At 41.9% G+C, this 144,179-nt stretch overlaps 3 protein-coding genes across 4 annotated transcripts; 1 reads left to right on the top strand and 2 right to left on the bottom strand.

Moving 5' to 3' along the window:
• Positions 1–7,902: 7,902 nt before the first annotated feature.
• LOC141139294 (adhesion G-protein coupled receptor F3-like) lies at positions 7,903–57,960 on the top strand. The gene is made up of 17 exons (XM_073625261.1): positions 7,903–7,973; positions 13,803–13,887; positions 16,250–16,292; positions 18,504–18,668; positions 20,546–20,731; positions 26,527–26,630; positions 33,602–33,660; positions 33,750–33,880; positions 36,210–36,437; positions 39,402–39,623; positions 40,912–41,043; positions 43,528–43,727; positions 45,069–45,251; positions 50,768–52,132; positions 55,539–55,577; positions 56,838–56,873; positions 57,755–57,960. Exons 2-17 carry the CDS (start codon positions 13,804–13,806, stop codon positions 57,818–57,820), a joined length of 3,243 nt encoding a protein of 1,080 aa, XP_073481362.1. The 5' UTR covers positions 7,903–7,973; position 13,803; the 3' UTR covers positions 57,821–57,960.
• Positions 57,961–62,016: 4,056 nt separating this feature from the next.
• Positions 62,017–102,378, bottom strand: MEP1A (meprin A subunit alpha). Its single transcript, XM_073628866.1, has 14 exons — positions 102,310–102,378; positions 99,979–100,000; positions 98,700–98,747; positions 97,529–97,563; positions 88,424–88,499; positions 82,554–82,671; positions 80,317–80,492; positions 78,825–79,046; positions 76,993–77,142; positions 72,648–72,863; positions 69,949–70,422; positions 66,045–66,215; positions 64,672–64,879; positions 62,017–62,428 (listed from the first exon to the last, which is right to left on the bottom strand). The coding sequence occupies exons 1-14, from the start codon at positions 102,376–102,378 to the stop codon at positions 62,281–62,283; spliced, it is 2,133 nt and encodes a 710-aa protein (XP_073484967.1). The 3' UTR covers positions 62,017–62,280.
• A 12,265-nt stretch (positions 102,379–114,643) lies between these two features.
• On the bottom strand, positions 114,644–143,876 carry ANKRD66 (ankyrin repeat domain 66). Of its 2 annotated transcripts, XM_073625260.1 has the most exons (5): positions 143,721–143,875; positions 123,423–123,511; positions 123,002–123,160; positions 122,138–122,366; positions 114,644–115,590 (listed from the first exon to the last, which is right to left on the bottom strand). In XM_073625260.1, exons 3-5 carry the CDS (start codon positions 123,147–123,149, stop codon positions 115,341–115,343), a joined length of 627 nt encoding a protein of 208 aa, XP_073481361.1. In that variant the 5' UTR covers positions 123,150–123,160; positions 123,423–123,511; positions 143,721–143,875; the 3' UTR covers positions 114,644–115,340. The 2 variants fall into 2 exon arrangements, with proteins under 2 accessions (XP_073481361.1, XP_073481360.1); XM_073625259.1 differs by lacking the exon at positions 123,423–123,511 and having other exon boundaries at positions 143,721–143,876.
• Between the last annotated feature and the right edge of the window lie 303 nt (positions 143,877–144,179).

The following is a 144,179-nucleotide window of genomic DNA, read 5'->3' as shown; positions in this document are numbered from 1 at the left end:
TAGAGTTGTTACTTGTTTAGATGTATTGGTCAGGGGCTCTGCCTGGCAACGTAGGCACCTCTATGTCCGCACTGACCCAGTGGATGCCCAGGGGGCGCTCCCCTTAGGCGAAGGTTAGTTGGAGGCCTATGGCCCCCCTTCCGGGGAATCCGCCCGGTGGGCATCCTAGGGCACTGAATAAAAAAGAGGCCCCTCCCTCCTGTACTAAAATGGAGGGCTGAGGGGGATAGGTCCGGCCAAGCTGATACGGCGGGGCCCCCTCTTAGGACTCAATATGACTGTTTAGCAGTGTAATAAAGTTCGGAGATGATTTAATCCCTCTCCCCCCTTTCCCCTCCCGCCCTTACCCCTACGTATTACAATTTGTTATACATCTTGTTTTTGTACCAACATATTGGTCTACACTGGAAAATGCAATGTTCTGTGGTAAGAATGACCATAGATTATATGTATGTATGTTCTTTTTCTTATTATATAAAATAAAAATAAAGATTACAAAAAAAAAAAAAAATCTGTGTTTTTTTTTTAAATCCCAAGATTATAGCTGCCCCGCCTCTCCAGTACCTTTTCAGTGTGTGTGTGTGTATTCTGTGTGTGTATACTGTGTGTGTGTATATTGTGTGTCTGTGTGTGTATACTGTATGTGTGTGTGTGTGTGTGTGTGTATACAGTGTGGCTCCATAATCTATTGCCTGGGGGCCCCATAATCTCCTATTGCCTGGGGGGCCCCATAATCTCCTATTGCCTGGGGGGCCCCATAATCTCCTATTGCCCGGGGGCCCCATAATCTCCTATTGCCCGGGGGCCCCATAATCTTCTCCTATTGCCCGGGGGCCCCATAATCTCCTATTGCCCGGGGCGCCCCATGAGTTGTCAGTCCGCCCCTGGCTGTACCTCTTCTCTTCTCCATTGTAATTTCATCAAGGTATATTAGTGTTTTTTTTTCCCCTTTTATTGGTTGAACTAGATGGACTTTTTTTCAACCTGACTAACTATAGTCAAGTTAAGTGATAAATCCATCAAAACTGATGATGATCTGAGAACCTGTTTCTTGGGCAAAAATAAATGAATTTCCAAGAATGCCCACTGTAGGCTTCTTGTCTCCCAATACAAAATCCATCTCACTGTCACCAATCAAATTCAAACTTACCTTTTGAAGTAGTAATGTAATTGGCGAGACAGAAAGTTGAAAGTCTACCATAGATCCGCCTGAAAAACGGACAGGTGAATCTGAGCAAGCTGATCATGTGAAAGGGGCATTATCCACTTAAGCCCCGGACCATTTGGCTGCCCAAAGACCACAGCACTTTTTCTGATTCGGCACTGTGTCGCTTTAACTGACAATTGCGCGGTCGTGCGACATGGCTCCCAAACAAAATTGACATCCTTTTTTCCCCACAAATAGAGCTTTTTTTTGGTGGTATTTGATCACCTCTGCGGTTTTTATTTTTTGCGCTATAAACAAAAAAATAGCGTCAATTTTGAAAAAAACGCATTATGTTTTACTTTTTGCTATAATAAATATCCTCAAAAAATATATAGAAAAAAACATTTTTTTTCCTCAGTTTAGGCCGATATGTATTGTTCTATATTCTTCATATTTTTGGTAAACAAAATCGCAATAAGCGTTTATTGATTGGTTTGCGCAAAAGTTATAGCGTCTATAAAATAGGGGATAATTTTATGGCATTTTTATTAATCATTTTTTTTTACTAGTAATGGCGGCGATCAGCGATTTTTATCATGACTGCGACATTTTGGCGGACAGATCGGACACTTTTGGCACGATTTTGGGACCATTCACATTTATACAGCGATCAGTGCAATTAAAAATGCATTGATTACTGTGTAAATGTGACTGGCAGTGAAGGGGTTAACCACTAGGTGGCGCTGTAGGGGTTAAGTGTGTCCTAGGGAGTGATTCTAACTGTGGGGGTCTTCTTAATGGGCAACGTACAGGTACGTTAATCTGCCTGTACATGCCCTTCTGCTGACGTATATCGGCGTGAGCCGGTCGGTAAGCGGTTATACTGTTCCTGTGTCCAGAGAATGGCCTTTGTTTAACCCCCTATGGTAAATGACCAAGGCAGAGCTAGTAAGCTTACACCCCTTTTCAGGACTGAACAATTTCCCACTTATATCTCCCACTTTATCTGTGCTTATTTCAGATTTTTATTGACCATCAAAACCTTATTTAACCACCTCAATACCAGCATGCAAAAAATTAGATGACCTTAGGATATCCACTTTCCAAAATGGGGTAATTTCGGGGTGATTGCACTGTCCTGTCATTTTTATTCGGTCTCTTTTCCCTTGTATAATAAAAAATTAAAAAATATAGTAGTGTAGCGCTCACCTGGAAAGGGCCTGCAGCGTGGTCCCAAGGCTCTTTCCCAAACTAGTGTATTCTCAGCCAGGCTCACAGTCTCAGTCATTCTTCTGGCTCAATGATTAGTCTAGGGGTATCCTTTTTATGATGCTTTATTAAACCTGAACTTGGAATGGTGCAGGGTAACTGTGGGATACTCCTGTAGGTCAAAGTAGTAACTTGAGGACACTTGTCTCCTTCTCACAGATTCCTAGCACAGTCCTTGCAGAAGCAAATAATAAGCTGAACTACACAGGGACATCGTAAGGAATGCCCACCTTTCATATTTGAATGCCTCCTTCCAATATTGGCCAGACCTGTCTCCTGTGGGCTCTTCAGACCAGATCCCCAGGTAAATCCCTCAGTCAGCTCCAGCCAAATTCAGTAAATTAGGTCCCCCAGCCCTGTAACAGCTCGGATCTCGATGAGCAAATGGAGAAGCACAGCTGGACTGCCCAGAAGGGTAGCAGCCCTTCGGGCTGGGAACTTTTCCTCCTCGACAAGAACCCCTCTGCTCTAGGCCTCAAACCATTTATGCACTCTCTCAGACACCTACTGGGCACCCTCTCGCAGGGATTGGCTGGGACCATATAAATATTCCAACTGTAGATTTGACTCTCCCAGCCTACTACTTTCCAGAACTCTCCAGAAAACAGGGTAGAGCAGGCAAACCTGTAACCAGTGTAACTTAGAGCAGACCAAAGCAATCACATGCTGCTCCACTGATTACAGAGGAGCTAAAGAACTAAGATTACCTAACCTAGCTAGCACCTAACTAGGAGGTTGCTACATCAGTTATTAATGAAAATATATATGGGTACACCATAGCATGAGCAATTGTCAATAAAGCTATCATAGCCCTGTAGCCCTGCCCCCGTAGGGTTCGCTGAATACTGTAGTTCACCTGTCACCCTGCCCAGCCCGGCATCCATCTCCCAGGCATTCAGAGACATAGAACAGTCCATAAGCTTTGTTTTTTTATTGAGGGGATTGAACTTGAATGGGAATGGGAAATTATGGGATGCCCACAAAGATTCAGTGTAACTTGTTTGGGACTACTATATACACTCCGGTATATACACTCCAGTCCTCTCTCTTGCTTAAGACCTCTTTCCTTACACTCCTCTAGCACTTCACTTGCTGCAGACCGTTACTCCTTCAGCAATTCACTTGCTTCAGATTCCCAGACAAGCTAGCACCACATCATAGCTTCCAACTATCCCTGATTTTGAGGGACTGTCCCTGATTTGGAACAAAGTCCCTCTGTCCCTCTTTAGTTCTCATTTGTCCCTCATTTCGGTCTGATCTATAAAGTTGTATATAAAATGCACTTTTTATCTTTCAAAAAGTGTTTCCCAGTGCTAAACCTTTCATCTAATTTCTAAATTGCTGGATTTGTACATTTCAAAAGCCAATATAAAGGAATAGTAGTGGTAAAAAAAAGCACTTGTGGGTTTAACTAATCATTTTTTTGTATAATTCTCCATTAAGGGGGTGTGTCGGGGGGGTGTCCTATGCCTACATACTTTTGCTAATAGGTGTCCCTCGTTCCCATCTCAAAAAGTTGGGAGGTATGCTACATGGTTAGGCCTGACAGTAACTCAGTCAGGCCTCAGTGAACTGCCTTTTGCAGGCAGAGGCATCCCACCCCCTATGGTGTAGAAATGGTTCCAGTGCTAACTGTCATCAACACGGCTACTGATCCCAGTAAACCCTCTTCAGGCCCTACCACTAAACTTTCCTACCACTAAACAATTATTCAATACACAATGAACCAGAGCATCTCCCCCTTAAGGGAAATCTTCTGTCTGCGGGATCCGTAGCTCCAGCCGGAGATAGATAGACAGCCACCCCATCCAAGGAAGTCCTGTGGAAACAACACAACAAGCATCCTATTCTACCAGCTACCTGTACACTTTACAAACTTTCTGTCAGAAGGGGGTTATAGCCTGCTGACAGAACATTAAATGGAAAAGACGCAGCATAAGGAAGCAACCATCCTCTTTGAGTTCCTGATGGGAGGGGCCCCTCCCCGAACAAACAGGCTCCTAAAAAAGTTGGTTTAGGAAACAGATCTAACCCTAGTTTCCTTGCAACAGGAAAGGGTCCATCCATTGGGCACAACAGGGCAGCAGGCCGGTCTGATCCTGCAAAGTCAGGAAAGGACACATTTTCACTGCAACTCCTCAGCAGTCCATGTGGGCACTTTTATGACGGCTGTACCTCCAACAGTCCTCCTCAAGCATAAAAGTGCGGGTCAGGCAACCTCTTCCTGCCACCCCCTTCCTACCTGATGGAGACAGAGTGACTCTTCGTAGGCCATCCCATCTTGCAACCATCACGGTTGTCCAAGGCTGCAGTGTACAAAGTCCTGAATCCAGGTCCACAGGGTAGTATTGTGGCTTCTGCTGGCTGGATGCAAGCTGGGTGAGCGGTTTGCCACAATGACCACATTGGATCCAGGAACTGACCACCGCAGTCGGTATCCGGGACTCTGGACACAGCAGGCCCAGCTGCTCCATCCCCTCAATCAACCCCAGGGCGAATCCCCCGCGATGCTCCAACCAGACACCAGTGTCAACCAGCATCCACTCTTGCATTTCAGGCAACCAAGTCAGTGCTGGTAGCATGCGACCACTCTCCGCCATCTTGCTCCTCTGCCTCGTGGTGTCTGCTGCAAGCAGGGAATGTTGGGTCTCCTCTAGAGCGTGGCACCACCCCCTCACTTCGACGTCTGTAAAACTGATTGGCAGGCCCCTCCCTGAGCACGATGTTGTAACCCCTTGTTGGATAAACTGAAGGTTGCCTAGGCATGTCGCTGGGAACAGACTGTGTCCAAGCAACCAGAAGCAGATGATCACTGACTTCCCCGATGGTTGCTGGTAGCAACAATAAAGTTTGTACCCTGTCATCAGACCATTAATTTCAACATTTTTTTTAAGATTATATGTGCATTTAATACATTTTATTAATGTTATTTATCTATATGGACATCCTTGTATGGACATCAAAAGTGCTGGGTGTCACCATCTAGGATGTGACGTCAGCAGTCAGACTCAGAAATGTCACTCAAGTAACACTCAGTAGTTTTCCCTGTCACTTCCTCCCAGCCTGCTACATAAACGTTTATATACAGCCGTGGCCAAATTTTTAGAGAAAAACACCAATATTAATTTTCAAAGTCTGCTGCTTCAGTGTTTTTAGATCTTTTTGTCTGATGTTACTATGGTATACTAAAGTATATTTACAAGCATTTCATAAGTGTCAAAGGCTTTTATTGACAATGACATTAAGTTTATGCAAAGAGTCAATATTTCCACTGCTGACCCTTCTTTTTCAAGACCTCTGTAATTCGCCCGGACATGCTGTCAATCAACTTCTGAGACACATCCTGACTGATGGAAGCCCATTCTCGCATAAACAATGCTTGGAGTTTGTGGGGGGTTTTTTTCACCCGCCTCTTGAGGATTGACCGCACGTTTTCAATGGAATTAGGGTCTGGGGAGTTTCCCGGCCATGGAGCCGAAATTTTGATGTTTTGTTGTCAAAGCCACTTGGTTATCACTTTTGCCTTAAGGGAAGGTGCTCCATCATGCTGGAAAAGGCAATGTTCCTCACCAAACTGTTCTTGGATGGTTGGGAGAAGTTGCTCTCGGAAGATGTTTTTGTACCATTCATTTTTCATGGCTGTGTTCTGAGACCAGATACTGTAAATGGTCTCAGGATGCTTTACTGTTTGCATGACACAGGACTGATGGTAGCACTCACCTTTTCTTCTCCGGACAAGGTTTTTTCCAGATGCCCCAAACAATCGGAAAGGGGATTCATCGGAGAAAATTACTTTGCCCCAGTCCTCAGCAGTCCAATCTCTGTACCTTTTGCAGAATATCAGTCTGTCCCTGATATTTTTCCTGGAGAGAAGTGACTAATTTTGCTGCCCTTCTTGACACCAGGCCATCTCACACCTGCACTCACACCTGCCTGCTGCCATCCCTGAATAAGTTCTGCATTAGTGGTGCCCTGATCACACAGCTGAATCAACTGTAGGAGACGGTCCTGGAGCTTGCTGGACTTGGGGGCCCTGAAACCTTCTTTACAACTGCAGTGGAAATGGTTTTTATGGGATTAAATTCATTTTCATGGTAAAGAGGGATTTTGCAAGTTCTTGCAGTTCATCTGATCACGCTTCATAGCATCCTGGAGTGTATGCAAATTGTCTTTAAAAAAAAACTGAGGCAGAAGACTTTGTGAAAATTAATATTTGTGGAATTCTCAAAACTTTTGGCCACAGTTGTAGAGAGCTAAGGGGAGGAATAATTAGACACTCTCAGGGGAGGAGAAGCTGTGATTGCAAGGAGGAAGTGTTATAGGGCGTACACACGGTCGGACTTTGTTCGGACATTCCGACAACAAAATCCTAGGATTTTTTCCGCCAGATGTTGGCTCAAACTTGTCTTGCATACACACGGTCACACAAAGTTGTCGGAAAATCTGATCGTTCTAAACGCGGTGACGTAAAACACGTACGTCGGGACTATAAACGGGGCAGTGGCCAATAGCTTTCATCTCTTTATTTATTCTGAGCATGCGTGGCACTTTGTCTGTCGGATTTGTGTACACACGATCGGAATTTCCGACAACGGATTTTGTTGTCGTAAAATTTTATCTCCTGCTCTCCAACTTTGTGTGTCGGAAAATCCGATGGAAAATGTCCGATGGAGCCCACACACGGTCGGAATTTCCGACAACACACTCCGATCGGACATTTTCCATCGGAAAATCCGACCGTGTGTACGGGGCATTAGGGTTTTGACACTTTCTGAATTGCTTGCAAATTTAAAGGCATATTGCAAGTCACTAAAAAAGCATTCATGGAATACAAAAATGCTGCAAGTAAGCATTTAAACTACTCGACTTTTTCTCTTTAAAGGGACCCTGTTGCTAAAATTAAATCACGAGAAAGCTTTTCTATGGAAAGAAGTAACACAATACTTACCTTTACTGCTGCTTGCATCATTGAACGCTGCTCTGATGCATAGATTCTTCCCCCGAGGTCTCTACAGTATCTGACACTTCTCAGAGTGTCAATCTTCTGTCTCTAATGCTGAGCACTGTGGTTTCTCCTGCTGACCCCTACGTCACTACTGTGTCTTGTAGTCTTCCTTTGATTTATTATTTTGGGACATTGTCACTTTAATCATCTAGGAACCATTAGTATAAAACAAATCCATAAATTTTGGTGAATAATCATGCTTCAAAGTAGACCACAGGGCGACCAATGAGAACTTTGACTCTCTTCCAGTGGAGATGGTTTTGACATTCAAATCCACATGGAAATGTTTGTATACAGTTGTATTTTAAGCCTAAATGTAAAGAAAGCAGGAATAAAGAAAGCACGATATAACCCATCGCCGGCACACTCAGAGCCTTACTGTGTTTGACATAGAATTAGCACTGATTTGCATCCAATAAATAATAAAATAAGTGTGGTGTCACTGTGATGCCTTCTGTACTCTCCACTCTGTAGAGATGTATTGAGATAATCGTGTCAATCCATACTAAGACATCCAAATCCTCATACATGGAACACGGACCTTACTAGAAGGTAAGAGCTAGAAAGGGGTCCCATCTTGGCTTTATCATGATGATGTAGATGCCTATAAGATATATACATATTTAAAAGAAACCTGTACTGAGAAAATAGGACATCATTGCTGAACTTTTCTTTAGAAAATACTAGATGCCTAAGTGATATTGGTGATCCAAAGGCTTTGAGTTTATCTAAACCCAAGAACAAAAAGGTAACATAATGCGTCCTAGATGTGATGGGGCAGCATTGTTAGTACTTATGCTTTGTAGCACTGGGCTCCTTAGTTTGAATGTCAGCTAGGATACTATCTGTGCTTGTACTGGTTTCCTCTCACACTCCAAAGACATACTGGTAGTTAAATTGCCCCTAACATATGTGTACAAATTGGCTATGCTTGTGTGTTATCACATTTTGCACACTAATCCCAAGCCTGTGCAAATGGGAAGGATTGATGAAAGACCTGCTGATTTGCAACTACTCACAGTAGTTCTTTCTGCATAACAACGTCAATACCACATATGATCTTGTGCTCTTTGGCTGGCCTGATTTGGATCCGCTGACCACATGACGGACAGCTTCATGTTAGTCTATTACTACTCTGGTTCTCCAGCTATCCTGGTTCCAGGATAAATCCTGGAAAAATCCTTGTCTTTCCCTGAAGGGGAAGCTGTTTGGTATTTCCTTCACATTTTCCCAGAAGGGGCTCTCCTTTCCCACTGAAGCGATAAAACTTCTCATCTTGGGGTGCTCCCTAGTTACCAACAAACTATCTAATGGGTTTAGCACATGTCTTCCATTCTTCATCTTCATTACATGGAAGGTATTAGTACATGGATTAGTAGTTTAACCACTTGCTTACTGGGCACTTTCAACCCCTTCCTGACCAGGTTAATTTTCAGTTTTCAGTGCTGTCGCACTTTTAATGACAATTGCGCGGTCATGCAGCACTGTACTCAAATTACATTTTTATATTTTTTTAAAGACATATAGATCTTTCTTTTGGTATTAAATCACCACTGGGTTGTTTATTGTTTTTTAAACAAACCCAAATTTTTAAAAAACAAAAAACCTTTTTATTCAATTTTGTTATAAAATTTTGCAAATAAGTAATTTTTCTTTTTCACTGATGGTAACTGATGAAGCAGCACTAATGGACACTGATAAGCTGCACTGATGGGCAATGATGAGGAGGCATTGATGGGCACTGATATGCTGTACTGATGGACACTAATAAGCTGCACTGATGGGCACTGATTGGGGAGCACTGATAATTAGGGCACTGATGATCAGTGCCTTGATTATCAGTGTAAATGTGTGCCATCACAGGATTGCCGGTTATCGGCTTTACTTTCCTCACTCAGTGACAGCGTTGAGGAAAGGAAATACTGATAACCAGCATTTGTTTACATGGGATCAGCTTTGGTTGGACACAGCTGATCACATGGTAAAGGGCAGCTGTGATTGGCCCTTTACCTCGATCTGTGATCAGCTGTTTTTGGATGACACAGCAATCACAATGCGTGGGGGGCAATAGATGCCCTCCCAGAACTGGGAGCGGTTAAAAAAAGTAAGGAAACATTACTTGTGACTTAAGTTTTGCTCACATGGAGCAACAAAGACACAGCATTTTTACAAGATCAACAGGTATTTTCTGTATTTGCTGAAAATGTTCTTAGCCTGAAAAAAGAAAACTCATGCAGCCACCACATGTAAGGACTGGTAAACTGCAGTATACAGATATACATTTGTGTTCTTGGGTTTGGATATACTTTAATATGACGCTTATTGCACTCAGGGTTTTACAAAGTTCTTATATGTGTATCTAGATTCGACTGCAACATCTTTTTTACATGATTCTTTGCTGAGAATCTGCTTTTCCTACCTTTGAAAGACCACTAAGATCCTATAAAAAGTGCAGTCAGAAGTATCCATTTCAAACATCTGCATTGCTCCAGCAGTTGGTATTCCCAAAACACTGAAAAAAGGTGACCTAACAGCTATTTTTCTTTATGTATGTCTGGTTCCAAATGATAGGATTACATCATAGACTCTTAGCCTCAGTGTGCTCTAATGCATCATCCTGGGTCACAGGTTTTGTAAGGGGGCTTGTGATTACCTGGTTATTGGCACTAGATTGTACAAATCCCGACCCCGCTTCTGTTTGGATGAACAACAACCCACCTGCTTGTAGATGAAAGCCTTCACTATATTGTGCCCAACTCCTGGCTAATGGTCCATTAATGACATTCCTCTCCTTAGGCCTTAATATTAAAGAATAAAGGAATGTCCACACAAGTAATGCATTTTCCACACTGTACTGGAACTTCTCAAAGATGACCGTGACATCTAACATCACATTGACATACTGATAGAACTCTTTGGTGTGGAATGCCATATACAGGAGCTTATGTCCTGTAGCACACATTTGGGTACCGAACACGAGCACAAATCTTATAAGAAATCTTCCTTTTCAATCTCTTCTCTCTTTGGGAGCACCATAGTGTTGGGACTAATCTGCCTGTATACTAAGTCCACAGCTTATGTCGCAGAGGTTCACAAGGTGCATTTTTTTTAGTATATTAGTTACTCTCTCTGTCCCATTCTATAGCTGTCCCCAGCCGGGTACACGCCCAGATGTTGCATGTGTTCCCAGGTGTACGAGTACTCACGTCAAAGGCTCTTTGCATCCCACTCACAATCCTCTTAAGATTGGGTGCCTAAAGCTGGTCCTTCTGGATGTTGAACTACCTGGCCCTGTTAAGGGCCTTTCGCAATAGCATTTGCATACTTGCCAACACAATGGCTATGGGGTGTTTGGCTCCCATGTCTCAACTCTCTAGGCCCCTCCCCTCCTGACATTTATATGCGATCTTACTCCACCCACTAGATCACTACAACCAGCCCTGTTGTACCAGGCCCGGTCAGCAGGGGGGCCCGAGCAGCTTTGTAGTTAATTTCTAGCTAAAAAAACTAACTAGCTAAATAACTTTATAAACCTGCACCCACTTGATTACCAAGGTATATAGTCATTTCCTGGGCCCCATCAGGTTAACAGAGGGGCTCAGAAGGTGAGAGCAGAAGAGAGACTTTTTAACTCCCCACAGTGTGCTCATGGTCATCATCATTATGATGAACACAGCACAGCAGGTGCTCTATGGCTCTGTCAGTGTAACATGGCTGTTGGTTGCCGACTTTCTTAATTAATGGCTGTAATGTGTGTTACAGACTATAACACAGCACAGCCATAACAAAGTCAGCACCCAACAGCCATGTTACACTGACAGAGCCACAGAGCACCTGCTGTGATCATAATAATGATGATGACCATGAGCACATAGTGAGATTCTACTTTGCATGTGTGATTGGGGGGGGGGGCAGTAAAAACACACAGCCAAGCTGCATTTTTAAACCCCCCCCCCCCCCCCGAAACCACTCCCCTTTGAGAACCTTTCACCCAAGCTTTGCAATTAGGTCTGCCTGTCAGTTTTTCATGCGGACCTGATTGAAAGCTCCATCAAGGTCTACAGGAGTCCAGATATGAATTGACTTGTGTGCATTTAGATCCGCCTACCTCCGTGCCCATTCAGGTTAAAAAAAAAAATGGAGAAGAACATCCTTTTCCATTTTTCCAGACCTAAATGTGACAGATCAGAGGTAACCTGATGTAAACAGACATGATTCCGTGGTGTATGTAGACACAAACTGAACAGGCACGGATGTAAAGCTTCCTGGTGGTATAGCTAAGGTGGGTTCAGACTACGATCCAAACACACCTGAGGTCATCCCTGCTTATTAGTTGTTGTCAAAAAAGTTCTAAAATAAGACATCTCTGCTGTTTTATAATAGTGTAAAAAGTTTAGAATAATAATGGTTATTAAATGTTCACCTTTTGGAACATGTTACATGTTCCAGCTCCTGCCACCAGTCCTCCAGATCCTCGTGACAGCGTGGGGTTAGGGGCAGAGCCAGGGGTGGGGTTGTAGGCAGGGTTGAGGGGGGCCTCATCAGGTAGGCTGTATGGGGCCCCATGATTTCTAACAGCAGCCCTGCCTATTGGGCATACCCAGGTTTATACCTAATACAATAGACAAACAATAACACTTGACTAAAACAACATTAAAAAAAAAGTACGCTTGGACCACGTGGACGTGCATCTCACAGGGATTATTTTACATCAGTCAGGGGCGGAGCCAGGGGTGGGGTTGTGGGCAGGGTCGAGGGGGGCCCCATCAGGTAGGCTCCATGATTTCTAACAGCTGCCCTGCCTATCAGTCATACCAAGGTTCATACCTAATACAATAGACAAACAAAGAAATTGTGGATCTGAGAGCAGTGCCAAAATATGTGGATGAAGTCAGCTGAGGGTGAAGAACACCTCCAGCAGGAGGATATATCTTGTGCAAAAGTTCTGGGGTGAAATAGACTCTGAAGAATTTTAAACTGAACCAGTCTATCGTTAGTGGAAGCCAGTTCCGAAAAAGAGCATTCCCATGTCTCCTTGCAATCCTTTTTATCTAGTCCAGGGAAGTCTTCCAATCACTTGGCCCTAAGGGATTCAAGCCCCATTTGCAGATTGGGTAGTAGACCTTTATAAATATTGGACAAAGGTTTGACCATAGATTCGTCTCTGAGCAGATGCTCAAGAGCTGACGTATAAAAAGCCACTTTTTGATGCTCAAATTGAGACTTGAAAGCATATCTAAGCTGTAAAAATCTAAACAGATACGAGTTAGGCAAACCATATTGCTGTTTTAACCCATCAAATTTTTCAACTGGCCCCCAGTACATATCTGATCCAGGTATTTAATACCCTTGGTTGCCCACACATTGGGATCGGGTATTAACATAAACCCCGACAGCTCAGGGTTAAACCACAGAGGAGTGTGTGGCGATATATGCCCAGGAGGGTTAGGGCGCACTAGACCATTTATATTATGTACATTTAGGAAAGAATCCAGGCCTTTTTTAAAGCAATCTACTGAGCTGGCCAGAACTTGCTCTTGAGGGAGTCAATTCCACATTTTCCCAGCTCTTACTGTGAAGAAACCTTTCCGTATTTGGAGATGAAACCTCTTTTCCTCCAGACCTAAAGAGTGCCCCCTTGTCTTCTGTGATAAGCTTAAAGTGAATAACTCAACACCAAGTTCACTATATGGACCCCTTATGTATTTGTACATGTTGATCCTATCCGCCCTTAATCTCCTCTTCTCAAGAGAGAATAAATTCAGTTCCTCTAATCTTTCCTCATAGCTGAGCTCTTCCATGCTCCTTATCAGTTTGATAGCCCTTCTCTGCACTTTCACCAGTTCCCCAATATCCTTTTTGTGAACTGGTGCCCAAAACTGAACTGCATATTACAGATGAGGTCCTACTAATGATTTGTACATTGCTTGGCAACATATCTCTCTCTCTGGAGTCCATACCTCTGGAATTTTGCTCGCTTTGGAAACCACAGCTTGGCATTGCATGCGATTATTAAGCTTATGATCTACCAGAACACCCAGATCCTTCTCCACCATTGATTCCCCAGTTGTACTTCCCCTAGTAGGTATGATGTATTCATAGTCTTAGCCCCCAAGTGCATCATTTTACATTTATCAACATTAAACCTCATTTGTCACACAGTTGCCCAATTAAACAGTGCATTGAGGTTGGTTTGTACGTTGGAGACATCCTGTAAAAATGTTATTCCACTGCATAGCTTTGTGTCATCTGCATAGACTGAAATGGTACTTTTAATCCCAGATCCTATATTGTTTATAAATATTTTATAAAGTAATTTTTACTTTTAATTGGTTGGTTAATTTGAGGTTTTTACAATTATAACTTTCACCTGTACTTTAGGATGGGAGCTAATGTTGATGTGATATTCCTGTATTTGGTGATGTCTTTATCCTGCTATCTGCATTCTTCTGTAACCAATGGCCAGGTAAGGGAGACATAGTAGACTTGATAAATATATTAAATACATACAGTACCACGATTAGGTCAAGTAGCTAGGGGTTAAGTGTTTGGGGAAGAGCTTTAGTATAGGGCAGTGATTCTCAACCACGAGGCCATAGCCCACTGCAGCCCCCTCCATACGCAACACCATCCAGAACCTTCCAGTATTTCATTACATATTTTGTATTCCATATTTTTATTGTGTGAGTATAATTTTTTTTTTTTTTCCACTGTTGGAAGATTTTGGAAGAACTTACTGGGCCTAGGTCTTAAAATGGTTGAGAGGTTGAGAACCACTATTATAGGGGATACCTTGTTATTGCTGTTACAGGAGCTGCAGGTTTTTTACTTGTTCTTTGTGCTGAAAGCCCTGCATTAAAAACAATGTGCTATATGTATTATGCACTATGTTTCACAAATGTGTCACTGAGATCCATTCACACAATACATGTCTGATTATTATTTTAAAGGACATGGAATATTCAGAAACTTAAAATTTTATGATGATTTCACCATCTTGCAATATTAGCATTATAAAGTGTTTGCATACTTACCAACCATATGGTCTCACATTGTTAACCCTGCCCACGGTCTGCATTTCGTCAACTCAGTTTTGCACAACCAAATAATGCCACTTTATGTGTGAGTCCCACCAGACCATGATTCTAAATATCCTTCCATCATGCCCACTTTGCAGCTGGTCCTGTCCAGGACCCTGTCTCTAAATAAGTGGAGACTGCCCAATCACAGCCCTGCTCTCCACAATTATCTTATTTGAGTTAGGGCTCGTTCACATATGTGGCAGTGCTTGCTACTTCTCTGAAAAGCAATCCTCAGTGGATTGCTTTTCAGACACATTTGTCAGGTAGTGAGGAAGTGATATGCTACCCCCTCACTGTCTGCTTAAAGTAGAAGCCCATGCTAGTACTAATTAACCCTAAAACAGCTTCCACCCACCTTCTAACTCCTATACTAACTACCCTGTAAAAGGAAGATGTATATACTTATCTATTCTCAGAGCTCTCCAGTCCGGTCATGTGATCTGGGAGTGGAGACAGTGCCCCACAACAGTTAGAATGCCTGGGTGGTGACCCCACCCATAAGCTTATTATGGACCACCCCTTGTCAGCTGTCCCTCCTGTCCCCTGAAGTTGGCCGCTGGGAGCTAATCATGTGACTGGACCAGAGTGCCCTGAGAATAGGTAAGTATAAGCATCTTCCTTCTACAGGGTTGTTAGTATATGTGTTAAAAAGGGGGGTAGGAGCAGATTCAATCTTAGTTTGTTATAGCCCAGACTTCATATTTAAGCCCTCAAAATGCCAACTCACTGCACACCAGGCAGTTTCAAAGAGGTCCCATTCACTTGAATGGGTTACATTAGGAGGTAGTACCAACTGCCAAATGCATCATGCTTTGTGGCTTGGGTACAACCCTGAATGCTTGTATTTCTGTGTTTTGGTGGCTGTTTGGGGGCCAGCAAAATTGTGGCTCGACCGCCTGCTTTTACTGCCTTGGCCGCCTGTGTGACCGAGCCCTTACTACCCATGTTGGCATGTATCTTGCTATCTAAGCAATGCAGCTTTGATACCAAGCCAGAAACACTGCAGGACCCCATTTTTGTTATAAGAAGAGCACTCGTATCCTCATACTGGGCACCTGCCATGGAGTAAACAGAAAAACCTACCCTCCCAGTTATGTGACACATCATATGATCACAGGACCATAACACATGACAAAGGGAGAGTTTTTCTGGCGGAAGTGCTTAGATAGCAAGCAGCCAACTTAAGGATGCTCTGGTGGGCCACTGAACTGGTGGACCCAAGAAAGCTGCCTCTTTTGCTTTTATTGCTAATGGGGCCCCCGGGGGCCCCAGAGATAGGCAGGTCATTAACAGCATCCATCATGATTTTTTTATAACACATATAATACATCTAGACAGGTTCTTTAGTTAGTGAGAATTTAGGTTGGGAACCATTCAAAAGAAATGGGCTGCGGTAATGCAGCATACCTCAACACACAACAAGGCATTTGTGTTTTTATTGCACAGCATAGTGTGCAAAGCAGTCACTTTTTAGGCCCATGTGAGTACTGAATTATGTTCACAACACTTTTTCTACCCTTGGAAGGGTCACTCATCAGTTAATCAAGTAAGGTGATCCATATCTGTATTGGGCCTAAGGGAAAGAATATTATAGTATATTTTATTATACTATTAACACATAATTTTAGTCATAAAACCATATAGAATATTTACTATCAATATGGATAAATTTACATTTTGCAGTACATCTGGAGCTAATGTAGTGAGTTTTAAATCTGTATTTTTATGCATTTCTTTTCATACCAGGAAAGTGAATTACATGATCCGAGAGTCAGAAGGCATCTACCAAGTAAGTATTTATGAGCTCAGCTATAACTAGTATGGGGTTGTAAACTTTAATGTGATTCTAAACCTTATTTTTTTTTTCAAATAATAAACATGTTATACTCACCTGCTGTATGCAATGGAGTTCCCCGCCGGCATTCCTGGCTCATCCTTTTTGACAAGTGCCCCCATTGAAAACCCCTTCTCAGGAGAATGTTCCTGCGGGCACAAACTCAAGCCGCTCTGTCCATAAACACAGGCAGTGGGGCTCAGCCCTGCCCCCTGCTCCCTCATCACAGGATTTGATTGACAGCAGCAGGAGCCAATGGTTGGAGGAGATCCTATGGCACGGAAGATTTTTTTACCTTAATGCAGAGAATGTATTTGGGTAAAAAAAAACCTTTACAACCACTAGTATTTTTACTCTGCACAGGCTCTTATCAAAGTAGATGGAAACTCAATCACATTGTATAACCTTCAACATGTAAAAATCATTATAACCTTTTTAAATCTGCAGCTTTCATTAAAATAACACTTGGTGATCATGCCTGATCATCCTTGTTGGGGCAATTCCTGTAATGAGATGTCTCCCAATAGTACTTTTGTGTTGTCACTCTGTTACATGTACCCCTCATGGAGACTACAAGCGACCAGGCCAACACATATTGCATAGGTATGGCCCATCACAAATCCTGGTGACTGTGCTTGGCATTCACAAATTTCACACACAATTCGGTCTCTACAAAGTAACAATACTACAGTTTAATCTCTGGTACTGTACAGAGGAGACTGAGGAAATGCTTCCTCATGCCTACAGCAGACTGATCATAATATCTCAGTCTAGGCAAAGTCACTTGACTGGACCGTCAGGACCGCTTTGTTCTACACCTTTTTTTCTTTTCAAACCACATTGTTAATACATTGTGTGAGAGCCGGGGCCAGATATTTATTCATGCAAATATAGCAAGGTCCCGGGGTCCAATAGGCCAAATAGGCACCAGTCACTTTTTGGATGCAAACAAGAGATTTATTGTCTCTTAACAAAACTGGGGGAGAGCAGGTTAGGGCCAGGACACCCTTGAGTAGATGCAATGATAATTGGCAGACTCCAAGACTTATATAGGTAAACAGATATACAGGTGAAGGCCTCCAGCCGGATAACACTTCTATATAGGTAGGACCACTGTCTCCTATGGCAACTAATCTTGTAACAGTCACTAACGGTAGTTGTACATAACTCTTGGTAACACAGAACAGTTCTTTTACTTATCTCACAGTATCCCACTGTAGATCTTCACTCACTGAGCTCCCAGGCTCCCACTAGACTTCCAGATCCCAGTCGTCACTGGATCCCCTGAGCTCTTCCACAGCCATCCCGCTGTATACTCCTCAAGCTTTACCCCTGCTATCCTGCTGGGTCCCTGGCTTGGCACTGGCTGATGCTTTCCCACTTCTTCACCGTGCCTGGCTGGCGAGAAGACTGCTCTGGTACTTGCTTCAGCTTACTCACAGTAGTCTCTGGTAACAAGGTGGTTGGTTCCTTAGTGGCGACTGCTTCCCCTCTACCTGTGACCACAACTGGTTCCCCATCCGGCTGAACCTTCTCCACTCGGTTGGACTCCAATCCTGCAGTCCCAACCCTACGCTGCTTCCCCTGCTCCTGGATAGGCCTCAGGCAGCCTAGCAGCCAGGTCTTCCCGGGATAGGCCTCAGGCTTCCGGCCTTGCAGCCCGGGGCGACATAACACACGTCCACCCAGACAGCCATCCAGGTGGCACAGAAAAACCCAGATCACCTGACTCCACCCACATAAATAGGCTCTCCCAGCAGGCCAAGGGTCTCAAAGAAACCCATGCCCATTGGCTGAGACACCCCATCCATTCATAATCTGTCTTAGCTGTGCCCTTGTCTATCTAATGTCACCAGCTACAATGCCACCTAGTGACAGAAGAGAAAAGTGCAGCAATTCCAGAATTAGGGGGAAATCAGTGCATCGCCTAACAATTAGCCAGGACAATTACTACCTGGCAAACTAAATTGGTTAGCAGCCCTGCCTAAACACCAGGGTGCTACACAAACATATAAAGTTAAAAGGTACTCCTTACCACTGTTTGTTTGATTTTGAAGATAATTTTATTGGTCGGGATCAATTTAATGTTAAAGGAAGTATGTCAAAGGAAAATACATGTGCAGGAATAACATTACTGAATAAAAATAAATAATTATTTCTTCACAGTTAGCTGGAGTGCGTTTCAGTACACGTACTACATGGACATCCTTATCGAAGGCTATGGAAGCAGTCTTACTGAGATATATTTAACAAACACATCATTATTACCATACACACTGCTCATGAACGCCTCAGCCTATGTCAGCGTGGTGCTGATAGAAATTACTACAGGTAAGACCCATGAGCAAGAGCTAGAAAAGGATGCTTTATACCCACCTGCATGTCCCCAACCTTCCTAACGCTTTCTTCTGACCGGTAGGGTCATACACAACCCAGTGTGGTTAAACTTTTCCTTTATTAATGGATTTATGATTTATAGGTTGTGCCAAGAATGGAAAATGCTTTGAGAATGGAAACACCACAATTACAAGCAAACATAATGCAAATGTTATGGAAACAGGCGAACATGAACAGAATCCTGTGGTTCAAATATATTACTTCTGTATATTTAAAGTGTATTTCTGGGAAATTAAAAATATATATTTTCAGTACGTTCATGCAATACATGTGTATTTTCCCAGGTTTTATTCCTTTAAATACATAGAAAAAAAATAGTGATCCTGCCAGAAATTCTGTGAACCGAGGGCTAGGACAAGGGGTGGGCAGGAGGGGAAGCTGCCCTGGGTGCAGTGGTAGGGAGGGCACCATCTCACAGCACACATGCTCCAGATCAGAGGCTGGCAACCAGTGGGCCGTGGTTTCGTGTTTGCTCTGACAGCTACTGCACTCACACTGTACTCCAACGTGCTCACTTTCAACCCCATTCACCCAAAAACATACCGTTCATGCCCAATTCCTTCTAGCGGCTAGAAAGCAAGCAAATGACCACACATGTGCAGTGAAAACTTAATTTAAACCAAAGGCAACTGGAGCAAGTGGGCAGAGAATGGGTGCAGGGTGGTGCACCCATTCCATGGTATGCATTAGCAGCAGGGGAGGGGGAGCAGCTCTGCATCAATGCTCCGGGCACTGGATAAACCTGTACCAGCACTGCGTGAGAGCCTATACTATTTCCCATTGGCCGACAATGCTGAACCTGCTGCAATGTAATACCAAGTAGCCTTACCAGCCCTGCTTGTGTTCTCCTATGAGACCACACAATACTACAGAACTCTGCTTATCTCTGTCCCTCTTTGTCCCCCTTTACATACATGCACTGAGTTCTTTCCCGGTATACAATTCTACTGCCTTAAACTCACCACGCAGGTTACAATCTGATTGCATAATCTGCTTTAGATTGAACAACAAGTTTGTAGTGCAAAGACCTGCTTTATTGGTTATAAATTAATTGTATAGTTTAGGTAAGTCTTTATATGACCTAGTTTTGGTAAATCTTTGGTAAATCTCAAGTGGATTCTGTAAAGATTGTATCGTCAGATTCTAACGTGTATGTTGAGCCTAATGGCACGTACACACGAGCGGAGTTTTCGACCGGACTGGTCCGACGGACCGAGTCCGACGGACAATTCGACCGTGTGTGGGCTTCATTGGACCTGCAGCTGACTTTTTCGGTCGAAAATCTGACGGACTTTAGATTTGGAACATGTTTCAGATCTTTTAGTTGGAACTCCGCTGGACCCAGTTCCTATTGAAAAGTCCGCTCGTCTGTATGCTAGTCCGACGGACGAAAACGGACGAAAACCGACGCTAGGGCAGCTATTGGCTACTGGCTATCAACTTCCTTATTTTAGTCCGGTTGTACATCATCACGTACGAATCCGTCGGACTTTGGTGTGATCGTGTGTAGCCAAGTCCGTTCGTTGGGAAAGTCCGTTGGAAGTCCACCGAAAGTTTGTTGGATAGTTCGTCGGAACCAGTCAGGTCGATGGAAGAGTGATAACAGAAAAAGGCCAAATGGCCCTTTGAGTGGAGGAGCCCGGCCACACACCATGTGTAGGGAATGGCTCTTGTGAGATGTAGTTCTGGAGGGGTGCTTACATTTATAACTGATCTCACAGAATCTTCCATATTTTGAAAAGCAGAGTGTGAAAGTGTGTGACTGATATAGACCACATTTAAAGCAGTATTTTAATTGTGTCCTGTTGTAGAATGTAACGTTACTGGGAATGGTACAGAGAAGATGTGTACTTGCAACCCCGGATACAGCTGGAACATCACTATGTGTTACACCTATCCTCCTTGTAGTAACTCCTCCAACTTCTGCTCCTGCCTGTTCATTCAAGATGATAATATTCCAGTTTGCGAGGCCCCAAAAAACATCTCAGACCAGAGGGGTAAGATTAAAAACTTCCATTTTACAAACTGCTTTATAAAGATACTGTATATATTTAGAATTGAGAGGGCTCTGCACCTGGCTTGGAACCTTTGCGACACTTCTTCCATATTACGGATCTTCCAGTTAGCCAATACAACCTGCACTTGCTCAATGCAGTGAAATGACTTGTTCCTATCTAGTAGATACTACAGACCATGGCAACTATTAAAAATTGTTTTTAAAAAATAGGTGATATCAGACTTGAAAAAAAAGGTGTTGCCAACACATATATTATTTAAAGCTTAAAGCGGGGGTCCACCTATCTATCGTTTTTATTTTTTTGAGGTCATTCACAAACTTTTCTTCTCAGCATTACATACTCACATATTGTGTGTAATATGTCCGCCTGTGTCAGATTTTGTCGGAAAGAATAACTTATATTATTCACTGCAGGCGGTTTCCATCTTCATTGTGGGCATTTGAAGCCCACAAGCATTTATTTCCTGGATGTGGTGAATGCTGTGCTCCCAGCATTCACCGCTCGTTCCCGCACATGCTCAGTGGCATCCTGGGAAGCCTGAGACTAGCTCCCAGGAGTCTGGGAGAGGCTAGAAACACGCCTACTCCCACGGGAGGAGAACCAGGAAGTGCAAAGAAGAATAGAAAAATAAAAGGTAATTACGGCGATTTAAATTTTTTTAAACGGCATGTCAGCATCTAGGCAAGGAAGAGAATACATACAGATATTGTTCAAAATTTGGGTGGAACCCCGCTTTAAATAAAGCTTATTTAAAACTTCACAATCTCAATCAACATTGACTATTATTAAGCCTTATGCTGCTAATAGTAGTAAACAGATAGGAAAGTATATTACATTCACTTGTTTTAAACTCTTTCTTTGTTTTTTTTTCACATTTCTTCAGTTACGTCCTGGTTTCCATGCCTAGGCAAATTATGTCATACATCCCAGGAGTCTTTAGGAGGGAAGGAGGGACTTTCCCAACTAAGCCCACCCTCCTGCCTCAGCTAAGGGCAGATTCATCTGCCCTTACTTAAGATGGCCGCGGCCAGAAGTGGGTGTTTTTTAATCACTTCAGCTCTGGAAGGTTTACCCCCCTTCATGACCAAGCCATTTTTTTTTTGCTATACGGCACTGCGTTATTTTAACTGACAATTGCACGGTTGTGCGACACTGTACACAAATAAGACATATGTCCTTTTTTCCCCACAAATAGAGCTTTCTTTTGGTTGTATTTGATCACCTCTGCAATTTTTATTTTTTGCGCTATAAATAAAAAAAAAAAAACAATTTTGAAAAAAAAAATTTGTTTTCAATTAATTTTTTTTACTTTCTGCTCTAACACATACCCAATAAAAAAAATTGAAAAAATCAAATGTCTTCATCAATTTAGGCCAAAATGTATTCTGCTGCACATTTTTGTTACAAAAAAATCCCAATAAGCATATATTGATACGTTTGCGCAAAAGTTATAGCGTCTATCAACTATGGGATATATTTTTGGAATTATTATTAATTTAATTCCTTTTTTTACTAGTGACTTATGACTTATAGAGGGACTGCGATATTGCAGCAGCCAAGTTAGACACCTAACTGACACTTTTGACACTTTTTGGGGACTAGTGACACTAATACAGTGATCAGTGCTAAAAAAATATGCACTGTCACTGTACTAATGGCACTGGCAAGGAAGGGGTTAACATCAGGGGCGATCAAAGAGTTAAATGTGATCCTAGGGAGTGCATGCTAACTGTGTGTGGAGGGAGCTTGTTTCCTGTGGGAAGGCAGAGATCTGTGCCAACCCGATCCATCCTGATTGGCCAGGAGGAGAAGCCGGAAGACGATAGCGAATATTAATTTACTATTGTCACAACTGAGAAGTGGGTGGGTTCGGGGTGCAATGCTATGCGCCCGAGCCCAACCTTTTTCAAGCCAATTAGAGCCTCAGGCTCTAATCATGTGGCTTGAAAAAAAAAAACTCATACAAATATATGAGTCCGGCGCCCTGCAGGGGAGTGGCGCCCCAGCATCCCTAATGGACCGGCTGCTCCTGGTAAGACCCCTTTCACATGGAGCGGACTCTGAAAAAGCAGATCCACCTAATCCACCTACTCAGCGGGTGATCTGTCTGCTGATCCCTGCTGAGCAGGCGGATGACAGGTCCATGTACGCTCCGCTGATGCAGAGCGGACACGGACACAGCTCGCTATTCTCTATGGGAAGGTTGGATGGAAACGGACCACCAATTTCAATCCGATGCCATCCAATCCTGCTAGATGGATAGGGAATGGAATCCCCATCCGTCTGTTTTTAGCGGACTGGATCAGATGCAGGCGGGTGTAAACGGACACATGTCCATTTACATCAATCTCTGCATAGAGAACAATAGGTGGTCTTATTGGGCCTGCCTAAAAAATGGACAGGCAGACCCGATCGGTGTGCTTGTGTGAAAGGGGCCTAAAGCCTTGTTCACTCAGGGCATACACATTGTACTTTTACAGGGATGCACAGGTGTTCCATGCATCTCTGTGCAGGCAGTCCCATTGATGTCATTTGGGATGTAGCAACTGGACAAACATAGCCATTGCTCCCAATTTTACATCCATGTAGGTCCGCATGTCCCTGAGCTCACACTGTCTGCGTTCAGGGTCATGTACCCACACGGATGTCAGATTGAGAACAGCAGCTATGCCTGTGCAGCCGTTGCATCCCAATTGACATAAATGGGACTGCCTGTACGGGGATGCATGGAACACCTGTGCATCCCTGTGCAGGTAAACATGGCCCTCCTGTGGGCATACACTTTAGTATGCCACATGTGATGCTTTAGTACTAATTTAGCAGGAATTTTGTAAGTCACATTGTGTTTATGTGCAATATTAACCACTTGCCGACCGCCGCATGACGATGTACGTCGGGACAATGGCAGCGGTGGGCAAATGGGCATACCTGTACGTCCCCTTTAGGAGCCGGGGCTAGCAGGTACGCGCGCCCTCCGCATACACTGTGACCGTGCCCGTGTGACCGGCGGACTCGATGTCCACTGGTCTCCCGGCGATTGTGTCACGGAGCTGCAGAACGGAGAAGTGCCTATGTAAACAAGGCATTTCCCCATTGTGCCTTGTGTCATGACAGAGATCACTGCTCTCTGTCATCGAGAGCAGTGATCGCTGTCATTTGAGTTGAAGCCCATCCCCCCTACAGTTAGATTCAATCCCTAGGACACACTTAACCCCTTCACCGCCCCTAGTGGTTAACCCCTTCACTGCCAGTGTCATTTACACAGTAATCAGTGCATTTTTATAGCACTGATCGCTGTATAAATGACAATGGTCCCAAAATAGTGTCAAAAGTGTCCGATGTGTCCGCCATAATGTTGCAGTTATGATAAAAATCGCAGATCGCCGTCATTACTAATAAAAAAAATGAATAATAAAAATGCCATAAAGCTATTCCCTATTTTGTAGATACTTTTGCGCAAACCAATCAATATACGCTTATTGCAATTTTTTTACCAAAAATATGTAGAAGAATACATATCGGCCTAAACTGAGGAAAAATTTTTTTGTTATAGATTTTTGGGAGATATTTATTATAGCAAAAAGTAAAAAATATTGGGTTTTTTTCAAAATTGTTGCTCTTTTTTTGTTTATAGCGAAAAAAAAACGCAGAGATGATCAAATACTACCAAAAGAAAACTCTATTTGTGGGAAAAAAAGGATGTCAATTTTGTTTGGGTGCAACGTCGCACAACCGCGCAATTGTCAGTTAAAGCGACGCAGTGCCGAATCGCAAAAAGTGCTCTGGTCAGGAAGGGGGTAAATTCTTCCGGGGCTGAAGCGGTTAATGATTTTAGTGTATTTTTAGTGAAAATAGCGATATGATGAATGCAATTATTGCGGGGCCCAAAAAATCAGTAGCACTTTTTTTTTTATTCTACTGACCATGTGCTTTTAGAAAATGTCTAGTTTGAGGGGTCTTTTCAAATTCTGAAAGCTGTAAGTGAAAAATGAAAACCTCCGAGCCCTCTTCCAGGCCCGGAAAATGATTCTGAGACACTGGAAATCCATGGAGCCCCCCAAGTTGCAGGAATGGATTACCCAAAGGGTGACACTATTCGACTAGAGAAGCTCATTTATCAACACAGGGGTAAAAGTGGCAAATTTGATAAATTGTGGGCCCCATGGTTGGATATTCCTGGCCTAGCTCCAGTAGATCTGGTGTATGACCTGGTGTTCTAGCGCTTGTTAACACTATCTGAGTATCTGGACGATTGATTGTACGGTTGTACTTTATGTTGATGGATAAGGTTTTATTTGATTGTATGAGAGGGTGGGTTGTCATTCTACAGAATGTTTTGTATAATGTACTAAATTTTTATATGTTGAAATCTAAAGATCTTGTGTACTTGTTTTGCTCTGGACCATGTATGTACAATTTCTTTCTATGCTCAATAAATACTTATTGTTTGAGAAAAAAAACTGAAAACCTCCAGATTTTTGGGGAACGTTCGATTTTCACCATCTTGCAAAAAGGCGCAATTTAAAATTTACAAATATTGTTATTTATTAACTCCATACAGGTTAAGCTTTTATATTTAGTAGGGATTTAGCAGGAATTTTTGTAAAATTAGCTGTGTTTTTATCTGCTAATAATGGTTTTAGTGTATTTTTTGCAAATATATTGGTTCAATAAACATTTGCGCAAATACTGCGGGGTCTAAAAAATCAGTAGCACCTTCTTTTTATTGTAGAGATCATATGCTTTCAGAAAATATATGGTTTTGGGGGTCTTTCACAAACTCTGAAAGCTGTAAGGGAGAAATGAAAACCTTCAGATTTTTAGAGAAATTTGGATATTTACATTTCTGCGTACATTCATTTTACACCATTATGCAAAAAGGAGCACTGTAAAAATTAAAACGTTTTGTTATTTATTAACTCCATACAGATTAAGCTTTTATATTTAGTAGGGATTTAGCAGGAATTTTGTAAAATTGGCTGTGTTTGTATCTGCTTATAATGGTTTTAGTGTATTTTTTGCCAATATATTGGTTCGATAAACATTTGCACAAATTCCGACAGGGTCTAAAAAATCAGTAGCACCTTCTTTTTATTCTAGAGTTCATATGCTTTCATAAAATATATGGTTTTGAGTTTCTTTCACAAATTCTGAAAGCTATAAAGAAAAAATGAAAACCTTCAGATTTTTTGAGAAATTTGGATATTTACACTTTTGTGTCTGTTCAGTTTTCACCATTTCGCAAAAAGGAGCAATTTAAAAGTTACAAATATTTGTTATTTATTCACTCAATACAGGTTGAGCTTTTATATTTAGTAGGGATTTTCTAAAATTTGCTGTTTTTATCTACTAATAATGGTTTTAGTGTATTTTTTGCAAATATATTGGTTTGATAAACATTTGTGCAAATACCAGAGTCTAAAAAATCAGTAGCACCTCCTTTTTTTTCTACTTATCATGTGCTTTCAGAAAATATGTGGTTTGGGGGGTCTTTTACAAATTCTGAAAGCTATAAGTGAAAAATAAAAAACAAAGGAAAAATTGCAAAAATGGTCTGGCCACCTGAGTGTGCAAAATGGAACAGCGAAAGGCTTCTCATTACATCTCTGCATGTTACACAAATTCTAATACAACCTACTTACAAAAGAGTGATGGGTTAACAATAGGCTGCAGGGTTTCTTCTGAATCAAAGGATGGGCTTAGGGTATGGGAGAAGATTTGTAATATTACTATTCTCATTTACATTAAAAAATATTTTTTCCCACTCTTTCCAGTTAGCCTTAAAGGATACCTTACCACAAATGAAACATTTACACCAGATCTTCTGGATCCAAGCTCAACAAACTACAAAGCCAAGGAGTCCAATTTAACACTGGCTGTAAGTATCAACCTACATTTTGAGGTGGTAGATGAGACAAACATTTTAATATAGCAAAAGAATATTGTACTGTAGACAAACAGCTAAATGCATTTGAAATACATATATAGGTGTAGTCTTCCTTGCCAGACTTCCATTTCTGTCCATCCAGTCCTTGAATTTACACAGTACTGGTGACCTGACTTTTGTCAGCTGTAGCTAAGCAAAACAGCTATTTCACCTCTACCCCCAGCTTGGACTGTGACGGAGCAGCAACTGATTGATGAGGTCATTGCTCACTCCTCCTGTCAGCATGTTCCTTGTAAACACATGTGCAGACGCTGCAGCCTTCAGGAGTATGTTCACAGCTGAAAAGCCGACTGCAGGCAAAAGCAATCCAGTTACTGTGCAGCCGTTGGATTGCTTCCACATATCCCTAGGGGAGGGAACTCAATGAACATCTGTTTGCGGTCCTCCCTTTCCTCTTACGTCACTTCCATGTCACATTAGCCAGCCAATATGGCTGAAGAAGAAGCTGATGGAACGTGATCTTTACTGCATCAGCTTCATTGGAGGACATGTGAGACATCAGACCTCTGTCTGGGGGAACTGTCCCCTATCTGGGGAACTGTCCCCTATGTGATAAAAAAAAAAAAAAAAAAAGTTTCACTCAAGCACTTACAATCACCCCCAAAAGCAAACTTGAGTTCCCACCCCTACATACATGCACATATGAATGTAAATGCACGCATCAGGGGTGCTTACTCACAAAAACATTGATTGTGCTACACATGTTACATATCGCTGTACACACCAGAGGGAGAGCAGTAATTCTAGGCCCAGTGACCACTAAACTGATAAGGGACTTTAAAACCATCGCCTATGGAAAATATAGGGTACTAAAGTTTCTCACAGTTTCATAGGCGTGCACAATTTTCGGGTTTGACATGTTGGATATCTGTTTGCTCAGTGCAACCTCATCTTTTATATTTTACTAAAAAAATTGGGTAACATAGTTTGTGTGCTATAAAATGAACAGGAGTGTATTTTTTATTATAATGTAATGTTTCCTAATGCGCTAATATCATTTGACATAAAAAATTGGAACTACTTTTATTTTCTAGAGTCTCTGCTTTCAGAAAATATATGTTTGGTGGTTTGATGTAATCTCCAGGCCTAACATGATTTTTCAAACATGTGTGCACAAAATGCAAAAACAGCTCTTGCAGTGAAAGAGTTAATGATGTTTTATATATTATATTAATTGGTGTTTTAAGTATCTTCCTGTAGTTTAGCTATAACCACATGCCTACCAGAGTAATTTTCAAAATTTTTACATACATGTTAAAAGCTACTGTCTTTGCTAGACAGTTACTTAGAACCCCCAAACATTATATGTTTTTCATTAGTAGTTTGGGTAATTGACATCATTTAATCAGCACCACATCCCCAATAACTGAAACTTTTTCACGAAAAATGGATATGGGATTTTTAAGGTGCTAATGAATAGACTTATGATTTCATATACTGTTAAAATGATTCAAAAAGTTTAAAATATTCCATAATAAGAAACAGCATTGTGTTAACATGGGGGGTTGTTTACGAAAGGCAAATCCACTTTGCACTACACGTGCACTGCAAGTGCACTTGAAAGTGCACTTGAAAATGCAGTCACTCTAAATCTAAGGGGTAGATCTGAAATGAGGGGAAGCTCTGCTGATTTTATCATCTAATCATGTGCAAGCTAAAATGCTGTTTTTTATTTTCCTTGCCTGCCCCCCTCGGCTTTACAGTGACTTTACTTTCAAGTGCACTTGCAGTGCACTTGTAGTGCAAAGTGGATTTGCCTTTCGTAAATAACCCCCATGGTCTTGTTGTCCTAATTTTATGGCAGCGGTACATAAGATAACAGTCCCAACATGTTTTGCCCAGAGGTGCTTCTTCAGGGGAAGACAACTGTTTGATACCTTAAGACCCAAAGTTTATCATGCATCTGTTAAAAAGGAAATTTACACCTCATTTTGGTGTCAAGCACAGAATTCCTTTGTGACCACAGGAGGTACAATAGGACCAGAAATTGTGTTATCAATAAAGACCACAAGATGATGCCCAGATGATAGAATAATTGATAACCAGCTTCTGGGACACCTGATGACTGGATACAACATCGAGCTGGGCTGTCCATCCACTTTTAGACCCCTGATATCTCCCCTGCCTTTTAAAGCATCTGATCAAACACAAACCAGTTTGAACAGATGTTTCCCTGGTTGTACCAGTAAGGGAAACACTGCTCTAAAACCAGAAGTGACAAAATCCTAGTGGCTCCATTAGTCACAGACAAATGTGGGGAACAGGTTTTCCTCTAGTTCCTCTGTCTGTGCATAGCAAAATCCACCACTTACAGCAGTCTCAGGCCCCCTGGTGGAATGGGGGGAGCCTGGGTGGCAGTGGGAGGGGAGGTGTGAAAGTGATTGGGTGGCTGTATACCCACTGTCTGACAAACACCAAAACTGCACCTTTCGTCACTGCGGTCCACAATGCCTCCAGCAGGTGATCTAGTTCCTAACAGTTTTTGCTGCTATTATTCCTAATAGAATTATTACTAAGGCTCTCATAGGACCTAAAGCCAGAATCATTTGAGGTGAGGTAAAAACTCCCAACAAAGGTTTAACAAACTCATAATCAGGAGGGTGGACGGGAACTTACTTGATGGTTGGCTCCAAGAGTTCAGTGATTCCACCCCTTGCACATTTTAAGCAACTCTTATCTTTTCCCACCCCTTTCTTGTATTGTCTAATAATTCACATTTTTTTTAGGGACCTGGGTAGTCCAGGGGAGGGAAAGGCATTTAAACAATGCCTGCCATGGACCATGTTTCCAACAGCCAGGGCTCCCTTTCCCAAAGGGCAATAAGCCTTCACTATCATCACCATAAAGTGTTGGGTTCTCAGTATAGATCATGCTAGAACATTATATTAGATACTGTCTTTATTCAGCTGACCCACATAGCAAGGGTAACTTGCCATAAATTTGTGACAGTGTTGAATTGTGAGTCTGCTAACTAGCTGTGCATTTTCACTGGCAAGTTGTACACTCGCAGAGCACAAGTTCTAGTTGATACTTTTCCAATTTGTAGTAAATTTGCGTGGCAAGACTCTAGTAAGAGCAAAGTTTCAGCGGTGAGTCTACAGCAAGAGCTCTGCAAGTCTACAGCATGAAAATTCAGCCACAGTGACCCCTGTGGTGGGATGACTATTGCAGAACATAAGTGAACCAGAACTTGCAGCAGACTTGCAGAATGTTTGCACAGAAAGTTGATTTGGAGTCATGTAACGTGGACTTGCTGCAATTGTGCAACAAACTTGTAAAGCCTGGCATGTCTAGCAATAGTTTAGCAGGTCATTTTCAAACTTGCAGCATAATTGCTTGCTATCTGGGGAAGGCTCTCCAACATGAGCATTACAACAAGGCAGAAAGATGATAAGAGAGTAGAAGACAGGAAATCATCAAGTGCAAGCTACTTTTAGTGGTACACAACAAATGTTAGCAGTGCATGAGAAACACTGGTGTGTTTAATGCATGGGGAACGTTCATTTCATGCAGGGATTGTGTGACCATTCATAGACCTAGAAAAACTGCACCGTCACTGCATAAAGGCGAGTTCACACTACCCGCAGAGAACAATCTTTAATTTTTCTCTGCGGGTAGTGATCGCAGTTGGAGAGTGGTCTTTGCATTTTTGAAGCAATGCACTGTTTCACCCGTTTTCTTTTTCCTAAACTTTAATGGAATGATACAAATATTCTATGGGTAATGTGAATCCATCCAAACGAAGGCAAAATGTCTGAACGGCCATTCCTGCCAGGAAGGAGGAGCAGTTTAACCAGAAGATTGATCATACATTACCTGTTTATACATAAAACTAGCATAAAGGGATAGGACTTTTCAACGAAAAATCCGAGCATGCTAACTAAGGTTTCTTTTTAAATTCTTAACTTTTCCTAAAAAAGAAACCTTACATACATTAAACTTAATTTTTGTGGCAATAATTAAAGGGGTTGTAAACCCTTGTTTTTTTTAATAACAAACACATCATACTTACCTCCGCTGTGCAGTTCGTTTTGCACAGAGTGGCCCCTATCCTTGTCTTCTGGGGTCCCTCAACGGCGCTCGCGGCTCCTCCCAGCATCAGTAAACCACCTAGGTGAAGCGTTCTCCCTGGGGGTTACCATGCAGGTGCACTTCCGAGTCCAGCATTTTCGTCCATAAACACAGAATGCCAGACTCGGCCCCGCCCTCCGGCGCCCACGTCATTGGGTTTGATTGGGGTTGGGGGGCTAGGAACTGGTCAGTGACAGAAGTTTATTCACCTTAATGCATAGGATGCATTAAGGTGAAAAAACACGAGGGTTTACAACCCCTTTCATAGCTAGCATAGCACTAAAAAAAATCAATTGTGGTTAGGACTTCGAGGGAAGAAGGGAAAAGCCCATTTAGGATACCCCAAAATTTCAGCAATTTTCATTTTAACCGTTGTCTCCAAAATAAAGCTCCTGCCCAATGTCTTAGCTCTAGATCAGGGTTTCTTAACCATGGTTCCATGGAACCCTAGGGTTTCTCCAGAGGTTGTTAGGGGTTCCTTGAGCAATTAGTAATTTTTTACAAATAAATGAAATGAAATATAATCCCAAGCTAAAACTAATATATGTCTAGTGTGTATACAAACAATCAGTTACCGTGTGATAGCCGCTGCAAGCGCCTAATAGTGTTCCCACAACTATATAACACAATCAATCATTCATAATTTCTGCCTCTCAGATAAGTTCCCATTGACATCACTGCTCCTTTTAGCTATCTGTAAGGGGGTATTTCTTTCCAATGACCACAAATGTCAGGAGCATTCTTCCCACTGACCATCACACTAATGTATTATGAGTTGTAGATATAGTAACTTTTAGTAGGGGTTTACTGAAACTGGAACATTATTTTAAGGGTTCCTTTGTGTTGAAAAGGTTGAGAAAGGCTGCTCTAGATGCAGTATCTTACAAAAGTGAGTACACCCCTCATGGTATTGTAAATATTTTATTATATCTTTTCATGTGACAACACTAAAAACATGACACCTTGCTACAATGTAAAGTAGTGGGTGTAAAGCTTGTATAACAGTGTAAATTTCCTGTCCCCTCAAAATAACTCAACACAGCCATTAATGTCTAAACCGCTGGCAACAAAAGTGAGTATACCCCTAAATGAAAATGTCCCAATTGGGCCCAATTAGCCATTTTCCCTCCCCGGTGTCATGTGACTCGTTAGTGTTACAAGGTCTCAGGTGTGAATTGGGAGCAGGTGTGTTAAATTTGGTGTTATCACTCTCACTCTCTCATACTGGTCACTGGAAGTTCAACATGGCACCTCATGGCAAAGAACTGTCTGAGGATCTGAAAAAAAGAATTGTTGCTCTACATAAAGATGGCCTAGGCTATAAGAAGATTGCCAAGACCCTGAAACTGAGCTACAGAACAGTGGCCAAGACCATACAGCGGTTTAACAGGACAGCTTCCATTCTGGACAGGCCTCACCATGGTCGACCAAAGAAGTTGAGTGCACGTGCTCAGCATCATATCCAGAGGTTGTCTTTGGGAAATAGATGTATGAGTGCTGCCAGCATTGCTGCAGAGGTTGAAGGGGTGGGGGGTCAGCCTGTTAGTGCTCAGACCATACGCTGTACACTTCATCAATTTGGTCTGCATGGCTGTCGTCCCAGAAGGAAGCCTCTTCTAAAGATAATACGCAAGAAAGCCCACAAACAGTTTGCTGAAGACAAGCAGACTAAGGACATGGATTACTGGAACCATGTCCTGTGGTCTCATGAGATCAAGATAAACTTATTTGGTTCAGATGGTGTCAAGTGTGTGTGGCAGCAATCAGGTGAGGAGTACAAAGACAAGTGTGTCTTGCCTACAATCAAGCATGGTGGTGGGAGTGTCATGGTCTAAGCCTGCATTAGTGCTGCCAGGACTGGGGAGCTACAGTTCATTGAGGGAACCATGAATGCCAACATGTACTGTGACATACTGAAGCAGAGCATGATCCGCTCTCCTCGGAGACTGGGCCACAGGGCAGTATTCCAACATAACGACCCCAAGCACACCTCCAAGACGACCACTGCCTTGCTAAAGAAGCTGAGGGTAAAGGTGATGGACTGTCCAAGCATGTCTTCAGACCTGAATCCTATTGAGCATCCGTGGGGCATCCTCAGAGGGAAGGTGGAGGAGCGCAAGGTCTCTAACATCCACCAGCTCCATGATGTCGTCATGGAGGAGTGGAGGAGGACTTCAGTGGCAACCTGTGAAGCTATGGTGAACTCCATGCCCAAGAGGGTTAAGGCAGTGCTGGAAAATAATGGTGGCCACACAAAATATTGACACTTTGGGCCCAATTTGGACATTTTCACTTAGGGGTGTACTCACTTTTATTGCCAGCGGTTTTGACAATAATGGCTGTGTGTTTAGTTACTTTGAGAGGACAGCAAATTTACATTGTCATATACAAGCTGTCTACTCACTACTTTACATTGTAGCAAAGTGTAATTTCTTCAGTGTTGTCACATGAAAAGCTAGAATAAAATATTTACAAAAATGTGAGGGGTGTACTCACTTTTGTAAGATACTGTATTTGCAACTCTTAAGAAAGAGCAGGGATCCCAGATTACTGCCATACATATGTATGTATATATGTAATTACATTGCTGCAACATTCCTGCTCCTAACATACCTGAGCCAACCATTAATCCCCTTCTAACAGCCCAACCAAGTCGCTTTCTCTTACTCGAGAGCATTGTAAAATTATTCTTTTTCAAAATAGTGGTCCATTATTAATAGAAGAAAATAAAACATGGGACAAAAAAATTGTCTGAAAAGGAAAACACAGCTAGGTTTTTGAAGGGAGTTGCCTTTATAAATATTAATTGTTACATGTGCTCTTTTTATCAGCTTCTAAATGCTTACACAAAGAATTGCAATCCATTGTCTGTGGCAGTTCTTGGATTCAGGTAACAAACCATGTATTAAAAACTATTCTAATGCAAAAAAATGAGTAAAAATACATCTGTATGCTAAAGACATCTGTGCTTATATCAAGTCCAGGAAGTGTGATAGCCAGTTACAGGATGCTTCTGGCGGGTCCAGTTTCCTCCACGCAACTTTCATCCAGCAATGCTCTGGTGTCTCAGTCTCTCTCCAGTGTCACATCCTCACAGCTATCAACATTAGGTAATCACTTCACACTGACTATTGTTTAAAGAATATATATATATATATATATATATATATATATATATATATATATAATATACTGTGTGTGTGTGTGTATATATATATATATATATATATATATATATATATATATATATGTATATACACATTTATTTATTAATTTATTTCATTTTTTCCATGTAAAGCTTTGCTTTTGCTCCTATTTTACTGTAATTGTTTGCAGTTTAATGCTTCCTAATAAAAATCTTGTTGGCTAGTCAGTTCAAACTGCTTTTGTCTATTAAATTATGTTTTTACTGTATTTTTGAGACCTTTAAAGCAAATGTTAACATGACAATATCAAGGTTTTTAAGGTAACAACAGTCTTAATTTCAGCTTGTTCAATTAAGCCGGGGTTGGCAACCCATTGATCACGATCTACTGGTCCACCGCAGGCAGCTGACAGATAGATCAGTCTTGTCCCTGTCTTGCCGACCCCAACTGGCAGAGCTGTGCAGTAAAGCAGAGATGTGCCATAGCTAATCCTAGCCAAAGGCATTTTCTGCCCTGCAACACACCCTTAGCTTACGTGTGGCTGTGGGACGGGGACTGTGTCTGCCGCTTATGACAGCTGCAGGTTAGTTTGGCGGGTTCAGGCTCTCGTGCGAGCGTGCCTGAGCTCCTTCCATGAGTGGCCTATGCTTATCCCAACTGGCCCTCCTCTTCAGTTCATCCAGACACTTGTGGGTGACATCATGTAGAATGGACAAGAGAGGAGGGTCGGTTGGGATCAGCACAGAACGGAGAACACAGAACAATACCGTGACCCCAGTGTTGTGCTTTTCTGCCCCTCCAGTGGTGTACCTTCCGGACCCCCTCCCAGTTGTGTACCCTCCTGACCACCCCAGTGGTGTGCCCTATTGAACCCCCTGTACCATGTCTCCCTGACCCCCTGTACCCTGCCCTTCTGACCCCCCCCTCAGTGGTGTTCCCACCTGCCCCCCTGTACCATGTCCCCCTGACTCCCCTGTACTGTGCCCTCCTGACACCCCATACCGTGCCGTGGTGTGCCTTCCAAATCCCCTGTACTGTGTCACCCTGACACTCCATACCGTGCCCTCCTGAGCCCCTAGTACCATGCCCTGCTAACCCCCATGTGCAGTGCCCTGCTGACCCCCTGTCCTGCTCACCCCTGTCCACTGCCCTACTTTTTCTTGTACAGTGCCCTGCCTACTACTGACCCCTGTACACTGGCGTACATTCTGCTGACCCCTGTACACTGGCATACATTTTGCTGACCTCTGTACACTGCCCTACATACTACTTACACCGTCCAGAACTCAGAGCAGCCAGCAAGGCCTATAACTATTCAGGCTTGTAGGGGTCGTTAAAGCTAACTTTTAAGGTAGGCTAAGTTTATAATTATACAGTGACATTAGTTTTATTATATTTTTCTAAGTTTTCTCTGTGCTTTCCTTATCCTTACTTTTTATTGGGGACTTGCTAGTTAACTCCTTTAAAAAAATGGCACCGCACCCTGGTGATCTTTGATCTCTCCCATGTGGTCCAGGTAGATCTCTATCTCTAAAAGGTTGCCTACCCCTGAATCAAGCTTTGACAATAAAACCTGAGTACTGCTTGGACCTTGAAGAAGGGGACATACCCTGAAAGCTTGTCCTGAAAAATTGTATGTTAGTGCAAATAAAAAAAGTATCACGGACAGTACTCAATTTTCTCTGTCACAATTGCACTAATACGGCTACAATCAAATCAAGTACAATAAAACCTGGAAACTGATTGGTTTCTATGCAGAGCTGCACCAGATTTTGCACTCTCCAGTTTTAGTAAATGAACCAAATTATGTTCCCTGCAAATACCCGTGTTAGTTTTTAAACTGATCCATCTGCTCACTCATCTTCTAGTATTTGACAGTTGAACAGCAAGGGCCAGAGTTTAGCATATAGTGAGGATGAGAGTAATCTGAATTTGGGCAGAAGTCAAGGCCACACCTACAGCCAAGTTATAGGACTCACTGGGTTGCATGGAGACACATGAATCAGTTTAAAGCCTAACATAGGTACTTGCAGGGAACACATGTACCTTGTGGTGTCTGCGCTTCAGAACTTTTTTTTTTAGCTTTAGAAATATTTAAGGCCAGGTCAGCTTCTCTTTAATCCCCATCCCTATTTAGGAGGCTACAGTCAAATAAAATATTACATCCTGATAACTGTATCTGATTAATAACTATATTAAAGCCCAACTCTGGGCTTTAATATAAAATCATAAAAACATAAACAGAAAACATAAAAATAAACCTAACACATTGGCGTGCTTTTACAATTTGCAGGAATGGTGACTATCGAGCCCGCGCAATTGGAAGTAAACTTCGGTGACCCCATCCAGCTGGTCTGCCAGATAAATGAAACGATGCCATCGGTGAACTGGACACTCACTGTTAATAATGTCACCAATACTTTGTTTCCTGGTGGAGAAAATGTGAATGTGTCAACTCAGCAAATGTCCAGTTCAACTATCTCTGTCCTTACAATTGCTCATGCCAGTCAGTACTGGGAAGGTCAGTGTTATCGAATCCTAAAGTTCAAGCACACAAAGGATCTAAGGCAGGGTTTTGGGACAAGAGGCTGTGGAGTGTACAGCCATATGTAAATAAAGGGTATCTTAACCTTAAAAACAAATATGGTAATACTGTATATTCTTACCAGTCCTTAGATGTAGTGGCTGCCTTAGCTTTTGTCCTTCAACCCTGCAATTTACACACTTGCTATATCATCATGTCTAGATTTTTTTTCTCCATTATATCTATGAAGAACCATGGTTGTCCAAAAAGTTGGACAAACATGTCTGCCTTTGTTCATATCCACAACATGGTGAATTGATGAGACTATTAGTTTACATATGATCGATGAAGATAAGGCTCTTTGTTGTTTCTTTTAAGATCCTAAGAAGTTACAAGGCCACTGCATGTTTGGCAAGATTAATTTGTATTCTCTGTACTTGCTGCTAAGGTTAATAGCCTGAAAAAAGTAAAACTGTGAAAAACTGTCAAACAAAATGTATCAGCTCATTTACCAGCTAGCCTGCAACAAAACCAAATTGATACTGTCTAACAGTTCACATGAAAAGCATGTGATTGTCAATTTGGTTTTGTTGAAGGCTGGCTTGTAAGTGATCTGGGAATTTTTGTTTGTTTTTGATGCGCGTTACCCTTCCATATGCTTCTTGTTGCAAAGGCTAGTTATAGGTTAGGGTGGATGCCAATTGTTTGTACAGTTGGTGAATTGGTGAGGGGATGTACTGGACACCTTCAGCTGCCAGTGTGCCCTTGCTGGGTGTCCCATGTGTCCCTTGTAATTTTAAGGAGGGTTGGGCTCCCTCAAGGCAAACCTTCCCTTAATCTATCCACTGCTATATATGTGCTCCAATTTGGGAGACTCTCAGAATTATAGAGTTAGGACCGCAGTATACTGGGGTGCCTTGACGTGGCCACTGCGGCTTACACATGTTTATAAAAATGTGTGCAAATAAACCCCTTGTTTTTAACATGAACTATTAGACAGGGTCAATGTGGATTTGTTGCAGGCTAGATGGTAAGTAGGCTGGGACTTTTTGTTTATTTTTGATGTGCACAGCCCATCATGCACCCAGATTCACAGCCCATACATGCTTCACATGTCATACTCCCCTTAGAGCTGTCATTAGTGGATCAAAAAGCTGTCTTACGTTAGACAACATGCATACAGTATCTGCAGTTCTGCCAGCAGCTTAAAATTTTTCTGGGCTTCTGACTACCTCCATAATTTCTCCCTCCTATTGCACTGTAATTGCCTTCATACTGCTAAATGTCTGCCTGGTGCATAAGCACAGGGTTTTCCAGTTCTAGTACAGTCTACCAGAATTACTGTGGGGGGAGGTGGTGTAGACCTCCAACCACATTGTGGCAGTACCATGTACCCCTGGACAATTGTCCGATTTTTTACCCCTTCATAGTGAAGTCTGGCTCTAAGGAGAAAGCTAAATTACAATATACAACTTTATTTACCACAAGAATATGTTATGTTTTTATTGTTTTGTTTTTTGAGCAGACCAAGAGTTGGGGGCTAGATGGAATGCTGATAGAAGATAGTAGTAGTTTATGCTGACCGCTTGATATAATATTGATAAACAGGCCTTGTCATTTAGTTTCATAATTTACAAAAACACTAAAGTAGCAGTCACTAGAAGCTATGCCTGACTTTGGTCTTATGAGGTATGTGTCTGTAAGTAAGTCACTGATTTTCCGCCAGCAACGGTTATGCTGGCCAAGGGCTCCTCCCACCATCCTCCTGCAACAGGATCGAGATAGGGCACCACACACCAGCAACATGGGAGAAGTCTGCAGTCTTGGTTTCTCACATTTACACTCCCCTTGCCCGAGGCCCACCTTCAGTAAAAAAGGAATGTCCACACGTTGAGCCTTTTTAACTTTTCACTGCAGCAGAAATGGAATGTACAATTCTTTGGTGAACCACAACTTTGCCTCTGCCTCTTTACCCCTAGCATCAGTAGTACTGTATAGTTCAAGCTTAGCTTCAACATAGGGTTGCTGACTAGCACTTCCAGTTCCTCACTGTAGGTCACCTTAGGTGGATACTCAAACAAAGTTTAAAGTGAGCCTACCCCAAAAGGTTCACTTTCTGAAGTAGTTTCTTCCCATCAACCTCTGCTACAAGCTCTTTGGCTCTAGAATATAAAGGATGAATCCAGCCCTGGCCACAGTATCCATCCAAGGGAGGAGTCCTAACCCCTGCTTACATGCCATTAAAGTGAAATGTTTGATAAATGTGTACCTGCTTTGTGAATTGACAGCAAATTAAATACTAGTCAGAATACACCAGATACATTATCCACTTTTAAAATTCAGAAACTCAAAAACATATTTACTCTCATTTTAACTTGATACCTTACAAAGGTATATTAACAGTACTTGCTAAGACTTACAAGTAATAGTCACTTCACCAGAATATCTCAAGGTGCCAGGATAAGGAATCTTGCAGTTTCAGAAAGTACTTGACATGTATTTAAATTTAGTCTTATATAGTATACAGACCTAATTTATAAAAGCTAGTTTTTGCTCACCTTCTCTGCTTAATATATTTACCACTGATTGAATATTATGGTTTCTGTAGTGCTGTAAATGTTGTGCATGCATGCTGCTACTTGCACATAGTAAACAACAGAACAGTGATACATTGGGTCTCCTCCAGCTGTATGTGTTGTGCAGGAACAGATAGATGTCAATGCACGCTCAGTTAGACAATAAATCATGTGGAAAATTCAGCTTTCATATTGGGTTACAAAACATAATCCTTTTAGGAAAAGCCTATTTCTCATGATAGTTTCATTTTCATCACAAGATATGAAACAAAAGTTCCACAACTTTTTTTATATATATATAAACACCAAGGTGCCAACTTAATTCTTCCTTTTAGATAATGAATGATAAGTCATCAGCAGAAGCTAATGGTTTTGTTTGTTCCAGGGAAATATTCCTGCCAAATCTCCATTGATGGCCTGGAACTCAAAGCAAAGGCAGTAGTCAACATCACCCTCCTCCCATTGGAGATCACCATCAACCCACTACAAAAGAGTCTAACCTCCAAGGACACCTCCCAGCTACAATTAGAGTGTTGTGTGCCCTATGATGAAGAGAATTATAATGTCACCTGGACGTATGACAACTTAATAGTGGCTGCACTACCTGGTTAGTGATCTATTTAATATTCACTTTCACCCAAAACTTCACCCCATATAGGAATGTGTGCAAAGACTCCCAGTGCATAGTGCACTATGGGTGGAGAATGACAACATCATCACTCTGCACCCATGATTAATCAGCTCTGTATCCATTTCTGGAAAGTACGCTCTAGCCTGAAGCCTAGAGGAAGTGAAATACCTGATTAAGATAGCCTACCTGACTTCTGTTTGGGTCAACAAATCTAGAGACACTTAAAAAGTCCAGGAGAATATAGCAATGTGCCAACATTGTATCTGATTGGCAATGACAGGTCATGAGCGGAAGCGATCAACTTTGATCAGTCACAATAAACACCAGGAGAAATACTATATTGACTAGAGACAGCAGGGATCTGATGTACATTAGTCTTTAATGAACAGTAATATTAAAGTCAAAGCAACAAGCTGTTCTGGTCATCCTATTTTACTGGTTGAGTAGTTCTTTATTTGATAAAGCTCATCTGCTGCCTTTTGGCCAGAAGGACCCTAAGTGAAAGAATTGAATCCCCCATCATTGCTGTATTGCTGATCCTTAGTTACTGATTCAGCTATGTGTAAATTTAGAGAAAAACCTTTCTATGCTTTCTAATGACTTCATTTTTTTAATTATTATTTTAATTATAATTTATTATAACTATTTTCTTTGTTTTTGAAGCTTGGAGGATTGCCCATAGGCAGGTTTGTCTTTAACCGGCCAATCTGGTTAAGTGTCTGTGCTAAGGAGGAGTGGTGGGCACATAAAGATCTCGATTTTATTTATGCCTTTACCGTGTAAGGAAGTATTCCTCAAACAGGAAGTATTGTGAGATGTGATTCCTCAGAATTTAAATGGGGTCACGTGATACAGTCATTTTAGGTGTAAGTGGCATTATTCTTTATGTGCACCCGAGGCCTTGTAATGCAGGTTGGTGTGAATTTTTTTCTAGTTAATGTGAGTCAAAAGAATGCCGTCAATTCCAAATTAATACACATTTATTGGTGTTATGATGGAGAAAAATTATTTTTAGTACAGGAAAATGTATTGAATGAATAATACAATAAACTACATGCTATACAGTTTGGTTCCCATATTGCTGAGATTTTGGGTCCTTTTGGAGTACAGAGAGGCTTGATAAATTTCCTATACGCAACTATTAGAAACATTGATTATTGCTTGATAATTGATTTGTTGAGCATATTGATTTCAAATATTCCAACCGTGATTTGACCTATTATACATTTTCTGAGGTCATTTGAAACTTTTTATGTTTTGACAGCTGGAAGGACAGACTTGAACTGTTACACATTGGTTCCTCCTCGTCCTACTAATGACACTAACTACACCTGTACATTCATGAACAAAGCTGGCCAGCAAAAATCAAATGTGATTCCTGTAACTGTGATACAAGGTATGTACACTAAATGTACATGGAGCAACACAATGCACCATATTGACAGATCAGTATAAAAAAAAAAAAAAAAGCCTGATCTGCCCAAATATTACCAAGACAGGGCAAGGGAGATCAAATAAATCCGGTATCGACAGGCAAATATACAAAATACAATTTTTTTTTTCTGTTTTAATGTTTTAATGGAGTTTTCAAAGTAAAAATAAAGCAGGCTATGTATCAGTAAAACGGGAAATCCAGATGCTGCATTGATGTCTACGGAAGAATGTTTTCTGGGTTATAATTGGGCTTCAGCTTGAGATGTTTATAAGTCCTTAACCACTTCAATATCGGGCACTTTCACCCCCTTCCTTCCTAGGTCAATTTTCAGCTTTTAGTGCTGTCGCACTTTGAATAACAATTGTGCAGTTATGCAATGCTGTTCCCATTATTACCATTTTTTTGAGACAGATAGAGCTTTCTTTTGGTGGTTTTTAATCAACACTGGGATTTTTTTTTTTTTTTTGTAATTCCTTTATTTTCCAAAGAAAGTTACATACAACAGCCAAAGAAAGCAAGGTTTACAATACCACAGTCAAATACAGATAGGGTCTCAAAAGCAGAGTTAGAGAACAACAGGCCCAGCGTTGCACAGTATAGGGGGTCATAAAAATGATTACGGTTGTGAAGATAGTGATCAGTGCATCACGCTGGGATGCCCAACAAGCAATTATATAAAAGACCAAGACATAGATACTTTAATGCATGAAACTGTAAAATAAACTATAATAAAGTGGAGTAACTTACATTAGAACTTTTTCTTTAACATAGCGGAAATAGTACTTCCCTATGGCCTGCCTAGCCCATAGATGTGATAGTATAAAAAGTGACCACTGTGTTTTTTATTTTTTGCTAAACAAATGAAAAAAGACTGAAAATTTTGAAAAAAAAAAGTTTTCCTTTGTTTCTGTTATAAAATTTTGTAAATACGTACGTTTTCTCCTTCACTGATGTGCACCGATGAGGCTGCACTGACAGGCACCGATGAGGTGGCACTGATAGGTGGTACTGATGGGCAGTGATAGGTGGCACTGATGGGCAATGATGGGCAGCACTGATGAGGAGGCACTGACAGGCATTACTGATGGGCACTGAAAGGCATTGCTGATGGGGCTGCACTGATAATCACTGCACTGATTATCAGTGCAGATCCCCCCTGCCAGGAGAGCCACTTATTGGGTCTCCTCTACTCATTCCCTGTCAGTGTGAATAGAGGAATACCAATAACTGGTACTTCCTAGTTATGCTGTGATCAACTGTGATTGGATATAGGCTCTTTACCATGATCGGAGATGCAGTGTGTCCGAGCGGCACACCGCACTACTGATCGCTGCGCGCCCTGGGGGGTGCGCATGAGCAGTTTGATCTGAGGGACGTCATATGACGTCCAGTCAGAATGGGAGAGCCACTGCCCGGCCGTTAATTTGCTATAGGCTGGGTGGGATGTGGTTAAGTTGTTGATATCTATAATTGGGTGAATATATTGTACCCAAGGTTTCCAAATATGAAAGTATTTAGAATAGCCCTCTTTCCAAATATTTGTCAGATTTTCATAGATAATGTATCTCCAAAGAGGACATTTTTGTTCTCTTTCTGTTCTGCAGCCCTTATAAAAAAATGAGAGGAAATCGGCCTAATGGGAACAAGGACAGGAATGCTTTACTGGCAGAGATTCAAAATCTTCCTCGCTGTTATTTACAATCTATTTTTTTTTGCTCCTTGTTTTCCCATTGGGTTTTTTTTTTTTACTTCCTGTTCTGATTGAAGCTTGTGAAATAGACAGGAAGTGGGGAGAGTTGCCATTAATTCCTGTTCAATCTGACATACATCAAATAGACGGGGAGTAAAAAGAAATCCTTTAAATGGACACAGTTAGAAATAAAGGGTTGACAAAGATTCTAACACTACCTATCCAAAATAAAAAAACAAAATGTACTTATTTTCTATACTCATGTATCATCAACACATTAGTCAGCACTTTACAGACTACATTGAACCACTCACAGGGGTCGATTTACTAAAACTGCAGAGTGCAAAATCTGGTTGCAGCTGTGCATGGTAGCCAATCAGCTTCTAACTTTAACATGTTCAATTAAGCTTTGACAAAGAAACCTGGAAGCTGATTGGTTCCTATACAGATCTGCACCTGATTTTGTACTCTTCAGCTTTAATAAATCAGCCCAACAGTCTCTGCCTCTAAGGTCTAATGTCAGTAGTGTCCCTGTTAAAGCACACAACAAATTCTATTTGGGTTTTGGGTGGAAACTCACTCAAATATAGGGAAAACAATTAACTGCATGCAGATATTCTACCTGGTGGGAACCACAACATAGGTGTAAAAAACACTTAGCCAACATGCTGATACATGATAATACAGAGTAACACTTTAATTGTATAGCAGTTAAGCAGTGATGCACTGATGCATATGTTTTTTTTCTACCCTAGCAACAGATATATATTGCAGTGTCAATGTAAGCAATGGTATTACTTGGAACGTGACAAAAGCAGGAATGTCCGCCTCTGCTCTCTGTCCTCTAGGAAAATCAGGATATATGACCAGAGACTGCTCGGCAGTTGGAGTGTGGCTCAGTGTGCAGGATAACTGTATTAGCCAACAACTACAGACTGCGCTAAGCAGTGTTCAGGTAACACGACCTAGCGGGCTGGCCTACAGCTCCGTACATGAAATGGGATTAAGAAATATATGACATACCCAGTAGGAATAAGCAGAAATATTTTGGCAAATTTGATTTGGTCATGGAAGCAGAAGCTCCTAATTTTGTTACTCTACTTTTTTATTTAAAGGGTGTGTCCATAGAATGGTATATTTTAAATACCTTTTATTTTAGTTTTTTTGTTTTTTGCTTTTGCTGTAATGAGAACTTTATTTGTGTACGGTCACGTTAATGGTTTTACTTAAAAAAATTTAAACTGTCTTTTTTTTCCCTTTCTGTTATGAAGAACATAAAATGAAGATAACAAGGGAATGTTTTTGGCACAAGAACAGGTCCAGAATAGTTGAAAGGAGCTTCTGTAACTATCAAGAGCCATTTAAAGCCAATTAAAAAAACAAAAAGTGTAAATCAGTATTAATATTTTTTTCAGAGCCCAAGACAAACAGTAGTAAATCTTACAATGGCAAATCACTGGTGGAATAATTAAAATAAAATACTGATCTTAACTGTGATTCAGAATACTGTACATTTAGCTTCATATTTTTCCAAATGTCTGAAAATAGCAAATTTCAGATTTATTATTTTTTATTTATTTATTTAATTCCTATGAAAAACTAAAAACATAAACACCACTTTTCCATAATCCCAAGCATAGTTAAAGAAATGAATAAATACTAAATGTTTATTTTAAAACCCAACTCCAGCTCCAATTATTTGCGAATAGTCTTGGGAAAGGTTAGGACCTGAAATCGAAATGCTTGCTTGTCTATGAACCGACTGGAGAGATCTCCTCACACTTCCTGTCCAGATGTCAGACAGAACAGGAAGTGAGGGGAAAGTCTTTAGCAGAGAGAAAGAACGGCATTTAAAGATTTAAAGAATTTTCCCTTCACCTGTCGTTTCAAAACGTAAAAAAAAAAAAAAAAAAAGTTTTGTCTGGATTTTGGCCTTCACTCTACTTCTATCCGCCCATGACTATTACTGGGCATTACTGGCATATAAACAAACTCATGGCCACAATAGCAGCTGAGGGTTTGTTTGCATTTTGTCAGCCGGCCTTGGCCTTTCACAAAGAAGTGATTTGGGTGGCTTTAATATGCCGGTAACAGATAAACAGTAGTGCAAATATGTAATGTACAAATAGTAACATAAAAATTGCAACTGGCATCATTTTATTCTACAGGGCTTCTGTTTTCAGAAAATATACAATGTTTTGGGGGTTTAAGTGTGTTTTAATGTAAAAAAAAAGCATATTTCAGTAAGAAAAAGCGGTAAACAGCATAAATAACTTTTTTTTCTTGCGCTTTACAGGCCCTGGAACAAGGTCTAGGAATTGCTCAGGTTAATGTTCCAGATATTATCCAGCAGATGTCCAATAGCAGTGGGACTATTGTTAACAATGTAGCAGAGGTGTCAACAGCAGTGAACATCTTGGGATCCATATCCAGTATGGCAGCTACCCAGAACTGCACGTTTGACCCAAGTGTTGTCACGGTAATTGGTCCATTTTACTATCATGCAATGTGTCACATTAGCAGACATGACTGCAGTAGGAGGAATCAGTGCGTTTTTCTTCCTTGATGGTCTTAATGCATTTTTTTAAGGATTATAAACTCAATGGGGTTGATTTACTAAACTGGAAAGTGCAAAATCTGGTGCAGCCGTGCATGGTAGCCAATCAGCTTCTAATGCCGCATGCACACGGCCGGACTTGCCAACGGGCTAAACTTCGTCAGCATTTCCGATTAAAAGATTTAGAACATGTTCTATATCTGAGTCCCTCGGAAATGCTGACAGAAAATAGCCGATGGGGCATACACACAGTCGGAATGTCCAACCGAAAGCTCCCATCTGACTTTTTCTGTCGGGAAGTCCGGCCGTGTGTACGCGGCATAACTTCAGGTTGTTCAATTAGCTTTGACAAAAAAAAAAACTGGAAGCATATTGGTTACTAGAGCTTCACCAGATTTTGTACTCTCCAGTTTTAGTAAATCCACCCCAATATAATACTGCTGTGCCTACCTTGCTATCAAATATTGCCTCCAAGCACAATGTATAGCACCAATATGTGGACCTAAACTATAATAATAGCAGAATATTTACTCCAGCTCAATAACGTGGACAATTCCCAGTTCACATACTTTTTGAGAGATTGCAGTGGATTGCATGGATTAGCATTTGGATATTCATGAAGGTTGGGAAATCCAATGCTCTTATATGGTGTAGAGTCTCCCAGTCTATTACAATGTGGCTAGTTTTTTAGCAATCCACAAATCAATTAGTTTGTCTCTGGCAGCCATTACCCTTATCAAGAGATTTCTAATATTTTTCACTAAACCCCTGGTGCTCAACCTGCAGCCCTTTGGTATATGATGTGTGGTTGTCGGACCTCAGCAGGCTGTAGTGGGACCATTGATTAGAATGATAGCATTAACCTCTACTAGTCTCATGCAACATGTTTCCAGTTTGGTATTGAGGAGGAAACACAAGCGCCAATCTAAATGTAGTATGTATGGTGATTCAGTGCAGGTAAGGATACTGGTACTCACAAGGATAAAAACATCAAAGGCATTGAGCACTGTAGTGCAATGGCATCAGTGGAGCTGAACATCAGGATGGCTTCTGTGTTATGGCACTCGGGAGGATGGCGATGGTGGGTTCCAACACTTCCTGGAGTCCTGGAATGCACAGGGAGCGACATCACTTCCAGGACGCGATGCAGAAGAAAAGGCGACACGTTTGCCTTGTAGGCCTGAAGAAGGAGTGCATGCGCCGCAAACGCACCATCCTTTCATCGCGTCCCGGAAGTGACGTCATCACCAGCTCCCAGTGCGTCCCAGGACTCCAGGAAGCATCGGAACTCACTGGCGCGGTCCTCCCAAGTGCCATACCGCAGAAGTCATCCTGATGTTCAGCTCCACTGATGCTATTATACTACAGTGCTCAATGCCTTTGATGTTTTTATCCTTGTGAGTACCAGTATTCTTACCTGTATTAAATCACCATACATACTACACTTAGATTGGCACTTGTGTTTCCATCTCAGTTGTTCCAGAGCTACTTCTTGCTTCCACTGAGCTGCCTTCCAAGGTTTATTTATGTATTGGACATTATTGACTACTTTAATGCAATTTCTATTACATCACATTGCTGACTTGAATATATTGTTTTCATTGGGTCCTGCTGTCTCACACCGGGCTCCGTGCATATGCGCCTATTCTTTATGTGTGTTGTTCCAGTTTGGTATTTTCTTCTGCAGCATATCCCCAGTCAAATATGTATTATGGCCACACTCTCTGACCCTCATTTCCTCTATTAGGTCTGCAGTTTCTGACAGTCCTCTCAAGCATTACATAAAATGAACATTATGTGCAACCCTTTGTTGATGTCGGGGGTCATATTTGAGGCCCCCTTTAGCTCATAAGTTGACAACCACTTTGCTAAAAATACATGTCTGAAATAATGTCCACACCATTTTGGAGGCACTTAAAGTGGAATTAAATTGTGGTGAGGACAAACATAATGTGCAAGTATGCACAACATATTTGTACATTATTACACATTTACCTCCTCTAGTGCTCTCCACCAGAGGCCCAAGCTACCTGCATCCACTTCCTCCCCACCATTGTCATGTCCTTCCCCTCTTCTTTCAGGTCTGCCATCTTCTTGCTTAGCCCATTGGGCAGTCATGCATGTGCGCCGACATCCTTCATCACAGTATGGGTTACTAGGCATGGTGGGTGTAGTGCAAGTTAGAAACATGGGCGCCAATCACTTTTTGGACACAAGAAAAAGAGATTTATAGTCTCTTAAACAGAACTGGTGTAGAGAGGGCCAGGATACCCTTGGGCAGATGCAATAGCAATTGGCAGATTCCGAGACAAAATAGGCAGACAGCTATACAGGTTGAGGACCTTTAAGCTGGTTGCAGCACTGTATTTGTAGAGCTGCTGTCTCCTATGGCAACTGAACTCTCCAACTTCAATATAGATCTGCACACTTAACTCACAGTGTCCCCGGTTGCAGATCTTCACTCACATTTCACAGACTATTACTGTAGAATTTCTCACTGAGCTCCCAGTCTTCTCGCCAGACCTTCAGACACCCGCTGGATCCCCTGAGCTCTTCCACAGCTAACCCACTGTACACTACAAGTGTCACCCACACTACCTGCTGGGTCCCTGGCTTGGCTCTCAGCTAACCCGCTGAATCCTCTTCAAGTGTCACCCACGCTCACCCGCAGTCCCTGACTTGAATGCTGCAGCTTTCCCAACTTGTTCCCAACTTGTTCACCATCCCCAGCTAGTGAAAAAGCCTGCTCTGGCACTTCTTCAGACTTCACAAACCTGGCCTTTGATAACAGGAGTAGTTGTCCCTTACTGGCGACTGAGTCCCCTTTATCTCTGACTTCTGGTTCTCACTTGCCTCTGGTATCAGGAGTGGTCTGGCAACGCTCGGTTTCACGTCCGGCTGAACCTCAGGCTCCCCTGGGAATGAGCCTCTACATACGTGGCTATGCCTCAGGCCTAACCTTCAGATGCTGCTTCACATACAGCCTCCAGGCCTCAGCCTGGGGCTAAAAGAACACTGATCACCTGACTTCTTCCCCTTAAATAGACTATCCCAGCATGAAAAGTAACTGCTCTGATTGGCTGAGTAATTATGTCTATTCATAACCTAAACTCACTGTGATCTTGTCATTCAAATGCCAAAGGGAGCAGTGCCACCTATTGACAGACGAGAGAGATGCACCAAATCCAGATTTAGGAAAAGGTCAGTGGATCTCCCTAACAATTAGCCAGGCTGGTTACCACCTAGCAAACTAAATTTGTCAGCAACCCTGCCTAAGACCAGGGTGCTACATCGGCAAGGCTTTACTTTCTTATATCTGAGGTTTTAGTAAGGAGACTAGTAAGCAACACAGTAGTGACATCACCAAATCTCACTCAAAATCTCAGTACCTTAGATCTCACACTGCCAATATACAGCTATGTGGCTGGAGGTACAGGGTGTGCCTAGGCACACTTACATACCAGGGAATGCACTGTTTTTCAAAAGAAGCTGAAGAAATTTTCAGTGCACCGCTTAGGCAAATTTAACATTTCTAAATGCCCCTTATAACATAGTAAAACTTTACTTTTTGTGTTCAGGTCCACTTTAAAGCTTAAAGCAGAACTTCACCCAAAAGCATCATTTTTTGGGGGGCATGTCATTTTTTTGGGGCAGAGTGGGTACCTAGTTCTGACAGATACCCGCTTCCACTTAAAAATGTTTACATATAAAAACACTATAACACATGAACACATTTATTTTTAAATAAACCGAGTATACTACACGATCCTTGTGAAGATCCTTATGTCTCCCTGGGAGGAAAGGATCCTTTGGTGAGGTGAAATAATCGGAGGTGTCCGGACTTATAACTTATGCTGGGAGTCTCTGGATCGCAGACACGGTCTGACGGAGGTGCAGAGGATCAATAAGGCTATCTAAGGAGAAAATCCATCTACAGCTACCCGCTCTATGCACATTACCCCTGTAGGGGTGACTACTTTTGGTGAGTGGGGACACATTGGGGGAGCACCTGAGTCACCAGATCTAATGTGCACAGATGTCACTGGATTTTTCTGCTGTGGAACACATCTGATCATAGAAGGTTTTTGGAAGTCCCGGTCTGGAATATGAAAATACACCCTATATGATCTAAACAACTTTATATACACGCACATTTTTTGCTTTAGATAAGCACTTTTTTTGCTTTAGATAAGCACTTTTTTACTATAAGCTTAGTTTGCCCGCTTAGGGATTTGGACTATTAAATTGAACACTCATACACTAATATTTCACTGTGGCTTTTGTACATATGGTCTGATAGCCACTGTTTATGTTTATATGGTTTAGATGTGATATTATTTACGTTGCATGGGAAAGCTCATATGCTTCAAATGTGAGGATATTTTCTTTACTTATTGTTTCATTATGGTAAGGCCAGTTTTTTGATATTTCAATTGGTTCACATGTTAATGGGAGTTCATGATTAGGGTGGATGCACCTTTCAGCTTCTGACAAAGCTTTATTGCACCCTTTGATATATTGTACATATCCACAAAATATCTCTCAACAGACCTGCACAATTTGTATAGACTTACACACACTTTTTAGGTATTAGCACACGGGGGTTTATATATTATTTTTTTATTTTACCCATCAAAGTGCCATACTAGTGTAGCGCCATTCCCCTTATTCTCTGTTTATATACCTATATAGTCTCCATTGGGGACTAATTAAGGGAGGCTGCAACCTCTATCCTCCTAAGCGCAGATCGCTAACATACTACTAACAAGAAACATGCTGCTAGAAGGGAAGAGAAAAGTGAAAGAGATCAGTTTATCATTGTTCTGCTTTGATTGTCCAGTCACAGGCTGGGGAGGGACAAGATCTGTAAAGCCCCATACACACAGGCAGAATATCGACTGGTTCAACTGAAACCAGCCGACATTTGGCTCATGTGTACGGCAGCCTGTCCATCAGAAACCGGCCAAACGTCTGGCTTCTGTCGAAAGGGGCATAACCGAAAAAAATCTGCCGATCGGCATCCAATCAGCGCTCTCAGCCAATGGCTTTGATCGCTGACCGATGTGTTCTGGTGGGGGGGAAGTCACCTGGTCAGAACACAATAGCTCTGTGGGGAGAGCACTGTGCTAACTTTGGATAGTTAGTACAGAGAGCTCCTCTGGTGCTCCTTAGTTTTTTTCCTTCAGACTCCTGGATTGAACGAAAAAAAAAAATGACAGTGCGTACCTATCTTAAGTGTTACTTGACTGCAGCAGAAAATATTAGGTCTTCTGCCCTGCCAGACAGGGCTGTGCTGTGTGGTAGGGTTGTTTAAATCTTTTGATGGGGAGAAATGTAACTCTTTTGACAGCTAAAACTGCTCCCTTATATAGTATATTTATCTGTGTATTTATCGGTTTGTCTGGAGTTCAGCTTTAAAATTGTGTGTTTCTTTGCAGAAATTCCTCACTCTTGCCAGCAACCTCATCGATCCTGACTTTTCCCCATTGTGGAGAAGCTCCACAAGTCCACCAGCTTCAAAAATGCTACAGTCTGTAGAATGCTTCTGCCAGCTCCTGCAGACAGGAAATCAAAGTTTTGAGATTGACCTTGAAAATATTCAAATAAAGGGCAACTCTTATGAGCAAGGAAGTGTGGGAGAAGATTATCAAAAGAACTTTGCCACAGTCAGCCTATCAATTGATAAGCAGACAATATCATCACTCCTTAAACAAAACAACCTCAAGATCACTAGCGTGGTGTTCAGCACCATAGGAAACCTCTTACCAAATACGTTTGAGAAAAGAAATGATTCACAGCTAAACAGCATTGTGCAGTCTACCTCCATAAAGCTGTCAGATTCAAGCTATGCTTCAACCAATATTGAAATGTCATTCGTGGTGAATACATCGAATAAAATGTATTCTCAGCACTGTGTGTTCTGGGACTTCTCTCTGCCAGGCTTTGGTGGGTCTTGGTCAGATGCTGGATGTACATCAATGTTGGGGACTAATACAACATTCTGCAGTTGTAGCCACTTAACCTCCTTTGCTGTACTTATGTCAATCAATGTAGGTTCTTTGGCACTAATTGAAGAAATTACTTATGCTGGTCTTGGGGTTTCCATATTGTCTCTTTGCATCTGTGTCTTCATAGAAGGCTTTGTGTGGAAGACAGTTACGAGGACCAATATCTCCTATTTCCGACACATCTCTCTGATCAACATTACAGTGTCCTTGCTATGTGCAGACGTGTTCTTCTTGTCATCTGCCTTTCCTTCAATAATAGCAAAGCAATTGATCTGCCTGTCAATAACCTTCCTAAACCACTTTTTCTACCTGGCCCTTTTTTTCTGGACCTTTGCTCAAAGTGTAATGCTCCTCCACCAACTCCTTTTTGTGTTCCACCATCTACGAAAAAGGATATTTGTCTCCCTTTCTTTTACTGCTGGATATTTTTTCCCAGCCATTATTGCTGCTGGCACTTTGTTGTATTATTACCCAAAAGGCAAATACCGCCATGAAAAAGTCTGTTGGTTGAACCCAGAAAGCGGAGCTATCTATGCGTTTGCAGTTCCAGCTGGATCCATTATTGTGTTTAACTTCCTTACCCTGCTGGTTGTGATAGCCAAGTTGTCCCGACCATCAGTTTCTGAAGCCAACCAAGCAGATAAGGAGACTGCTAAGAGCATCCTAAAGGCCGTTGTGGTTTTAACGCCTGTGTTTGGGTTAACTTGGTCTTTTGGCTTTGCCTTGTTAACGAATCTTGATGATCTAACAAGACAAGTCTTTACCTATGGATTTGCTGGGATGAATGCTTTTCAGGTAACACACAGCCTAAGAAAAATAGCTAATGGAATTATTGTTTATTGCATATTAGATCTTAAAGCAAATGTAAACCCTAACCGATTGACATTTGCTAAAACGCTGTTAAATTTAAAAAAAATTCAGAGACAAAATACCGTTTTTATCTTATCCTTTTCTGTATCTCAATGCTGCTGATTTTGCTCATCCTCTTTCAGCCACTTCCTGTTGTTTATACACTTGCTCTAGCATTAACTCTCTATCTTTGCTTTGGTCTTGCTCCCTGATAGTGACAACATTGGACCATGCCTACACAATGTGTCAGCATAGTCGCTTGTAGTTAGTACCAGGGTTGCATGTGACAAAGTGTGAACACAATACTGTGAATTTTAAAGCTGCAGATTTAAAAGTCACAGTAATATATTAAATCTTATTTGAGGTTTTAGTGACCGTGTTTAGTGTCATAATCATAAAACAAAAATGTTATGTTATGTAAAAGAGATATGAAAACCATTCACATAAAAGTTTTTGTTCCTGAAGATGGCATAGGTCAATGAACATGACTAAAAGTAGAGAACCTGTTCATAGCGACAGTCATGTTTCATCTTTCATTGCTGGGGACATTGAAAAGAGAATTGATTGGCCATTATGAACAAATTTTTATTCTTAAGTTTTTTTAATAGCTTTTATATTATATAAATCTGCGATAAAGCCTATTGTTCTATATTAACTACAATTACAGTCTGAAGATGCACTAAATTACCAAAGGTATTGGTACGCCTGCCTTTACATGCACATGAACTTTAATGGCATCCCAGTCTTAGTCCGTAGGGTTCAATATCGAGTTGGCCCACCCTTTGCAGCTATAACAGCTTCAACTCTTCTGGGAAGGCTGTCCCCAAGGTTTAGGAGTGTGTCTATGGAAATGCTTGACCATTCTTCTAGAAGCGCATTTGTGAGGTCAGGCACTGATGTTGGACAAGAAAGCCTGGCTCGCAGTCTCCGCTCTAACTCTCCCCAAAGGTGTTCTATCGGGTTGAGGTCAGGACTCTGTGCAGGCCAGTTCAAGTTCCTTTATACCAAACTTGCTCAAACATGTCTTTATGGACCTTGCTTTGTGCACTGGTGTACAGTCATGTGGGCACAGGAAGGTGCCATCCTCAAACTGATCCCACAAAGTTGGGAGCATGAAATTGTCCAAAATGTCTTGGTATGCTGACTCCTTAAGAGTTCCCTTCACTGGAACTAAGGGGCTGAGCCAACCCCTGAAAAACAACTCCACTCCATAATCCCCCCCCCCTCCACCAAATGATTTTTAGGGGTGGCCCAACACTTTTGGCAATATTGTGTGGATGAGTGAGTTTGGGGTCAAGTATTGCCATAGTCACACTCCTAAACCTTGTGGACAGCCTTCCCAGAAGAGTTGAAGCTGTTATAGCTGCAAAGGGTGGGCCAACTCAATACTGAACCCTACGGACTAAGACTGGGATGCCATTAAAGTTCATGTGTGTGTAAAGGTAGGCAGAAGTAACAGTACGTGGTATTCTTCTATGAGATAAATAATTAAGAAATCTGTTTGTAAATCAATACCACTCACGTCTAGATCATCTTTATTTTAAATATCTTACATTCCAATATAAAGCTATAACACTTGTCTCAGCAGATGTTATGAATTCTCTTCTACATAGACCTTTGTATATTGGATATTCACTGTTAATTTCTATACAGATTATTATGACACCACCATTGTAGTCCATGATGATATTAGAAGTTTGTTAGGAAACCCATAACTCTCTCAGAACAAGGGACACCAGAATGGCTCCTTTTTTACAGGCCACAAAGCTACAAGTGGGCATTTATAAGGCCAGATGTATGTTTCCTTTCCTTTATTCCCTTCCTTCCCCTCCTAGGCCAACTGTCATTTTCTGAATTCCTCCTATGCCAGTCAGTTTATATTGTCTATGCAGAAATCTGGTCTCTGTGTCTTTATAAACTGTTGTAGGTGGTGTATTGTTCTGCATAATCCATGGATTTTTTTTTTAAGCTGCATATTGACAGAGTGTAATGGACAGACACACCTGGATACATTCTTAGTTAAGATTAGGTTCTGCCTATGAGACAGCAAGCTACACCAATATTAAATGTTCCAGTTTCCCCAGTTCTTAGCAAATAAATGTCTGAAAGTAATTTTTTTTTTTATACAGTGTAAGCAAAGCTTGCTGATATGGTGGATGCTTAAATACAGTGGTTTGACTTTATAAACACCCCATTCTTAGATCATAGCATGTTATTTATAAATTATATTTTATATAATTTACCAAAGGCAATTCATGTGGGATATGAATTATTCGTATATTATCGGGAGGTGATAATATGTTGTTACCGACCATACTGAGTGAATTCGAACCATAAGGTAACGGAAATACATAGGTTGAGCCAAAACAGGAAAGGTTTGCAAATTCCCCCTCACTTCTGCCTGTGGGGTTGATTTAATGAAGGCAAATGAACTGTGCATTTTGCAAGAGCAGTTGATCCAGAGCTTAGTAAATGAGCAGAAGCCCTGCCGACTTCCATCATCCAATGATGTGAAAGCAAAAAAGCTGTTTTTTTAATTCTTTGACGCACCTGATTGGGTATTTATTTCAAAGTGAAGCTTCCCTCACTTACTAAGTCCTTGAGCAACTGCACTTGCAGAGTGCAACTGCACTTTACAAAGTGCACAGTCTATTTGCCTTTAGTAAATCAACCCCTTTGTGTCAAGTGATCAGCAGCACAGAATGTAAGGGTAAGACTTTTCAGTGGGGAGATCAGGGAATGATTAAAACCTTCTTTAGGTTTAGTTGGCCTTTCTGTTTCCAAAAAATGGTCAGGTGGTCAAGAAGTAAGATGAAATTTCCCTTATAAGCTCAGATGTGCCAGCATGTACAGATAAGGAAAAATAAAGGAAATACCATTTCTACCCCGAAAAAGTTTACTAAAGTCCATTTATTTTCTGAAGGGTCAGTCCACCTTAAGATTTTATGTAATTATAGGAGTCTGCCGGGATGAGTCAGTCCCTGGCTCCTTATCTGCTGTCATAAGCCAAAAGTGAGATCACCTTGCCATAATTCCCGATTATGTCCCTGTCCTCTGGGAGTTTTGGCCGTTCCCATCGATCTTGGTGTACAAGCTCTTCCTGTTACATTCATCATAATATAAACTACATTTAACACCCAACAGGGAGATTGAAAGCTTCTTATACTGTGCACAGTCCTGGCAAGCTAGAGCAGAGATCGTAACAACAGAGTTTTGCTAAGATAATTTAGTAACTCTCAGATGTTTTAATTCTCCATTCTCTAGCAAAACTTGAATTATCTGTTTTGAGTACACTAACCTTTTAATTCACTAACATTTTGTTGATGCTTTTTTCATTTAAACCTTTTCACAGGGCTTCTTCATTTTGCTGACTTGCATCACAGAAAAAAAGGTAAGCTTCACCTATACACTGGTTACAAAACTAACGATATTTATGTGTACATATATCCAGATTTTTGGAAATGCTGATTTTCCATTTTACTGTTGTCCCACTGTAACTTTCCCCATGAATCAGGTGAATTACTGTGTATCTATATCTATATATATATAGATATATATCTATCTAGATATATATCTATATATCTAGATAGATATATATATAATAGGTCCCTTTTATCTGGGTAAAGTGGAATAATGTTTGGAGAACTCTATCAAAAAAAAAAAAGTAATCTCACTTACAAAATGAAAGTAGTAAATATGAGTTTGGGGTAGGGTTGTTTGTACAGAATTTGAAGGTTAGGTTGAAGATACAACAGGTTGAAAAACAATTTGTTTATAGGATTGCAGGTTGGGGATGTGAGTCTACAGAAACAGGCTAACGCCGTGTACACACGGGCGGACTTTTTGGCATCAAAGGTCCGACGGTCTTTCCGACGGACTTTCGACGGACTTTTGACGGACTTCCGATGGATTTTCGAACGAACGGTCTTGGCTACACACGATCACACCAAAGTCGGATTCGTACGTGATGAAGTACGACCGGACTAAAATAAGGAAGTTGATAGCCAGTAGCCAATAGCTGCCCTAGAGTCGGTTTTCATCCGTCGGACTAGCATACAGACGAGCTGATTTTTCGACCGGACTCTAATCCGTCGGAAAGATTTAAAACATGTTTCAAATCTAAAGTCCGTCTGATTTTCGACCGAAAAGGTCCGTCAGAAGTCCGATGAAGCCCACACACGGTCGGATTGTCCGACAGATTAGTTCTGTCGGACCAGTCTGGTCGAAAAGTCTGACCGCGTGTACACGGCATAACTCAGATCTCTGATGTTGGTACTATTCGAATGAAGGACTAGAGGGTACACAATGCATATCTGACTACAGAAACTCATAATTTAAAGCTTTCCAAGGTCAGAGGTGCATCTCACCTAAAATCCAATCAGCATCTATTCCTTTGGCTGTCTTCTCTAAAACACCCCTGAAATGACTAAACAGGTTTAAGGGACTCAACCTGATAGAAAAGTGTAAATTCTTTAATTCTCTTGTGGTTAATTTTAAAACAATAATTGAACAAAATCCTGCAATGTTCTTTTGTCCATATCTTGTTTGCTTTGCATGCTTTGGCATATTGGTTGTCTTCTTCTCATTAAACATCAGTGAGTCACAGTTAGTATTATTACTGCAATGTAACTGTTGTTCTATCTACATTTAGGTGCGGGAAGCGCTCTTCAACAAGGGGTCCCCGGCTGTAAGTTTAATTTGTGAAGTTTAATTAGAGAATATTCGATTTGGGGTAATTTAATGTATTGGCTAACTAAAGAGAAAGTAGTGAAAGCTTTCAAGGCATGCTGGAATCTTCTTCAGGTCAGAAGAAGCCTGAAGAATGGGCCACTGCGCCTTAAAGACTTGTACTGCAATCTGTTTTGTTAGCCAATATATAATTACTCTAAATCAAAGCTATTGTTGATGGCTAACACCGTACAACATTCTGCTGCTAAAGTTCTACATGGAATAAGAATATGTTTTTCGAAAGTAGTGTTGCAGCACTGATGATGGGGGCTAACACATTGAAGGTTCAAAGACTAGACACCGGTGCTTAGATTGTCTTTGCACTCTTACGCCATCATATTCCCCTGGGGTTTCCAGGAGTACTTTCTCTGAGTACTGATCTGATTGCCATAACAGAGCTGCCCATAGCATCTCACTGCTCTGAGTGAAAAACTGCTGGAATTCAGAAAGGTGAACAGCAGAACCAAATAAGTGTCACCTCTTAATTCCATGCTATTTTTGCAGTGTGGTGACTGTTCCTACTTGGAGGAATGTGAAATACATGGCACACTCAGGCACTGAATGGTCACTATAATAGTATATAATATAATAGCTGAATACAACAGCTGGCAGAGGGGATTCTTCCATCAATGCTTTATGAGGAGTCTGTTAGATTTCTCTTCTTCACCCTGTGGCCAACATATCACTCACCACTTCCTCCTGACCCAGAATATATCAGATATAACAAAATACATATGATAAATGTCAATGATACATAAAACTAATATCTGGTTGATACTTATATCATGCTAATATAAAACAGTAGAATAACTAATAGAAAGCATTTTTTTTATTTCCCAGAAAACCTCCACAGCCACAACAATGTCCACTTCTGAGGCTTCCAGTGACCACATAAAGAAGAAGTGAGGGCCCAGAGTACTATGATCTCATTTAATGTATTTTGCTACATTCACCAAGACTAAAGTGAAGTTTATGCATCGCCTGTACAAGTTGATTAGGTTATCTTTACCCTGTATGTTAAAAAAATTAAATATCTGGTGTATATATGTTTGTGTGATCATATACAGTATGTACTTGTAAACTTAAAGGGAATTAAATGTCTTTTGATTCATAATGTATATGCAAAATTGATCAGCTTGATGGAATTAATTTGATCAATGTGTGTTAATGTCTAAAAAAACAAAACAAATTCCTATATTTAACGTGTATATCTGGATGTACTTGGCAGCAAGCATATTTGCTTAATAATAAATATTAGGTTTCCGAAATCAGGTAATATTACTTAAGCTCCCTTCCTTAAAGTGGTTGTAAAGGCTCAAAGTTTTTTGCCTTCATGCATAAAAGTGAAAAACCTTCTGTGTGCAGCTCCCTCTAATACTTACCTGAGCCCCACCGCGATCCAGTAATGTGCATGAAAGTGAAAAACCTTCTGTGTGCAGCTCCCTCTAATACTTACCTGAGCCCCACCGCGATCCAGTAATGTGCATGAAAGTGAAAAACCTTCTGTGTGCAACTCCCTCTAATACTTACCTGAGCCCCACCGCGATCCAGTAATGTGCATGAAAGTGAAAAACCTTCTGTGTGCAGCTCCCTCTAATACTTACCTGAGCCCCACCGCGATCCAGTAATGTGCATGAAAGTGAAAAACCTTCTGTGTGCAACTCCCTCTAATACTTACCTGAGCCCCACCGCGATCCAGTAATGTGCATGAAAGTGAAAAACCTTCTGTGTGCAGCTCCCTCTAATACTTACCTGAGCCCCACCGCGATCCAGTAATGTGCATGAAAGTGAAAAACCTTCTGTGTGCAGCTCCCTCTAATACTTACCTGAGCCCCACCGCGATCCAGTAATGTGCATTAAAAAGTGAAAAACCTTCTGTGTGCAGCTCCCTCTAATACCTACCTGAGCCCCATCGCGATCCAGTAATGTGCACGAGAGCCTCGGCACTCCGAGGACTCTCCCTCCTCATTGGCTGAGACATTGGCTCCCACTGCTGTCAATCACAGCCAGTGAGCCAACGAGGAGAGAGAAGGGGCAATGCCCTCTCTGTATGTGTGAATGGAAAAGCAGAGCAGTGGCTCTAGAGCGAGCCTGCTTGGGTGCAGGAGGGGGGGGGCAAGGAGCACTGGCGGGGGACCCAATAAGAGGAGGATCAGAGCTGCTCTGTGCAAAATCACTGCACAGAGCAGGTAAGTATAACATGATTAGAGAGAGTATCACCATTCCAGGTGGGTCAGATCAAGGTAAAAGGCATCTCCTTCAGTCTAGAAGTCCAGGTGCTGGCAATGCTATGGCAGTTAGACGTCAAAGAAATTCTAGACAGCTGCACTCCAAAAATATTTGCCTTTATTCAATAAGGTGTCATCCAAAACACAGGTCACAGCAAAGTGGAACAAAGATTACGCGTTTCGCACTACAAGGAGTGCTTAGTCATAGCTACTCCTTGTAGTGTGAAATGCGTAAGCTTTGTTCCACTTTGCTGTGACCTGTATTTTGGATGACACTTTATTGAATAAAGGCAAATATTTTTGGAGTGCGGCTGTCCAGAATTCCTTTGATGTCTAAGTATAACATGTTTGTTATTAAAAAAAAAAAAAAAAAAAACTTGCTTTTAATATCACTTTAGGCTGCTACACACCACCTATATATCTGCTGAGAAATAGTGTTACTAATTACACATAAATCTGGTGCAGCACTATATGAAAATGTGTACATTGTGACTCAAATCTCCAATAGTTTTTAACAATAAAGTGCTATAAACCACATAGTACATGTGCAGGTACAGTATAGGTAGTGCATCGTCACAGGCTTGTTGTTGTATGGAGGAGCAATAGAAATTAAACTGTTGTGTATCTCTGCAAAGCATGAACTGCATAAGTAATGAGCAAATATAGTACATTCAGTATGCTGTGCAAACAATATTACGCATATCAAAACCCAAATCCAATGAACCAAAATCAACAATAAAATGATAGTCCTTCCAATTCCAAATACACATAAATTGTCAGTGCTGTCTGCTGTAAGTGCAGATCTTGAATGCAAATATTTTAATTGGCAAAAGTCAAAAGATACTGGAAGGTAGTTGCTAATTTCACCATCAATTGGCTGGCACCTCTAAGAAGGAAGGAGATCATTTATCAGTTTATTATTATAATGAGGAACAATCCAATATGGTGCCAACTAGTTTAAAGAAGTTGTTTTGGTGATTACTTCTGTTTCATTGCAATAGCGTGGTCAGCACATGGTGTGAACCTTTTATTTTAGCATATTATATTCTAAATTGATTTCATTAAGAGGGGGGCCAAGTAAGAGGACCTTGTGAGGGGTGCATCAAATAGAAGAAGCTGGGATCTTGAAGTTGCATTCCCTAACAACATATGCTACTTGCTGCTCTCTCTAGAAAAAAAAACTGTGTACTTCACATCTTATTTCAATGCAGGATACATACTGTTTGTCTTCAGCTTGTGTAAATATACCTAATTTTATTCTAGCTGACTGTCATTCTGCCTTATATTAGTCTATGAAAAATGACATTCCATCCCAGGGAGCCCTGCAAACATTTATTTGATTCACTTTAAATATTTTTGCATACTGATAGGTGCCTGTCACGTAACACTTGGCCTTGTGCTGGTTTTCATTAGCAATGTTGTTCCACTAAAGCAAAACAAGGATCCCTAAAGTACACTATATTACCAAAAGTATTGGGACGCCTGCCTTTACACGCACATGAATTTTAATGGCATCTCAGTCTTAGTCCGTAGGGTTCAATATTGAGTTGGCCCACCCTTTGCAGATATAACAGCTTCAACTCTTCTGGGAAGGCTGTCCACAAGGTTTAGGAGTGTGTCTATGGGAATGTTTGACCATTCTTCCAGAAGTGCATTTGTGAGGTCAGGCACTGATGTTGGACGAGAAGGCCTGGCTTGCAGTCTCCGCTCTAAATTATCCCAAAGGTGTTCTATCGGGTTGAGGTCAGGACTCTGTGCAGGCCAGTCAAGTTCCTCCACCCCAAACTCATCCATGTCTTTCTAGACCTTGCTTTGTGCACTGGTCCAAATCATTTGGTGGAGGGGGGATTATGGTGTGGGGTTGTTTTTCAGGGGGTTGGGTTTGGCCCCTTAGTTCCAGTGAAGGGAACTCTTAAAGCGTCAGCATACCAAGACATTTTGGATAATTTCATGCTCCCAACTTTATGGGAACAGTTTGAAGATGGCCTCTTCCTGTTCCAACATGACTGCGCACCAGTGCACAAAGCAAGGTCCATAAAGACATGAATGAGCAAGTTTGGGGTGGAGTCCTGACCTCAACCCGATAGAACACGTATGGGATGAATTAGAGTGGAGAATGCGAGCCAGGCCTTCTCGTCCACATCAGTGCCTGACCCCACAAATGCACTTCTGGAAGAATGGTCAAACATTCCCATAGACACACTCCTAAACCTTGTGGACAGCCTTCCCAGAAGAGTTGAAGCTGTTATAGCTTCAAAGGGTGGGCCAACTTGATATTGAACCCTACATTTGCATGTGTCTTTCAACATGGAAAAGGACTAGCACTGGACCGCAAAGCAGATTGCCTGTTGGGGACAGCACTAAAGAGAAAGCGAGCATTGCACCAAAAGCAGTTTTTTTGTTGTTGTTATTTTAGCTAGTACTTGCCTACTTATTTTTTATTTTAAAGTTTAGTTGAAGACTTTGTATTTATTTCTGTATTGCAGTCAGGCTGCCTATACAATAATAAATGTGCTTTTTTCTGTGTTTTCTGACATACTGGGTGATGCAGCAAGGATTAAAATGTCTTGTGCTAACAGCATGCTGGAGAGCCAGACCACTGCTCTTACACACAGCAAAGTGGGCCGGGTCTCCAACGGTCCAATACTCCCCATGCATGGTTCTCCAATCAATAGTGTTTACATTCCCAGGGCAATACAGCACTGTGCACAGGAAGTGCTGGCGGACTGTCGGAGACCCAGACCATTACGTTAGGTGTGAGAGCAGCAGTCTGGCTCTCCAGCATGTTGACAGCATGTATTTTAACTCTTGCTGTAGCACATAGTATGAAAGAAAACACAAAATGATGAGAAGATGTATCACTGTATATGCAGTCTGACTGTGTTACAATATTAAATACAGAGGTTTCAATTAAGCTGGAGTGTATCATTATTGGAACAGTTTACCCCTTGAACACCTACATTGCTCTACTGGTCATGTCTGGGTTAATGTTTAGGTTTAGCATACACTGTACTGTATCTGTTTTAAACACCAGTGGAACATTAGACAACCATTTGTGTTATTCATATATTTTAATAATGTGAGTGATGTTTCTGTAGGCAGATAGTACAGATTTCCATGTGATTGTATACAGTGTATTTATTTTCTGCCCATCACAGAGAGAATGACAATAGTCATTGCAATGATTCCAGCCACTCCTCCAATCATCATTCCGAGGACATTCCCGTGAAGCTGCGCCGTCTCACAGAATTGACCTGTGTACATAAATGCCTGGCTTGATGCACATCTACAAAGATAGGTCAAAAAAAGTATATATTTGAACATCATGAAAGGGTTTCACATATATAACGACAGTTCCTGATAGAGGCCTACATGGATTTCATCAACAAAAATGATACCCAAACTAAGGGGTTAAATGGAAGACTGTATTTATCCATCGATGGTCTATACCAGTGGTCTCCAAACTATGGCCCTTTGCTTGCCTTTAGGGGCCTTGGGGCATTGTTCCTCTCACTGATACCAGTGATGGGGCAAACCTAAAAACTCAACTAGATAATCATAGCTCTTCTACCAAAAAAGCAAAGTCTACACAAATACGGGTTAATAAAGACAAACAAAATGTCAATATGCCACTTTTTCGATAAGTGATATATTAGATGTATGTAACGACCGTCTACATCTCTTGGGGATCCCAGTGAAACAGCATATCATAGTTCTTGTCTCACTTCCTAGACACGTTGCCAGCAGCAAAATAACCCAGGAGAGCCTTAAACTTACCTTTTGAATTGCTGCCTCACTAGCCTTGAATGTAGCTAATTATCCCTCACTAGCAAGGGAGAGGCTCCTTCAGGAACAGGTAAATGGTCTGTTTGCAATCCTGTTGCTGGCAAGTTGTCACCAGCGTCAGATCGCCCATGTGACATGGCTCAGTATTACTTCCCGATAACATTAAAAAGAAAAAGTAGGACCCTTGTGAAGGCTGGGGCATATATGCAGACCCTTAGCTTAGAGAGCTCTGCTGAAAAAAGATTTGCTTTTGGCACCAAAGATTTTAACCCACTGTATCAGTTTGAACAGCTTTGTTGGTTGCATGTGTTATGCCGCGTACACACGAGCGGACTTTACGGCAGACTTTGCCCGGCGGACGGGATTTGGTCGGACAATTCGATCGTGTGCGGGCTCCAGCGGACTTTGTTTTCTCAAAAGTTGGACGGACTTAGATTTGAAACATGTTTTAAATCAATCCGTCGAAATCGAGTCCGGTTGAAAAGTCCGCCGTCTGTATGCTAGTTTGACGGACAAAAAGCCACACTAGGGCAGCTATTGGCTCCTGGCTATGAACTTCCTTGTTTTAGTCCGGTCGTACGTCATCACGTACGAATTCAACGGACTATGGTGGATTGTGCGTAGGCAAGTCCATTCATTCGGAAAGTCCGTCATAAAGTCCGTCTGAAAGTCCGCCGAGCAAAGTCTGCCGTAAAGTCCGGTCGTGTGTGTGCGCGGCATAATTCACTGATTATACCCCAATGCTTCATTTGTTAATCCAAGTCCTTGCCTGACACTAGGTTAAAATATTTAGACAGTAAACACTACCAAACCATTAACCTCATCCCTAAGCCTAGGTTTTAGGCTAACTGTGCAAGTTACAATCTGACTGTACAATCGCTTTAAGATCTACCAACACTGAGTAGTGCCACTGCCTATATGATTTCATACAAATTGAATGATTGTTTTGACCAGAGGTCTCCAAACTGCAGCCTTTTGCTTGCCTTTATCAGGCTCTTGGGGCACTATCCCTCCCACTGATATGAGGCACTATTCCTCCCACTGAAACCAACAATACAGCAATAATTCCTGCACTGACATCAACAATGGGGCACTATTCTTCTCAATGATCCCAATGATGGGGCACCATTCCTCCCACTGACATCAATGATGGGGAACTATTCCTCCAACTGACACCAATGATGAGGCACGTTTCCTCCCACTGATACCAATGATGGGGCACTATTCCTTCCACTCACACCAATGATGGGGCACGTTTTGCCCCACTGATACCAATGATGGGGCACTATTCCTCCCACTTACAACTATGGGGGACTAATAATTTCTTTTCTTTTTTTAACAAGAAATGGGCACTAATAATTTCTAATACCAAAGATGCGGCATCGTTTACTTCCACTGATGCTGTGACATTTTCTACTCCCACTGGCCATAGTCCAGCCCCCCTAAAATCTTTGATTAGAAAGTTTGGAGACCCCTAGTTTAGGAAATCACACTATATAATTTTGACAAATCTAAAGTTAATTGCAATATTACAATGTAAACTATACGACCAACTTTAACCCGAGCATAGCCTCTAAAAACATAATCCTTTAAAATCATCTCCTCTTTTCCCCCACTACGTTCCTATACATAAGTATAGTCCCCCATAAATTAAACAAGTGTGAATTTCACCAGCATAGGTTGATCCCAAAGGTACCATGGCAAAACCTTCTTGGCTAACAACAAGATACACGTGTACTGTACCTGCAGCTTGCTCTGCCATTCTCATTCACGCACACTCCACCATTTAGGCAAGGGTTGTCATCACACATTGCCATTGGTTGGGCATTATAATCTATGGAATCTGCTGGGCTTTCCAGGGATCGCTTCTTCCTATCATGCACTTCCTCTTCTTCATATACCTGAACAGCTGGCTTAATGGGAACTTCAGTCTTTATTAGATGAGTCAAATCTAAAAAGCAGGAGGAATACAGTGAATAAGGCTGGCTTCATAATTAAGGTTTACTGTATCTTGAGGTTAATGGGGAGCTCCAGGAAATATAATTAGAAAGGCAAGCCGGCAGAGGCAGTGTGATGCTTTGGGTAATGTTCTGCTGGGAAACCTTGGATCCTGATATTCATTTGGAGGTTATTTGACATGTACCACATACATAAACACTGTTGCTGATCAAGTACATCCCTTCATGAGAACAGTATTCCCTGATGGCAGTGGCCTCTTGCAGCAGGATAATGTGCCCTGCCACACTGCAAACATGGTTCAAGAATGGTTTAAGGCAGCCCTTTTCAACCAGGGGTGCCCTATAAGTGTCTTCAGGGGTGCCTTGGCAAAATACCCAGAAATTGCCCAAAACCTGTATACAAATCAGCAAGTGGATCAAGCCTGCCTATTAGTTACACAAAGCCACAGGTTTTCATTGCGCACCATTACAGCCTTCCAGCTGCCAGCATCCTAATAATCAATGATGTCATTGGTTGATAAGGAGGACGTCTTTCACTTGTCCCTCTACTTCAGCACCAGGGTCATATTAGTTTAGTGAGGGAGAGAAATCAGGGGTAAAGAGAAACATTGGAATACTAATCAGTACCAGTGTGCAAAGGTGTATTTGCTTTGGAAGAAAAAATCACCGCTAATGTTGGGTTTCCTACGCATGTGGATGTTGCTACATTATGCAAAACTATTAGTTTAGTTTTTTAAATTTTAGAATAGGGTGTCTTGAGATTGTGTGGAATTTTAAAAGGTGCCTTGACTGAAAAAAGGTTGAGAAACACTGGTTTAAGGCATGTAACAATGAGTTTGAGGTGTTGACTTGGCCTCCATAGTCGCCGGATCTCAGTGCAATCAAGCATCTGTGGGATGTGCTGGAAAAACCAATGAGGTCCATGAAGCCCCCACCTTGCAACTTACAGGACTTAAAGGATCTGCTACTGATGGCTTGGGGCCAGATACCACAGCATACCTTCAGAGGTCTAGTGGAGTCCATGCCTTGATGGGCCAGGGCAGTTTTGGTAGCAAAAGGGGGGCCTACTCAGTATTAGGTAGGTGTTCATAAAGTTATGGCTGATCGGTGTATATCTTATAGCCATTAAACTATGAGACTTGAAAGCATCTAACTTACCTACAAAGTCCACAAACAGGATAAGATCATCATTTTTCAGGAAGCTCCTGCGCTGTAGATTGGAGTGAGTTATGAAGGTGTACCAGCCAAAATCAGTAGTCCGATAGCAGTTACAAGAGGAGTCGAAGGTACCAATCTTAGAGGGTCTTTCCCAGCGAGATATATTCTGAGCTGTTAAAATACAACACAAGTTATATAAATGTAGTTAGCCCTGCTGCATTCCTGCAATGGGATCCTGGGTTCAGCTTTCACTAGGGACATAATCTGTACAGAATTTGTGTGTTTTCCTTTGGGTACGAATGTGACAAACATCCACACAATCAGAACAAACATTTGTTGTATTTACTTTGAAAGGTGTAGTGCCTATATCATCAGTGTCATGTAGTGGCCATATTTCAGTTTTAACTCAGCCAGGAAATAGAAACGCATTATGATCACTAGCGGCACTGATGATATAGGAGCAATAGCTATTAGAGAATATACATCAAATTTTAATTCTGACTGTGAAGATACAGCAAATGTTTTATACAGTTCCTGTCTCTACCTATTAAGAGTTTGGGAAATAAGCATACCTAATCAGATCTGTTCCAAACGAAAACTAATAAATAGGACCTAGTCAGTGGCGGCTGGTGGAATTTTTTTGGGGGGAGGCGACAGCAATTTGATGCCTATTAGAGCCTCCGGCTCTAATCAGGTGCTTAAAAAAAAAACCCTGCCCACTGTAATTCATGTGCCGGGTGCCCTGAAAGGGGCCAGACGCATGAATAGGGGGTTACCGCTGCGGCCTTGGATAGATGCATGCTATGCATGAAGCCATATACATATATATATATACAGTGGGGACGGAAAGTATTCAGACCCCCTTACATTTTTCACTCTTTGTTATATTGCAGCCATTTGCTAAAATCATTTAAGTTCATTTTTTTTCCTCATTAATGTACACACAGCACCCCATATTGACAGAAAAACACAGAATTGTTGACATTTTTGCAGATTTATTATAAAAGAAAAACTGAAATATCACATGGTCCTAAGTATTCAGACCCTTTGCTCAGTATTTAGTAGAAGCCCCCTTTTGATCTAATACAGCCATGAGTCTTTTTGGGAAAGATGCAACAAGTTTTTCACACCTGGATTTGGGGATCCTCTGCCATTCCTCCTTGCAGATCCTCTCCAGTTCTGTCAGGTTGGATGGTAAACGTTGGTGGACAGCCATTTTTAGGTCTCTCCAGAGATGCCCAATTGGGTTTAAGTCAGGGCTCTGGCTGGGCCATTCAAGAACAGTCACGGAGTTGTTGTGAAGCCACTCCTTCGTTATTTTAGCTGTGTGCTTAGGGTCATTGTCTTGTTGGAAGGTGAACCTTCGGCCCAGTCTGAGGTCCTGAGCATTCTGGAGAAGGTTTTCGTCCAGGACATCCCTGTACTTGGCCACATTCATCTTTCTCTCCATTGCAACAAGTTGTCCTGTCCCTGCAGCTGAAAAGCATCCCCACAGCATGATGCTGCACCACCATGCTTCACTGTTGGAACTGTATTGGACAGGTGATGAGCAGTGCCTTGTTTTCTCCACACATACCGCTTAGAATTAAGGCCAAAAAGTTCTATCTTGGTCTCATCATCAGACCAGAGAATCTTATTTCTCACCATCTTGGAGTCCTTCAGGTGTTTTTTTAGCAAACTCCATGCGGGCTTTCATGTGTCTTGCACTGAGGAGAGGCTTCCATCGGGCCACTCTGCCATAAAGCCCCGACTGGTGGAGGGCTGCAGTAATGGTTGACTTTCTACAACTTTCTCCCATCTCCCGACTGCATCTCTGGAGCTCAGCCACAGTGATCTTTGGGTTCTCCTTTACCTCTCATCCCAAACATCTTCCATTTAAGGATTATGGAGGCCACTGTGCTCTTAGGAACCTTAAGTGCAGCAGAAATTTTTTTGTAACCCTGGCCAGATCTGTGCCTTGCCACAATTCTATCTCTGAGATCTTCAAGCAGTTCCTTTGACCTCATGATTCTCATTTGCTCTGACATGCACTGTGAGCTGTAAGGTCTTATATAGACAGGTGTGTGGCTTTCCTAATCAAGTCCAATCAGTATAATCAAACACAGCTGGACTCAAATGAAGGTGTAGAACCAGCTCAAAGATGATCAGAAGAAATGGACAGCACCTGAGTTAAATATATGAGTGTCACAGCAAAGGGTCTGAATACTTAGGACCATGTGATATTTCAGTTTTTTTCTTTTTAATACATCTGCAAAAATGTCAACAATTCTGTGTTTTTCTGTCAATATGGGGTGCTGTGTGTACATTAATGAGGACAAAAAATGAACTTAAATGATTTTAACAAATGGCTGCAGTATAACAAAGAGTGAAAAATGAAAGGGGGTCTGAATACTTTCCGTCCCCACTGTGTATATATATATATATATATATATATATATATATATATATATATATATATATATATATGGTGTAAACAAAGCACTAGGATAAACATAGGAGGGTTTTATATTTTTCCAGATTACTCTCATATGTGTGTTGAAACTCCAGAAAAAGGCAATTCAGCTGTGAAAAGGTGTTATTTGCACTATTGTATTTTCTGAAAAGTTGGTACAGCTATAGCTTTGCCTAATTATGCTGAATGCATGGTTATTCTTTATAGAGGAAGTGACTGCCTTTATAAGACTGTCGGTTTGTTTCTTGAGAGAAAAACAGGACATGCTTGCCTACAGAGAAATAATATGTGATACCACCCCTGAAAGGGCAAATCCATTGCTTTCTGGAGCTAGATACAAGGGGGAGATTTACTAAAACTGGAGCACACAGAGTGCACATGTGTGGACCAGTATTAGTAAATCTCCCCAATGGTTTCCCAGTTAGGAATGGGCTTGAACTGTGTAGTAAGTGCCAAAGTAGGTAGGGTTTTTTTATTTTTTTTATTTTTTTTTTTTTTTTTTTTTTTTTTTTTTATGCTGAAAATGCAACTGCACTGGTTGTGGACAATTTAAAAACCTAGGGCCCCTTTTCACACAAATGGAAGAATAAGGTCCGCCTGTCAGTTTTTCAGGCGGACCCAATCGGACCCTCCATTCTCCTCTATGGAGCTGAGGGTGTAAACAGTCATATGTCCATTTACACCCGCCGACATCCAATCTGATCCGCTAAAAACAAACAGCTGGGGATCCATTTCCCTTCAGTCTAGAGCAGGGATATGCAATTAGCGGACCTCCAGCTGTTGCAAAACTACAAGTCCCATCATGCCTCTGCCTCTGGGTGTCATGCTTGTGGCTGTCAGAGTCTTGCTATGCCTTATGGGACTTGTAGTTCTGCAACAGCTGGAGGTCCGCTAATTGCATATCCCTGGTCTAGAGGATCACATGACAGTCGGGTGTAAATGAACAGGCGGTCTGTTTACATCCGACCGCCCATAAAAGAGAGCAGGTTGTGTCTGCATAAGCAGAGCAGACATTGACCAGCCATCTGGTTGCTCATCGGGGATCAGAAAACAGATCCCCCGCTGAGCAAGTGGACCCATTGCAGAGCCCACCCCGTGTGGTAGGGGCCCAAATCAGAACTAAAGTTAGTATTTTTTTTATGCAAACACTTTGAAATAGCAAGTTAAAAATGATGCATGCATAGGGCATATTTAAAGTTGTAAAAATTACTTATAGGATTCTCTATGACTTTAGTTTCAGCTCTGCTGCCTGAAGAGCTCAAATGTCAAAGGCTTTCCACACCTCCCCCTTATTGTGTGATCATTCTCCTATATTTCCATAAGTCCTGTCCTGTTTTCTCCCTTCTCATTTGACTGACAGTATTTAAACTTTACAAGAGGACTCTCCTTTTAAATACAAATATCTGGAAAGTGCTATAGTTTAGCTGTGTTTGTGCCAGTTACAGTACTTACGTGCAATAATCTGATCAGTGGATGTGGTATAGCTTCTGCTAGAAGACATCCTTAGACGAATGTCCGGATCCTGGTCAAACACTGTTATAATAAACTGATGGTTCAATACAGGCCAGTCCAATACAGCATCATCCTCCCCACTGCACAGGTGGAAAGATATACCAGTGTAACCAGTGTAAGTGGATCCACTTTGCCCATGAGGGTATAAACCCACACCATAACCATAGCCTTCAGGGGAATAGAAACAAGGGCTGACAATACGTTCTCCTTTAACAGTACTAGCAAGGATCTGGCTAAAGTTGCGGATGGTCCAGACTCCATTGGGGCAGGGCAGTTCCGACAAAGTGATGTCATCAAGGACAATGCCACCGCTGTTTGTTGTGTTATCTCCCTGAATACCTTGGAAAACGTAACGGAACTTTCTATCAGCGTTCAGTGTCACATGGGTCAGTTTCCAGTTGTGGTCATTGTCAGCTGTGTAAAGTAATACAAAGAGGCTTTGGATTAGGTTAAAGAAAAAGAATAGTGTCTTTGTTTACATAATTTTTATTTTGTTAAAGGATAAGTTCTTTTTAATCAGGCTAATATAACATATTGCTTATGACTGGCTATACTATATAACAGTATCCAACTAGCAGATGGAGCAGAAGACCCTGCTGACTGCAAGTCTTTTGCAGTGCTTTACAACTTTGCTGTAAAAAGGGTGTAATGTGATCATCTGCTGATCAGGAGGACAGCATTGCACTCCATGTCTATATTTTATATGGCTACATGTGGAGTCTCAGAGAGAAAAAGCTATATGAGGTGGCTATACTGTATGTGGAGTCTCAGAGAGAAAAAGCTATATGAGGTGGCTATACTGTATGTGGAGTCTCAGAGAGAAAAAGCTATATGAGGTGGCTATACTGTATGTGGAGTCTCAGAGAGAATGCGAGAGCCTGCAAGACTTCTGCTCATTAGTACGGATAAATCGAGAGATTTCATTTCCCCAAAAATGTCAGTGAAAATGGAGATATTGTAGTGAAAATCATTATTTTGGCAAAATGCATTGGCCTAAATAGGAAATATGAAATGTAGGTGTTTTTTAAAGGATGCAAAGTGCTATGAAAGGCTCCTGAGCATTACATAAGTTCCTTCCAACTATCCAGGACCTGCAGTTGTACCAAAAAATGGCCCCTAATTAGCATTATTATTTTTATTTTTTTTTCCCTGAGAAAGTAAAATAAACACAGTGAAAAAAAAATGACAGTACACAAATATGAATGTGGCTAGGTTTCCACTATTGCGTCCCCAAAGTCGCGCGATTTTGCCGCGACTTGAAGAAATGCCTGTGTATTCTTCAGGTCTATAGACCTCAAATCGCATCAAAGTGGGACCAAAGTAGTGCAGGGACTACTTTAAAGTCACACAGATATGGACGGTACTCATTGGAAATCATGGGGTAGGACTTGTCATGCGACTTTTCAGTCCCAAATCGCATGAAAAGTCGCACTAGTGGAAACCTAGCCTTAAACAACAATCCCACAAAAAAGACAAAGAATACTCAATGAAATAAACTAAATGACTATATTAAATAAACAAAGCTACGCTCAAAAAGTCCACCCTCTAAATCTGTTGTCAGATAGTTCACAGTAGGAGGGGAGGGGGGCCTAGTAACTAGGGTAAGAAAGCACTTAACATCATGGGACAAAGTACTACATGTACCATGGGGACATAGCTGACAAAATTATAATATTAGATTTTATTTAAATAAAAAAAACAGATTTTATACTTTCCATAATCATAACTCTTCATTTTGTTGACCTTGGGGGTTGATTTTAAAAGAGCAAGGCCTATTAACTTAGTCTTAGAGCAACCCACCATAAGCATTTTACTGTTCACTGACATTTTAATATGAAAACTTGATTTGATTGTAGCCGTATTAGTGCAATTGTGACAGAGAAAATTGAGTACTGTCCGTGATACTTTTTTTATTTGCACTAACATACAATTTTTCAGGACAAGCTTTCGGGGTATGTCCCCTTCTTCAAGGTCCAAGCAGTACTGATCAGTACTGCTTGGACCTTGAAGAAGGGGACATACCCCGAAAGCTTGTCCTGAAAAATTGTATGTTAGTGCAAATAAAAAAAGTATCACGGACAGTACTCAATTTTCTCTAATATGAAAACTGAAATTCACTTGCAAACCATTATTGTTTTTGGCTAAACTGAACTAGCCTGATTGCAATGCCAACTTTAAAGTTAACATATTATTAACATTATTTTTTAAATAAATAAATACTTTCATCTTCCCATTAACCAAAAAAAAAAATATTTGTGCATCTGATCCTCGTCGCCTACCCAGGAAAGCTTCACATATGAACTGGCTATCAGGTGTTTCACATTATTAAACATTGTGGAACCTGAAAGTGATTCTAGTGTTTCTTAACTCTTCTTAAAATGTTTTTTACTGCTGTCTGTGTTCCAGGTAGGGATATTTCTTATTTTTCGTTGCTTAGACATAAGTTGCATGTAGAAAAAGGATGGTTTCTCCATCAGAATATGAAAGGGTTATTTATACCAAGAACTCTGGAATATCCTTATACATTAGGTAGTGATGGCCAAACCAATAACACCTCACCCTAAATGCGGCTTTGTGTACCCTTCCTAGATCCTCCTTTGCCCCTCTTGGCTGAAAATAACGCTAACTAAAATATATACCATTAATTGTGTTAATTTTCCTCATCCTTCTCACATTCCCAGTGCCATCATCAAGGCGAACCCAGATGGTGAGTTTGTCCTTCGGGCTGCCATCCATCTTGTAGAAGAACTGCAGACACTGCTCTGTCCTCTTAGGATAGAGGATCCTGGACTCCAGCACCGCAGTTTTTCCAACACTTCCTCCATGAGTGTCAAAGGACATGAAATAACCAGCCTCTGCAGGAAGAAGATTGTATGATTACCCATTATTGAGTACTCAAGTATAACAGCTGCTAATAGAAATTAGATTAAAATAAGAAAAACTTTTTTGTTCTAAAACAATATTCTAGTAGTGTTTGATTGTCATTCTAAAAACAGTTCTAAAAGACTTTTTAAATTAGGGGGTTAATAATCGACGGAGCGATCCCCCGCTGAGCAGAGCGGGCTCCATACATGGACACGTCCATGTGAAAGAACCCTTAGGCTAGGTTTCCACTAGTGCGTCCCCAAAGTCGCGCGATTTTGCCGCGATTTTTTACCGCGATTTTACCGCGACTTTTTACCGCGATTTGAAGCAATGCCTGTATCTATAGACCTCAAGTCGCATCAAAGTGGGACCAAAGTAGTGCAGGGACTACTTTGAAGTCGCTGCGACTTGAAGTCGCACAGATATGAACGGTACTCATTGGAAATCATGGGAAACAATTTGTCATGCGACTTTTCAGTCCCAAGTCGCATGAAAAGTCGCACTAGTGGAAACAGAGCCTTACTTATATTGCCTCTGGTCCACGCCCTGTGTGAATCTCTATATAGACTTTTTAGATCAATAGCCATTTAGATCTGATGAAGAAATGGCTGCTTTGAAATGTTATCTCCATGTTCTGATGTCACTTCCGATGTGACTCCGAGTGCCTTCCATGCTGGTTCCGAGAAGACGAGATGTGTGTCCGGCTGGTTGTTCCTCTTCTCTCATGTTAACATCTACATACCACCATACACCAGGGACCCGCTATGTGACCACGGTATTATACTGTTATATGCCTATTGATCTTTATAAAAGTATGAGTAGCCATTTGGCTGATTTTAATTAAATATACCATTCGTTGGATCCTCTGCTGCACTTAGTCTGTGGAGCACCTTGTTTTTCTCCGATTTGTTCTTCTAGAGCAGGGATATGCAATTAGCGGACCTCCAGCTGTTGCAGAACTACAAATCCCATTAGGCATTGCAAGACTCTGACAGCCACAAGTATGACACCCAGAGGCAGAGGCATGATGGGACTTGCAGTTTTGCAACAGCTGGAGGTCCACTAATTGCATATCCCTGTTCTAGAGACTGCTTCACTCTCAAGGGAGCTGCCACTAATGCTGCATACGTATACTTCCTGGACTTTGTAGACTTTTAGTTGTTTTAAGTGTGTTTCGGTACCCTCTCGTGCGCCATTCTGTTTTGTCTTAACATACCCTGCAGCCTATTTGCCTTTAATAAATCAAATTTAGTATATCTATTATAAATTTAGTATATAAATTTAGCATATCTGTTTACTGGTCCCTTTGTAAGCTCACGGCTGATTGGAGTCACACTAGGTAAGACTGAAGGGCAAAAGCAGGATTCTCAGTTTTTCCATTTATAACAAGGCGCTAATCCTCAACAAATTAATTTTCTATTGTTTATGATCCACTCTGACCTTCCCAGACAATGATATGCTTTTAGACTTTTAAAGATGAACTCCGGGCAAACAGCTTAATACCCTGAAAAAATACATATATAAAGGGTCTGTTTTACCTGCCAACGGATTAAAATTTCTGTCCATCCAATTGTGTTGCTATGGCTATTTTAGTGATTTTTATAGCATAAATATATAGAATAATACATTTTAGTTACCATGAAGCTGGGCTTCCTCCATTCATATGCTAACACGTTAAACTAGTTCATGGAAGAGAGTGGAACAGGAAGTGATCTTTATAGGAAGTAGAAGCAAGGAAAAAAAGGACTTTTTCATGAGCTCATGCCATACAAGGGCTGCAAGAAGCTGACACCAAGTCAAATTCAGGTACTTACACTGCTTGCTAATAAAAAACATATTTATATGTTTATCATGGCACACAGAAGACATTTAACATAATAATATAGCCACTGTGAGATAACACACACCTATAAGATAACAGCCATAGATTAGTTCTTCTATGTGTACAGGAAAAATTTGATTTTGAGTGCACTGAATATTATTCACCACTAGGGGTCGCTTGACATATATGGTATGTCTGCATACATATTAAAATAGCAGAAGAAACTTAATAGAAAATCGCCATCATTTAAATATAAGTATGTGGTTTTAAGAAACAGACGGTGCATATATAACATATGTCAGCATATGATATTTATTAAACAAATCGCCGCAACCCAATTGTGATTGCGTGCAACAAGAAAATGGCGGCGATCACCGCTATAAAAAGTATGGGAAAAATGTCAGCCTATCACAATTCCCAGTGGAAGTCATGAGATTGTGACAAAAGCGGTAGGAGGAGTTTGATCGGCTGACGAGAAAGTAGACAAGGAGTCTTTTGTACTACAGGCTTAGGATGGGGTGAATGCCTGGAACCGTGGTTGCAGATTCGGTCTCCAGGTGACACTATCACCCCCTTTTTGTCCATAAGCATATCAAGGCATGTTTTTCTTGCGTTAAATGTGAGTGTACATCTATGTGGGATTTTAAGTTGCAATAAACCTGTTTTAAACCGTTATCACACCGTTGCAAGCTTCTATTGTCTTTCACATGTGTTATATATGAGGAGATTGCTGATAGCCATTGAGGAAACAGTGGCTTGTGATAAGGAGGAAGGAGTGATCTTTGTATCAGCATTTAAGCCACAACTAGCCACCGCAGGAAAGAGGAACCATAGGAGGATCTTCCCAAGCTGATAATATTATTTATCACAGGCTTTTTTTAAAAATCCTTTAAGGTGAGTGTACACCTGGTGGGGGGGGGGTGTGCACATCACATAGAGATACCATCATCACGTTTTATGTTTGGACTTTTAAAATATTAAGGATTTTTGTGCAATACACGGAGCACGCACGCTTTTCTTATATATATTTTTGGACACTGCCTGAAGATATTACCATCACGTTCTATGTCTATGTTTTTATAATGGACTTTTTATATTATTGAGGATTTGTGTGCATCACACGGAGAAAGTGCACTTTATTTATATTTTATGTTTGACTTTATTACCTTTACATCATAGGATATACTGTATGCATTTAGTTATTAGTTTAATAGTTATCTAATTTTATATTTTATTTCATTTCATTTATTTTTAGCGCTGGACATTTGGTATATCAGTTTTGGGCACCAGTTCTCAAAAGGATAATAGGGAACTGGAGAAAGTGCAGAGAAGGGCATCCAAACTGATAAGAGGCATGGAGGAAAGATTAGAGGAACTGAATTTATTCTCTCATGAGAAGAGGAGATTAAGGGGGGGATATGATCAACATGTACAAATACATAAGGGGTTTATATAGTGAACTTGGTGGTGAGTTATTAATTTTAAGGTCATCGCAGAGGACAAGGGGGCACTCTTTATGTCTAGAGAAAAAGAGATTTCATCTCCAAATACCAAAAGGTTTCTTCACAGTAGGAGCTGTGAAAATGTGGAATAGACTCCCTCCAGAGGTGGTTCTGGCCAGCTCAGTAGATTGTTTTAAAAAGATCTGGATTCTTTCCGAAATGTACATAATATAACTGGATACTACCATTTATAGGTAAAGTTGATCCAGGGAAAATCCGATTGCCTCTTGGGGGATCAGGAAGGAATTTCTTTACCTGTTGTAGCAAATTGGATCATGCTTTCCTGGGGCTTTTTGCCTTCCTTTGGATCAACTGTGGGTATAGGTTTGTGTATATGTGATTGTATGATTTTTTTTTTTTTTTCATTTTATTGGTTATACTAGATGGACTTGTGTCTTTTTTTAACCTGTCTAACTATGTAACTATGTAACTATGTAATGACGTGTCAGTGAACAGAACTGCATTAATATGTCTATTCTATAGCTTGCTTGAGTTCATATTTCACCAAAGTACACTTAAACACTTATCTCCTTCTAGTCAATTATCTTGTGTTCAGTATTACAGGCAAGTTCATAGTTCACTTTCAAGTGACAGGAGTGTAAACAATCATAGTACATTCTTTCTCCTGATTATATAACCGGAATAAACAAGGTAATTGACCCTTGTCAACAGCAATCAATGCAGAATCTGTGTTTATGCCTGCTGTTAAATCATAACACGTGGCCTTTGCACAAGGACCATGCTGTTGTGGGGCACACAAGGTAGTGTCAGCAGTTTTCTACTGGAATTTATTACCTCTACAGCGTCCTGCCAAGGTATGATCCCCAGAAACCCCAGGAACACTGAGCTCATGGACCCAGTCTGCATCGTCCGTGGTACCCTGGACCATTCCACAGATGTTGATAAATTCAAAGGAGCACTGATCCAGGAGAATGAGTGGGGCAGCTGTAAGGGAACAATATACATTAATGGGAATTGATTCTGTGCTTGTTATACATTTTTCCAGGATCTTCAACAGTGTAATTATCAGTATCAGGATTCACCCACTAGGACGTAGAACTTATTTCATCTTTGCTGCTATTTTATAACATGATCATTTTCTGCTGAATATGGTCAGTTCACAAAAACAAATATCACTAATGTATGCAATAAATGTTTCCAATAAATAGCTTTATAACCGCAAAAATGTCTTGTCCCTAGTACATTTAGGCCTAGCCTTGCTATTTAAAATTGTCTTTCTACTGGCCAATTTTACACTGCTGTATCATTTGCTGTCTGATAATTCATTAAGTAAAAATCTGCCTGTACTCTTCTCTCCAATACGATGTACATTTTGGCTAAATTGCCTGCTATTGGACAATTTTACATTCCGGATGAAAAAGCACGTGTCACTGCTAAAGTTACCCGAATAAAAGATTTTCTTTTAAAACTGAAATAAAGCAGATTGAGGTGTTAATTGTAAGGGAAATCAATTCCACAGCCAAATATGTGCCGCCAGTGTAATACCACATACAACTTTAAGGCATACCCCAAGCTTGTTATTTGTTATGGTGGAGTTCCAGTCCCCCAATTCTTTTTTTTTTTTTTTAAATACTCCAACGCAATTGGGTCTATTTTAAATGCAACATTTCGATAATTATATTAATGCTGCCCTTGTAGTTAATGTTTAAATGGTTAAAAAATAACCTTATCTCGGAAGCAGGCAGGGTCCATATCTGCTGTGGGCATCTGAAGCCCTCTTGTATTCATTTCCCGGATTTGGTGCAGCTGGCTATCCAGCATGCACCTCCCGATCTGTCACCTGCGCAGTAATGCCGCTGCATGGCGTTCTTTTGTCCTGACACGTTGCCATAGCAATTGAGAGCCGTCAGTGGAAGTTCCCGCTTTGCTATAGCAACCTGTCAATTAAAGAAAATCCCGGTCTGGAATTCGTGTGAGATTTCATTATAAGATTCCCATGGACTTCTGGGATAGATGACGCAGATATCCCAGGAGTCCATGGGAATCGCCTAGTTACGCCATCGCCTAGGCAGACAGAGACGAAAGTGCTCATACTACAAGGAAAAAAAAGACAATTTTATATATATATATATATATATATATATATATATATATATATATATATATATATATATATATTTGCAATTTTAAATATAGAGGAGGATGGACATTGGATTGATCCCAAGTTAAAAAAAAAAACAAGTGGAACTCCACTTAAAGCCTGTATTTAGACATCTTGATGCTCAAGGACCACCTATTTGATGTACATGACTATTTTTGAAAAAGGTAAAGTGAGAAGGCATTACTGCATGTTCTTTGCTATATGTGAACAAGTATCATTTAGCCTCATAATCCATTTAAAAAAAAGTGGAGAATGAGAAGAGAATCTTTGACTCCTCTTAGCAGACACTTTCACCTACTGTTTTGTTTTTAATTAATACCTTCACAAATATCCAGATAAGGGAAAAATTAAGAAAAAGGTAACTGGCTAGTGGTAATTTAGCTTGATGTCAATCCCTTCCAACCCCTAGTCACAGGCCCCCAAGTTCTTCATGGTAATATGTCCCAGAACACAATCTGAAATAATATATTCATACAGATTTTTATTTTATATTATTGCTACGTACCGCAGTGGTACATGCGGTTGAGGCGTTCCAGGTCTATCAGTGAGAAGTCCAGGCGTTGTCCTATAATGTTATTGAAGGCTGGGATTTTGGCAGTAATGGTCGGAACACTGGCATTTTTGTTGAAAGAGAAGGGACCGTAGTGCATAACGGACTCATAGTCATATGGAGTGTTCAGATCAGTGATGTACGTGTCATCGTATGTGTTGAAGTTGTGTCCCATTCCTAAAAAAGCCAACATTGGAATTAACAGAAAAATTTATGAATGAAAGAAGAGACAACATTTTGCAAATGTTTATTGGTATGAGCCAATTAAATTGCACAAAGGGGATGAGCCAGAAGCATGGGTGGCGATATCAATCTAGAGAGTGATAGGTGTCCCAAGAGCCGTGCATAGAGGGGCTTCCTTCTTGGCCAACACTCACAGCAGCGGGCACAGGACTTAATTTTCATACAGTCTGAGTGGCTCTCACACAAATCTTAGTTCGTGGTGATATCAATCTACCCCGTCTGTTTTTTAGGTTGCCCCCCTGTCAGAACACAACAGCTCAACGGGGGAGATCGCATGGTTAGTACAGCTGCTCTGGCCGGAGGTGACAGTTTTTTTGCGTTCAACCCATGGGGTTGAACGCAAAAAAAATCAATAGTGTGTACCCGGCTTTACGCAAGTCAACTGCTTAACAACTTAAGATAGCAGCCACACAGGGAGAGCATTGTTTTATACAATAGACATTGTGAGAAGGAACAAACATTTTGCAGCATTGCAAAATAGGAAGCCATTATCCTCATTGGGGAGATTTCACTTGCTGTGCTGGTATCAACATGGTCTCTGTGGTAGGAAGTAAGAGAAAATATTGCAAATGGGGACACAGATAGCAACAGAAACCTAACAAAGGTTGTAACATTTTCCTACCCTACCAATAAAAAGGTGTCCATTTATGAAAGTATTTGCTGCGTGAATGCCTCAGCATTCACACAGCCTTTGTGAATAATCTCTGTAATGTGTCTAAAATGTGTATTTCCCATGATCTTCACCTTTATCTCGTGGCTATAATGTGGTATTTTCCTGAAATACCTCAACCAGAAAAATCCCACATCATGGCCACTAAATTGAGTTGATGATCTTAGGAAACACATATAACAGACACATTATGGTAATTATTTGCAACTGATCTGTGAATGCTGAAGCATTTTTTTTTTATAAATGGACCCCAAAGTGCATTACCATTGTTATCCTGTTGGGAGATTTGCCCCATATTTGCAATTCCTGTCTAACAGCAAAAAAAGCAAAAATCACAAAAGCAAAAAAGCTACCAGGGTTTCTAACTGTTCCCTAACCTACACAAAAAAAAGTTTAGGACTTGTGAGGGAGAAATGTAGTTGTATTATAAAGCCCTTTTCCACATATTCTACTTGATTTATTTTTTTTTTGTAGAGTTAGAGAGAAGGATAAAGTTTTCCTTTTTTGTTAATATCATAGTATATTTAAACTTACCCTCAGTGATTTCATCCCACCAGATCTCTACGTAATCATCTCGATCGGTTCTGGACTGCTCATGGTAGAATCCCAGTGCATGTAGGATCTCGTGTTCTATAATAGCCTTATGGTCACATCCACTTCCAATAGAAAGGTTCTGACCAACTCCGAAGTCACCGACGTAGGACCAGCATCTAGGGGGGAATATCATTTACATGCTTGCCATAGGTGTGTGCAGCCTATTGCATTAGGGTGTGCATCCCAAAGCTCAAACACATATGCGTGTGCACACACGCGTGTGTGTGTGTGTGTGTGTGTGTGTGTGTGTGTGTGTGTGTGTGTGTGTGTGTGTGTGTATGTATGTAAAGATATATCTATACATACACACAGGCACACACTTATCAATTAATGTAAGCAAACATTTTAAAATATATTTAAACATGGATGGTGTCAGTAGAGCAGTGGACGGTGTCAGTCAGTAGAGCAGTAGATGTGTCAGTAGGGCATAGGTTGGTATCAGTAGAGCAGTGGATGGTGTCAGTAGCGGGGGGGGGGGGGGGGATCTGTGTCGCACAGGGTGATTAGGGTGTGCCCAGGCACAGAAGTGGAAGGAAAATGATAAATGGTTTTCAAAATTTCTTACAAATAAATATGTGAAAAGTGTTGGGGTGCATTTGTATTCAGCCCCACTAGAGAGTGACATTTTTGCCCATTTTTCTTAGCAAAATAGCTCAAGCTCTGTCAGATTGGATGGAGAGCATCTGTGAACAGCAATTTCTTGCCACAGATTCTCAATTGGATTTAGGATTTATGGACTTTGATCGGGCCATTCTAACACATGAATATGCTTTGATCTAAACCATTCCATTGTAGCTCTGGCTGTATGTTTAGGGTCATTGTCCTGGTGGAAGGTGAACCTCCGCCCCAGTCTCAAGTCTTTTGCAGACTCTAACAGGTTTTCTTCTAAGATTGCCCTGTATTTGGCTCCACCCATCTTCCCATCAACTCTGACCAGCTTCCCTGCCCGTGCTGAAGAAAAGCATCCCCACAACATGATGCTGGTGGGGATGGTAGTGGGGATGCATGGTGGGGATGGTGTGTTCGTGGTGATCTGCAGTCTTAGTTTTCCACCACACATACCATTTTGCTTTTAGGCCAAAAAGTAACATTTTGGTCTCATCTGACCAAAGCACCTTCTTCCACATGTCTGCTGTGTTCCCCACATGGCTTCTCGCAAACTGCAAACTGAACTTCTTATGGCTTGCTTTCAACAATGGCTTTCTTCTTGCCACTCTTCCATAAAGGCCAGATTTGTGGAGTGCACAACTGATAGTTGTCCTGTGGACAGATTCTCCCACCTGAACTGTGGATCTCTGCAGCTCCTCCAGAGTTACCATGGGCCTATGGGCTGCTTCTATGATTAATGCTCTCCTTGCCTGGCCTGTCAGTTTAGGTGGACGGCCATGCCTTGGTAGGTTTGCAGTTGTGCCATACTCTTTCCATTTTCGAATCATTTTCAGTGGTCCGTAAGGTGTTCAAAGCTTGAGATATTTTTTTATAACCTAACCCTGCTTTAAACTTCTCCACAACTTTATCCCTGACCTGTCTGGTGTGTTTCTTGGCCTCCATGATGCTGTTTGTTCACTAAGGTTCTCTAACAAACCACTGGGGGCTTCACAGAACAGCTGTATTTATACTGAGAATAAATTACACACAGGTGGACTCTATTTACCAATTAGGTGACTTCTGAAGGCAATTGGTTCCACTAGATTTTAGTTAGGGGTATCAGAGTAAAGGGGGCTGAATACAAATGCACGCCACACTTTTCAGATATTTTTTTGTAAAACCATTTATCATTTTCCTTCTACTTCACAATCATGTGAAACTTTGTGTTGGCCCATCACATAAAATCCCTATAAGTACAATTATGTTTTTGGTTGTAAATGACAAAACGTGGAAAATTTGAAGGGGTATGAATACTTTTCAAGGCACTATGTGTATATATATACACACACACACACACACAGTATAATATACATTATATGTATATACACTGCCATACTCTTGTAAACCTGCACATGTCTGTTCAATTTATTTCCCGAACATTGAGACAGGCTGTCTTGGGGTATGCAGTAAATGACAAGAGCAAGAGATAAATAAGTTCAGCATTACTTAGGGATTTGTACAGTGAACGAGGAAGTTGGTATTAAAAATAAAAAAGAAAGTGAATTACAAAAGTATAATTGGAGACTTACCCTCCAAATTTCTGGAAATGAAGAAATGTGTGTTCTCCTTCATAGGGTTTAAAATCTACACAAGACTTCAGACGAAACATCTCAAAAGCCTTCAAAATAGCTCCCTTAGCATTTAGGTCTGAAATGAAAAATAAAGCATACATGAAATTCAGTTCATGAAAGAGAGTCTGAACTCTGAAAGCTGTGTTTAAAAAAAAGGTAGGCAGAGAGTGAAGGGAGTGAGGGGCTAGTCACCAGTGTGGCAGTAGTCTCAGATCCTGCCACTGCTACCAGATCTGAGAGATTTTCTAGGTCTTGCGAAAACAATCTAAGCTCCAGCAAACTGAGAGTGATGGTCACTGGGGGTGGGTAACCCCACAGTTAACTCTTGCACACCCACATAGTAACCACCACCATATGTTTTCACAGAAACATGCAACGATCATAGCATTTGCTGTAGCAGTTCTGACCTGTATGAAATATCTGTGACACTCACTGCCACACACAAACAGGAATGAAACAGAGGTTAAATATAGTAGCTTTCTTCAAAGAAGCAAGGGTTTCTTCATTTTTTATTTAGAGAGTTCAGAGATTCAGCTTAGCATTTCTTAAATACCCTTTAATGAAAAAAAAAGTGCAAGAAAAATATGTACGAAAAAGATATTACAAATCAGACAATAGCAACATTAAAATAAATAGGGTTTAAAATGAAAGGTAGTTAGCAAACTCTTCCTGGTCTTTGGTTCATGCGTCCAATTCACTTCAGAATCCAGTCTTAGCATGCAGACATTGTTATGGTGAAAAAGAGCTCCCAGCCAATGATAGCAGCTTTTCTGGCCCCTAGGGCCTTCACCGAAATGGCATAATAAATCAAAGGTTTTGAGGAGTGTACGGAGGGGTATTAAGTATTATTTTACTAAAAGAGTAGTTATTGCTTAGAATAGACTTCTAGCAGAGATATGAATCAGTGAACAGTAAGTGGATGCAAATATGCTTGGGACAAACGTAGATTTAAAATCAGACAAAAAGTAAGAGATAACCCACAAAAAAATATAACTGAAAAAAATCGGGGCAGAATCGACGGGCCACTTGATCTTTCTGTCATCACTCTTCCCTGTTTCCATGTTATATGATGCTCCAGCAGACACACCCTCAATCCCAATTTTCGAACTATATAAGTTTTTTCATTCTGACAACTAACATATTATTGTACAGAATAAAATCACAAATAGATAGACATCAAACATGATATGTATCTTAAAAATATTTTCCTTATGAGGTGTAATTTTCCCCATCCGCTCTCTACACATCTAATAACGTTTTATTAATGTGATTTTATTACAGCAGCAGAGGCAGCAGAACCTTAGATCTCAAACTGTACATAGACAGTTATGAGGCTGTAGAAAGCTCAGGTTTACCGCTACAATGAGTTTGAAGCGAATCCTGATGATTTGAGATTTGTGGTCCCGATGAATTTACTGATTTACGTTTAAAATATTTAGGAATTTTGAACTATGACAGGTAGACTTACAGGGGCAAATAGGGGGGGCTTTTGAATAAGTCAATCTCCTTATTATAAAAGGTGTGTGTGGGGTACAGAGCAGCTATACTGTCAGTGTACAAGAAGCTGCTGTAGGAAAAGGATAGGTAAAATGTGACAAACTGTATAGTGAGAGCTTATGGTCGGTGATGAAACTGTACTTTAATTCTAATAGCTAGCTCTTTGGAAAATCAACCCCTTTGGGAAAACCCTCTTTGCTGTGTTTTTTTTTTGTTCTTATTGATGTTCTTTATTTATTTATTTTTTTTGCCTATTTATGATTGTCAGTGGTTATTTATAACTGCTGTCCCATACATAGCAAACTGGAAAGAAAAAAAAAAACAAAGTGCAAGAACAGGGTGCACCAAAACTACCTCACATTTTATAAATCACATTCACTGAACCCCCTATCGGTTACCATAGAGCTGACCGTGGACCAAATGGTCCCCAGCCATCTCTATGACCCTCGGAGGCCGGAAGCGACGCCATGATGTCATAAACACTGCCGTTTTTTTTTTTTGCTGGGAAGATTGAGATTTTTTTAAATTATCTCAGTCTTTTCAGCCTAGAGGAGAGATGTGGGGACTTATAGACCCCAGATCTCTCTGTAAAGAGGACCTGTCATGCCCTATTCCTATTACAAGGGATGTTTACATTCCTTGTGATAGGAATAAAAGTGATAAAAAAAAGTAAAATAAACAATAAAAAAATAAAACATTTAAAGCTTCCTCATCTCCTCGTGCTTGCACACAGAAGCGAACACAAACGTAGGTCGCGCCCACATATGTAAACGCGTGTAAGGTATCGCCGCAAATGTTAAAATGAGAGCAATAATTCTCGCAGAAGACCTCCTCTGTAACTCTAAACTGGTAACCTGTAAAAATTTTTAAAGAGTAGCCTATGGAGATTTTTAGGTACGGTAGTTTGGCTCCATTCCACAATTCCTCCATTTTAAATTGTGATATGTTAGGTGTTTATTTACTCGGCATAACATAATCTTTCAAGTTATACAAAAAAATTGGGCTAACTATAGTGTTTTGTTTTTTTTTAATTCATGAAAATGTTTTTTTTTTTTTTTTAATCATGTTTGAAAAATTGCTGTGCAAATACCGTGTGACATAAAGAATTACAACTGCCATTTTATTCCCTAGTAATTTTCTAGCAAAAAAACACAGATTTTTACATATATGAGAGAAATGTCAGAATTGGCCCAGATGGCAAGTGATTAAAGTGGTTGTAAACCTCAAGCTTGTACTTGTACCTCTAGGTAAGCCTATAATAAGGCTTACCTATAGGTACTGTAAATATCTCCTAAACATGCACCGTTTAGGAGATATTTACTATATATGCAGCCAATGACGTCATCGGCGCATGCACTCTGAAAGAACAGCCACCCAGGCGTTCCTTCAGAATCCTGTGCCGTAAATGACGGCTCCCCCGCGCATGCACAGGAGTGATGTCACCGTGGCTCCAGCCAGTCACATAGCCATAGACTACAGGCCTGGAAGGAAGACGGGTGAAGATGGTAGTGGCCTCCAGTGATAAGATTACATCGTGGAATGCTTAATTTTCAGGTAAGTTTCACATAATGTGCTAGTATGCGATGCATACTAGCACATCATGCCTTTATCTTGCAGGTCTGAAAAAACTTACCAACTTCAGGACAGTTTTGCATCAGCAAGAACATGGACAAACTCCTTTCCCATTTCCATCTGCTGATCAAAACTGGCCTATTGGTGAAAAAACTGCTACTACTACCTGAAAAACTTTTTTTTGCAAACTGAAATGAATCAAATTGGAGTACTGCTGCTGTATCTAAATCAAGCTAATTGTAAAGAAAAAAAGTAATTCCATGGCCAAATATGTGCTTCCAGTGTACACTGTTGTTGAGACTGTACATGAAAATTGTGCTGTTCCATTAACATCACTAAAAATAATTTTTTAAAAAGCCCATTGGTACATGTTCCCCATGGCAATACCCAGCCTCTTGGGAATTTTTGTGACAGTAGTTAGCCTATCAACATTACAAATTGCCAGAATTTTCCCTTAAGACTTCAACGGAATTTGAGTTTGCAAAATTTCAAACACGACTTGCCGAACCCTTGACGAATCAACCCTGGGTAGATTTGCTCATTCCTTAGCAGATAATGCAATTTTTTTCTGGAGGAGTTCCAGACAAAAGGTATCATTTTTGGGGTGATATTAAAACAAATAATGGCGCCCTCTGAAAATTTTAAATCATTATATGTGCAATGAAAAATTGTGTAGCTTTGAAAAGGTGAATGATCCACCTTTAGCATATCTCCCAACTTTTGAACTTCAGAATGAGGGACACCCAGCGGAAGAAGAGACTTGTGCCACTGCAAAAAGTGGGTGTGGCCAAACTCTTAACAGTGGGAGGGGTTAAAGGAGTGTGGTTAAACAAAACCTGGGCATCCTTGTACCTATACAGGGGTCAGCAGGACAGGGCCTAGGGGTCAGTATGGCAGAGAAGAAGGGTCACAAGGGCGGAGGACAGTGATCAGCAGGATGGAGGATGGAGGACAGGGGGTCAGTAGGGAAGGGTACAGGAGTCAGCAGGACGGAGGACAGGAGTCAGTAATGAAAGGTACAGGGGTCAGCAGGACGTAGGTCAGGAGTCAGTAGGGAAGGGTACAGGAGGTCAATATCCCCCCCCACATTCTTCCTCTTAACCAGGGTGGGAGTTACTGGTGCCCACGCTAGTGTGTGCAGGCGGGCAAGCCACTGGAGCCAAGTGCTGGAATTCGTTCCAGCACTTGGCTTCACTCTGGCACAAAGCCTTGATTCGCCAGGACGCTGGGACGTAGATCAAATTGCAGGACAGTCCCAGCGAATCCGGCACAGTTGGGAGGTATGCCTTTAGTGATCATTTTTAGGGTACTGATTAAGTACAATTATTATTTTTAAAAATCCTTCACTTTTTGAGTTCAGGTCCACTTTAACATATAACGCATATGACTCATTTTTTCATATAGTTTGTATGACAGACCTAGCCGGGGGAGAGACTTTTGGAGGGGACTGAATGCTAGCCTCCTGCCGATCGATCGTGGGCCCTGGCATTTGGGGGAACGGTGCTCTTTGTGAGCTGTATGCCTGGGGACCCTTAAAGTGGTATTACTGTGGATTCGGGTCCTGGTCTCCCAGGACACACAGACTCTGGGGACCCTGGATTTGCCATATTAGAAATAGTGGCTGATTCATAACGCTGGGACAAATACTGTTAGGAGATGCTGATGTCAATTCCAGCTGCCTGTCTGTCTGTTGCCTGCTAGAATGTGTATTGTAAATAAGTCTCTAGTATGGGATCTAAGAGTCATAAGATCCCCATTGTTGTTTGTGTTAATTAACTCTGCTATTGTGATAATGTTGATTGGGTTTTCTGAGCTACAAGACGGCCAGTCTGGCCTAAAGGTCATGTCTGAGTCATCTAGGCTGTCTAAAGGGATTAGTTAATTAGCCCATGTTAATTAGGTTTCTGGTCACAGGTGTATGTTCAGAGTAATATGAGCCGGAGGTATGCACCTCCTCTTTTATTGTATAAAAGAGCCTGTATTTTTCAATAAAGAGAGATTCCTGGTTGAACTTACATACAGCCTGCTTGGTGTTTGTTCTGAGCTACACAACTGGATTAGAACGGCACATAGCTGTAGTTCTAGTCCCGGAGCATCGGATGACCGAACCATCAGATGTTGCGATCTGCAATCTGATTCTATAGCTGCAGAGGAGTGTCAGGAGAGTGGAACCGAGTGAGCAAGGGGCTCGTTACAGTTTGCTATTAGTTTATTTTCATTGCTGAAAATAAGGTTGCTGTGTTTATTAACAATTGTTATAGTTTAGCAATTCTGCCTTTGAGATCTAAATATTTCTTAAGAGAATAAATATAGAGATTGGAAAGGCAGATTCATTCTGCCATCATTCACACTGGCATTCCAAAATGTTCACTTGTGCAAGGGCTGTATTTGCCCAAAGGGGATGTAAGAGTGTTCTGTGCATCTGCGTGCAGGCAGCCCCATTCATGCCTTTTGGGACGCAGTAGCTACATGGACACAGCAGCTGCTCCTACTTTGACATCTCTGTAGGTGTGAGTATCCCCGAATGCAGTGTGTGTTAGAGGCCATGCACCAGCATAGATGTCATATTGAGAGCAGCGGCTGTGTCTGTGCAATCGCTATGTCCCAATAGACATAAATGGGACTGCTAGCACAGGGATGCATCCCGTGTGGGCAAATGTGGCCTTTGTATGGGTGTAAATATTAGTATACCTGTGTGAAGGAGGCCTAAAAAGAGATTAGCAATATAGATAAGAAAGAGAGATAAACTAACAGATTACCCAGATTATCAGCCAATATGTATGGAATGGGGAACTTCCACCGATAGGATTCATTCCGCAGCGCATTCCTCTCATTCTGGAAGAAAAAAACGTAGTTTAATATGATTCATTCACTATTGCCTAGGCCACTTCCAATTGATTCCACAGCCATTTAGTACGTTGGGCGAACCACATCTCACTTCTGCCCAACAAGTGCTTCTACTGACAATGGATAGGTCCATGTGTTATTTTTTTAATTTAACAGGTACTTATATAGCGCTGTCAATTTATGCTGCACTCTACACATGTATTGTACATTTACATCAGTCCCTGCCCTCAAGGAGCTTGCAATCTAAAGTCCCCAACTCACATTTATACATACACATACTAGGGCCAATTAAGACCGGAGCCAATAGGACTCCCTCCCCATCTGCAGAGCAGCGCAGGGAAGTTTCAATGAGAAACTAATCCATGCCAATTTCAGAATGCCCCACGCAAAGGCTCCGTCAGGTATTTGGAATATGTTCTCGCCGTCTTTAGACGATTGGTGGCTACAGCAGCTTGTTCACTATCTCAATACTCTATCTTGTCGTAGAATCAACAACCGCCCCAATACTTCCTTTGAGGATCTCTGTTTGATCCCAGACCCCATATCCCATGTGGTGTCTGATACCTATAAACTTCTAAGCCGACCGGTTGATTCTTTTGTACCTCCGTATCTACTAAAGTGGGAACGAGATTTGGGCAGGGAGTTTTCGGCAAAACAGTTGACGGATGTTAATTTGGGGGTGACTCAGCCAGGTATCTTCTGCACCACTCTGACTTTTCTAGGAAACTATATAAAAATTCTCTGGTGATCCACTTGGTGAATGCTGCCTGGGCATGCATACCGCTTCTCTGGAAACAGGATATGTCCCCATCGCTCTCCATGTGGTTTACTAAAATTAATGAAATTTACTCCATGGAAAATATCACAGCCTCGCTTCAGTGAAAAGAGGAAAAATTCAAACGTACGTGGTTCTTCTGGACTTAGTTTACTTGCTCAAGTGAATATGCCTTAGCTATTCTAAGGGGAGACTGAGGTTGCCCCCTCATCACCCCCCCCCCCCCTTTGCTTTTTTCCCCTTTCTTTTCTATTCTTTAATTTCTGATCACTTCTCTATGATGTTCTGTTGTATGTTTTCAATTTTTGTTTTTCTTGCTGTTACAAATCACAGATGAGATGCTTGCGCTTTGTATTTTGCCACTCGAGCCTTGGCCTTGATGAGTCTCCTTTCAATAGACTGGATGCTCCTTTTTTTTTTTTTTGTGAAGTATCTTATGTCGCAAGGCTCAGGTGCTGGCTTATGTTAAAGTTACTATACGCATGTTATGCATTCTTATCTGTATGATAATCTTCCTAAATAAAGAGTTAAAAAAGAATGCCCCACGGCACACCTACACTGAGGGGGAGGCACTGTGCCCCCACACATTGTAAAAGATGGGAAACATTGTTTGGTTCTTTAACCTTGCTGTAGCTGCGATCATCAGCTTTTGTGATGGGGAAGAGATTGGGTGCAGTTCTGCTAAGGGAGGGGGCGCGGTCCCTGTTTCCATGAGGAGGAGGACTGTCTTGGCCACTGCTAAAGCCAGTCACAGTCCTGATAGCACCATCCACCTTCTGGAGGAAGATGACTCGCTTGGTTGCCACTACCAATCTCAGAAAGAAGGGATTTTACTGTGATTGAGAAAACCGCAATCAGGTGACAGTTTGTGGAATTACTGTTGAGCGTCTGAGAACTTTGTTGAAATGATTCCTGAACCTTTGCGTCACTTACTACTAAACCCCAGAACTCTGTGTCCCTTTATGCCACAGTCAGTTTTCAGCGCAATGAACATCACACCCAACCACTTTTTCTCAGCTGCAGGGCCCAACTTGTGATCCTGCACACAGGCCCACTGCTTTCAGAAAATGCCCCTGACCCGAGCTCATCATTGCGCATCCATTCCATATGTATCAGGCATGTTGTAATGCAATTTCTCCTTTTGGCCACAAGATGGAGACAGAGAGATACTGACTGGTCCTTCCAGAAAAAAGAAAGAGAGTGCTGACAGGAGACAGAGGAGAGGAGATTTCTTAAAAGAGAGGGAGATACCAAGGCTAAAAAAGTCCTTTGCTGGGACACAGTGACACTTAACAATGAGGAGAGGAGGAGTGTGTGAGGGGAAGGAACTGAGGTGCCAGAGTGAGGAGAGAGACACGCTAACACCAGGGACTGTGTGCCCCAACAGAGGAGGAGGGATATCCTGAAGCCCGGATAAAAGAGTCTGTGAGGAGAATAAGGAGAGCGGTCTGAGGAGAGGGAGAGTGAGAGAGAGAGAGAGAGTGTGGTGAGGTGACAGGTGTGAGGAAAACCACTGAGACTGAGGAGACTGAGAGAGAGACTCTGGCAGCATCAGAGGGGGAGAAAGCCAAGTTTTTCCAGAGACTGCCAGGAGAGTGTTGCCTGGAGACAGAGGAGTGAGGATGCCTGAGGGGAGCCAGGAGAAGAGACAGCCATGTGGTCCACTACTATTTAGTCCAGGGACCCTATTCAGCAGCCCAGCACCACTCAGCTCATCAGGGATTGAGATACCCATCCGGGTATCGGGTCGGCCACTGCCTGTTCACATTGCGAGTTTCACTACCAGTCAACTCGATCGGCCATCAGCAAGAGATCCAGTGCCTTACAACATGGCTAGGAGCATCAGGAGCCTGAACCAGCACCTGGGACTATTGTTGTGTCATCACACTGAGGCTGGTGAGCGGGTGTAAACCCCACATCCTCCTTGACACCATACTAACACTGCATGCAAACACCAATTTCCCTTTTTAGTGTCACAGGATGCTTGTTTGGAGCTGCCATCTCTGGTAGTTTGCCCTTTTAAATCCCTACCTAATGGAACATTCTAGAGGATTACTGTTCCATGCAAGCTTCTTTAAACCTTCTCTTAAAAGAAGGGCCCCGCCGTTTGCTAGCAGAAGACACTAGTATTCTTCACCTCGGGACCTGCAACATTACAGAACTGTGCTTACTGTACTTGTGTAACTCTTTTCTTTTCATTGTGTGTTTGCCTCTCAAAGGTGTTTGTGGCCCAGACGGAGCTGAGAAGTTGGCAAGTCTTCTCTCCTCCCTCTAAGCGCCTGTGTTAAGGGCATATAGATTACTGCCCTTTCTATACCTGTAGTTGCTAAATATTGAAGGTTGTCTTTTCTAATGTATTAGTTATTTGTAGCAAGGTTTAACAGTGTTGTAAGTTTCCATATGCTTTAAACCGTGCTATTATATTCAACTTGTTTATCACTACCAGGTGTGTGTCTATTGTTGGTGATAATCCACAGCCAGGATAACGGTATTTACCACATGTGTCCTTAAATGTGTTTGCAGTAATTTTATTTAACAAGGTGTGTCAGAGGGGCTGAGGTCATTCTTGGAGTTGAGGCGGAGATCAGAGAATCCAAATTCACCATACGGCTCCTTCGGGGGTGGCGCTACATATGTGACATCACATATATCACATACAAGCACGTGGACTGGATGCGAGAGGTGGATCAGCAGGATGAGTGTGCCAGGACAGGTAGATATGTTTCATCTCTGCTTCCTTTCACTACTCTGCATATCATGCATATCATTGATGAGAAGAGGGTACAGCGGTGGAGCAGATGAGCAGGAAAGTACAGCGGTGGGGAAAATTAGCAGGAGGGGTTCAGAGGTGGAACAGAAGAGCAGGAGGGTACAGCGGAGGGGCAGATGTGCAGGGGTACAGTGTTGGAAGAGATGAGAAGGGGATTCAGCAGTGGGACAGAAGAGCAGGGGGGTACAGTGATGGGCCAGATGAGCTGGGGGGTTCAATGTTGGGCCCGATGCGCAGGGGGGGTTCAGTGTTGGGGCAGAAAAGCAGGGGGTAGAGCAGTGGGGCAGATGTGAAAGGAGATGTATTGGTGGGGCAGATGAGCAGGGGGTTACAGTGGTGAGCAGAAGAGCAGGGGGAACAGTGGTGGGGCAGAAGAGCAGGGGGAACAGAGGTGAGACCGAAGAGCAGGGGGAACAGAGGTGAGGCAGAAGAGCAGAAAGCGGGTTACAGTGGTGATTCAGTAGTGAGACAGAATAACATGGGGATACGGCAGTGAAGAAGATGTTCAGGGAGGTACAGTGCTGGGGCAAATGAGCAAAGGGGTACATTGATGGGGCAGATGAGCAGGGAGGTTACAGTGGTGGGACAGAAGAGCAGGGGGGTACAGTGGGGAGGCAGATATGCAGGAGGTACAGTGGTGAGAGGGATAAGAAGGAGGTTCAACAGTGGGACAGAAAAGCAGGGGGGTACAGTGATGGGGCAGATGAGCAGGGGGTTACAGTGGTGGGACGGATGAGCAGGGGGGGTTCAGTGTTTGGCCAGATGAGCAGGGGGTTACAGCGGTGGGGGAGAGGAGCAGGGGGTACAGAGGTGGGGCAGGCGTGCAGAGGGGTGCAGAGGAGAATGGAGGTACATCAGTGGAATACATGAGCAGAGGGTTACAGTGGTGGGGCAGAAGAGCAGGGGGAACAGGGGTGGGACAGATGTGTAAGAGGTACAGTCGTGGGGCAAATGAGAAAGGGGGTTACAGTGGTGGGGCATATGAGCAGGGGGTTACAGTAGTGGGGCAGATGAGCAGGGTGGTACAGTGGTGGGGCAGATGAGCAGGGTGGTACAGTGGTTGGGCAGATGTACAGGGGGTTACAGTGGTGGGAAAGATGTGCAGGGGGTTACAGTGGTGGGGCAGATGAGAAAGGGGGGTACATTGGTGGGACAGTGTTGGAGCAGATGAGCAGGGTGGTACAGTGGTGGGGCAGATGTGCAGGGGTTTACAGTGGTGGGGCAGATGAGAAAAGGGGTACATTGGTGGGGGAGATGAGCAAGGTGGTACAGTGGTGGGGCAGATGAGCAGGGGGTACAGTGGTGAAAAAACATTGCATGGGGAACAATGATCCGAGGGGTGAATGTGCATGAATTGGGGCTGATTTGAGGTGTTGAGTTGCAGTAATTGGGGCTGATCTAAGGCATGAGAGTACAGGATGTTAATTTCTCACTACTAAAGTAGTTTACAGCATTTACTTTATAAAAAATCCTTTTCCTAAATGAGAGTGTGAAGTTGACATTTTTTTGTTATAAGATTGTCACGTTCAATTTCTTTTAAAACATTTTTCGGCACACTGCTCAAAAGGTTGCCTACCCCTGACCTACAGCATGTCTTTGGAGTGTGGGAAGAAACTGGAGTACCCGGAGGAAACCCAGTCAGCCACAGGGAGAACTCCAAGCAGATAGTGCCATGGTGGGATTCACACCACTTTTCTGGCCATTATGTTTACATTTTGTCTGGTTTTTACAACCAGACAAAGGTACTAGTCTACATTACAACCAGTCCATGGTACTAGTCTACATTAACCAAGCTAGAGATTTTTCATGTACTAATGCAAATGATTTTTTTATATTTAGATAGAGGTGTGAGGGGTTAAAATAATTGTCAGGTTTTTATTGTTCCTGTGTCCTCCTGTTAGCTTAGTTGTCAGTCGGCAAAGGAGGGAGGAGCGGTGCCCTGTCCAGCCTCACAGCTAGCCTTAGACAGAACATAGGAAGATGGGCCAAGGTACTATGTGTCCCCTGAGTAAGAGAACACATTAATAAAAGTGAGACTTCTTCTGTAACACAGTGCACCTTAATGCATGAAACATGGAGGCTGCCATTTTGTTGAAGCCCAGAGCCACTTTAACAGAAGTAAATCATAAAAGGCAGAACAAAACACATTGATTTAACAGTTTAAAAACACAGTTACATGTCAAGCCATCAAATGGTTAGTGTCATAATTGATCACCGTGGCAGTTACTGAAGCAGCTTCCTTGGCTGTAAAGGATAGGAGGGTTTGATTCCACTTTAAGGCTGTCAACACATCGGCCTCTACAAACTCAGCAGTGCCTGAAAATGGAGAGCAACTGAGCATGTGCAGAGTAGGGTGAGGAAGATAAAAAACAGCATTTTAGCTTGCACGTGATTGGAAAATGAAATCAGCAGAGCTTCCCCTCATTTCAGATCTACCGCTCAGATTTACAGCGAATGCACTTCCAAGGCGGCACAGTGGTGCAGTGGTAGCACTCTCGCCTAGCAGTAAGAAGGGTCACTGGTTGGAATCCCAACCACTTCGACACTACCTGCTTGGAGTTTGCATGTTCTCCCTGTGCCTGCGTGGGTTTCCTCCGGGTACTCCGGTTTCCTCCCACACTCCAAAGACATGCTGGTAGGTTAATTGGATCCTGTCTAAATTGTCCCTAGTATGTATGAATGTGAGTTAGGGACCTTAGATTGTAAGCCCCTTGAGGGTAGGGACTGATGTGAATGTACAATGTATATGTAAAGTGCTGCGTAAATTGACGGCGCTATATAAGTACCTGAAATAAATAAATAAAGTGCACTTTCACTGCAATTTCAAGTGCACTTTGCGCTTGTAGTTTGCACTTGTAGTGCAAAGTGGATTTGCCTTTCTTAAATAACCCCTATGTGTCATACTGGATTTTAAACAGTATAGACACTCATTTTTAATGATGTTCATAGCTATACCTGCAAAAGGGGCCAGCCTGAAGTCATCTAGCAAGACTTTATTTTCTGACTAAAGTTCCACTTTAACATAATGCACATTATATCATGGTATATTCCACATTAACGTGCACAAAAAAACACAACAGACTGAAGGTGCCCTAAAACTTATAGCTGATTTTTTTGGCAGATGACTAGAATTTTCTTCTCGTGATATTACAGTATGTGGATGGAGGATTTTCACTGCTGAATTAACACAATGCAGATCATAACATTCAGAAGATGTCCTCTTCTTTTGGAGGGAGTTATTTGCATCTGTATCTAAGGGTGCTGCATCTTAAAGTGAACCTATGTACTCACCATGCAGTGCAAAGCAACATAATCACTATAAAGTTCTCAGCTGCATAAGAGCTGGGGGGGAGGAGAGGCAACAGCACACTGATCTTCCCAGTGAATGGTGTGCAGGGATGGGGTTGGGGGTGTGACAAGTCTGATCATTGGAGGGAAGCAGGCTGAGTTCCCAGCATAGCTAGTGAACTGACCATGGTGTGATCTCCCACTTAGTGTTGTCAGTATTTAACCACTTCAATACCAGGCACTTGGGGGGTTATTTATGAAAGGCAAATCCACTTTGCACTACAAGTGCAAACTACAAGTGCAAAGTGCACTTTAAATTGCACTGTAGATCCGAGGGGGACATGCAAGGAAAATAAAAGACAGCATTTTAGCTTGCACATGATTGGATGATAAAATCAGCAGAGCTTCCCCTCATTTCAGATCTACCCCTCAGATTTACAGCGACTGCACTTCCAAGTGCACTTTCAGTGCAATTTCAAGTGCATTTCCACTTGTAGTCTGTACTTGTAGTGCAAAGTGGATTTGCCTTTAGTAAATAACCCCCTTAGACACCTTCCTGCCCAAGCCAATTTTCAGCTTTTAGCGCTGTCGCAATTTGAATGACAATTGCGCGGTCATCCAACACTGTACCCAAACAAATTTTTTATCATTTTGTTCCCACAAATAGAGATTTCTTTTGGTGTATTTGGTCACTTCTGCAATTTTTATTTTTTGTGCAACAAATAAAAAAAGAACATTTTGAAAAAAAACAAGTTTTTCTTTGTTTCTGTTACATTTTTTTGTAAATAAGTACATTTTCTTCTTCAATGATGGGCACTGATATGGCTGCACTGATGGGCACTGATGAGGTGGCACTAATAAGGTGGCACGGATGGGCACTGATGATGGGCACTGATAGGTGGCACTAATGGGCACTGATAGGTGGCACTGGTATGATGGGCACTTGTAGGCGGCACTGATGGGCACTTGTAGGCGGCACTGATTGGCACTCGTAGGCGGCACTGATGGGTACTTATGGGTGGCACTGATTGGTACTTATGGGAGGCAATGATAGGTGGCACAGATGGGCACTGACAGGTGGGCACTGATGGGCACGGATGGGCACTGATAGGTGGCACTGATGGACACTGATGGGTGGCACTGATGACATTGATGGGTGGTATCTCTGGGCATCCCTGTTTTGTAAATTGCCACAGAGGTGCCAGTCAGTGCCTATTTGTGGACACTGATTGGCATATTTTGGGCATATTTTTTACATGTGGATGGCCATGGGGGGTGTACTTGGTCATCCACATGCTGGAGGCTTCCCTGGTGGTCCTGGGGGCTACCCTGGTGGTCTAGTGTGGGCATCTGAGGGGGGGCTGCGCTGATAAACAATAAGCGCAGGCCCCCCCCCATCAAGAGAGCCACCGATCGGCTCTCCTCTACTCACGTCTGTCAGACGCGAGTGAGGAAAAGCCGATCAACGTCTCTTCCTGTCAACATCGTGATCAGCCGTGATTGGACACGGCTGATCACATGGTAAAGAGCCTCTGCCAGAGCCTCAGACTGACACACCACGCCACCGATCGCCGAAATGCGCGCCCCCACAGGAGCGCGGCGGCTGTTATCCTGCAGGGCGTCATATGACACCCAGTCAGGATAACTGAACAACCACACGACCGTCATTCTGCTATAGGCCGGCCGGGAAGTGGTAATAGGAAAGTACAGGGACTGGCAAGAACACCAGGGATTTCACACAAAGGAAGCAATACAATGAGAACAGGAGACTTTCTCATACAAGTACATGGTACAGCAGCCACATATCAGGAATATAAAATGTTGGGCTTACATACTCTTTAACCCTACTGACGCTGGCCGCATGCATATGGCAGGCCTTTACGCCGAGTGGCCACATATATGCAGCCTGTTAAAACAGCTTACCGCGCTGAGAGTATGCACCCTGCACGATCCCAGCATGGTAGCCGTCAGGGATTAGTAAGCTCCTGATGCATACTTTCCGATCAGGAGCTTTCAGATCAGCCAATCACAGTGGTCACATGACCTGAATGTCTGCCTCCACCTCCCAAATTGTGAAGGTTTTCCTTGTGTAATCATTTCCTGTTAGCAGTCCAGCCTTGGAACCACCATTTACAACCATTAACAATGACTCCAGGTTCTACCATCCATAAAGTCAATACTCACCGAAAGCATGATATCACCTTGGAAGAGTCTCTGACCTGGAAATCAAAATAAAATACAAAGCACAGTCACTAAGATTGCAATGGGCTTCAGAATCTAACATAATAATATTGGGCTATAAATATGTGTTGTAATAATAGCATTAGATTACTGTATGTAATGTGTTATGATATAGAATAAAATGTAGCACCCTCCTAGCATAGGATGCTAGGCACATTTTGTTTTTGGCTTCTTTTGTAGTCAAGGGAGCAGATATTGTTTCATTTGGCCTGTTCAAAGTTTCACAGGCTGGCAGTTTGACTGCTTCTCCCTGCCCCTGGAAGAAGTTTCCACAATATAGGGCTTGGGGAGTCAAATGACCAACCTGAAAATGTATCATGCACTAGCCAATCTCTGGAGAGAAGTGTCCAGAATGTGACTGGAAAGGTGATAAATATGTGAAGCCCTGCATATGGGGTTATTTCCTCATCAGGGAGAATTCCAAAACCTCTGGGTCTGCTGACCCTTGAGGCAGCCTGTAGACTGTGAAGCTATAATTTGAGGTCTTAGCGGTGGCAGCGCTGAGAACCTGAAGCAATCTATCTGAGGAGCTGGCTGTGGGACTTCACCCTCATTGAGATATATCTGGTGGAAGTTGGAAGGTGTGCAGCTGTCCTGGGACTTGTGGATACTGACCCTGAATTGTGATCCCTGGTGACTGTCAGTCACAGTGGCTACATTTGATGGGCACAGTAGCTGCATTTGATGGGCACAGTTTCTGCCAGACAGGGCTGTACTGTGGGGCAGTGCTATGTAAATCTTAGGACTGGATGGACAGAAATACAAATCTTTTAGGCTGGGTTCTCACTGTTTGTGGACGCGGCTCACAGCAGGAGTACGTCCCTGTTCTCCGTTTCAGGGACAACTCAGGCCCAAATGTTTGCCTGAATTCAGACCTGAAACGGAGCCAAAGATGCACAGAACTCCCGTGCAATGTGCTCCGTAGCCGCCCTGGAGATGTGTGAACCGGTTCCATTGAGAGCCGGTCACACTCTCCTGTCATGCTAATTGGATGAGTGTGAACCCAGCCTGAATAGATAAACAGCTCTGTATATATTGCATTTGTGTATTTAGCATTCTTTTTCCTGGAGTTCAGATTTATCTTTATATTTGCAATACCAGAATGATTACTTACCCACATTTAATTCAGGGATGTCTTTGAATTCTTCTGCTTCTTCGTTTCCTGTAAAAAAGGTAATTTATAACAAATGTAATTTTAAAAGGGAAAATACACTGAAAAAAAAGTGCTACACGAGTCAATCTGTGTTTTTTTTTCTATAATCTTTATTTAAATATGCAAGACAAAATAAACAGTTTATAAAGACAAATTCAAGGTACCCTTATTTTCTTATCACGATAATGGAGGTAGACTCTCCAACAATAGGTTTGGTAAGACCTTCATTGATTTCTTCAGAACAGCAACAGGAAAGAATTTGCAATAAAGTATGGTAAAATCATATTTAGAGTCAAAACTTTTTCGTTTTGGATGGAGAAGGGTTATAACCTTTGTCAACTGTTTATTGCAGTCTTGTCTCAGCCGGGGAGAGTCATCTCCTTTTTGTCCTGATGACACTGGCATAGAACGTGAGGGGAGTTGTCATGAGTACAGGAGATGAGGGGAAATCTATCTTTGGGGAGATTTCCTCTCTGTAAGACATCGGGTGAAGGGAAATTTCCCCAGCAGGAGAGCAATAAAAATACCCTGATATTTTCGACCTTCTACTACACTATCCAACTAAATTGCCTTTACATAGATTCTAGCAGAACTTATGTTTTCCAATTTAGGACCCTCTTAAGAAGGTCTGTTGTGATTCAATGTACCCCCCCCCCAAAAAAAAAAACACCTGAATCTTTTTTGTAAAGCAGCTCACCCCAATACATAGCATGTTGCAATGTGGGTGCATTGCTTTCTACTGTACGTGTGTGTCGTGGTGCCATTCTAAACAAATGCTTCACCACAAGACAAAGGTGTGAAGCAGTGAACTTTACCACACAATCCACAGTGTGTCGCATTGCAAAGCCATTCATTTTGACAGTGCAAATCAACAAACATGTTTTTCAACCAACCACACGACAAAATTGGACATCATCTGTACTTCGAGTTGTGTTCAATTGGCAAACAAGGATCCTATTTTTGGTGCATTATAGTACATTGGCAGCCCTTTCAAAACAAATGGGCTACCTTACCGTAGTGCACAATAACATGCTTACGGTACTCACAACGCATCAGGTAAGTGTAAAAGGGATCTGAATGCCACAGATCTTATATTGTTACAAGAAACCTACACGAATACCACTAAATCAATAGGGACAGTACAGACAATCCACCCCTCTATGTAAGTAGAATATCCATGTATAAAGGGAACAACAGAAATTACCAAGCAATTCTAATTTTTCCAGATTTTTGCTCTTACCTAGGTTTGTTTGGTGATTTATCTGAAAAACAAAATGGCGTTAAAATTGATTATTAAATGCAATGGAAACCACTTGTAGAACAACGTTTACCTAACTGATAGTCTGCTGAGGAGATCTGAGGTCACCCCTGTAGTCTAATAGCCACAAGCCATGTAACAATCAAGCATAATCATGCAGTACAAGGGTTAACAACTGATAGACAGCAAGCATCAAATGTGAGCCTTATTCAATAAATAGTGCAAGGTGGACTGGTGATTTACAAAGAGCGCTAAACAGTAACCAATCAGATTACAGTATACTGCGATCTGATGCTGGTTGGTAAAGGATGCTGCACTCTGCCATTCACTACTTCTGAATGCTTATTAAATTGAAGATCATTTGTATTGAAATATTGAACTGCATTCTTCATGTGAGCCAGAGCATAACATTATCTGAAGTTGGGGAACATGTTCAGCGTCTAACTATGTCTTTCAACCACAGGAAACTTCATGCCATGAATGATCTCAAACGCACCTTTGTAACACCTCAGAGTGACCAAATCTTTAAAAAAAAAGTTATAGAGTGTAGAACAATCTTGAGTATGCCTCAAAGATTCTATACAATTGTTAAAGTAGAACTTATAACAACTTAAAAAAATAATGTTCTTTAGCAATAAACATACATTACGCATTATTAATTATGCTACCAAAATTAGTGTGTGCTGTAAATTGCCTCCAGCATTGCTCCTATTTCTTCTTGCCGAAAGCTGCCATTTTGCTGAAGCCCAGAGCACCTGAGCAGCAGTAAATCTTTAGGCTGTCAGCAGCTCGGCCTCTATATAAATTCAGCACAGCACCTACATTTTAATGTTTTACATAGCTATACCTGCAAAAGAGGCCAGCCTGAAGTAATCTAGCAGGACTTAATTTTCTGGCTAATGTTCCACTTTAATGTGGAATTGGCCTTACTATGGGTAGCCTTGACTAACTATACACAAGGGCATTTTTTAATCTTGGCTTGCAAAACCCTCTGGCTGACCACCTGAATTGTAACAATACAGCTGGACAGGGCTGTACACATGGGCTGGTCCACCATGGATTGCTTTTCAGAGGGTGGTAAGCAGTACCACAAGTCTGAAAGAAGCCTTACAGACTTCAGATTCAAAAAGCATCAGCAGACATTCATAAGGGCATATTATAAGCTTAGTTTGTAAACCACAGACTGCCCAATTTGTTCTGAGTAGCATCCCAATGCACCTTCTCAGCGCTTCAACATGCATTGTGCGCACTGCAGATAACGCTGCATAAAAGATTTTTGGTTTGTCATGGTGTTTTGGGCAGCCCATTAAAACGAACCAACAGGCTGAATTGAACAGGCTCTTAAAGCTTGCTAAGACCGGTCCCATAGCTCCCAACTTTCCCTGATTTCGAGGGACTGTCCCTGATTTGGAGCAATGTCCCTCTGTCCCTCATTCCTCCTCATTTGTCCCTCATTTTGGTCTGATCTATATAGATGTATATAAAATTCACTTTTTATCTAGCAAAAAGTGTTTTCCAGCACTAAAACTTTCATCTGATTTCTAAATTGCTGCATTTGTAAATTCCAAAAGCCAATATAAAGGAATAGTAGTGGTAAAAAAGCACTTGTGAGTTTAACCAATCTTGTTTTTTGTACAATTCTGCTTCAAGGGGGCGTGGCAAGGGGTGTGTCCTATGCCTGCATAGTTTTGCTGATAGGTGTCCCTCATTCCCATCTCAAAAAGTTGGGAGGTATGCGGTCCTCGTGGCTTCTTCTCCCTCACTCTAGCAGTCTAAGGTCTTTAAGTCAGACCAAATCAGGTTCCATAGCCATACTGCAATGAATCAATTTTTAGTTGCCCAGAGATGGGCTAGATCTGTAGACCATTTCCAACTTGAAGCCAAAGGATGCTTTAAATGCTCAATAAAAGCTCAAATGAAGGCTCCAACAAAGTGCAAATGCTTTGTGAAAGCTATAGGTATGCTGTGCTACCATGCAAGTTGAAGCCATGTGAACAAAGAATCCTGGCTAAGCACAAATCTATACAGATTCTTAACAAATGCCCATTGAAGAAATTTAGGTCAAAAACTGCTATGATTCCTACTGGCTGTTCTCATCACAAATGATCATTTGTCATAAACTTTATTCCATATGATAATTTTTGGTTAGAGAAAATTGCTTCACATATGAAAAACAAGGTGTGATTTTAAACCTCTTGCATTAAAATAGATTTAGTAAAAAAAAAATAATTGTGATTTAAACTGATTTAACCAAACTCCTTCACTAAATTAATTCATTATTTTTAGTAAATCATCTGTTGAAGCCTTACTTACCGCAAAAGGTGCCACGTTCACAAAGAAAAGTGTGAGGCAGCAGAGGACGAGGAGTGCCCGGGCCACCATGTTGCTTAGCGGTGGAAACTCACTGACAGTGCCCTCCTGGTCTCCCCAAACTTATATTGGAAATATGGACTTTGCACAACTTATCAAGTTCATGTCAACTAGTCTTTACTGTTATCTGAGGAATTATAATAGCTGCTAAGAGCAGGGGATAATACCTTTATCTTAAACCAGTTAATTACAGTAGTCATAAACTGATCACTGACACTTCTTTACCTGCTGTGGGATTAACTTTTATTTCTGTCATGACTGACAATATAACACATATCTCTACATATTAACTTAGAATTATGCAATAGAATTACAGTCAAACATGAAGATTGTTCATTAAAAGGAACCCATGCTTTGTTCACACAGGGCAAAACAACAGGTTGACTTAACTAAATAATACTAAAAAGTGTAGCGCTACCTAAATGTTTCCAATATGTGTGAATAGTGGTGGAAACCTCCTGATTGTGAGTAACTCCTTTACTGATACGTGAATAATGGTGGAAACCTCCTATACAAAATATTAGCTTACCACTCTTGTGCCACGTACACACGGGCGGACTTTTCGACCAGACTGGTCCGACGGACTATCCGACGGACTTCCAACGGACTTTCCCAACAAACAGACTTGTTTACACACGGTCACAACAAAGTCAGAGGGATTCGTACGTGATGACGTACACCGGAATAAAATAAGGAAGTTGATAACCAATAGCTGCCCTGGCGTCGGTTTTTGTCCGTCGGACTAGCATACAGACTACAGATTTCTCAATAGGAACTGGGTCCGATAGAGTTACGACGTAAAGATTTGAAACATGTTTCAAATCTAAAGTCCGTCAGACTTTCGACAGAAAAAGTCAGCTGAAGGTCCAATGAAGCCCACACACGGTCGGATTGTCCGCCGGATTTGGTCCGTCGGACCAGTCCGGTCAGAAAGTCCGCCCGTGTGTACGCGGCATTACTTCCAATGACATATTGAACCACAATACATGGAAAGTTAATTAAAAAAAATAAAATAAAATACATTTCTATTATGCCTAAGAACCTTACACAGTGGAGAAAAAGGAGCTGTTGGATCCGAGGTGCACCTGAATAATATCCCAGACCAGTGGAGTTAATCCCCAGGTGGCCAATAGCAAGGTGTATGGTATAGGAATGTATTTTATTTTTATTTGCTTTACATTTAGTGTGGTTCAAAACATCACTGAAAATAGGAGTGGTAAGCTGCTATTTTGTACAGATTTTCACTATTATTGACATATCAGTTAAAGAGTTGCTCATAATCAGGAGGTTTCCACCACTATTCACTATATGCACTATATGTTGTTGAAATATTTGAGTTACGATGTTGATATTCGGGTATTGCATGTTATTTTTCAGTATTAAAAAAACACAATAGCAAGGTGTATGGTGTAGGAATTTATTTTTATTTATTGTTTATTTACTTTTCATGTATTGTGGTTCAATATATCATTGCAAGTAGGAGTGGTAAGCTGATATTTTGTATGGGAGGTTTCCTTCATTATTTACATATCAGCAAAGGAGTTACAGTTGTCCTAAACCGCAGCTACCAGTAAATTTAGCTTTGCTGGGTTGTAGTCAACCTGGCTTTTGTAGTCTTTGTGATCATTTGGGTTTTCTCCTAAGCCTGGTTTAACTGTGGTTCCTCCCTTCCCCTTGAGGGATTTTCTACCAGATATAGCCTGTGGTTGCCTGGAGACATGAGGAGAGGGATGGAGTTCTGACACGAAGTACCAGAAGTTACTCTTCCATAAGCCAGGGACTGTGAAGAGGCTAACTAATAAACTGTAAAAATCTTTTATTACACGTGCCTCTAAAGTCCATTATTTTTTCTAGTATTCTCCATGCAATGCTTACAATAGAGTATATGATGAGTCCTTGACCCCTACCCCAGAGATTGCACTCCTTTCTATGCCACCGGGCTCGGTGGCTTCCCAGAAGCGGTGCCTGCTGTGTTTCCTCCTTTCAGCGGCACGACAACTCATTCCACTATTTTGGAAGACAGGTGTTACCCCAACCCCCCCCCCCCATTATCCTTGTGGGTTTCCATGGTCCAAAGCGCCAATCTTTATGGAGATAGGTGGAACCCTCCTATACAAAGCAGGTATCAGCTCACTAAAAACTTCTCCTCCGGATAGGGTGTGTGGTATTCAGGACATATGAGAGAGAAAAGAATCTCCACATGGTATGAATCCGTATGATGGAATTTATTTGCAATAAAAAATGGATATCCAAGCAAAAAGGTATCAATAAAAACAGTTCAATTGAACAAGTAAAAGCAGCGCAGTATGAGGTGGCTGGGGCCAGCGTATTGATCCTACGTGTTTCATCAAAAGACTTGAACTGGGGTCTACGCCAGCCATCCACCTCCTGCGCTTATATACAGGTTTTAATTATTACAATTACAAGCCTGTGTGGCTGGCCCGGATTCCGTCTTCCGGTGTCCCGCTTGCGTTTCAAACGTCATGGCACCATATAATGTGACGCATCAGCGTGGAACGAACATGTGGAGATTCTTTTCTCTCTCATATGTCCTGAATACCACACACCCTATCCGGAGGAGAAGTTTTTAGTGAGCTGATACCTGCTTTGTATTGGAGGGTTCCACCTATTTCCATAAAGGTTGGCACTTTGGATTTCCATTTGCCTATAGAGGAGGTTATCGTGCAGCTCACTCTGGGAGCTTGACTTCATGTCTCCATTTCCATGCCTGATAGATCCACCACCGTACGGTAAGTTGGATCCACCACTCTTGGTAAGAGTACCTTTTTCTCTCCTCTCTCCCTGGATGGTGAAGGCACTCCCGGGTGTACATCCACCATTGAATATATTTGCCCCAGAGACTTTCCTATATTCGCAGCAGTTGCATTTTTACAACATCACTGTTTATCTTTGTCACCTTTGGGACTCATATTTATCCATCATTTATTTTCTATTTTTTGTTTTCAGTTGTTACAGCACTGTGTCTTTGACATATGTATGATCCCTCACGGGTCCTTTTTTTGTATGCACAATACTGTGTGTTCACTTTATTAGTCACTATTATCATATGTTGAGGCTCTCCATTTAACTGTATTTATATACACTGTTTTGAGCATCAAGGTGCATGCATTTTTCACCTACACCACCTGTGTTTTCTTTTTTTGCGACTCATAGTCGCATGACACTTTTTCCACTTTTTTTTGTTGTGAGTTACACATTATGTATAGATATATGTCCTTACATTTTCTAACATGAGAGACTAACTTTTTGATACATTTCAGATGAGATAGCCTCTTTGGCAACACCTGTTTTCGTCCATTTATTCCTAGCGCTACACTTTTCACTTACATTTTGTTCACAATTAGTCTGATTGTTGTGTCGGTTGCTCCCACTTCATAGGTTGGCGCAGTATTTTACCAATCTTTTCAATAAAAACATTAAGTATGATACTTTAACACCAAAAAGGATACACAGATATAGACCTCTGATGTTTTCAGTTGAAAATAAGTGGTCACATCCTGACTTTCAAAGTGTGCTAACATATGAGGGTCAAAGATAAACTCATTTTAACTCAAACAGTAGACCAAAGTTCTCAACTCTGTATTTTATTGCTTTCCCCAAGTTTACTTTTAAATTGAAGTCGATGCTCTGAGAAATCTGTACATGTTTATTTGTAAATGATATGCATACTTTATTGTACCTGTTTGTACTATGATCTGTATGCATGAGTTCACATAGTTGTAATATATTACAGGATTTGAAGAAAGGAATGCAGAGTAGGGGAAGGAAAATGGGTATACCTAAACTATAGGAAAACAGTCACTTTATAGCTGGTCCTATATTTGAAAATCAGCAGGACTGTGGTAATAACTTGAAGTAAAAAAATAAAAAGAATTACTTAGAGATAAACTGCATGCAGGTCATATACAAATATTCTGTATGTCGTAAAAAACTTGTGTAAATGCACCTCATAACTGGCTTGCGTGATAGATGGGTATTGCTTAAAGACATAGTTTACCTTGGACAAAAAAATGCATTGGCAGGTAAAGTACCTGTAAAAAAACTATGCAGCTTTGACCAAAATCGAAAAATGCCCTACGCTATAGGTGTAGGTCATTTACATAGCTCCTGAAGCCTGATGCAGGAGGACATTGCTCAGAGACTCACAGCTCTTACTGTTCACCTTCACAATCACAGGAGCGAGCTCTTTCTCAGATTTAAACCCCTCATGTGCACTTTCTCTACCCTGACGCAGCAGCCCTGAAGAAACAGCGGGTCCTTCAAGGTAGTATCATATGCTCAGTTTTACTCCTGTACTTTGTAGCTGAACATTCTGGTTTCATCAGACAATGTCAGACACTGGTGCTAGAATTTCCCCTGAAGTCTTGGAAGGTGCTTACATTGAACGCCAACCTCTTGGGCTAAAGCGGAGTCCTGGGTGCCCTCTCTTCTGGCAGAAGCCCGACTCTTGATCAACATCCTGGACCTCAGGGTAATTCAGTTGTAGCAAGGTCCCAGGCCTCCTTCTGTCTAATGAGAACCTCCAGGGCCAGAGATAGCTGACATCCTTCTGTATATGGTGGGTTGTGAGGCATAGTGGGTGCAAAGTAGTTAGAGTCATTGGGCAATAGACACTTCTTGAATGCAAAAGAGATTTTATTTTTCTTAACAGAACTTTGGGAGAGAGGGTTAGGGCCAGGACATTCTTAGATAGTTGCAATATTAATTGGCAGACTTTAAAACTTCAAAAGGAGGACAGCCATGCAGAGAAAGGCATCCAGCAAGACACCACATCTGCACGTGTTGTAATCGCTGTCTCCTATGGCAACAGTCTTTAACAATTCTTAACACAAGTTGTAACAGTTCCTTCACTTCCACTACAATCACTACTTGTGGTTCTTCAGCCCACTGAGCTACCTGTCTCTCACTAGACTTGATGATTCACTGCCACTGAATCCCTTAAGCTCCTCCAATCTTCCCGGTAGTATCTTCCTCAAGCGTCACCCCCGCCTCTCTGCTGGGTCAGATGTGCCCAGGATAGGTGCAATCTCCAGCCTAGCAGCCTGGGCAGTACAACACGCATCCACCCAGACAGCCTTCCAGGTGGCACAGAATACCGATCACCTGACTCCACCCAGATATATAGGTTCTCCCAGCAGGCCAAGGGATTTAAGAAAACCCCTGCCCATTGGCTGAGATACCCCATATACCCATAATCTGACCTTGTATTGCCCTTCACGTATCTAATTCCACCAAGTACCCAGCCACCTAGCGGCAGGAGGGAAATATGAAGTAGTGCCAGACTTATGCCCTGTACACACGATAGGACTTTCCGATGGAAAATGTGTGATAGGACCTTGTTGTCGGAAATTCCGACCGTGTGTAGGCTCCATCACACATTTTCCATAGGAATTTCCGACACACAAAGTTTGAGAGCTTGCTATAAAATTTTCCGACAACAAAATCCGTTGTCGGAAATTCCGATTGTGTGTACACAAATCCGACACACAAAGTGCCACGCATGCTCAGAATAAATTAAGAGATGAAATCTATTGGCTACTGCCCCGTTTATAGTCCCGACGTACGTGTTTTACGTCACCACGTTCAGATTGATCGGATTTTCCGACAACTTTGTGTGACCGTGTGTATGCAAGACAAGTTTGAGCCAACATCCGTCGGAAAAAATCCATGGATTTTGTTGTCGGAATGTCCGATCAATGTCCGACCGTGTGTACAGGGCATAAGGGAGAAATCAAATGACCCTTAACAATGAGCCAAGATAGCTATTCCTGGCAGGTAAATTTAGGAGAAACCCTGCCTAAACTCCAGGGTGCTACACAGTTGTTCCTGAAGCTCTGCTTATCTTGCCCATGAGGAAACCGTATGAGGATTCAGTTGGACGTAGGCCACAGCAGTGGATCACATCAACCATCATAAAGGGTACAAAAAGTCACACAACTCAAAGAGAAGCAAACCTCATTATAGCTTGGGTGGAACTCAATATTCCAGCACTGTCTGCAGCACAAATTCCAGTTGTGGAAAATTGGCAGGTAGACTTTCTCAGTCATCAATGTCTGTTTCCAGAGGAACAGTCTCTTCACCAAGAGGTGTCTCAAGACCTCTGTCGAAGATGAGTGACTCCAGATGTGGATTTTCTGGCATCCAGGTTCAACAACAAGCTGGACAATATTCTTTCTCATCTGCATTGCAGGATCGAAAGGGAGGGTGTTCTAAAAATCCTCATTGCACCAGACTGGCAAGGAAGAATGTGGTGCGTGTACCTCATCATATTCCTTGCAGACGTATCATGAACCCTATCAAATCAGTCAGATCATCTGTCCCAGAGGCAGGTCAACTGGTACTGATTTTTGTTCTCTGGATTAATGGCACGACTGTTAGGCCCCAAATCCTGAGAGACAGGGGCCTATCTGAGTCAGTCTTCCCTATGCTCCTGAAAGCTGGGAAATCAACTTCTCACTAAGTCCATCATCATACCTGAAAGGCCCACTTTGCGTGGTGTGAGATTACCATTAAAAATATTGTGACTCAGTGGGACCGCCACTTGGTTTTATTGGTTCTTCAGAAATCTCCCTTCGAGCCCAGTAGGGGTATTTCCCTGTTCTCCCTCACTCATAAGGTTACCTTCCTTCATGGATGTCGTCTCTTCATGACATTTCTCTGAATAAGCGGCTTATTCTGTAGGGAACCCTTCCTACAGAAGGATAAGGTTGTCTTAGAGCCTATGGCCTCTTTCCTTCACAAGGTGATTTCCTCCTTCTATCTTAAGCAGGACATTATTATTTTCATACAGGATTTATATAGTGCCAACAGTTTGTGCAGCGTTTTACAATATGAGGGCAGACAGTACATTTACAATACAATTCAATGAAGGAGGAATCAGAGGGCCCTGCTCATTAGAGCTTACAATCTAGGAGGGATGGTCAAGTGATAAAAAAGGTAATAGCTGTGGGAGGTGAGCTGATATAGAAAATAAAGGTACAGTTGTTAGGTGGGGCAGAAAAGGCTTCTCTGAAGAGAAGGGTTTTCATGGATTGTCTAAAAGCAGAGTAGGAGATAGTCAGACAGATTGGGGTAGGGAGTTCCATAGAATAGGAGAGGCTCGGGAGAAGTCATGTATGCGAGCATTGGAGGAGGTGACAAGGGAGTTAGAGAGCAGAAGGTCTTGGGATGAACAAAGAGAATGATTTGGTTGGTATTTTCAGACTAGGTTAGTGATGTAGCTGGGTGCCAATTTGTGGGTGGCTTTGTAAGTTGTTGTTATTATTTTGAATTTAATTTGTTGGGTGAGCAGAAGCCAGTGGAGTTATTGACAGATAGGGGTAGCAGGCATTGAACGGTTAGTAAGGTGGATGAGTCTGGCAGCAGCATTCACGAGGGACTGAAGGGGGAATAGCCTATGTAAAGGTAATCTATTGAGGAGGGAGTTGCAGTAGTTGAGGAGAGAGATGACAGGGAATGAACTAGGACATTGTGCTTCCTTCCTTTTTTTCTACACTGAAGTGTTACAAGGAGAATTCTCTCCATTGTCTGGATGAGGTCCATGCTGTGTGAGTCTATGAACTCTTTGAGACAACTGGATTCTCTCTTTGGCACACCTGGGCATTCCTGCAAGGGACATTCTGCCTCTTGTTCCACAATTGCCAGGTAGATTAGAGAAGTCATGAACTGAGCTTACATTCTGAAGGATGAGGTTGTTCCCTTTCCTGTTTTGGAAAACTCTACTAGATCTGTTAGTACTTCATAGGCTTGTCAGCATCCGCCATCTATTTCCCGAATTTGAATAGTTATTGCTGTGTCCTTGCATTAAGCCTGGGTTGAGCAACTCAGATTAAGGAAGCTCAAAGCACTAGAAATGAACAAGTCTTAAGTTGTAAAGCCAGGATGTGGATGATCTAGAACAGTAGCGTAGCTAGCACATCTGGCACCCGGGGCTGGTTATTTTTTTGCACCCCCCCCCCCCTCAAGAAAAATAGTATGTGGCAATATAGTGGCGCCACTCCAAAACTGTAACGTCGCTTCGCCCTGTGGCCGTGCGCCCCACCCCCGCTCGCTCCCCGAGCCGATGCGAGTGCCCGGTGGTCTCGATCACCGCCGGGCTCCCACGATCGCCGCTGAGACACGGAGAACCCGGAACTGTGTGTGTAAACACACAGTTTCCGGTTCTCTGAGGGGAGAAGTGACAGATTGTCTGTTCATACAGAGTATGATCAGTGATCTGTCATCTCCCCTACACAGTCCCCTCCCTCTTTAGTTAGAACACACAATAGGACACACTTAACCCCTTTTTTAATCGCACTGATCACTGTATCAATGCCAATGGTCCCAAAAATGTGTCAAAATTGTCCGACGTGTCCGCCATAATGTCGCAGTCATGATAAAAATCACAGATCACCGCCATTACTAGTAAAAAAAAAAAATTCATAATAAAAATGCTATAAATCTATCCCCTATTTTGTAGACGCTATAACTTTTGCGCAAACCAATCAATATACGCTTATTGCGATTTTTTTTTCTTATCAAAAATATGTAGAAGAATACATATCGTCCTAAACTGAGGAAAAAAATTGTTATATTTTTGGGGGATATTTATTATAGCAAAAAGTAAAAAAATATTGTTTTTTCAAAATTGTCGCTCTTTTTTTGTTTATATCGCAAAAAGTAAAAACCGCAGAGGTGATCAAATACCACCAAAAGAAAGCTTTATTTGTGGGAAAAAAAGGACGTCACTTTTGTTTGGGTGCAACATTGCACGACCGCGCAATTGTCAGTTAAAGCGACGCAGTGCTGAATCGGGGGTAAGGGGGTAAAATCTTCCAGGGGCTGAAGCGGTTAAAGTAGTCCCTGTACTACTTTGGTCTGACTTTGATGCAAGATGAGGTCTATAGACCTCAAGTTTACACAGGCATTCCCTGAAATTGCGTCAAAATCGCTGTGAAATCTCAGCCACAAAATCGTGCAACTTTGAAGTCACGGTAGTGTGAAAGGGGCCTTACCTGCTCCCTTTAGTGGTTTTGCACCCACCCCCCTAGTCCGGGGCCTCCTCTGTACTCCGCTCCTAGTCCGAGGCCTCCTCTACAGCCTACCTCACATTCAGAGCCTGCTCTGCACCCTGCTCTCCGAATCCAGGTCCTTTACCACATCAACCCCCCCCCCCCCACAATCAGCCCAGGGCCTCCATTGCACCCTCTAGTCCAGGGCCTTCTCTGACCCCCCCCCCCCCCAGTCCAGGTTCTTCTCTGCACTCCCCCCCCCCCTTAGCCCAGGACAGCCATTGCTCCAGGGTGTCACTGCGGAGCAGAGTGATTCAGTGCTAATGCATCTGTGCAGTCTTCCTTTTGATTCTCTGGTATTTGGCAAACTAAGCAGTGGGCACTGCCTATCGATTACACTTGACCGGGCTGCAGTGACACCCTTAAAGCAGCAGTTCCTAGTGCGGGTGGGGACGGCGCCCCCTTAGATGCGTCACCCGATGCAGGCGCCCCCCTGCTTTCCCCCCCTAGTTTTTTTGGCCCTGATCTAGAACCTGCACCTCTAAAGATATGTTGGCTTTCTTCTAAACCTTAAAGCTGTAGTTTAGCTCTTTAGCTTCAGTTACATTACTCACCTGTAATGAAGGATGTCCCACAATATGCAGGTTGCTGAATCCTGTAGAAATCCTGACTGCATGGCTGTCCTGTCGTCTTCCTGTTGCTGAACTTCCAGTGCTATAAGGGTTAAAAGCTTTGGGTTTCCAGGCTCAGCTGCACTAAAGATGATCCAACGGGGGCATCCCCCTCCGACCCTCTCCTCCATTGAGAAAAGTTCTTTAATTGATTATACTGCCTATAACACGATCTGCTGCCACAGGGAGGGGACCGGGCAGAGCCTGCAGAACTGGGAACATGTTTCACCCTAAGGGCCAGTTCACAACACATCTAGTTCAGTGCGTTTTTTTTCTGCAGCAAAACGCATGGAAAATAGGTTATATGGTTTCCAATGGCATAGTTCACACCAGTGCAGTCAGTTCCAGGGCTTTCCAGTCCCATAAAAAAAGTAGAACATGCTGCATTTTTCCTGCACTAGACTGTACTGGAACAAAGTAAAACGCATCAAAAATGCACTGGAATACATTGGAACGCATCAAAAATGCATAAAAAAACACACCGGACCCCAGTACAGTGAAAAGAAAAACAGGAAAAAAGCAAAAAGGGTCAATTTGCAATATTATTTTATAGGCGACCTGCAAGTATTATAAATACTTGCAGGTCGCCTCTGTGAGGCGACCTGCAAGTCGTGCCGCCCCATGTGTGAACCGGCACGAAAACATGGCCCGTTGGGAGTACTTGAGGACTGAGGTTGAGAACGACTGCAGTAAAGCATGCTTGTTATACTCACTGTGGAACCTAAGGGGCTTATCCTCCACATTGTGTAAAAATGCTGTTTGATCCTGTCTTCTCTGATCCTCCTCTCCTTCCACTGTCCCCTGATAATTTCCTGATAACACAGAACCTATGGAGTCAGGCTGCACATGCTCAGTTTGGTGTGTATTGCTAGTGAGGTTTTTTCTTTCTTAGGAGAGTGCATGTGATCAGCACAGCACCAATCAGCACTGTCCAGACAGAGGGTCAGGGGTCCTGCAGTTTCATAGGACAGTCAGAGGTGAATGAAAACTCCTCTTACAAGCTTTAACCAGTGCTCAGCCGGACACTGAGGCTAGGTTCACACCAGTGTGAATTGGATGAGGGTTTCCCCGCATCCAAATATGCACAGCAGGAGATTGTGACCGGCTCTCTACGGAGAGAGAGTGGCTCCGGTGCGAATTGCACAGGAGTCCTGTGCGTCTTCTGGTTCATTTCAGGTCCGAATTCAGCCAAAAATTCTTGCTGGAATCAGACCTGAAACAGTGAATAGAGACGCACCGGACCACTGCTGTGTGCCATTCCGTTACCCAGTGTGAATCCAGCCTTATAGAAGTCACTGCTGTATACTGCTGATGAGAAAAGGTATTTAGCCATTTATATTTACTAAAATAATTGCATTTCCATGTTCTGTGTACTGTGGGAGACCAGATATAGTGAATGCAGGGTTCTGGGTTTAGTAACATTTTAAGCCAACCAGCATACTCAACCCTGAACAACAAAATCAGTCACTTATCCCAGCAATAATTCTAGATTCACATTCAAAATGCTAAAACATTTACAATCTATCATTACAAAAATTTTCACTGACCAACATTTTACTTCAGGTTATTATTTTACAGGATTTATATGGTGCCAACAATTTAAGCAACACTTTACTAAATAAAGGGATACAAGACAGTTACAATACATATCAATACAGAAGGGTTAAAATGATTGTAAAGGTAAAAAATGTTTTTTTTTTTAAAATAACAAACATGTCATACTTACCTCCACTGTGCAGCTCGTTTTGCACAGAGTGGCCCCGATCCTGCTCCTCTGGGGTCCCTCGGCGGCTCTCTCGGCTCCTCCCCACATCTGAAAACTCCCTCGGAGAAGCGCTTCCCCAAGGGGGTTATCTTGCGGGCGTGCTCCCGAGTCCAGCATTCGGGGTCCATAGAGGCCGAATGCAGGACTCGGCCCCGCCCCCCCCCCGGTACTCGCGTCATTGGAGTTGATTGACAGCAGCGGGAGCCAATGGCTGCGCTGCTATCAATCTATCCAATCAAGGGACCCGAGAACTCCGGGCAGAGAGACAGCGCGTCCCTGTGGGTCAAGTTCGAGGGGTCAGGATAGTAAAATGGGGGGGCTGGGGGGCTGGTGACTGACAGGTGTTTTTTTACCTTAATGCATAGGATGCATTAAGGTGAAAAAACACAAACCTTTACAACCCCTTTAAAAGGGCCTGGCTTGTGGGAGCTTACAGTCATTAAGCCATAAGAATTATAAAAGTATTCTTTACACACCTTGGCCATCCCTCTCGGCTTGATTTTTTTTTTTTTTTGTGTTTTGTTTTGTTCGGTCTTGTTTTGTTTGTTTGTCTGTTTGTCTGGTCTTGTTTTCTTTGTTAATTGATTAGAAACAGGAAAAAAAAAGAAACGAGCGTAGTTGGGTTTTTTTTTTTTTTTTAACCTGAATCCCTTCTATATATGTCTCTCAGTAGACAACAAAGGGCGGTGCCGGTTGGGGACTGGCCCTAAAACAACTATACTGAACTCTATTGTAGACATAAACAGACGGGTTTATATTGTAGTTGTAATCCATATGTTATATTGTTTATTTTTTCTGTTGTACCGACCTGACTTTGCCCGTTGTGGGTGTTAATAAAAGTTATATTTGAAAAAAAAAAAAAAAGAAAAAAAAGAATTATAAAAGTTTTAAACACATGAAGCCACCAGTTGGTATGGATGTGTATATGCCCACTAAATCTGTATGTAAACATTACAAATATCACTGTCACATTCATCTTCGTGGAGTGAAGAGTAAAGCCTCGTACACACGCTTAGCTTTTCGGACGACCGTTTTTTGTGGCATGCTAGTCTCATGTGGAAAGTGAAGAGGTTACTCACAATACGAAAATTTTCTTACGACAGAATACAATGTCAGAAGTGACGTAATGTGTTGAATAGTTTTATATGTATTCTTTCGTTTCTGAGCAATGCGTAGTCTTGATCTTAGGATTTTTTTCATACGAAAACCGTACTAATGAAACGAAAATCAGATGTTGAGTTCACAGCCGACAAAAATGTTATAGTCTGCATATCCAGCTTTTGTCTGACGAAAAAGCAAAATCGGCTGTCGAAGGCACCGTACTAACGATCCGAAAATTGGCAGACAGCTCGTTGTATGAATTTGTCCATCCGATTTTCGCATTGTTTGTATGGGCCTTTAAAAACTAACACTATACTAAGGAAAGAATCAGAAAGCATCACAGCTCCACCTTGTGGAGAAGAGCAGAGTGACACATCTTTGTCACATGGGTACATTCTGTGTACCCTGTCTAATAGCAAGGTCATGTTATTTAGTATTTCTTTGATCACGTGTGTGTGTATAAGTTATTGTTTTTCTGATCTGTGCTTGGCAGGACTTTTGAACAAAGATAGGTCGGTTGGAATATTTGTCTGGCTTGGTTGTGCGATTCTTCATCTTTTTGCTGAGTGAAGTGAAAAGTTCAGGTTTCTTCGCCTCCCAGTCCTCATCCACTTCGTCCAAGGGATTTCCTTCCAGCTCTGCAGCCAAGCGGTAATCTCTGCATTCCACCTCTGCTCTGAAAGTAAAAATATTACATGAATGTATTATTAAAGTGGCATTAAATCCAACATTTTTAGTTTCTCTTTGTTTTAAGAGTTTAATACATATTGCTGCTTTGTACCCTTAATGAGATATTCTTGTTGGCTCTGGTCGGTGACATTACTCATGCATGCGCAGTTAACTCTGCATTCATGGCACACTGTTTGTGCCATGACTGAAGAAAGTGGCATGCCAAAATTGTGACTCCTTTGCGCATACAGGGGAGTGACATTGTCGCAGCCCAGCCAATAAAGCACCTGGGGCCCATTTAAAAAAAAAAAAGCAAGTGTGAGTTTAATACTGCTTTAATAAACAGATACTGCACTGATAAAAATGATTTTGTTGGCTTGTAATTTTAACATAAAAATAAATGTTAATTTATTTACTTTTGATATTTTAAAGTGGAGTTCCACCCACTTTTACAACTCTTTAGCATCCCTCACTAAACTGTGCACTGTAAACAAATTGTTTTTTTTTTTTTTCTCAGCACCAACTGTATATCTGCTGTATTCATTTTTCACTTCCTCCTCCCTGGCCCATCGCATCATTTCCTGTTTGCAATGCCTTCTGGGAAGGGGCGGCAACTTCCTCTGACACTGCCGTTGCTATGGAAACCTGACCTGAAACCTATTACACTGCTTGTGCTGCACTGAGCATGTGGGAGATATGCAATGATGAGATCCAGGAAGAAATACAGTCTGGCTTCAGATGCCCACACTTAAGATGGCCACGGCCTGCTGTAAGTTTATAAAATAAAAAACTACTGCTATAAACTAACAAAACAGACCTTAGTTTACAGACTAACTTTACTAGAATATATTAAGCTTGTGTATTATAGGGGTATTTTTATTTAAAAAGTATAATTTCGGCTGGAACACCACTTTAAGTACCTTACTTAATTTTCATTAGTTCTTAAAACATATCTTTTACATTTACAAAAATAATGTATAATATTGAGTAATCTAGACAAAACGTTTAAGGTATGTGCATTTCCATATTCTAATTGAGTTACATTTACTTTAAAAAAAAAATCTTTTCATTTGACTGAAATTGCGGGATGCATATGTTTGCCAAACATGCAACCGCACGAGTTTTGACGCTGTATACTTTAAAGAGTTTGACATCTTTTGGAACTTTGAAAGCCTGCACAAGGCAGTTCCCATACGTTTTGAGGCCCATCAGGACAAAAGAGCGCCACCAGTGACAAGAATATTTCCATATCACTACAAAGCCATGCAAGGCCATTGAAAGGTAAGAATGAACATTGAACAAATTATCGTTTACATGTTTTAAATGTTGCTTAACATACCATCCAAAATGTTTATTTTATTTTCAGATTAATATATGTATAAATATAAATATATTTATAAACAGAGCTTTTTATCAGGGGGAACTTGGTAGAACTCAGTTCTACCACCTCTGGCTCAGACCCTTTGGTGCCTGCTCACCACAATCACTTGTAAACACAGAAGTCTGGTTTCTGTGTTTACAAGTGACAGCTCTGCACTTTGTATGTAATGCAATCCTGGTATTTAATGCCCCTTTAAGACCTTCCTACTGTTTGTGAAATTTTAATGACCACACTCACTATTTGATGTGATTTGGAGGGTGTGTGTAGGGGGAGGGGTTTTGTGGGGTCGTGGTTAAGTTCCAGCACCTATTGTTTGAGAAAAAAAGCCCTGTTTATAAATATATATATAAATGGACATACATCCGTTGTAAGCACCTATTTAGACAACTTACTTGTGCGCTCGCAAAATTTGCGCTTACTGCATTCTGCAGAACGCAACCAAGACGCAGGGTGAGGGACCACCAGCTGTTAAGCTTAAAAACTATTTTGTGCCTCAAAAATGAATGTTTCAGCCGTTTCGGTTTTTGAGATATTGGAATTCAAATACAGATTATGTAACATCAAGCCCCGCCCACTTTGCACCCAATGTTTTTAAAATTTTAAAACAAAGATAGCATTCATTTGCACTGCATCTGTGCCGATTTGTGCTGCAAAAATGGATGAGAAATTGCGCATTTTAGTTGATGAAACCTCTCACACTTTGCACCACATGTTATTACATTTTAAAAACAATTATACAATTTGTTTGTGCTGCATTTGTGCTGATTTGTATCACAAAAACCAACGTTCTGTTTGTTCGGTTTTTGAGATATTGGACATTCAATGTTAGATTATGTAACCTAAAGCCCCGCCTACTTTGTACTATGTTATTACATTTCATATTTATGCTGCACTGGCAGGAAAAACAAGCATATTGGTATAGTGTATTTTTTTCATATAGCGCTCTCATTTTGTATCAGAAAGAATGATGATGGGACTCATTTATGCTTTTTAGCCTGAGCTATCCTGAAAACCTAAAATATACCTTTAAAGTTTTTCAGAAGATCTTTTTAGAGCTAGATGTGGGGAATCTATCTTCAAAAGTTCACACTTTAACCGCTTGCTGACCAGCCACCGTCATTATACTGCTGCAGGTCGGCTCTCCTGCGCAAACCGCCGTAGGTGTACCTTGGTGTTTGCACAGGAGATAGCGTGCCCAGAGTCTGGCGGACTCGATGTCTGTCGGCGACCCATGATCACGGTATACAGAACGGGGCTATGTAAACAAGGCGATTCCCTCGTTTTGCCAGATGACGTGTCAGAGATCTTCTGTTCCCAGTGATCGGGAACAGCGATCTCTGTCATGTCCCTGGTAGCCCATCCCACCTACAGTGAGTACACACCCAGGGAACACACTTAACGCCTTGATCGCCCCCTAGTGTTAACCCCTTCCCTGCCGGTGTCATTTATACATTAACCAGTGCATTTTTATAGCACGGATCAATGTAATAATGTCACTGGTCCCCGAAAAGTGTAATTTGGGGTCAGATTTGTCCACTGCAATGTCGCAGTCCCGCTAAAAATCGCAGATCGCCGCCATTACCAGTAAAAACAATTAAAAAAATAAAAGTCCCTAAATCTATCTCAGTTTGTAGACGCGATAACTTTTGCGCAAACCAATCAATATATGCCTATTGCAATTTTTTAACCAAAATAATGTGGAAGAATATATATCGGCCTAAACTGATGAATAAATTTGTTTTTTTTTAATATTTTTTTGGGGATATGTATTATAGCAGAAAGTTAAAAAAAGATGCATTTTTTTTCTTTTTTTAAATGTTTACATTTGTATTTGATGCTGCTTTATAATATTACATTTGTACACTTTATAAATAATAAATGTTAATTTGTTTTGAAAGCCTGTTTCATGAGACTATTCCTTTTTTTAAAAACCATATGATTGTATTATTTTTACATAAAAACCTTCAAACATATATCAATTTGGAAAATAAGTTTTACCAACTTAAAAAGTTAAAAGTTAATATCACTTAAAACTAAGTCTCTAAGTAATAGGGCAGCACAGTGGTGTCGTGGTTAGCACTTTCATCTAGCAGTAAAAGGGTCACTGGTTCAAATCTTGACCATGACACTACCTGCCTGCAGTTTGCATGTGCCTGCATAGGTTTCCTCCCACACTCCAAAGACATGCTGGTAAGGAAATTGGCCCTAGTATGTGTATGTGTGAATGTGAGCTTAGGAATCTTAGATTGAAAGCTACTTGAGGGCAGGTACTGATGTGAATGTATAATGTATATGTAAAGCACTCCATAAATTGACGGTGCTGTATAAGTTCTTGATTAATGTATGTGTTCCTAACTTAAACTTTTCTATAAACTGGAAAAATTGAGTTGGCTTTACTCGAACCTATGGTCTATAAACTGGAAAACTGAGTTGGCTTTATTTAAACCTATGGTCTATAAACTGGAAAAATTGAGTTAGCTTTACTTAAAAATATAATTCCAGACAAGCTAAGGTTTGTATTCCTAACTTAAAACATTATGGTCTATAAACTAAAAAAAATTGAGTTGGCTTTACTTAAAACAACAAAGTTGAAAATATGAAAAGTCTAATGAGTCAGACAAAAATAAGTTCAGTTGACAGTCTTTAAAAAGCTGATGCAAATATCGGCCTCAATTTTTTTGAGTAGACCAAGCACAATATTTTTTACAGTGTAGTGGGGCAAACCAATGAGGTCAGTAATGAGCCTCAAAATTGATGTTTTTTTAGTAGACATTCCCAAAGATTTAGCTTGTTAGGACCCAAATTGTCTCTTCTTTTATCATAACAGGATACTACCCAGCAGTCCTTGTAACCACACAATACACCCTAGGGCCCATTCACACCATGTGCATTAGGCTGTGCTAGACAGCCTTGCAGCCCCAACACATAGACAAGACAATTTGCTTTGAATCCTATAAGTTCAGTTCCCACCCCTGCACTGCAGTGGTGTGTATTAAGGGCGCTTTCACATGGCTGTCCGATCAGGTCTGCCTGTCAGTCTCCTCCATGGAGTGATGGATATCAGTGGTGACATCTTCGCTGAGATCCGCCGCTATCCGATCCTGACTGAGAAAATACAGACGGATGGTGGTCCTATTTTTCATCCGTCTGGCGGATCGGATATGATTGGATGAAAATGGACAATTGGTCTGTTTTCACCTGATTTGCCCATAGAGGAGAGCGGGACTTTGACAGGTCCGTCTTAGCACAGTAAGCGGAGATGGTCAGGTCATCAACCTGCTCAGCAGAGCAAGCTGAGGAGGCGCCCATTTGAAAGGTGCCTTAAGATGAGCTCAGTCTGAACCCCTCTGAGAAGCTGTCAAAGCAGACAGTCAATCATAGGTGGCAGAGGCATTCCCTGACTCACAGCCACAAGTATGCAAGAGGCATGTATATGTGTGGCTGTGGTGTAGGAAATGCCCCCCACGAAGATGGGTGTCCACTTTGACAGCTTCCCAGATGGATAGCTCAGGCAGGTTCAAACTCATATATATTTGTGTGAAAAAAAATTGTAAAATATTAATTATCGCATGCCGGGACAACTACTTATTTACCGCAAGCATTTTTTCTTCTTTCTGTATATTGATTTTCACTCCTGTTTTATGCGGTATTTACCAAGTGTTTTTGCTTTATGCAGTAAATACCGCATAAAGCAATAGTAAATTAACATTTTCAGGTTCGCATGCAGTATTTGGGGAAAACACCAAAATACCACATGTGATCTGCTTTTGTGAATGGAGCCCAATGTCCATAAAACTAATATTGTGTCTGTGAATCAGTGTCAATGCCAAAAATATATATGAAGATAAATCAAAATACATAGCTCCCAACTGTCCCTGATTTCGAGGGACTGTCAATGATTTGGAGCAATGTCCCTCTGTCCCTCTTTCCCCCTCATTTGTCCCTCATTTTGATCTGATCTATATAGTTGTATATAATATGCACTTTTTATCTTTCAAAAAGTGTTTCCCAGTGCTAAACCTTTCATCCAATTTCTAAATTGCTGCATTTGTAAATTTTAAAAGCCAATATAAAGGAATAGTAGTGGTAAAAAAAAGCCCTTGTGGATTTATTTAACATTTTTTTTGGTTAATTCTCCTTTAAGGGGCTGTGGCAGGGGGCGTGTCTTATGCCTACATACATTTGCTAGTAGGTGTCCCTCATTCCCATCTCAAAATGTTGGGAGGTGTGCAAATATTCTCTTCAAATCTCACCTGGTGCAATTCGTGAGAACATTCAGTATGACCTCCACCATCTCCCATGGACAAACTCTCACCTTAATGCATAGACTTTTATATGCAGAGATCAAAAGATGGAGGACTCAGAGAAAACAAACACAAACCATAGTGATCTCCAAAAAAATAAACAAAGTGAGAGAATCCTGGCGTGACATGGTGTGACTTGGTCCTGGCGTAACGTGGTCACCAGAACTAGTGCCCTCACTGGAAGAGTTCTGCTCTATTATGTTCTGATGTCAATCCAAAATTTGGGATTTTATTTTATTTTCGGTTTTAATGATAATAGTAAACAGGACAAATAGAGAGGGCAAATCTCCCTAACAGCGGCACAAACTGCATAAAAAGTGCATAAAAAACTGACAGATGTTCTAAATCCTTTCCACTTTTTCCAAAACTAAAAAAAAAAAAGTTTTGCCTTTGGGAGTAAACTCCCATGCATGATTTTTACCTATAGGTAAGCCTATAATAAGTCTTGTCTATACTTATTGTAAATATCTCCCAAAATTTAAGAAATATTTACTGTACTTGCAGCTGGTGATGTCACCAGCACATATGCTCTGAAGGAACAGAATGCGCACTCATGAGCGGGAGTGACGTCATCTTGGCTCCGGCCAATCACACAGCCGGAGTCCGTGAACTGAAGGAAGACCGGGTGAAGATGGAAGCACCTTCAGTGGTGACAGCACACCACTGGAGGGCTTCGTTCTAAGGTAATTTTCACATAATGTGCTAGTATGTGATGCATACTAGCACATTATGATATTGCCTCGCAGGGTTTAAAGAAAAAAAGCAAGTGGTTTACTACCGCTTTAAAGATCCAACCTTATTTTATTATCCATTACATTCCCATAATTCACATACATATAATAAGCATGGATATAGTACATCAAACTTACGTCTCCAGGAACTTCACACAGTCTCTATGACCGTATATCTCTGCAATTCTGCGAGGGGTGTCACCATGTATGTCTGTAGTGTCAATGGGAGCGTGCAGCGAATGAAGGGTACGGAGAACGATCAGCTTTCCCGATTCTGCTGCAAAGTGTGCTGGAGTCCAACCAATGTCTGTCCTGAGACAAGCCCGGGCACCATAATCTATCAATAGCTTCACCGTATCAGACTGGCCTGGTGGATGCAAAAATAATGTTTTCTGACATAAGCAAACAGTGATAATAGATCTCCTGTCTACCCTGAGACACACAATATTGTTTAGAGGGTATTAAAAAACACTAATAGTGATTAATAGGCAGCCCAGGACCTGACAACCTAATAATTTATATTCATACCCAGTCCCCCCTATACTGTACTCAACCTTATTAGGACCAGGGCTTTTTGCCAGGTGGAACTTGGTGGAACTCAGTTCCACCACCTCTGGCTCAGACCCTTTGGTGCCTGCTCACCACAATCACTTGTAAACACAGAAGTCCGGTTTTTGTGTTTACAAGTGACAGCTCTGCACTCTGTGTGTAAACCCCCCTGAACTCTGCACTCTGTATGTAATGCAATCCTGATATTTAATGACCTTTAAGACCCTCCTACTGTTCGTGAAATTTGACTGACCACACCCACTATTTAATGTGATTTGGAGGGTGTGGTTGGGGTAGGGGTTTTGGGGCATCGTGGTTGAGTTCCAGCACCTATTATTTGAGAAAAAAAAGCCCTGATATTGATACAGTAAAAGTATGGGAATACAAAATATGTATTGACATTCTGGCAGGGTCAATAGATGGGGCAAGCAACGTTAAGATAATGTCCAGTACCTTTAGCTGCCGCCCAGTGCAACGCAGTCCGGTCATTCCAGTCAATGTCCTTATAATTCGGATCATACAGATCTTTCTTCAGGATCTCAGACACCAAGTCATAATCCCCAAGAGCTGCTGCTTGATGGAGTTCAGTCACATCAGCCATCTGAAAGTTTTCTGTCAAAATAGAGGTTTGAAAATTTTTTTTTATTATTTATCGATAATTGACTTTATTTATATATATATATATATATATATACTGTATATCAAAGTTATAAAGCTTGTACATTGCCCAATCAGGGCAAACCAATGGATTTGCTGCAATCCCCCCATCCCCTCAACAGCATATACCTTTCTATCATTTTCACATCAGTCTGCTCAGCGCTGGGGGCCAAAATAATACCCAGTACTTTGGAGTATGAAAGAGCATGCAACTTACTTCATGTGACAATGCTGGGTCAATCATCACCGTGAAAAGGAGGGTCCATAGCTCAGCGTAATCTATAGCTCCATAGTCCCTCTTGGTGGCTGAATGGGGCAGTACAGGAAAGAAAGAAAATAATGCTGAAGAGGAAAAGTTAAAGCAGAACTGCTTCTTTGTTTGTTTTTTTTTTTTTTTTTTTGCAATAGGCCGGATAGCCTTAAAATTTGAAAATTTGTTCACAGCCCCATCTGCTGGCTACCTATGTAAATACAGCATCTTTATATGCAATATGACATTTTTCTTTACTAAAAATAAAACTATTCTTTAAAGCGGGGGTCCACCTATCTATCGTTTTTTTTTTTTTGGAGTTCATTTACAAACTTCTTTTCTCATGATTATCTACTCACATGTTCTGTGTAATAAGTCCGCCTGTGTCCGATTTCGTTGTAAAGAATAACTTATAAAATTCACTGAAGGCGGTTTCCATCTTCATTGTGGGCATTTGAAGCCCACAAGCATGTATTTCCTGGATGCAGTGAATGCTGTGCTCCCAGCATTCACCGAGATGTTGTGATGACGCTGTTGCACAATGCATGCTGGGAAGCCTGAGACTAGCTCCCAGGGGACTGTGGGAGGTCTGGGAGAGGCTAGAAACACGCCTACTCTCATGGGAGGAAAACCAGGAAGTGCTAAGAAGATTAGAAAAAAAAAAGGTAATTACGGCGATTTAAATTTTTTTACACAGCATGTCAGCATCTAGGCAAGGAAGAGAATGCATAGAGATAATGTTCAAAATTTGGGGGGAACCCCGCTTTAAAGAATGATTTAAAATTTTTGGTAGCATATATTTTTATCAGTTTGTGAAGATTTCATAAGTGTAGCAACTTGGCTAGCAGGAAAACCAGGTACAGAAGATATCAGGATTAAAATTTGAATGAATCAGCAAGTAAACTTTGTCCCCAAGTCAGTTTAAACACAACTGTAGAACTATTTGTACTGATCTTCAAAAATTACACATGAATATTGATCTTCAGCTGCCAAGCAGAAACATTAACAATGTCCTTGGTGCACTTACATAGTAACATAGTTACATAGTAGGTGAGGTTGAAAAAAGACACAAGTTCATCAAGTCCAACCTATGTGTGTGATTATGTATCTGTATTACATTGTATATCCCTGTATGTTATGGTCATTCATGTGCTTATCTAATAGTTTTTTGAAACTATCAATGCTCCCCGCTGAGACCACCGCCTGCGGAAGGGAATTCCACATCCTTGCCGCTCTTACAGTAAAGATCCCACTATGCAGTTTAAGGTTAAACCTCATTTCTTCTCATTTTAATGAGTGCTATGTGTCTTAAAAAAACTCTATTGTGGGGTCACCAGTATGGTATTTATAAATTGAAATCATATCCCCTCTCAAGCGTCTCTTCTCCAGGGAGAATAAGTTCAGTGCTTGCAACCTTTCTTCCTAACTAATGTCCTCCAGACCCTTTATTAGTTTTGTTGCCCTTCTTTGTACTCGCTCCATTTCCAACACATGCTTCCTGAGGACTGGGCACCAGAACTGAACAGCATACTCCAGGTGCGGCCGGACCAGAGTCACGTAGAGTGGGAGAATTATTGTTTTATCTCTTAAACCCCTTTTTTAATGCATGCCAATATTCTGTTAAATTTGTTTGCAGCAGCCATTGCTGAGCCTATTATCTACTAGGACCCCCAGGTCCTTTTCCATCCTAGATTCCCCCAGAGGTTCTCCCCCTAGTGTATAGATTGCATTCATATTTTTGCCACCCAAACGCATTATTTTACATATTTCCACATTAAACTTCATTTGCCATGTAGTTACCCACCCCATTAATTTGTTCAGATCTACTTGCAAGGTTTCCACATCCTGCGGAGAAGTTATTGCTCTGCTTAGCTTAGTATCGTATGCAAATACAGGGATTGAACTATTTATCCCATCCTCCAGGTGGTTTATGAACAAATTAAATAGGATTGGTTCCAGGACAGAACCCTGGGGGACCCCACTACCCACCCCTGACCATTCCGAGTACTCCCCATTTATCACCACCCTCTGAACTCGCCCTTGTAGCCAGTTTTCAATCCATGTACTTGCCCTATGGTCCATGCCAACGGACCTTACTTTGTACAGTAAACGTTTATGGGGAACTGTATCAAATGCTTTTGCAAAATCCAGATACACCACATCTGCGGGCCTCCCTTTATCTAGATGGCAGCTCACCTCCTCATAGAAGGTTCACAGATTGGTTTGGCAAGAACGATTCTTCATGAATCCATGCTGATTACTGCTATGATACAGTTTTCATTACTAAAATCTTATATACAGTCCTGGCGCCTCAGGTCTTTATCATAGATTGCCCTCTCTGTCCTAAGAATTGAGTCCCCTAGCACCAGAATCTGTCTTTCCTTTCCCTTCGCTCCCCCCCTCCACTCTCACTGGAGGAGTTCTTCCCCTGGCAGCTAGGGGAGTTCCTCAGCTCCAGCAGTGCTGGTCCCTGACTGGATTCATCAATGTCACTCAACGAGGAGTACTTATTGGGATGTTCCATTTCCAGCCCAGGATCGGCCTCCCTGGCACTTTCCCCTCTACCCTTCCTGACTGTCACCCATCTACTCTTTTCTGGTGCCTGCACCTCTTTGTCTCCACCCACCTCTGTGCTGGCATCTGCTGGGTACGTTCCCGGCTCTCCTTTAGTATGGAGGGTCTTCTCAGTGCTGACAGTTGCTTCCCCAGATTCAGAACTTGGGCTTCCAGGCAAACAATGTGCTTACATTTTGCACAGCAGTATTCGCCCTCGATCGGATGATCAAGGAAAGCATACATGCTGCAAGATGTACACCGAGTCGCATCTCCACACCCGCCGGGCATCGTACCTACTAATTTAATGAGGATTGGGGATTATATCCTGTCCAAATTAACTAACAACTAGCTTCCTGACACTAATACTCAACAATACACATGTACTCAACAATACAATACACAGGTACTTAGAGTAAAGGCCATAAGCAGGACTCCTGATTCCTCTTGTATTGTATTGTAACTATAATGTCTACCTTCATTTTGCCCCCATGGCCAGTAGGGGGCTGGGGTGGGTATAAATAGGCTGGGGCCTGAAACAGCAGGGCCCTTGTCCTGGGGCAGATGACCCAGCCACATGGTTCTTGCTCCCTGGGGCACATAGCTGCAGTTGAGAACAAGGCTATCTGGGTTCAAGCTCCAATTAGAGTTAGGGGACTCATGTCCGGTGCTGTTGAATGCATTTGCTGGAAGTCCTCAGAGGATCTGGCTTAGAGGCACCCTGTATAAAAGCTGGCTAGTACTGCAAAAAAGCATTCCGGTACCCAGGGCACATTGACTACAAGCCAAAAAAGACCTTAACAGGGGTGGCCCGTGCATTGCGGGCGCACGGGCGGCACCACCCAAATCCCTGCCGCCACATCCCGGTCCATTCGCCCGGCCCCTTTCAGGACGCCGGACGCATGGACTTCTAAGGCAGCATGGGTATTTTGTTTTTTTTTTGAAGCGCCTGATTAGAGCCTGTGGCTCTAACAGGATTCAAAAAAGGGTGGGCTCGGGCGTCCTGTTGTGTTACCAAAGCAAATTCATTTTCACTATTTTTACACCACAGTGCCTCCCCGCCAATCAGGAGGCAGTTCAGTGAAACCTGTTTCCCGATTGGCCAAAGCGCTGGGCATCCTATTGGATGCCCAGCACTTTGGCAGAAGAGACACACTCACAGGGGAGGAAGCTGGAGGATCAGACTCCTCCGCCGCCGCTGCCGCTGACACAGGAGGAGAGGATGAGTACCCAACAGCCCGGAATGAAGGACGAGACGCACGGGATGCAGGAGCCGTCATCTGTCCATGCCCCAGTTTGCTACCGTCACCTGGATGGGGTAAGTGCCGGTCTGATGGCGGGCGAGTGGGGGGGGGTCACAGTGGCTGGCTGCATAAGATGGGCACAGGCTGCATATGACAGGCACAGGCTGCATATGATGGGCAGAAGCTGCATATGACGGTCACATGCTGCATATGATGGGCAGAATCTGCATATGACGGGCACAGGCTGCATATGATGGGCAGAACCTGCATATGACGGGCACAGGCTGCATATGATGGGCAGAAGCTGCATATGACGGGCACAGGCTGCATATGATGGGCAGAAGCTGCATATGAGGTGCACATGCTGCATATGATGGGCACAGAAGCTGCATAAGATGGGCACAGAAGCTGCATAAGATGGGCACAGGCTGCATATGATGGGAAGAAACTGCATATGACGGTCACAGAGACTGCAATTGATGGCACAGTGGCTGCATTTTATGGGGCACAGTGACTGCATATGATGGGCACAGTGAGGCTGCAATTGATGTTTTTTTTCAAAATTTTTTTAGTTTGCTTGCGCCCCCCGAAAAATTTTGAGCATCAGCTGCCACTGCCTTAGAGACTGTCCATGTCAACCTTTGGGCAAGCTCATTAAAATACTGGCTCAAGCTCATAGGCGTGCGCACAGGGTGTGCCGGGTGTGCCCAGGCACACCCTAATCCCCCCATGCGCATTAGTGTTATCGTTCTGTGTAGCAACAGGAACATTGGAAAGATCTCCCTCTTACCAGCCCTGCCATAAGAGAAGTGTTTATCCTTTTCTCTTTCACTGTGCCAGCAGGGAGATCAATGTGCCGGAGTCATATATATGTAGATACATACACATGCATGTATGTTTGAGCTTAAGGGTGCACACCCTAATGCATTAGGCTGCGCACACCTATGCTCAAGCTATACCTATTTGTAATAGAGTCCCCCTGAGCTGTAATTCACCATTTACTAACTTCAAGAGGGTGTTTGCACCCTGAAGAGACAGCACAGTTTGAGTGTCCTGCACTACAGTTACAGTTAGAGTATCCTAAGGCTCACCCTACACCCTATCCAAGTTTAATGAGCAATAAATCTACAAAAGATATTATCTGCCTGGTTCTTGTGAGGCAAGTCTGGGGAGCTACTATGTGCCTGGCTGTTTGCACTAGGGATGGGCGAACGGTTCGGCCTGAGCATAAGTTCGGGCCGAACTATGGTTGTTCGGACGTTCGGTGAACAACAAACATTATGCGTTGTTCGTGACAAATTCAAAAGCCGTGGAACCCCGTTAAACCCCGCTAAAGACACTAACATGAAAAACCAAAAGTGCTCACTTTAAAGGCTTATATGCAAGATATTGTCATAAAAAGTGTTTGGGGACCTGGGTCCTGCCCCAGGGGACATGCATCAATGCAAAAAAAAGTTTTAAAAATTGGCATTTTTTTCAGGAGCAGTGATTTTAATAATGCTTAAAGTGAAACAATAAAAATGAAATATTCCTTTAAATATTGTGCCGGGGGAGGGGGTGTCTATAGTATGCCTGTAAAGTGGCGCAGTTTTCCCGTGTTTAGAACAGTACCACAGCAAAATGACATTTCTAAAGGAAAAAAAGTCATTGAAAACTGATTGCAGCCATAATGAATTGTCGGGTCTCGGCAACATAGATGAAACTCATTGAAAAAATGGCATGGGTTCCCCCCAGTCCATTACCAGGCCCTTTGGGTCTGGTATGAATAAAATTAAGGGTTGCCCCGAACAAAAAAAATTTTTTAAAATTGCATGGGGGTCCCTCCAAAATCCATACCAGGCCCTTCAGGTCTGGTATGGATATTAAGGGGAACCCTGTGCCAAATTTAAAGAAAAATGGCGTAGGGGTCCCCCCAAAATCTATACCAGACCCTTATCCAAGCAGGCAACTTGACAGGCCGCAGGAAAAGAGGGGGGAAAGAGAGAGTTCCCTCCCCCCTCCTGAACTGTACCAGGCCACATGCCCTCAACATGGGGAGGATGCTTTGGAGTAGCCCCCCAAAGCACCTTGCCCCATGTTGAGGGGGTTTGCGGGTGGTGGGCTTATTGGAATCTGGAAGCCCCCTTTAACAAGGGGACCCCCAGATACCACCCCCTCATTTGAATTGGTAACGGGTACATTGTACCCCTACCATTTCACAAAAAAGCGTCAAAAATAGTAAAAAAGACAGGAGACACTTTGGGACAAGTCCTTTATTAAAAAATCACAAATAAAAAATGTCCTGTGATGTAGATCCATCTCACGCCGCCCGACGAGCCAAAAAAAAAGCAGCAACAGCTCCGCCTCCATGGGAGGCTCCCGCCGAGTGACGCTTCTTTTCAATGACAGCCGTTATATAGCTGAGGATGGGGCCACTCGGTGACATAAACAGGCAACCCCGCCTTCCTCTGACATCACGTGGCATACAATGTACCCATTACCAATTCACATAGGGGGAGGCCGGGATCATGGGGTACCCTTAAAGGGGGCTTCTAGGATTCCAATAAGCCCCCCACCCGCAGACCCCCACAACCACCGGGCAACATGGGGACAAGTTGCTTTGGGGGGCTACTCCAAAGCACCCTCCCCATGTTGAGGGCATGAGGTCTGGTACGGTTTAGGAGGGGGTGCGCTCTCTCGTCCCGCCCTCTTTTCCTGCAGCCTGCCAGGTTGCATGTTTAGATAAGGGATAAAAGGGGGAAATGATTAATGCGCTACCCAAAAAAAGAACAAAAAAACAGCTGCTACAAACCATAAGACAAAAAGGTAACAAATATGACAATAAATTGTAGCGCTAAAACACACAAGAGTAAATAGTGAATAGAATTCAAAGTGCATATAGACGTAATGTCCCAAGTGAAAAAGGGGGAATGTATAGTCCAAATAGGACAACAGTCCGCAGTGAGATCAAAAAATCTGTGTATCAATCCTGTCTGCTTCCCAATCTTCAGCTTGTATATCATCAACTTTAGCGAATAGATGGAATACGCTTACCAGAAAGGTTGGATTCTACTGCCGTGAGCATAGAATCAATGGAGCTTGGTGCCACCCTGGGCAAAATGGTGAAGTGTTGAAAGCAAGGGTAGAGCCTCTACAGGGCCGGGACGACCCCTCTATGTCCACCAAAGCAGGGCCAAAATGGATTCCAAAAGGCAAAGTGGTTCCGCGGTTCTCCAGGATATGTAAAAAAGGGAAGGAATGCTTCCATATAGTGTATATCTGGGTGTTTTTATTCATAAAAGAACACAATACATGTAAAAAGTGATCACAGGATAAAAGCAGTGTATAGGGTCTATAAAAGCCGCCCCATATAGTGTAATTCTGGGTGTTTTTATTCATAAAAGAACACAATACATGTAAAAAGTGATCACAGGATAAAAGCAGTGTATAGGGTCTATAAAAGCCGCCCTATATAGTGTAATTCTGGGTGTTTTTATTCATAAAAGAACACAATACATGTAAAAAGTGATCACAGGATAAAAGCAGTGTATAGGGTCTATAAAAGCCGCGGCTTTTATAGACCCTATACACTGCTTTTATCCTGTGATCACTTTTTACATGTATTGTGTTCTTTTATGAATAAAAACACCCAGAATTACACTATATGGAAGCATTCCTTCCCTTTTTTACATATCCTGGAGAACCGCGGAACCACTTTGCCTTTTGGAATCCATTTTAGCCCTGCTTTGGTGGACATAGAGGGGACGTCCCGGCCTTGTAGAGGCTCTACCCTTGCCTCCAACACTTCACCATTTTGCCCAGGGTGGCACCAAGCTCCATTGATTCTACGCTCACGGCAGTAGAATCCAACCTTTCTGGTAAGCGTATTCCATCTATTCGCTAAAGTTGATGATATACAAGCTGAAGATTGGGAAGCAGACAGGATTGATACACAGATTTTTTGATCTCACTGCGGACTGTTGTCCTATTTGGACTATACATTCCCCCTTTTTCACTTGGGACATTACGTCTATATGCACTTTGAATTCTATTCACTATTTACTCTTGTATGTTTAGATAAGGGTCTGGTATGGATTTTGGGGGACCCCTATGCCATTTTTTTTTAAAGTTGGTGCAGGGTTCCCCTTAATATCCATACCAGACCTGAAGGGCCTGGTATGGATTTTGGGGGGGGACCCCCACGCAATTTTTTTTACATTTTTTGTTTGGTGTTTCCCTTATTATTCATACCAGAACCAAAGGGCCTGGTAATGGACTGGGCGGGGTACCCATGCTGGTTTTTTTTCAATGAGTTTTATCTATATTGCCGAGACCCGACAATTCATTAGAGCAGCAATCAGTTTTAAATGACTTTTTTTGCTTTAGAAATGTCATTTTGCTGTGGTACTATTCTAAACACGGGAAAACTGCGCCACTTTACAGGCATACTATAGACACCCCCCAGGCATGATATTTAAAGGAATATTTCATTTTTATTGTTTCACTAATCTAGGATGGAAAAGGACCTGGGGGTCCTAGTAGATGATAGGCTCAGCAATGGCATGCAAGGCCAAGCTGCTGCTAACAAAGCAAACAGAATATTGGAATGCATTAAAAAGGGGATTAATTCCAGAGATAAAACGATAATTCTCCCACTATACAAGACTCTGGTCCAGCCGCACCTAGAGTATGGTGTCCAGTTCTGGGCACCAGTCCTCAGGAAGGATGTACTGGAAATGGAGCGAGTACAAAGAAGGGCAACAAAGCTAATAAAGGGTCTGGAGGATATTAGTTATGAGGAAAGGTTGCGAGCACTGAACTTATTCTCTCTGGAGAAGAGACGCTTGAGAGGGGATATGATTTCAATTTACAAATACAGTACTGGTGACCACACAATAGGGATAAAACCTTTTTGCGGAAGGTAGTTTAACAAGACACGTGGCCACTAATTAAAATTAGAAGAAAAGAGGTTTAACCTTAAACTACGTAGAGGGTTCTTTACTGTAAAAGCGGCAATATATAATATGATGAACCACCGAAGGTCAACTATATTGCCTTCAATATGTTGCCAACATCCCAAAAAATCGATGCACAAAAAGGGCCCAGGGGTAGGGACCATATGTACCCCTCAGTACAGTGGGTCTTTATAGGCGAACAGAACAATACGTTTAAGTAAAATTATTATTTATTTAGAAAAAGCATAAAAACATGACATACTAAACATGAATTTCTACAAAAATGCTTATGCAGTGAATTTTCTCTCATATGATTATTATATACTTCGATCTATAGATACATGTTTCTCTGTGAGCCTAACATGTTTTAGGACGATGTCCCTTCTTCAGAGGTGTATTGCAGAGAGAAATATTGTATGTATGGAAGACACATTCTGAAAAAACAAATGAAAGCAATTTACATGTCGCCCCAGAGGAAGGTCCGGGTCCGCCTGCCTCATGCTGGCGATATGTCGTGCCGCCCTTTTGTGAAACTCCAACTTAGTTTTTCCGACATAAAAGCATTTGCATTGGCACGTTAGCAGATAAATAACCTCAGAGGTCTTGCAATTAGCAAAATGTCTCGGCCTATACATTCTGCCATTTGGTAATTTGAATTTAGTTTGTGTGTTCATATAACGGCACACGTAAAAGTTCCAAGTCTCTTACATGTATCTGATCGGAAGGTGCCCGTATATTTTCGCTTTTTACGAGATGGTCTCTTAATGAGCGTGCTTTTCTAAAGGTAATGGTGGGTGTTGCGGATACATGTGATTTTAGGTTGGGATCTATTTGTAATAGATGCCAATGTTTCTGTAGGATGCTTTTGATAGTTCCATGCTGTTTATTATAAGTGGTGATTAATCTAATGGCTGGTTGAGAATTAGAAGATGTTTTTTTAGAGAACAGAATGTTATGCCTTAATTGTCCCTGAGCTCGTTTAAAAGCTTTTTTCAGACATGTGGGCGAGTATCCTCGCTCTCGGAGTCTTTCTCTTAATTTGTTTGCCTCCCGAACAAAGTCAGTGTCAGTTGAGCAGTTGCGTCTAAGTCTTAAATATTGCCCATATGGGACAGATAAGACTAATGATTTGGGGTGTGAACTTGACGCATGTAGAATGGTGTTTCCAGCGGTCTCTTTTCGATAGAGGCCGCTGGATAAAGAACCGTCTATGGATTTCGTTATACTTAAATCAAGGAAGGTGATAGAGGTGTCACTGAAGGTCATTGTAAAGTATAGATTAGAGTTGTTTTGATTCATGATTTGTATAAAAGTATGTAGAGCCTCTGATGTCCCATTCCATATCATGAATATATCGTCTATATACCTGAACCATGCTACTACATGGGTGGTATATGACGAAAGGCTATCGTCTGACAGAAGAGACCGCTCCCACTCCCCCAGGTACAGGTTGGAATACGATGGGGCACAGCAAGTCCCCATCGCAACTCCCTGCACCTGGAGGTAGTGGGAGCCGTCAAACGAAAAAATGTTGTGCGTTAGAATGAAATCTAATGCTTCCAAAAGAAATGAGTTGAGTTTACGGTCATCTTTCTGAGATTGTGATAAGATGTGTCTAATGACTGCAAGGCCTAAATCATGTGGGATAGAACTGTATAGTGCTTCTACGTCGATGGCTACTAGAAGCGAATGTGGTAATGTGTGTAATTCCTCCAGATTTTGCAACAAATGGATGGTGTCCTTGATATATGAGAATAGACCCGCAACATAGGGTCTAAGATGGCTGTCTACGAATTTGCTTAGATTTTCGGTTATAGAACTGTTTCCGGAGATGATGGAGCGACCGGGGGGGAGGCAATACAGAGTGGGGGTACGCGGATATGGTGTCCTTATGTATTCCCAAACGTCTTTATCGATAGCCCCGCTACAAAACGCTTTATCAACCAAATCATAGAAGGCGCCATGAAATTTGTCTATGGTGCTCTTTGAGATAGGTTTGTACCATGATAGATTGGTTACCACCTTCAGGCACATGTCTCTATACTGCTCATTAGTCATGATGACGATGTTCCCACCTTTGTCTGATGGCTTGATCGTGAGGGAGTGTTCTCTTTTTAGAGATTCTAAAGCTAAATGTTCATCTTTAGTGAGATTACTTTGAGAAATTTTTGATTTGGTATTTTTTAATTTTTTAATCTCTGATGTGGTGGATGGTATGAATGCTGCTAAATTGGGATTAGTTGTGAAGGGCGGAAATTTGTCTGATTTTTTCTTAAATTTTGCCTGCTTATCTGGCCGTGATGGAGCTTCCTTTGTGATATGTTCCTCTAAAAGGTTTTCAATATCAATTGTATCGATGAGGTCGCTAGGATCTTGTTCCTCAAGGAGGAACAAGGATGTGGAATTCTCTTCCACAGGCAGTGTTATCAGCGGGGAGCATCAATAGTTTCAAGAAACTATTAGATAAGCACCTGAACAACCGCAACATACAGGGATATACAATGTAATACTGACATATAATCACACACATAGGTTGGACTTGATGGACTTGTGTCTTTTTTCGACCTCACCTACTCTGTTACTATGTTACTTTAAGCACTATTAAAATCACTGCTACTGAAAACTTTTTTGCATTGATACATGTCCCCTGGGGCAGAACCCGGGTCCCCAAACACTTTTTATGACAATAACTTGCTTATAATCCTTTAAAATTAGCGCTTTTGATTTTTCATGTTTGTGTCCCATAGACTTTAACGGTGTACGTGTGTTCGTCCGAATTTTTTGCCTGTTCGCAAGTTCTGATGCGAACCGAAACGTGGGGGGGGTGTTCGGCTCATCCTTAGTTTGCACCTACTATCCAAGGAATAAAACACGGGACAAATAGGGGGACCAGTTTGAGAGTCTGTGCACTACAATGATAATATTAAGCATTAACTCTCAGGTGTCATTGTTTGCTCAGAATGATCAGAAATGGGCACCAGTCACTTTAGTTGATTTTAAATAAAAAAACAAGTTTATTGCCCATGTGAGAAGGAGGGTGATGTACAGATAAGGATATCCCCTTATACACTGGAACTCAGATATTGGACTAGGCTGTCTTCTTGAGATTCTCTAAAGTATCTCATGGTTGTCTTCTAAATCAGAGACTGGGCTGGCTAGACCCCTTCAGAATTCAGATTCTTTGACAATTGAGATTCTAGTTGTAGACCAATCTTTAACTTTCCACTCAACCAGTCAATCAACACATTTCCATATGTGAGGACAGTTGCAGATAATTTTCTCCAGGCCATATATTCTTTCCTGTAGCAGCCAACGCCTTCAGAAGTTCCTCCCAGGGGAGAGGGCGCTTCTGAATCCTTCTATGTGTTAAGCCCAAGGCCTAGGAAACACTGGCATCCTCACGTGAGAAAAGCTCAGGAGGGAAGAAGAAGAACAGGAAGTGGCTCAGAAATGTAATAGTTCTCCCAGCATGCCTTAGTAGGTTCCCCAGGCCCACTGACTGGCTATGAATTATCCATAACACAATATGGTATCTCTAGAACACGCTGCTGGAGCAAGGTCAAACAACATATGGCAGAGAAAATATACTCTAAGTTTAGATATCACTTCCATTGAGATACAGCTAGGCCGAAGCCCACTTTTGGTTACAGATTTTACAAATATACAAAAAAGACTTACAAAAATATTACATCCCTACACACTTTTTGTAGTATTCAAATTTCCATATTATAAAAAGCTTCACTTTTGATCATTGTCATGAACAGACACACGTAACGTTGTGTTCATGCAAACATATACCACTATATATACCTGCAGCTGCAACCCAACATCGCTCAGTGAATCCATTGGACAGCACGCGTTGAAAAATGTGTACATATAGTGAAATAGAATAGCTAATATGGCTGGTCTCATGGAATGACAATTCATTAACATGTGGGAAAATGCTGAAATGGTAACTATACTATAAAGTTGCGTTTTTTTGTAAGTGTTAGGTAAGTCAGGTTTTCCTAAGTAAAAGCTTTGAAAAAAATGTAGAGCCTGCTGGATAGGCATTAGGCTTTAGCTGCTGGTGACCCCTGATGGTTTGACCCATGACCTGTTAGGCTGATCATATCCATAGAATATTCTGGGTCACTGGTCACAAATACCTTAGTTCAGAAACCAATGCAAGTTGAACAAAAAGCTCTGCAATTTTCTAAAGTGCTGATGTATCATCTGAACTGGCCTATTTTAGGATGGCGCCGGCGGTACCTGTGCTGTAAGATAGCATAACCTTCCCAGTGGAGCAACGACCTTGGTGGAGCCTAGTTTAGCACTCTCTGTTACATCCCCCTATGTCAAGTCAATTTCCTCAACCCCACACTTTGTACAGGTTTATCATCATTAATAACAACTAATGAGGTGCTTACAGCAATAGAGTGAGTTAAAATTACCTGAAAGGAAAAAGGATTTTTGTGGTGGGGAATGGACGAATGGTATTTAAATTATGTTGCTTGGAGTGATGATGCTTGAACTACGGTGGGGAGGGGGATTATCTCAAGCTTGTGATCCAGCTATTCATTGTCACTTCCTTAAGCTGTCCATAGATGGGTTGTTCTATTTTTGATCAGCCAGTAAGCTGATAAAAAAAAAAAACATACACATTCCCCCATCCAGCCAAGCTGTTGTCTGCAATTAGCCATTTACTAACCACTGAAGACATCAGCTTATTCATCACGCACACCAAAATTACTACAAATCATCACACCACTTTACACCTAAAGGACTTAGGTTACCCACACATTATGTTATATTTACTTGAAAATGTTAAGTCATATAATTTTGGTTTAGGCATGGTGGGCTCCTCTTTAGGTGATGATGGACTGAAAACTAAGGAGCAAAGGACCCACCAACACCAACCTCAACACCACCTCCCTAAAATATCATTGGTGGAGGTGTTCAATATCAGCATTGCTCTGTGCCCTTGTTTGGTTTTTACTATTGAGACTGAGGGTAAAGAAAACCTCTTATGCCCCGTACACACAAGCGGAATGTCCGACAGAAAAGGTCCGACGGGAGCTTTTCATTGTATATTCCAATTGTGCAAACCGCTCGTCTGTATGCTGTTAAGATGTACCTAAAAAGACGCATGCTCTGAAGCAAGTACGAGACGGAAGCTATTGGCTACTGGCTATTGAACTTCCTTTTTCTAGTCCCATCGTACATGTTATACGTCATCGCGTTCTGGACGGTTGGACTTTGGTGTGATGGTGTGTACGCAAGACAGTGTCAGTGGAATTCCGTCGGAACTCCATCGGAAAAACCTTCAGAGTTTATTCCGACGGGAAAACCGGTCGTGTGTACAGGGCATTACTCTTCTCAGGGCCAGAGCAGATGGAAAACACGTTTATAATAACGTATATGAGATTGTAATGATTGAGTGTACATTACTTTAAAGTTGAACTCTAAGAAACCTAAAAATCCTCCATTGCCGCAGGACTGCTCCTGCACTGCAAGGGTTAGCTGTGCATTTATGTCTAGTCAGATGCCGACCGCCCTACGTACATTTACTGTGGCAGGGTAGAATCACGTACCTGTATGTGATTGTGCACTTCTGGGTCTGGGGCATGCAAACGCGTCCGCGGGGACCTGCAGATCATTCGGGAGACAGATAGAACGGCGATCTGCCTATGTAAACAAGGCAGGTCGCCATTCTGTGACAAGGGAAGGCTGTGATTCTAAGCTAAGCAGGAACATGGATCTCTGCTTTCCCTCAGTAAAAGCACCTCCCCCACACAGTTAGCAAGCACTCCCTAGGAACACATTTAACCCTTTGATCGCCCCTGATGTTAACCCCTTCCCTGCCAGTGTCATTAGTACAGTGACAGTGCATATTTTTTAGCACTAAGCACTGTATTAGTGTCACTAGTCCCCAAAAAGTGTCAAAAGTGTCAGTTAGGTGTCTGATTTGTCTGCCTCAATATCGCAGTCCTGCTATGAGTCACTGATCGCTGCCATTACTAGTAAAAAAAAAAACTCCAAAAATATATCCCATAGTTTGTAGATGGTCTAACTTTTGCACAAACCAATCAATATACGCTTATTGGGATTTTTCTTTACCAAAAACATGTAGCAGAATACATATTGGCCTAAATTGATAAAGAAATTTGATTTTTTTTTACATTTTTTTTTTTACTGGGTATGTTTTATAGCAGAAAGTAAAAAATATTGGGGTTTTTTTTTTCAAAATTGTCGGTCTCTTTTTGTTTATAGTGCAAAAAATAAAAACTCGCAGAGGTAATCAAATACCACCAAAAGAAAGCTCTATATGTGGGGAAAAAAAAGAACATACATTTTATTTGGGTACAGCATCGCACGACCATGCAATTGACAGTTAAAGTAACGCAGTGCTGTATCGAACAAAATAGCCTGATCAGGAAGTAAAACAGTGGGAGAACAAAGAGATGTCTCCGAGAGAATAGCAAAAAGGAGAATCAACCATGGTATATCAAAAAATAGAAAAACTTTATTGAAAAGGCAGTGTAAATAACTATATATTATGGTGACAATTGCGCCAATTAAGTAGAAAAAAAACCCCAGTATACCCAGATTAAAAAACACACAAAATTACAACGTTGTCACAATAATTGGCTATCTGTCAATATGGCATGCAGGTTCCCCCTTATGAACTTGGTAGTCCTGTATTGAAAGGGTATAACACAGCACTAAACTCCCAGCTTAGGATTAGTCTGAGGAGGTTGCCCGAAGACTCCCCCTGCTCCATAGTGTTGATTGCTGTTGTGATGAAACATGAGAGACTACCTTCAAAATTACTGCAGTCTGCGTGTTGACGTATCCTCGTGTTGTTAGTCGACAGTCTAGCAAAGAACGGCTAGGCATGTGAAGTCCGGTCGGATGCAGCTGCGTCAGCTCAGAGGGCTCGTGAGGAAGCCTGGGGCGGACTCATCCAGTCAGTCAATGCGGAAGGGGCGGTTGATGTTGAGCCGCTAGCTTGTTGGAAGGCTCGGTGGAGCTCTGGACCGGCTAACGTTGCCTACGTCAACGCGTTTCGCACACGTGCTCGTGTGCTTCGTCAGGACATGAAGGGGGTAAACCTTCCGGAGCTGAAGTGGCTAGGGGACTTAGTAAAGCACTTTTTCTTACCTGGTCCTCAGCTCCTGCAGGCTCCTCTGTACTGCTAGAGTAGTCCATGCAGCCTCTTCTGCCCTATGCTACGGAGGTCCAAGGTCCTCTTACATCATGAAGACCAATTCAGGGCCCATTGTTCTGCATTTGACATGACGACGTTGGGGAACACTCCACTGCAGGAGCATTGTCTGCCGGGGAGTGGAGGCTCAGGTAAGTAAAACTGTTTTTTCATCCCGTAGACATAAACAAGCTTTAATTTCCAGGTATAATATTGGATTCACAACAGATATAAATAGTGCACCTTCTATGGCTGCTAAACAAAGACAAGGAATAGGGGCGCCTCTGAGAAATTATCATAAACACTTTATTTTAAATAAAATATCCACTCACATGAAAGTAGGAGAAGGCATGTACAAGAGCGTGGTGAAGGCTGGAAGGCTGAAAACCACAGGGCTGCAGGTAGAAGCTGTATCATTGTAGCTGGAGCACAATCCAATCCAGGCAAGCAGGGGTGCAGATGACTGAGCACATACACACAGGTGAAATGCAATGTCCCTGGAGGATGGTATCAGTAGTCCAGTGGAAAAGGAAGGAATCAGTCCAATAATAGCATGAATATCTGTGGAAAGGAGGAGAGAGACGTCTGGCTGGATGGCAGGGCTGCGCTGTATCTCCAGCGATCGTACTGTCCCTGTGTGGTGAGGGAAGAGACACGGCCGTGTATGTGAGATGGAAACGAGGCTTGGAAAGCAGACACAGGCCGGTGCCGAGCCGTGACGTCATCAACATGCAACGCGTTTCTGAAATTGCTAGCTATAGATGAATGGAATAGCCGCATTCCTTTTTCAAGCATGGATACACAATACATGGAGGGGTTTAATATAGGCGGACCGAGGGGCAGAACCAAAAACATGAATGGAGACACAGGCTAATGAAGAGGGGAAGGGGAGGAACTAAGGAAGACAGGAAATGGGGCAGAAAACAGGAAATGGGGCAGAAAACTGTGAAAACAGAAAATGGGGCAGAAAACAGGAAATGGGGCAGAAAACAGGAAATGGGGCAGAAAATGGGACAGAAAACTGTGAAAACAGGAAATGGGGCAGAAAACAGGAAATGGGGCAGAAAATGGGACAGAAAACTGTGTGTATAATTTAAAAATGGTAAAGAATAATGGAGAAAATATTTTTTGAAAAATAAATAAATAAAAAATGATGATGAAAGAATGACAAGCTAAAAGTAGATATAAATATATGAATATTGTAAATAATATAAATAAATATGTAAATAATAAAAATAGATATATGGTCAGGGATTACCTGCAGCCCTGTGGTTTTCAGCCTTCCAGCCTTCACCACGCTCTTGTACATGCCTTCTCCTACTTTCATGTGAGTGGATATTTTATTTAAAATAAAGTGTTTATGATAATTTCTCAGAGGCGCCCCTATTCCTTGTCTTTTTTTAGCTATTGGAACTCGCTTTTGGTTTCTTGGTGGCTGCCCTGACTGAGACTGCGGTTTTATATTACCAGTGTAAACATCTGTACACCCACATTCCTGGACTATTAGGTACTATATTGTAAGGTATCTGCATATTGCGCCTTGTTACTTGTTTTATGGCTGCTAAACAATCGCTTGGATTGATCTCCAGTTCTTTCCCAGACAGCACAGAGGCTATCAGCCACCCAAGCAACAGTCTATTCACTCTGGTTCCAATAAGTAGTGTGGAGGTTGTCTTTTTAAGATTTATTGCTGAAGTAACTTGTAACCGGAGAGGAGTTGGGGGCATGGGATACCCAAAAACGCACAGCAGTAGATAGTGAACAGAGGACAGTCTTTCTAACAGTAGCAGTAGTGGCTAATAGTGAACAGTCCAAGGCTCCACAGCTGAAGACAATGGGGCAAGTCCTTGGGCATCTGGTTACCCTGCTCCAGTGCACAGCTATTGGTACCCAGTGCAGCGTCCAGCACACAGTTTAAGGGATCTAATTAAGATCATTACTCACAAGTCCCCAGGACATCTGCCTCCTTCCATCCTCCTCCGGACACAACCCATTGAGTAAGATGGTGCCTCTCAGGACCGGATCTCTTTTTGTGCGGTTCTACAGTCAGCTCTGAGCATTTGACGGTTTAATCCTAGCACCTCTCCTAGAGCAGATATTCAGTCCCTGGGGTACCTGACTGCAGTAGCCCTTGCACCTCCGTAACCCTCCTGGGGAGAAGGAACACTGCTCTCCAGTGTCTCAAGCTATTTATCTGCACCCTTGCCCCCTTCTGGACACTTCCCCTCCAGGGACTGGCCGGACCCCAATAAATATTCAGGCTAGTCAATTTTAATCTCCCGCCCTAAGTTCTGAAAGCTTCTTCCAGAGGCAGAGGCAAATTCTCAGACTATGAAACCCTGAACAGGTCATACCAAACAATTACTGTTCCCTTGATTACAGAAGGCGCCAAAGCTAAATTTGCCTAGTAACCTACGCCTGGAAAGTGCTACAATTATTTAAAAAAATTGTTAGCAGACAAAATAATTTACAGTAGGATAGAAATCATCACTACTATTTCATTGTTTTATTAGTCACAGATTAACCTTTCCCCTCTCAAATACAGGAGTGTCAATCACACTAAAGTAAATTAAAAATAACCCAGTGTTTTTTTTTAGACTTAAAGCATTTGTTACCCCAATATTTCATACTTCTGATATGTGACTGCTGTACCATGTACTTGTATGAAAAAATATCCTGTTCTCTTTGTATTGCTTCCTTTGTGTGAGATCCCTAGCATTCCTCCTAGTCCCCTTGCTTTCCTATTAAAAACTGACCACACTAAGCAAAAGAGCACACTGTGGTCAGTTCTCTAGCTATGCTGGGAACTCAATGTACTCTCCTCCAATAATCAGACTTGTCCTAACACGCCCCCCCCCCCCCTGCACAGCCATTCACTGGGAAGCTCAGTGTGCTGCTGCTGCTTCTCCTCCTCCTAGCTCCTATGCATCTGAGAACAGAGGGAATGTCATCACTTATAAAAAAAAGGAAAAAATGTATTTTTATAATGTTTTATATAGGAAGTGCCAGTTATCGGTTCTCCTCGCCTCACACTGACAGAGTATGAGGAGAGCCAATCAGCAGCATCTCCTCACAGGGGAGACCTGTACAGATAATCAGGGCACTGATCATCAGTGCCTTGATGATCAATGTAGCCCAAACAGTGATGCCAGTCAGTGCCCATCAGTGATGTCAATTTGTGCCCATAAGTCATGCCAATTTGTGCCTATCAGTTATGCCAATCTGTGCCCATCAGTGATGCCAGTCAGAGCTGCCTTTCAGTGCTCATCAGTGCCTGCCCATTAGTGCCACCCATCAGTGCCGCTTATCCGTGCCACCTATCATTGCCAATAAGTGCTGCCTATCAGTGCCACCTATCAGTGCCCATCAGTACTACCTATCAGTGCTCATCAGTGCTACTTATCAGTGATGCCTATAAGTGCCCATCAGTGCTGCAAATTAGTGTCTCCTGATCAGTGCCACCTCATCATTGCCCTTCAGTGCCATCTCATCAGTGCCCATCAGTGCCGCCTCATCAGTGCCCATCAGTGCCGCCTCAGCAGTGCCCATCAGTGCAGCATCATTAGTGCCCATCAGTGTCACCTCATCAGCGCACATCAGTGGAGAGGAGAGAAATTACTTATTTACAAATTTTCTGACAGAAACTAAGAAAAACGTTTTTGTTTTTTTAAATTTTTAGATCTCTTTTCATTTTTTAGCAAAAAATGAAAAACCCAGCAGTGATTAAATACTGCCAAAAGAAAGCTCTAGTTGTATGAAAAAAAGTTGATAAAAATGTAATTTGGGTACAGCGTTGCATGACTGCGCAATTGTCATTCAAAATGTGATAGCGCTGAAAGCTTAAAATTGGCTGGGCAAGAATGGGGTAAAAGTGCCCGGTATTGAAGCCGTTAAGCTGGCCATACACTGGTAGAATTTTGCTTGAAAACTGTCATTTTTTTAAACATTCATTTGATTTTTTTCTAGTGGTTAGTGTGGTCAAACTGACAATTGTTTTTGACTGCAGTGATGAGAAAATCAAAGGAGAGGGGTGGAAAATTGTTTATGTTTTTTAACTGCCAGAATGTAATTCTAATCGTTAATCTAACCTTTGTTCGAGATTACATTAACTTCCATCTATTCTGAAATTGAATGTTAAAATTTGTAACATTGTCATGACAATTGATTGACATTTATTTTTTCATACAAACTTTGCATAGTCACTGATGGTGTTAATCGAATGTTCTGAAGAACGAACTTCATGTGAATATTTGCACAAACATCTAACAGTGTATGGACAGAATTAAACACCACAGCACTCTTGGGTTAAAACATTACATTTCCTGCATTGATAGATGGAATGTCGTACCTTTGTCATTGTCTGGGAGGCGTAGAAAGCCTGCGGGGCTTCCAGTCTTCACACGAGGAGGAGAACGCAGAGCAAAAACATTAACAGGAATGGAGGTGTTCTGTTGTCACTGGCTGCTATGGAGACCAGTCCCTCCCATCTGTTTGTATTGCGTCACTGTGCATGTCAGGCTTTTGTTCAGTACCTGCAGAAATCTCCAGACATTCAAGACAACACATGTAGACCGCCTACTCCCTCTCTAAGGACCTACACATTATAATAGCTAGAAATACTTTCAGTGGCAAAGGAAATTAAAGGGAATGTACAGTGGTGTTCTTTAATGCACGTAGACGTGTGTTGCTGATGAACGCTGGCATTTGCATTTGAATGCAGTGCTACTGTTGGAGGATGCGAACATGGCTTTAGTCATAGGTCGGAAGTGGTTCTGATCTTACTCTCCTCTCCTCCCCCTTACATAGA

Source organism: Aquarana catesbeiana, linkage group LG04 (assembly GCF_042186555.1).
Source record: "Aquarana catesbeiana isolate 2022-GZ linkage group LG04, ASM4218655v1, whole genome shotgun sequence".
Classification (NCBI taxonomy): Eukaryota; Metazoa; Chordata; class Amphibia; order Anura; family Ranidae; genus Aquarana; species Aquarana catesbeiana.
The sequence above is the reverse complement of the archived record's forward strand: the minus strand, read 5'-3'. Positions and strand labels throughout refer to the sequence as shown.

Bases quoted from the DNA above. Each gene is read 5' to 3' on its own strand.
- LOC141139294 (XM_073625261.1), top strand. From the start codon at position 13,804: ATGGGAGCTAATGTTGATGTGATATTCCTGTATTTGGTGATGTCTTTA. The intron at 20,732-26,526 runs GTAAGATTAAAA...CACTCTTTCCAG, and splicing joins AAACATCTCAGACCAGAGGG to TTAGCCTTAAAGGATACCTT. The intron at 43,728-45,068 runs GTAACACGACCT...TGCGCTTTACAG, and splicing joins CTGCGCTAAGCAGTGTTCAG to GCCCTGGAACAAGGTCTAGG.
- MEP1A (XM_073628866.1), bottom strand. From the start codon at position 102,378: ATGGTGGCCCGGGCACTCCTCGTCCTCTGCTGCCTCACACTTTTCTTT. The intron at 66,216-69,948 runs GTAAGTACTGTA...GTATTTTAACAG, and splicing joins CACTGATCAGATTATTGCAC to CTCAGAATATATCTCGCTGG. The intron at 62,429-64,671 runs GTACAGTACACG...CTATCTTTGTAG, and splicing joins AATGGCAGAGCAAGCTGCAG to ATGTGCATCAAGCCAGGCAT.
- ANKRD66 (XM_073625259.1), bottom strand. From the start codon at position 123,149: ATGGCTGATGTGACTGAACTCCATCAAGCAGCAGCTCTTGGGGATTAT. The intron at 122,367-123,001 runs GTACTGGACATT...TGCATCCACCAG, and splicing joins GCACTGGGCGGCAGCTAAAG to GCCAGTCTGATACGGTGAAG. The intron at 115,591-122,137 runs GTAAGTTTGATG...TTTTACTTTCAG, and splicing joins TGTGTGAAGTTCCTGGAGAC to AGCAGAGGTGGAATGCAGAG.